The sequence below is a fragment of the Coregonus lavaretus genome, assembly GCF_964263955.1.
Source record: "Coregonus lavaretus genome assembly, contig: HAP1_SCAFFOLD_331, whole genome shotgun sequence".
NCBI classification, from domain to species: domain Eukaryota; kingdom Metazoa; phylum Chordata; class Actinopteri; order Salmoniformes; family Salmonidae; genus Coregonus; species Coregonus lavaretus.
This window is the reverse complement of record NW_028162049.1, coordinates 2,472-146,650: the sequence shown is the minus strand read 5'-3', so window position 1 is coordinate 146,650 and position 144,179 is coordinate 2,472. Positions and strand designations below refer to the sequence as shown.

The 144,179-nt window shown below is 43.9% G+C and overlaps 4 protein-coding genes and 1 pseudogene across 5 annotated transcripts; all 5 read left to right on the top strand.

The window, feature by feature from the left end:
- Positions 1–2,616: 2,616 nt before the first annotated feature.
- On the top strand, positions 2,617–12,940 carry LOC311116572 (E3 ubiquitin/ISG15 ligase TRIM25-like; the record flags this gene model as incomplete). Its single annotated transcript, XM_084191648.1, has 3 exons — positions 2,617–3,219; positions 3,625–3,720; positions 12,935–12,940. 3 exons carry the CDS (start codon positions 2,617–2,619, stop codon positions 12,938–12,940), a joined length of 705 nt encoding a protein of 234 aa, XP_084047774.1.
- Positions 12,941–28,220: 15,280 nt separating this feature from the next.
- On the top strand, positions 28,221–55,476 carry LOC311116571 (tripartite motif-containing protein 16-like). Its single transcript, XM_084191647.1, has 7 exons — positions 28,221–28,839; positions 29,805–29,876; positions 43,910–44,509; positions 44,935–45,030; positions 53,483–53,710; positions 54,109–54,163; positions 54,400–55,476. The coding sequence occupies exons 1-7, from the start codon at positions 28,258–28,260 to the stop codon at positions 54,906–54,908; spliced, it is 2,142 nt and encodes a 713-aa protein (XP_084047773.1). The 5' UTR covers positions 28,221–28,257; the 3' UTR covers positions 54,909–55,476.
- A 22,131-nt stretch (positions 55,477–77,607) lies between these two features.
- Positions 77,608–109,154, top strand: LOC311116566 (tripartite motif-containing protein 16-like; the record flags this gene model as incomplete). The annotated part of the gene is made up of 6 exons (XM_084191646.1): positions 77,608–78,204; positions 85,393–85,488; positions 107,716–107,949; positions 108,056–108,215; positions 108,341–108,400; positions 108,637–109,154. The coding sequence occupies 6 exons, from the start codon at positions 77,608–77,610 to the stop codon at positions 109,152–109,154; spliced, it is 1,665 nt and encodes a 554-aa protein (XP_084047772.1).
- A 5,120-nt stretch (positions 109,155–114,274) lies between these two features.
- On the top strand, positions 114,275–115,451 carry LOC311116570 (transcriptional repressor CTCF-like; annotated as a pseudogene). The gene has a single exon. The product of its transcript is annotated as a transcriptional repressor CTCF-like (transcript).
- A 7,357-nt stretch (positions 115,452–122,808) lies between these two features.
- Positions 122,809–135,632, top strand: LOC311116562 (tripartite motif-containing protein 16-like). Its single transcript, XM_084191643.1, has 6 exons — positions 122,809–123,437; positions 123,861–123,956; positions 133,083–133,316; positions 133,431–133,590; positions 133,716–133,775; positions 134,012–135,632. Exons 1-6 carry the CDS (start codon positions 122,856–122,858, stop codon positions 134,521–134,523), a joined length of 1,644 nt encoding a protein of 547 aa, XP_084047769.1. The 5' UTR covers positions 122,809–122,855; the 3' UTR covers positions 134,524–135,632.
- Positions 135,633–144,179: the final 8,547 nt, after the last annotated feature.

Below are 144,179 nucleotides of genomic sequence, written 5' to 3'. Positions count from 1 at the left end.
ACCAGAAAGCAGAAAGCCCTCATGTCCTGTCTGGTGTGTCTGGCCTCTTACTGTGAGACTCACCTCCAACCTCACTATGAATTTCCTGCTTTGAAGAAGCACCAGCTGGTCAAAGCCATCGCACAGCTACAGGATCAGCTTTAACATTGCAGATATATTGGGGCTTCTATCTGTGTAATTGTCTGCATCATTTCCAATCCCCCATATATATGTTTTGTAAATATTATTTTAAATATATTTTCCTTCTTTATTATTTTCCCCTAACCCTACCACCCCTCCTAAACTAATGGACAAACAATACTTAGCCTTCCACTTCCAGCTTATAAATGTACATACTACATACATTTCACAGACACTACATTTTACATTCGTTATCTTTTGTTTGTTTTTAGTCCCCGCCTTCAGCTACCCGAAGCCCCTCCCATCTATCTCTGAAGACCATCCAGTTTGGATTTCTAGCTGCCATACAGTGCATTCGGAAAGTATTCAGACCCTTTAACTGTTTCAACATTTTATTACGTTACAGCCTTATTCTAAAATTGATTAAATAAAACATTTTCCTCATCACTCTACCCACAATACCACATAATGACAAAGCGAAAACAGGTTTTTATTTTTACACACTTATTGAAAATACAAGACAGAAATACCTTATTTACATAAGTATTGAGACTCAAAATTGAGCTCAGGTGTATCCTGTTTCCATTGATCATCCTTGAGATGTTTCTACAACTTGATTGGAGTCCACCTGTGGTAAATTTAATTGATTCGACATGATTTGTAAAGGCACACAGCTGTCTATATAAGGTCCCACAGTTGACAGTGCATGTCAGAGCAAAAACCAAGCCATGAGGGTGAAGGAATTGTCCGTAGAGCCCTGAGACAGGATCGTGTTGAGGCACAGATCTGGGGAAGGGTCCCAAAAAATTTCTGCAACATTGAAGGTCCCCAAGATCACAATGGCCTCCATCATTCTTAAATGGAAGAAGTTTGTAACCACCAAGACTCTTCCTAGAGTTGGCCGCCTGGCCAAACTGAGCATCGGGGGAGAAGGGCCTTGGTCAGAGAAGTGACCAAGAACCCGATGGTAACTCTGACAGAGCTCCAGAGTTCCTCTGTGGAGATGGGAGAAACTTCCAGAAGGACATCCACCTCTGCAGCACTCCACAAATTAGGCCTTTATGGTAGAGTGGCCAGACGGAAGCCACTCCTCAGTAAAAGACACATGACAGCCCGCTTGGAGTTTGCCAAAAGGATCCTAAAGTACTCTCAGACCATGAGAAAGAAGATTCTCTGGTCTGATGAAACCAAGATTGAACTCTTTGGCCTGAATGCCAAGCGTCACGTCTGTAGAAAACATGGCACCATCCCTATGGTGAAGCATGGTGGTGGCAGCATCAGGCTGTGGGGATGTTTTTCAGAGGCACGGACTGGGAGAATAGCCAGGATCGAGGGAAAAATGAACAGAGCAAAGTACAGAGAGATCATTGATGAAAACCTGCTTCAGAGCGCTCAGGATCTCAGACTGGGGCGAAGGTTCAACTTCCAACAAGACAACAACCCTAAGCACACAGCCAAGACGCAGGAGTGGCTTCGGGACAAGTCTCTGAATGTCCTTGAGTGGTCCAGCCAGATCCTGGAGTTGAACCCGATCGACCATCTCTGGAGAGACCTGAAAATAGCTGTGCAGCACTGATAGCAACAACATTCACCGTAGAAAAGTTGGCTGTGTTTACAGACAGACAGACAGAGGTTGTTTACTATGACTGGATGAAGGGATACAGTGTTGAAGGCTTCCTTTAGGTCTCCTGGTCTCTTGGGATTTAATCTGTGAATACAGTGAGATAGTCCTAACCATTCAATCAATGTACAGAACAAACAGTCATCATTAACACTATACAGAGTGGGGCCTATGGATATAATATATTATCTTATAATAGAATAGAATAGAATTTTATGAATAGAAAATAATAAATGTTTTGACATGAAAGCACAGCCAGATGATTTGACTTGACAGTGTGTCTCTATACCTCAGTCTCTGAAGACACCCAGCAATGGTTAGGATTATTAGAGAAGCTTTTCCTGCTGAAAGGCAGTTTCATTTCATCTGGTTGCAGAAATAATTCATTGGATATGTTCATAACCCCGTCCACCTATAAGATGTGGGGGGTTTCTGTCTGACTAAGAAGAGATACAAAGAACTCTGATTATAAAACGTCTTCTATTTTTAGTCCTAGATTTGGCTAGGGTTAGGGTTACTGCTGAATGTAGTAACTCTAACCCTGACCCTAGGCCTAACAGTAATACCCACACTGTAATGTAAAGTATTACCTCATTCTCAATGATCAGTCAATACATACAGTATTCATCTAAACTACAGAATATTGTATCAATATCAAACCAAATGAAGGGCCCTAACCTAGAAACTAAAATATTTGTCTCCCTCTCCATGTTGAACGCAGTTCTCTCTCTATCCCTCCCTCCCTCCCTCCCTCTAACCTCACCTATCTGGCAGATCCAGAAAGTCCTCGCCCTCCCAAAAACTCACCTCTGTGGAAACTAAACTGATCTGAGTCTCTGTGTCGTCTGTCTGTGTGAGAGTGAACAACCATCCAAATGGCTCAGCAGGGAGTTCTGCTGGACCAGGACCAGGACCAGTTCTGTTGTTCTGTCTGTCTGGATCTACTGAAGGAGCCGGTCACTACTGCCTGTGGACACAGTTACTGTAGGAGCTGTATTGAGGACTGCTGGGATCAGGATGTTCTGAAAGGGGTCTATAGCTGTCCTCAGTGCAGAGAGACCTTCACTCCAAGGCCTAATCTGAGGAAAAATAACATGTTGGCTGAGTTGGTGGAGAAACTGAAGAAGACAGGACTCCAGGCTGCTCCCCCTCCTGCTCTGTGCTATGCTGGACCTGGAGATGTGGCGTGTGATTTCTGCACTGGGACCAGAAAGCAGAAAGCCCTCATGTCCTGTCTGGTGTGTCTGGCCTCTTACTGTGAGACTCACCTCCAATCTCACAATGAATCTCCTGCTTTGAAGAAGCACAAGCTGGTCAAAGCCACCGCACAACTACAGGAGAAGATCTGCTCTCATCATGACAAACTGCTGGAGGTTTACTGTTGTACCGATCAGCAGTGTATCTGTCTGCTGTGTACAATGGATGAACATAAAGGCCATGATACAGTGTCAGCTGCAGCAGAGAGGACTGAGAAACAGGTAAGACCAGAACTACTTGTTGGTGACTGTCTGATAAACAAATAATTAAAGATACAGTAGGAACTAAGGCTGTTTGAATATGAGATCATTCAAATGAAATCGATCCACGGCAGAACAAATATGAACACAAACTTTGATTATATAGATATGTTAACCCAGATTCTCCAAATGAATCACAATTTTCTAAAGTCAAACACCATTATCATTCGTTATCAAACACCCAATCAGCTCCCCTGTTTTGTGCACTGTTAAAACTATAATCATTCACATAATAATATAATTTCACACAAACACTTCCTCAACATATTAATCCCTATCTTCTATGGGCCCTATGTCCAATTACTATACTATTGATCTACTGGACAAATAAAGCTTGATAGCTCATTGACGAGTGATTCTCCACAGAGGCAGCTGGGGATGAGTCATCAGAAGGTCCAGCAGAGATTCCAGGAGAGAGAGAAGGACCTGAAGGAGCTCCAACAGGCTGTGGAGTCTCTCAAGGTGAGTATTGTTGACCAAAGGAGACACACCATTTCACATCTCTCCTCCAGTCAGAGAGAGAGAGAGGGGCCCCTATCCAATCCCACTGACCCCACTGTTGGGAACAGGCTGTCTGGACCCCTTTCAGAGAATATACTGCTTAATGTAACCGGCGGGATATGAACCCGGGTCTACTGAGGGAGAAAACAACATCTTGACCGTTTCACCAAGAGAACATTCCCTATTGGGCTGAGGGACGACACTGATTTTGAAGTCGAAGGCGGGGCTACCTCATCACATAACCATGAGAAATCATGACTGACTCATGTCCCCTTTACATTAACATGGAGCTCTCTCTCTCTCTCAATTCAAATCAATTCAAAGGGATTTATTGGCATGGGAAACATATGTTTACATTGCCAAAGCAAGTGAAATAGATAATAAACAAAAGTGAAATAAACAATCAGAAATGAACAGTAAACATTACACTCACAAAAGTTTCAAAGGAATAAAAACTTTCAAATGTTATAACTCAAGTGCAAACAGAGTGAGCCATTCGCCAGACTGAGTTCTGGAGGTGAAATGGAAATGAATGAGGGAAAGATAAGTGAGGTAGAAGGTGTGGTGATGAGCTCAGAACCAGAGCCTGGCATCAATGGACATGATAAAGAAGAATCTGGTGCAGTAGGAGATACATTGTAGGAGAACGTGGATCCATACCTTTTGGCAGATCCATTTGTAGTTGCAGGGTGGGTGGGAAAGGAGTTGGGTGCAGTTGAATCAGTGAAGGTAACCTGTAGTGATATTTGTTTGTGTTTCGTTTGGTGCAACACAGACCTGGTGGTGAGCGTGGTGAAACAGAGGAGTCACTGTCAGTCCTTTTGAGTTTTGAGTCTTTACCCAACAGTCTTGGTAGGATATATCAGTTATCCTGTTAGAGCTTTTGTGCCGAATCCACTTCGCTGATTCAGGTGCAACGTTTATGGTCATGTTGCAGCAGTTTGTAGGAGGGAGATTCCAAGATGTGGGAAGTGTGCAGGAGGGCATGGGATAGAGGATTGTGTAGTTTCGGTCGATAAAGTTGTGTGTGTCAACTGTTGGGATGCCCATGTTGCTGGGGATCTGAAGTGTCCGGTGCGAGAGAGGCAGGTTGAGGTGGCTAGAGTCAAAGTAGTGCAGAAGGTGTCGTATGCTGAGGCAGTGAAGAAAGTAGAGGAGAATGGGTCAAGGGTGAGAGATCCTGAGAGGATCCCTGTGAGTAGTAGATCTGTGCCAGCACAGAGGGATAGATCAACGAGTGATATATGCTTCAGTAAAGTTAGCTTCTTGCCGTTCATAGCAATGGTTATCAACTGTACAGCAGAAATTGAATGAAATTGAATGTAAATCACAGAAAATAGATGTTGTGGTGGCAGCTGCAGAGAACTATTTGGGCATACAAGATTAGACTTCAGAAGAGTTACAGGGTGTGTTGAGTTGTGGTTTCCTGTCCTCCCAGGCCGTTGGCATGGTGCAGGAGCAGATAGGGTCAAAGTAGTGGAATTGGGTAGTGGGTATTTAATGAGTGTAGGGTTAGTTGGAAGGGTGTTTTTTTATTATTATTATAATTTACCCTTTTCCCATTTTGTGTCACAAAGTATAATGGATTTATATTATAGTCCAGTTGGGGGCGGTAATGCAACATATTGGATGCCAACCGCCGTTAAACATCAAAGAAGAAGAACCGTTACATTATGTCTATGTACAGTATTGTAACGATGTTCATGTCTCTCTCATTCATTAACTTTCATGGTAGTTGGTTGTGTGGGTCTCTGGTTATGAATAGGGTGCTGACAGACAATTGTTGATGGATATTTATAGAGCTCTGATCAGGACGACAATTGATTACTGGTGTACAGTTTATGGAACAGAGGTAAAGACTTGGCTTCAGAAGCTGGACAGAATCCAGTATAAAGCTTTAAGGATATGTATTGGTGCATTTAAATCAACATCTGTATGTGCCTTACTGGTGGAGGCAGGAGAGATGCCTTTGGATATACAGCGTAAAAAATGGTCATTATCTTATTGGGTTAGGTTGAAAGGCTGTGAGGTTGAGCATCCCACTGCTACTGTTCTAGATGACTGTTGGGAATATACTAGTAGACAAGGCAGTGGTTTTGGTTGGACAGTTGGAAAGCTTGCTGATGAGAGTGGTTTGAGGGAGTTGGAGGTTGGCCCTTCTGTGGTGATAGGGGATGTTCCTCCATGGTTACTCCCAGACCCTGTTGTTGATCTAACCTTGGTAGATAAAATGAAAGATTGGTCAGAAGTCAGTGATATAGAGAAACTGGTTGACAATTACATTGGTAGAAGTTTTTATGCTTTTCTACCACTTTTCACAGATGGATCCAAGGACCCAGATAGTGGGCTCACAGGAGCAGGCGTTTACGTTCCTGAATTTGATGTGCAGATATGTAGAAGACTAACAGATGAACTGTCAGTATACTCAGTTGAACTGTTGGTGATAATAGTTGCCCTCCAGTGGGTGGAGGACGTACAACCTGTTAGAATTATAGTATGGTCAGATTCTCTGTCTGTATTGAATAGTTTGTCATCTGGTAAATATAATAGGAGTGACCTGCTATTGGAGGTATTAATGTTATTATGGAGAATTGAGAGAATGGGTTTAGTAGTGTGATTCTGCTGGGTCCCAGCACATTCGGGTGTGGAAGGGAATGAAATTGTAGACCAGTTAGCTAAAAGAGCTTTGAAACGAGATATAATTTATATTAATGTTCCACTGGGTAGAGGTGAGGCCAAATGTAAGATCAGAGCCATTTTGAAAGATGTGTGGCAGAAGAGATGGTACTCTGAGCACAAGGGCCGGCATTTATATGAATAGTTTACAGTTTTACAGAAAGGCCGATGGACCAAGATTCAAAGGTCAGATTAGGAAGGAAGAGGTGGTGTTTACTCGATTGCGCTTAGGACATTGTACATTGAACTCGTCATTACATCTGGTTGGCAAGCATGGGAATGGTTTGTGTCTGGAAGGTACGGTCGATGAAACGGTGGAGCATGTGTTGTTATATTGTTGTAAGTATGTTGAAGAGAGGGAAAGATGTGTAGGGTCATTGAGGTTGGACGGGGTTGGGGGGGTTTGGAAGGGATTTGGGGATGGGGGAGGGTCTATTAGAAGTTAGTAGGGCTCTTCTTTATTTTCTCAGAAGTACTGAGTTAGGTAGGAGGATTTAGAAATGTTGGAAACCGTGATTGACCACACACTCCAGCACAGTAGGTGGCGGCATGCACCTTTAACGTTGGTTTGTGGACCGCCATTATATCATAGAAGAAGAAGTTGGTTGTGTGAGAGTTTTGTGGTTTGTGAGGAGGGCTACTATTCTTTTTTCTTTTGGTTCTTGTGTATTTTCTGAATTTATTTTCTGATGGTGGAGGGTTTGTTTATTGGTTTCCACTGTTTATCGTTTAGAGTTGAGGGGGGAGTAGGGGTAGTTTGTTAGGGCGGCGTGATGGCCTCAACCGAGTGTAGAAGAAACGCTGTCGCTTCGGGTGCGTTCCGGAGAAAGGTGTGGAGGAAGTTTTGCTCATGGTCGGCGAACAGGTTGGAGCAGAACATCTGCACTCTGCATCCAGAATGAACAAGGCGGTGGTTGTGTTAATGAAAAAGGTTTGTCTTGTTGTGAGTGGGATTTTTGTGAGGGGTGTGTTGGTGCAGATGTCGCCTCTTTCGATAAGAGTTGTGGTGGCTAATCTGCCTCCGTTTACTGCTTACGAACAGACCGCAACTAGTTGGTTAGTTTTGGTAAATTTGCAAGTGGTTTTCGTGTGCTCTCGGCTGGGTGCCAAGCGGAATCCGTTAAACATGTCTGTTTTCATAGACAAGTGTTTGTTTCTTAACAAACTTCAAGGTTACACAGGGGAGGGGTGGAACACAGGGTTTGCTAGCACAGATAGTTTTCGGTGTTTCTAGTGTGGGGATCATCAGTTATAGGCTACAAGCAGCAATAGGATTGATAGGTAGGACAGGTATTGAACCCAAATAATCCCTACTCAGATGCGCTAACCTCAACCCTAGTAAACATGCATTATAAAAACCTTCTATATAAAATTATCTCATATTGGGAGTAAATAGCCTCTGAATAGAAAAGAAAAAACACTGCATCTTCCAGCCCACCAATAAATTACATAATGCAACCGTCGCGATTAGCATATTTACCTCAACATGCCCCTCGCTTGCGTGAGAAGGCAGAGTGCTCGATGCTGGTTGATGAATTTGACAATTAATGTACTAGGAAAATACGTTTTTGTCGACCAGAGGTGACTGAATTAATGTTCAGGCGTATTGATAATCATTATAGTAATGAAGTATAATTTCAAAACATGACCATAAAAACAGGTAATAATAAACATGAATCATCATTATATTACTTCACAGTAATGTGTTAAATGCTTTTTCAGTCCTTCCTCTTGCGTTAGCAGTGTGGAAAGGGACAGTAAAAAGCTCAGGCAGGAGGAGTTTTCCTGTGAGGTGGAGTGGTGGTGTATCCAGGGAGAGAACTAAACTAATCTTCTGAAATGTCATTCATGGTCTTATGCTGCCATCTATTGGAATTATTAAGCAACTGCAGTAGTACTGAATAGTGTTTTTCCTTACTAATCCGTACTAAAATAGTGATTACTCAAAATTGCAAAATAAATGGCAGGGGTACCAGGAGGGAGGAGAGTACATTTTTTACATTTTAGTCATTTAGCAGATGCTTTTATCCAGAGCGACTTACAGTTAGTGAGTGCATACATTTTCATACTGTCCCCCCATGGGAAACGAACCCACAACCCTGGTTTTGCTAGCGCCATGCTCTACCAACTGAGCTACGCGGTAGTAGTGCATGGCCAAGTGGTGGTGCGCAGGCCGTGGAAAAAGCGGTGGTGGGGAGGGTTGCAGCTGGGCTACATGAGCTGAGGCAGGTTTCTGTAGTAACAGAGACTCCGGTGGGAAAAGGCTTGGTGGGCTCATCCCAGGAAATATTACCTGTCATTGGGGAAGAGGCTCTGATCAGGGGGGAAGTGCAGGGGGGCAGAGACTGGGGAGGAGGAGGACGGTACCGTGCCAATGGAGGAGGAGGAAGAGGGGGGAGGTGAGTCTGCGGGAGCGGATGTCAAGGCGTCTCGTTTTCAGACGGCTCATTGGATCCAGTGCTGACAGCCAGTCAGGCTGAGGGCCCAGTATATACGGTGAGATAACTTTCTAGGTTCCTGATGGAGACTAAAGGGGGAAAATAAGGTTCTGCTGGAGTCTTATTTGATTGATCCTGGAAGGTTAGTAAGGTCAGTACAACACGTGATGAAGAATGAGGGTTTAGTGTCCTCTCACCCAGGAAGCGGTATAGGCTGAGAAAATGGGTCATGGGTTCTTAAGGGCATGTCTTCAGAATCTGCTTAAATTGATGTTTTTTTCTGGCATGGCGGCTTTATGAGCTTCTCTACTGGTTTCTGATTGTGGTGATTTCCCTCCCACCTCTTATGGAGATTTCACGGTTAGACTTCCTTAACATGAACGGCGGCAAAGACTGGGGGAATATGTAAACCAAAAACATTTAAATGCCATGGCAGAAATCTTAGTGCAGGGGTAGCAAAAGAGGTGTGTAAGGGTAGGTTGTTAGTGTTTAGAGCCCAAATAATGACCTTGTCTTTGCTTTCATAAATGTGTCTGCACCTGGTCCTCTGTAGCTCAGCTGGTAGAGCACGGCGCTTGTAACGCCAGGGTAGTGGGTTCGATCCCCGGGACCACCCATACACAAAAACATATATATATATATATATATATATGCACGCATGACTGTAAGTCGCTTTGGATAAAAGCGTCTGCAAAATGGCACATTATATTATATTATAGTACAGGGCTCAGTTCTCTGTTTCACCAGAGGGGTTGGAAAAACAGAGTGGGGAAACCAAGAAAATCCCTTGTTTTACGTTTGTCTGATGGGCGGGTAACTTCTGTTGTGGGGAGATGAGGGAGCCTGATGGGTGGGTAACTTCTGTTGTGGGGAGATGAGGGAGCCTGATCCTGGGTGGGTAACTTCTGTTGTGAGGAGATGAGGCTGTGGAGTTGTACTCTGATTTATAGAAGGCAGAACTCTGTGGTCCTCTGTAGCTCAATTGGTAGAGCATGGCGCTTGTAATGCCAGGGTAGTGGGTTCGATCCCCGGGACCACCCATATGTAAAAATGTATGCACATGACTGTAAGTCGCTTTGGATAAAAGCGTCTGCTAAATGGCATATTATTATTATTATCCTGGGTTTTCTCAGGTTCTGCTCACAGACCTTTCCAAACTCTCTCTGTCACAGATAAATCAAATAGACATTTCCCTGGCCTTTCACAAACTCTCAGCTGCTGTCTCTCAGACGGTCTGCCTGTGGATTTTTATAAAAAGTTCTGGGGAATTATTTTACAGGACGTGTGTTGTGTGAGTGCGTCGGGGTGGGGGAGCTGTCGCTAAGCTGTAGACGGGAGGCTTTGACTCTCCTGCCCAATAAAGGGGATTTGAGTATGATTACTGTAATGTTATTGGTTGCCTCATTAGAATATCATAATGTAATGTTAGTGGTTGCCTCATTAGAATATCATACTGTATTGTTAGTGGTTGCCTCATTAGAATATTAGAATATCATACTGTAATGTTAATGGTTGCCTCATTAAAATATCATAATGTAATGTTAGTGGTTGCCTCGTTAGAATATTAGAAAATCATACTGTAATGTTAGTGGTTGCCGCATTAGAATATCATACTGTAATGTTAGTGGTTGCCTCATTAGAATATCATACTGTAATGTTAGTGGTTGCCTCATTAGAATATCATACTGTAATGTTAGTGGTTGCCTCATTAGAATATCATACTGTAATGTTAGTGGTTGCCTCATTAGAATATCATACTGTAATGTTACAGTGAGGGAAAAAAGTATTTGAACCCCTGCTGATTTTGTACGTTTGCAAACTGACAAAGAAATAATCAGTCTATAATTTTAATGGTAGGTTTATTTGTCTCCTGAGTGGCGCAGTGGTCTAAGGCACTGCATCGCAGTGCTAACTGTGCCACTAGAGATCCTGGTTCGAATCCAGGCTCTGTCGCAGCCGGCCGTGACCGGGAGACTCATGGGCGGCGCACAATTGGCCCAGCGTCGTCCAGGGTATGGGAGGCAATGGCCGGCAGGGATGTAGCTCAGTTGATAGAGCATGGCGTTTGCAACGCCAGGGTTGTGGGTTCGATTCCCATGGGGGGCCAGTATAAAAAAAAATAATAATAATGTATTCACTAACTGTAAGTCGCTCTGGATAAGAGCGTCTGCTAAATGACTAAAATGTAAAAAATGTAAATTTGAACAGTGAGAGACAGAATAACCCAAAAAAAATCCAGAAAACCGCATTTCAAAAATTTTATACATTGATTTGCGTTTTAATGAGGGAAATAATTATTTGACCCCTCTGCAAAACATGACTTAGTACTTGGTGGCAAAACCCTTGTTGGCAATCACAGAGGTCAGACGTTTCTTGTAGTTGGCCTCCAGGTTTGCACACATCTCAGGAGGGATTTTGTCCCACTCCTCTTTACAGATCTTCTCCAAGTCATTAAGGTTTCGAGGCTGACGTTTGGCAACTCGAACCTTCAGCTCCCTCCACAGATTTTCTATGGGATTAAGGTCTGGAGACTGGCTAGGCCACTCCAGGACCTTAATGTGGTTCTTCTTGAGCCACTCCTTTGTTGCCTTGGCCGTGTGTTTTGGGTCATTGTCATGCTGGAATACCCATCCACGACCCATTTTCAATGCCCTGGTTGAGGGAAGGAGGTTCTCACCCAAGATTTGACGGTACATGGCCCCATCCATCGTCCCTTTGATGCGGTGAAGTTGTCCTGTCCCCTTAGCAGAAAAACACCCCCAAAGCATAATGTTTCCACCTCCATGTTTGACGGTGGGGATGGTGTTCTTGGGGTCATAGGCAGCATTCCTCCTCCAAACACGGCGAGTTGAGTTGATGCCAAAGAGCTCCATTTTGGTCTCATATGACCACAACACTTTCACCCAGTTCTCCTCTGAATCATTCAGATGTTCATTGGCAAACTTCAGACGGGCATGTATATGTGCTTTCTTGAGCAGGGGGACCTTGCAGGCGCTGCAGGATTTCAAACCTTCACGGCGTAGTGTGTTACCAATAGTTTTCTTGGTAACTATGGTCCCAGCTGCCTTGAGATCATTGACAAGATCCTCCCGTGTAGTTCTGGGCTGATTCCTCACCGTTCTCATGATCATTGCAACTCCACGAGGTGAGATCTTGCATGGAGCCCCAGGCCGAGGGAGATTGACAGTTCTTTTGTGTTTCTTCCATTTGCGAATATTCGCACCAACTGTTGTCACCTTCTCACCAAGCTGCTTGGCGATGGTCTTGTAGCCCATTCCAGCCTTGTGTAGGTCTACAATCTTGTCCCTGACATCCTTGGAGAGCTCTTTGGTCTTGGCCATGGTGGAGAGTTTGGAATCTGATTGATTGTTTGCTTCTGTGGACAGGTGTCTTTTATACAGGTAAAAAGCTGAGATTAGGAGCACTCCTTTTAAGGGTGTGCTCCTAATCTCAGCTCGTTACCTGTACAAAAGACACCTGGGAGCCAGAAATCCCTCTGATTTGAGAGGGGATCAAATACTTTTTTCCCTCACTGTAGTGGTTGCGTCCCCCCTTTTTCTTCTGTTGTGTTTTCCCTCTGTGTTCCTTATTGAAAATCAATTAACAATTCATCCCCCAAAAAAATCCTATCACGGTTTTGATTTAATCACTTTGGTACTATTTTCACAAGCAGGTGGTACATTTTCACAACTCTTAGTATAAAACTCCAAGCTGGTCATGCTTGTAATGCAGCCAGTCTTTCATTCAAAACCTGTCATTGTGCATTCATTTGGATTGGAAACATCTCTCACCCACAACCATTGATTTAAAATATAAATAAATGTAATGAGAGCATTGGTTTAATCACCAAAACAACTTAAAACTACTCAATTGAAAATATATCATTAACTACCAATAGAAATCACTGCAAGATAAGTGTTTCAAATAACCCTTAGAAGTGCTGAAAGTAATATGCTACAGTACTGTAAAATACACTTCACATTAGGCAATACACTTACATTACCCAACAAAATTGACAGAATCTATCATTTCCATGATATCTGTCCAATGTGTAATCAAAGGTGTGATCAATGATGACATCCTCTACAATCATTCATGGGGATTTATTTTTATTTTTCTGATGTAATTGCAACATACAGTGCTGTCTGTAATTAGATGTGAGACATTAAATGAAACATTAAATGAATGAAAATAAAATAATGTTTTTATCACGCATTAATTAGCATCAAGCCTATCTTGAGCATTTGGCCATAAATTCTCATCCACATCAGTAAATGTCCTCATTGTTCATGCACCGCTGTAGAAACCTTTCGGCATGTTGAATCAAAGCTTGACATTGGTCTGCATTGATGTCATCACATGCCTCATCCATGGCCAGAAGGAGGGTGGCACGCTCATGGGGATGGCGATCGTACACCTTCCACCTCCATGATGAAAAAAATAATTTAATAAGGTTGAGGAAGGAGAGTACCGGGGCTGGTATAGGGTCACGAATCAGGGAGCGACCTGAAACCATGCCTGGACCACCTCTGAATGGTGGAACCTGACATTGTCCCACACAATAACATACAGTGGGGAGAACAAGTATTTGATACACTGCCCATTTTGCAGGTTTTCCTACTTAGAAAGCATGTAGAGGTCTGTAATTTTTATCATAGGTGCACTTCAACTATGAGAGACTGAATCTAAAACATAAATCCAGAAAATCACATTGTATGATTTTTAAGTAATTAATTTGCATTTTATTGCATGACATACAGTGGGGGAAAAAAGTATTTAGTCAGCCACCAATTGTGCAATGACACAGGTCAAACATTTTCTGGGGAGGAGGAGGACGGTACCGTGCCAATGGAGGAGGAGGAAGAGGGGGGAGGTGAGTCTGCGGGAGCGGAGGACAAGGCGTCTCGTTTTCAGACGGCTCATTGGATCCAGAGCTGACAGCCAGTCAGGCTGAGGGCCCAGTATATAGGGTGAGAGAACTTTCTAGGTTCCTGATGGAGACTAAAGGGGAAAAAGAAGGTTCTGCTGGCGTCTTATTTGATTGATCCTGGAAGGTTGTAAGGTCAGTACAACACGTGATGAAGAATGAGGGGTTTAGTGTCCTCTCACCCAGGAAGCGGTATAGGCTGAGAAAATGGGTCATGGGTTCTTAAGGGCATGTCTTCAGAATCTGCTTAAATTTATGTTTTTTTCTGGCATGGCCGCTTTATGGGCTTCTCTACTGGTTTCTGATTGTGGTGATTTCCCTCCCACCTCTTATGGAGATTTCACGGTTAGACTTCCTTAACATGAACGGCGGCAAAGACTGGGGGAATATGTAAACCAAAAACATTTAAATGCCATGGCAGAAATCTTAGTGCAGGGGTAGCAAAAGAGGTGTGTAAGGGTAGGTTGTTAGTGTTTAGAGCCCAAATAATGACCTTGTCTTTGCTTTCATAAATGTGTCTGCACCTGGTCCTCTGTAGCTCAGCTGGTAGAGCACAGCGCTTGTAACGCCAGGGTAGTTTGTTCGATCCCCGGGACCACCCATACACAAAAAATATATATATATATATGCATGCATGACTGTAAGTCGCTTTGGATAAAAGCGTCTGCAAAATGGCACATTATATTATATTATAGTACAGGGCTCAGTTCTCTGTTTCACCAGAGGGGTTGGAAAAACAGAGTGGGGAAACCAAGAAAATCCCTTGTTTTACGTTTGTCTGATGGGCGGGTAACTTCTGTTGTGGGGAGATGACGGAGCCTGATGGGTGGGTAACTTCTGTTGTGGGAAGATGATGGAGCCTGATCCTGGGTGGGTAACTTCTGTTGTGAGGAGATGAGGCTGTGGAGTTGTACTCTGATTTATAGAAGGCAGAACTCTGTGGTCCTCTGTAGCTCAATTGGTAGAGCATGGTGCTTGTAATGCCAGGGTAGTGGGTTCGATCTCCGGGACCACCCATATGTAAAAATGTATGCACATGACTGTAAGTCGCTTTGGATAAAAGCGTCTGCTAAATGGCATATTATTATTATTATCCTGGGTTTTCTCAGGTTCTGCTCACAGATCTTTCCAAACTCTCTCTGTCACAGATAAATCAAATAGACATTTCCCTGGCCTTTCACAAACTCTCAGCTGCTGTCTCTCAGACGGTCTGCCTGTGGATTTTTATAAAAAGTTCTGGGGAATTATTTTACAGGACGTGTGTTGTGTGAGTGCGTCGGGGTGGGGGAGCTGTCGCTAAGCTGTAGACGGGAGGCTTTGACTCTCCTGCCCAATTAAGGGGATTTGAGTATGATTACTGTAATGTTATTGGTTGCCTCATTAGAATATCATAATGTAATGTTAGTGGTTGCCTCGTTAGAATATTAGAAAATCATACTGTAATGCTAGTGGTTGCCTCATTAGAATATCATAATGTAATGTTAGTGGTTGCCTCATTAGAATATCATACTGTAATGTTAGTGGTTGCCTCATTAGAATATTAGAATATCATACTGTAATGTTAGTGGTTGCCTCATTAGAATATCATAATGTAATGTTAGTGGTTGCCTCGTTAGAATATTAGAATATCATACTGTAATGTTAGTGGTTGCCGCATTAGAATATCATACTGTAATGTTAGTGGTTGCCTCATTAGAATATCATACTGTAATGTTAGTGGTTGCCTCATTAGAATATCATACTGTAATGTTAGTGGTTGCCTCATTAGAATATCATACTGTAATGTTACAGTGAGGGAAAAAAGTATTTGATCCCCTGCTGATTTTGTACGTTTGCAAACTGACAAAGAAATAATCAGTCTATAATTTTAATGGTAGGTTTATTTGAACAGTGAGAGACAGAATAACCAAAAAAAAATCCAGAAAACCGCATTTCAAAAATTTTATACATTGATTTGCGTTTTAATGAGGGAAATAAGTATTTGACCCCTCTGCAAAACATGACTTAGTACTTGGTGGCAAAACCCTTGTTGGCAATCACAGAGGTCAGACGTTTCTTGTAGTTGGCCTCCAGGTTTGCACACATCTCAGGAGGGATTTTGTCCCACTCCTCTTTACAGATCTTCTCCAAGTCATTAAGGTTTCGAGGCTGACGTTTGGCAACTCGAACCTTCAGCTCCCTCCACAGATTTTCTATGGGATTAAGGTCTAGAGACTGGCTAGGCCACTCCAGGACCTTAATGTGGTTCTTCTTGAGCCACTCCTTTGTTGCCTTGACCGTGTGTTTTGGGTCATTGTCATGCTGGAATACCCATCCACGACCCATTTTCAATGCCCTGGTTGAGGGAAGGAGGTTCTCACCCAAGATTTGACGGTACATGGCCCCGTCCATCGTCCCTTTGATGCGGTGAAGTTGTCCTCTCCCCTTAGCAGAAAAACACCCCCAAAGCATAATGTTTCCACCTCCATGTTTGACGGTGGGGATGGTGTTCTTGGGGTCATAGGCAGCATTCCTCCTCCAAACACGGCGAGTTGAGTTGATGCCAAAGAGCTCCATTTTGGTCTCATATGACCACAACACCTTCACCCAGTTCTCCTCTGAATCATTCAGATGTTCATTGGCAAACTTCAGACGGGCATGTATATGTGCTTTCTTGAGCAGGGGGACCTTGCAGGCGCTGCAGGATTTCAATCCTTCACGGCGTAGTGTGTTACCAATAGTTTTCTTGGTGACTATGGTCCCAGCTGCCTTGAGATCATTGACAAGATCCTCCCGTGTAGTTCTGGGCTGATTCCTCACCGTTCTCATGATCATTGCAACTCCACGAGGTGAGATCTTGAATGGAGCCCCAGGCCGAGGGAGATTGATAGTTCTTTTGTGTTTCTTCCATTTGCGAATATTCGCACCAACTGTTGTCACCTTCTCACCAAGCTGCTTGGCGATGGTCTTGTAGCCCATTCCAGCCTTGTGTAGGTCTACAATCTTGTCCCTGACATCCTTGGAGAGCTCTTTGGTCTTGGCCATGGTGGAGAGTTTGGAATCTGATTGATTGTTTGCTTCTGTGGACAGGTGTCTTTTATACAGGTAAAAAGCTGAGATTAGGAGCACTCCTTTTAAGGGTGTGCTCCTAATCTCAGCTCGTTACCTGTATAAAAGACACCTGGGAGCCAGAAATCCTTCTGATTTGAGAGGGGATCAAATACTTTTTTCCCTCACTGTAGTGGTTGCGTCCCCCCTTTTTCTTCTGTTGTGTTTTCCCTCTGTGTTCCTTATTGAATATCAATTAACAATTCATCCCCCCAAAAAATCCTATCACGGTTTTGTTTTAATCACTTTGGTACTATTTTCACAAGCAGGTGGTACATTTTCACAACTCTTAGTATAAAACTCCAAGCTGGTCACGCTTGTTAGGCAGCCAGTCTTTCATTCAAAACCTGTCATTGTGCATTCATTTGGATTGGAAACATCTCTCACCCACAACCATTGATTCAAAATATAAATAAATGTAATGAGAGCATTGGTTTAATCACCAAAACAACTTAAAACTACTCAATTGAAAATATATCATTAACTACCAATAGAAATCACTGCAAGATAAGTGTTTCAAATAACCCTTAGAAGTGCTGAAAGTAATATGCTACAGTACTGTAAATTACACTTCACATTAGGCAATACACTTACATTACCCAACAAAATTGACAGAATCTATCATTTCCATGATATCTGTCCAATGTGTAATCAAAGGTGTGATCAATGATGACATCCTCTACAATCATTCATGGGGATTTATTTTTATTTTTATGATGTAATTGCAACACACAGTACTGTCTGTAATTAGATGTGAGACATTAAATGAAACATTAAATGAATGAAAATAAAATAATGTTTAGCACTCATTAATTAGCATCAAGCCTATCTTGAGCATTTGGCCATAAATTCTCATCCACATCAGTAAATGTCCTCATTGTTCATGCACCGCTGTAGAAACCTTTCGGCATGTTGAATCAAAGCTTGACATTGGTCTGCATTGATGTCATCACATGCCTCATCCATGGCCAGAAGGAGGGTGGCACGCTCATGGGGATGGCGATCGTACACCTTCCACCTCCATGATGAAAAAAATAATTTAATAAGGTTGAGGAAGGAGAGTACCGGGGCTGGTATAGGGTCACGAATCAGGGAGCGACCTGAAACCATGCCTGGACCACCTCTGAATGGTGGAACCTGACATTGTCCCACACAATGACATACAGTGGGGAGAACAAGTATTTGATACACTGCCGATTTTGCAGGTTTTCCTACTTAGAAAGCATGTAGAGGTCTGTAATTTTTATCATAGGTGCACTTCAACTGTGAGAGACTGAATCTAAAACATAAATCCAGAAAATCACATTGTATGATTTTTAAGTAATTAATTTGCATTTTATTGCATGACATACAGTGGGGGGAAAAGTATTTAGTCAGCCACCAATTGTGCAAGTTCTCCCACTTAAAAAGATGAGAGAGGCCTGTAATGTTCATCATAGGTACACGTCAACTATGACAGACAAAATGAGAAAAAAAAATCCAGAAAATCACATTGTAGGATTTTTTATGAATTTATTTGCAAATTATGGTGGAAAATAAGTATTTGGTCAATAACAAAAGTTTCTCAATACTTTGTTATATACCCTTTGTTGGCAATGACACAGGTCAAACATTTTCTGTAAGTCTTCACAAGGTTTTCAAACACTGTTGCTGGTATTTTGGCCCATTCCTCCATGCAGATCTCCTCTAGAGCAGTGATGTTTTGGGGCTGTTGCTGGGCAACACAGACTTTCAACTCCCTCCAAAGATTTTCTATGGGGTTGAGATCTGGAGACTGGCTAGGCCACTCCAGGACCTTGAAATGCTTCTTACGAAGCCACTCCTTCGTTGCCCGGGCGGTGTGTTTGGGATTATTGTCATGCTGAAAGACCCTGCCACGTTTCATCTTCAATGCCCTTGCTGATGGAAGGAGGTTTTCACTCAAAATCTCACGATACATGGCCCCATTCAGCCCCAAAGCATGATGTTTCCACCCCCATGCTTCACAGTAGGTATGGTGTTCTTTGGATGCAACTCAGCATTCTTTGTCCTCCAAACACGACGAGTTGAGTTTTTACCAAAAAGTTATATTTTGGTTTCATCTGACCATATGACATTCTCCCAATCCTCTTCTGGATCATCCAAATGCACTCTAGCAAACTTCAGAAGGGCCTGGATATGTACCTGCTTAAGCAGGGGGACACGTCTGGCACTGCAGGATTTGAGTCCCTGGCGGCGTAGTGTGTTCCTGATGGTAGGCTTTGTTACTTTGGTCCCAGCTCTCTGCAGGTCATTCACTAGGTCCCCCCGTGTGGTTCTGGGATTTTTGCTCACCGTTCTTGTGATCATTTTGACCCCACGGGTGAGATCTTGCGTGGAGCCCCAGATCGAGGGAGATTATCAGTGGTCTTGTATGTCTTCCATTTCCTAATAATTGCTCCCACAGTTGATTTCTTCAAACCAAGCTGCTTACCTATTGCAGATTCAGTCTTCCCAGCCTGGTGCAGGTCTACAATTTTGTTTCTGGTGTCCTTTGACAGCTCTTTGGTCTTGGCCATAGTGGAGTTTGGAGTGTGACTGTTTGAGGTTGTGGACAGGTGTCTTTTATACTGATAACAAGTTCAAACAGGTGCCATTAATACAGGTAACGAGTGGAGGACAGAGGAGCCTCTTAAAGAAGAAGTTACAGGTCTGTGAGAGCCAGAAATCTTGCTTGTTTGTAGGTGACCAAATACTTATTTTCCACCATAATTTGCAAATAAATTCATTAAAAATCCTACAATATGATTTTCTGGATTTCTTTTTCTCATTTTGTCTGTCATAGTTGACGTGTACCTATGATGAAAATTACAGGCCTCTCTCATCTTTTTAAGTGGGAGAACTTGCACAATTGGTGGCTGACTAAATACTTTTTTTCCCCACTGTAAGTATTTGATCACCTACCAACCAGTAACAATTCCGGCTCTCACAGACCTGTTAGTTTTTCTTTAACAAGCCCTCCTGTTCTCCACTCATTACCTGTATTAACTGCACCTGTTTGAACTCGTTACCTGTATAAAAGACACCTGTCCACACACTCAATCAAACAGACTCCAACCTCTCCACAATGGCCAAGATCAGAGAGCTGTGTAAGGACATCAGGGATAAAATTGTAGACCTGCACAAGGCTGGGATGGGCTACAGGACAATAGGCAAGCAGCCTGGTGAGAAGGCAACAACTGTTGGCGCAATTATTAGAAAATGGAAGAAGTTCAAGATGACGGTCAATCAACCTCGGTCTGGGGCTCCTTGCAAGATCTCACCTCGTGGGGCATCAATGATCATGAGGAAGTTGAGGGATCAGCCCAGAACTACACGGCAGGACCTGGTCAATGACCTGAAGAGAGCTGGGACCACAGTCTCAAAGAAAACCATTAGTAACACACTACGCCGTCATGGATTAAAATCCTGCAGCGCACGCAAGGTCCCCCTGCTCAAGCCAGCGCATGTCCAGGCCCGTCTGAAGTTTGCCAATGACCATCTGGATGATCCAGTGGAGGAATGGGAGAAGGTCATGTGGTCTGAAGAGACAAAAAAAGAGCTTTTTGGTCTAAACTCCACTCGCCGTGTTTGGAGGAAGAAGAAGGATGAGTACAACCCCAAGAACACCATCCCAACCGTGAAGCATGGAGGTGGAAACATCATTCTTTGGGGATGCTTTTCTGCAAAGGGGACAGGACGACTGCACCGTATTGAGGGGAGGATGGATGGGGCCATGTATCGCGAGATCTTGGCCAACAACCTCCTTCCCTCAGTAAGAGCATTGAAGATGGGTTGTGGCTGGGTCTTCCAGCATGACAACGACCCGAAACACACAGCCAGGGCAACTAAGGAGTGGCTCCGTAAGAAGCATCTCAAGGTCCTGGAGTGGCCTAGCCAGTCTCCAGACCTGAACCCAATAGAAAATCTTTGGAGGTAGCTGAAAGTCCGTATTGCCCAGCGACAGCCCCGAAACCTGAAGGATCTGGAGAAGGTCTGTATGGAGGAGTGTGCCAAAATCCCTGCTGCAGTGTGTGCAAACCTGGTCAAGACCTACAGGAAACGTATGATCTCTGTAAATGCAAACAAAGGTTTCTGTACCAAATATTAAGTTCTGCTTTTCTGGTGTATCAAATACTTATGTCATGCAATAAAATGCAAATTCATTACTTAAAAAATCATACAATGTGCTTTTCTGGATTTTTGTTTTAGATTCCGTCTCTCACAGTTGAAGTATACCTATGATAAAAATGACAGACCTCTACATGCTTTGTAAGTAGGAAAACCTGCAAAATCGGCAGTCTATCAAATACTTGTTCTCCCCACTGTAGGTGACCCCTTCACCTTGACAGGCCTGCTCCATTTAATTGAGAAACACAATGAGGTGTGCAGCGTGGTAGGATCCAAGTAATGGTCTACGTCCTACCACACCATCTTCAGAGATAGCTGCTGCTCTTGGAAATGTTTCCCCCACGTTGTCCAGGCACTTGGACGGACGCCCGTTGGCAGATGAGGTTCCGCCCACGGCGCCCAAGTTTTGGCCAGGTTGAAGCCCGCTTCATCAACAAAGATATACTAGTGATGGTTCACAGCAGCATCAAGCACCATCACCCTCTAAAAATATATTTTGGTTAGTTATTTTTACAGTATAGTTCCAATATGATATTGTGAAGTAGCATGTGCATTAACAGCAACAGTAATACAGTATATAGTGCTGTACCTGAACATACTCGGCCCACAGTTGTTTCTCTCAGAAGGCACCAGGTAAATGTGTTTCATAGATACCTGGTGCCTCTTCAAAGGGAAGGTGATTGTTGGCATTGGCAAAGGTGTCATCATTCTCCTCAATGGCCTGCTTTATTTCAGACAGACGTATGTCATTCCTGGCCCTCACCATTTCCACCACTGCCCACTTCTGAGGATAGAACAGAGTATACTGTCAATAGATCATACTGTAAGAATACTGGAACATGTTTTGTGAATTTACTAAGAGTTGTGAAACTTTACCACACACTTGTGAAATAGTATCAAGACAACACTGGGGAACAGGTTGTCTGGAATCCAGTAACAGTGGAAATTGACCCCCTCCTCTCTCTTTGTGAGTTATCAGTGCTCTGTACAGGCAGAAGTTAGTAAGTATGAGACAATCTTTACTATACTGATCGGGTCCATTGAGAGAATACTCACTGAGGTGAAAAGGTTGATTAGAGGCCAGGAGAAGACTGCAGTGAGACGGGTTAAAGGACTCCTGGAGCAACTGGAGCAGGAGATAGCTGAGCTGAGGAAGAGAAGCACTGAGCTGGAGCAGCTCTCACACACAGAGGATCACATCCATTTCCTCCAGGTAACTAAACTGCCTTGTTACATGTGATATGAAGTTGCATTTTTAATAGTGACAGAATTCGAAATGTCTCCTGAGCTGAAGACCAAAGAAGAGTTGTCCCTCTGTCAGTGATATTCAAACACCCTCTCAAAGACAACATACATGTTCTTTCTTTTCCTTATTGGGTTTTGTTGTTCATCTGTCAGACGTCCTCCAGCTGACATTGGATCTGAATACAGCTTATCCAGAACTCAGCCTGCCTGAGGTAAACTTGAAGGTGACAGCCACTGATAAAGCTCAGCCCTATCCTGACTACTGGAGACAGGTGCTGTGTAGAGAGGGCCTGTCTGGAGTCTGCGACTGGGAGGTAGAGTGGGAGAAAAAAAAAATAATTAGACATAGCACATTCTTTGTAGCCTGGTCCCAGATCTGTTAGTGGTCTTGCTAAACAGATGGCATGATAGCACATACAGACTGACACTCAGGCTTCAGACTTTTACTGTCTACCTGATCACCTCTTGGCTGTTGCAATCCTCTGTAAATGTGTCACTATTTCTCTTGATGTCAACTGTAGTACTGGCAAACCAGTCAAATCAGAAACTGGGATCATTGTTGATCCATTTATGTTCAGATGAGAATATCTTTAAATCACCCATGTACATGAATGAATACAAACAATTCAGTTGTCTGAATCAATTACTGAAGCAAAGTGATTTTTCAAAATATAAGTCATCATCATGACATTGGAATTGCTCTACTATTGAATTGATTGACACAATGAATCAGCTATTTCCAGTAATCTATGTACCAATATATATTTAGACAAATAGACGACACATAATACACCCACACATTATATTGGAGTAGGAAGGAACACAAAGGTTGAAGTCTATAACCATCTAAACTGTCTAAAACTGATTGTCAATGAAAAGAATACTCAGTACATACATAAATAAACCAAGTGGAAGTCCAGCGCTACAGGGGACAAAGGTAGTGTAGAGGTCACAACACTGTTTCTATGGAGACTGTTGTGGAGGAGCATTCCATGGTGTCGTAGAATCACAGGCAGGTCTTGTACTGCAGGAGTTTCTCTGCCAGAAGGCTGCTTCCTACTCCTCTACACTGCACCACACTCAGGTCTAGGTACGTGGGACACAGGGGAGGAGAGACTGCTAGGTTGGATCTGTCTCAATACTGTCGTCTGTCTCAATACTGCCGTCTGTCTCAATACTGTCGTCTGTCTCAATACTGTCGTCTGTCTCAACTGCACAGACTATATTGCTACTTTGTTGAGGTCACCTCAAGGGGTCAAGGAAATTCTCCAATTTGTTTGACTGAAAATGTTGAAGTCCAAGACTGAAAGAACTCTAATGGCTTTATCGTATCTGAAGATTATGCCTTTGTTAAATGTTTTTCATGAAGAAATGGAATGTTGTTTGTGTTAGTATCAAGAGGGAATGTTTTGGGTGTGACGTCACATACAACAGACCGGAAGTGTGTGGTAGACAGGGGAGACTGGGGATTGGCCAGAAGAGGGAGCTTCATTGTTTATAAATAGGGGGGAAAACGAAGAAGAAAGTGAGAACGAGCAGCCATTCTGAGGCGTCGCTCTCCGGGTGTCATGTCACCTGTCACTTATGCTGTAACCTCGTGATTTTAATAAAAGCCTCTAACACGATGCAGCATAAACTGACTCTTTGTTGACAGCAATAATATGCCACCATTCACCCGATACGACAGCTTCCTCTCCTCCTCATGTCCTCTGTCTCATCTACAGTGACTATATTGATACATGAGAGGTTCTCATACTGTACCTGGAAGATATCCACCAGAACACCAGAGTGTTTATGGTCATCAACATGGCTAAGAAGAAGAAGAAATGCTCCAGATTCCCTTCATGCAGTGTGTTTGGGTACAAGTTACCTGTAGTTGGACAGGAGAACAGTGCTATCAGTGGCCATAGGACTGAATCACCATAATGCAGACAGACCCCCATCAACCATTCCAACATGAATGTATGTTCCTCTTCAGTTTCTATGGTTACGATGATGCATCTGTTAGTGAAGCCTTTACCTCCAGAGAGTAGGTAGACCAGCTGGATGATGAGGGCTCTCAGGAAACAGCCCCCTCTGTAGGACAGGGGGAGGAAGTGCAGGGAGATGCCTCTGATATGACTGGGTGTCAGGTGGAAGGAGATCACAGAGCCTGGAACAGAGAAGAGAGGAAGGCTGGGAAGAGAAAGAAGCATTCATTTGGTTCAAACGTCTATTGTCTGTCTCTAATACACCAGTAGGGGGCATCCTAACCCTAGCTTCCAGAGTTCAGAATACTATCCTCCGTGTTGGCAGTTGGTTCCAAAACTCCACATTCTAACTTCATCCTAACTACATATGGTGTCCATTGACATTCGAAATCTCAAACCCAGTTTGTCTCTGTGTACGAACAATATAGCAGCAATAGGTGTGTCAGAAATACGTGCTCAGCCAGCCCCAGTAGGATGTACTGGGGAGCCAGCTGGTAGCAGGCCATGGCGGACACCTGGAGCACCTTCCCTGACAGGGCCTGCTCCGTCAGAGGATAGCCCTTCCTGTGGACCTCAGACAGGCCCGCTACCAGGACAGACTGAGCCGCACATGCATGACCCAGCACTGAGAGAGGAGAGGAGGGGAGAGAAACAGACAGAGAGAGAGGGAGAGAGAGACATTAACATTGACTGGCTCATTGATGAGGATGGTATTTGTGCATGTGTGTTTGTCTGTGTGTGTGTGTCTGTGTGTGTGTGTGTGTCTGTGTGTGTGTGTCATGTATGTGTCTGTGTCTGTGTGTGTCTGTGCGTGTGTGTGTCTCTGTCTGTGAGTCTGTGTGTGTGTGTGTGTGTCTGTTTGTCTGTCTGTCTGTTCGTGTGTGTGTCTGTGTGTGTCTGTGTGTGTGTGCCGTGTGTGTGCTTACTGATGACTCTGTCAGGGGAGAAGAGTGTTGTGATCTCCACATTAATCTAGGTAGCCATAACCAAATCAGTTAGTCACTGAGAGACGATATATCAACACAGAGATGGGCAAAATATACTGTACATCAAAAATGGATCTTGTTAAAAATACCAGATACACTAAAGACTAATGTATCAAACTAAAATATAAAAATACTTTTGTAGTTGTATGTAGATAAAATACAAATACATACAGGTAAATACATTTGCTAGTACACACCTTCACTTCAACAACATTCTCAGTGACGGAAGAAAACAGCTTTTAACTTTCTATGACTGTGATATGAGATTGTTCATCTACCTTAGTTGAATGTACTGATGGTAAGTCTCTGGATATACTGTGATATGAGGTTGTTTATCTACCTTAGTTGAATGTACTGATGGTAAGTCTCTCTGGATAGGAGTCTCTGCTAAATGACTAAAATGACAATGTAAAAATGAACAATTGCAAAGCACACTGGGTATTATTATTGGCCTTCTTTTGGGTGCAGAGCTCATTATTATAATACCCAGCATGCTTTTCAACTGTTCTTTTTTACGTGTTTATTTAGTTCATTTAGCAGACGCTCTTATCACTCCATAGTGCTATCAGACTTCTGATACCAATGCAGGGTGAAAGAGGGGCCACAAGATGTGAACCGCTATAAATAGATAGAGATTGAGATAGAAGTCACAACAGCTCAGCATTAGGGTTGAAAACTGAGATGTGTCAGTTCTCAGAACCCTGTTCCGAGAACTGAAACAACACCCTGATCTCTTGAGTTTGTAAGTGATTACCCAGTCATTATGCTCTGAGGAGGGCTAGGTATTTTATTTTGCCTTTTCAATGCCTTTTCAAAGTGATTTGTGAAACATTTATTTTTAATAAACCTCCAGGACATTTTCCTGTTTAAACCGGTCCTTTGCCTCCAGTGTCCTGGTCCTAAAAAACCCCTGCAGACAGAGTATTCTACTACCACGGATGGGTAGAAATTACTATATACAATTACAAAATACAGATACAAAATACCATCAAGATCAATGTATCAAAATACACTACTAAATACTTGTATTTTGTAATGTATTTAATTAAATGTAATGTATTCATTTTAAATACAAAAATACATTTGCAAGTAACCGGTCCGAACAGCAACAACATTCTCAGTAACGGTGTGACAAAACCTTTTTTCTTGCTATGACAGTGATACTGTATTTTGCTATCTACCTTAGTTAAGCAAGCCAGTCTGGATAAGCTAAATGACTAAAATGTAAATGTATATGTGAAAATGAACATACCAAATTAACTGTAAAGCACACTGGGTATTATTATTGGCCATGTTTAGGGGTGGAGCTCTTTAGAATAATACTCAGCATGCTTTGCAATTATTCATTTTTACATCGACATTTACATTTTAGTCATTTAGCAGACACACTTATCCAGGGTGACTTTTAATTAGTGCCTTCATCTTAAGACAGCTAGGTGAGACAACAAAATATTACAATCATATCAAGTACATTTTCCCTCAACAAAGTATTTATCAACATTTTTACATATACATTTATATTTAGTTCATTTAACACAACTAATCTTCTCCTTTCCCCCTTCTGATAACCAGGTGGCGAATCGCATCTCTGCATGTCTGGCAGACATATCAGTATGGATGACGGATCACCACCTCAAGCTGAACCCTGGCAAGACGGAGCTGCTCTTCCTCCCGGGGAAGGACTGCCCGTTCCATGATCTCGCCATCACGGTTGACAACTCCGCTGTGTCCTCCTCCCAGAGTGCGAAGAGCCTAGGCGTGACCCTGGACAACACCCTGTCGTTCTCTGCCAACATCAAGGCGGTGACCCGCTCCTGCAGGTTCATGCTCTACAACATTCGAAGAGTACGACCCTGCCTTACACAGGAAGCGGCACAGGTCCTAATCCAGGCACTTGTCATCTCCCGTCTGGACTACTGCAACTCGCTGTTGGCTGGCCTCCCTGCCTGTGCCATTAAACCCCTACAACTCATCCAGAATGCCGCAGCCCGTCTGGTGTTCAACCTTCCCAAGTTCTCTCACGTCACCCCCCTCCTCCGCACACTCCACTGGCTTCCAGTTGAAGCTCGCATCCGCTACAAGACCATGGTGCTTGCCTATGGAGCAGTGAGGGGAACGGCACCTCTGTACCTTCGGGCTCTGATCAGTCCCTACACCCAAACGAGGGCATTGCGTTCATCCACCTCTGGCCTGCTGGCTCCCCTTCCTCTGCGGAAGCATAGTTCCCGCTCAGCCCAGTCAAAACTGTTCGCTGCTCTGGCACCCCAATGGTGGAACAAGCTCCCTCACGACGCCAGGACAGCGGAGTCACTCACCACCTTCCGGAGACATTTGAAACCCCACCTCTTTAAGGAATACCTGGGATAGGATAAAGTAATCCTTCTAAACCCCCCCCCCCCCCCCCCCAAAAAAAAATTGTAAAGTGGTTATCCCACTGGCTATAGGGTGAACGCACCAATTGGTGAGTCGCTCTGGATAAGAGCGTCTGCTAAATGACGTAAATGTGCCCTTGAGCAAGGCACTTAACCCTAAGTGCTCCTGTAAGTCGCTCTGGATAAGAGCGTCTGCTAAATGACTAAAATGTAAATGTAAAATGTAACAGACGTTCTTATCACACCATAGTGCTATCAGACTTCTGATACCAATGCAGGGTGAAAGGGGGGCCACAACATGTGAACCGCTATGATAAATTTTGTAGAAAAGTATTTAGTATTTATTTGGAAAATAAAAAACACAAAATGCATTGGAGTGTAGTTCAGCCCAGTGTAATTCTAATGACAAATTATTCAGAAGTAATTAAAATACGTATTTCAAATACATGTAACATAAATACTAACCATCTCTGCCTACTACCCAACACTCTGTCACGCTTCCTCATCAAATAAACCACATCCCCTCTACATACAGAGTTCACAGTCAAGTAGGAAGCCACTTCCTGTCCTCTGGTGTAGAGTTCCATGAAACAGAAAGTAATCTTTGACACTGAACAGAAAGTCATCTTTGACACTGATATTGCTTAACCTACGGGAGAGAGCACCAAAATGGCAGAGAATCAGGAACTGTTCTGTTGCTCCATCTGTCTGGATCTACTGAAGGATCCGGTGACTACTGCCTGTGGACACAGCTACTGTATGGGCTGTATTAAAGAATGCTGGGATCAGGATTATCTGAAAGGTGTCTACAGCTGTCCGCAGTGCAGACAGACCTTCAGACCAAGGCCTGTTCTGAAGAGAAACATCGTGCTGGCTGAAGTGGTGGAGAAACTGAAGAAGACAGGACTCCAGGCTGCTTCCCCTCCTGCTCTGTGCTATGCTGGACCTGGAGATGTGACGTGTGATGTCTGCACTGGGACCAGAAAGCAGAAAGCCCTCATGTCCTGTCTGGTGTGTCTGGCCTTTTACTGTGAGACTCACCTCCAACCTCACTATGAATCTCCTGCTTTCAAGAAGCACAAGCTGGTCAAAGCCACCGCACAACTACAGGAGAAGATCTGCTCTCATCATGACAAACTGCTGGAGGTTTACTGTCGTACCGATCAGCAGTGTATCTGTCTGCTGTGTGTGACGGATGAACATAAAGGCCATGATACAGTGTCAGCTGCAGCAGAGAGGACTGAGAAACAGGTAAGACCAGAACAACTTGTTGGTGACTGTCTGATTAACAAATAATTAAAGGTACAGTAGAAACAAAGGCTGTTTGAAATCGATCCAAGGCAGACCAAATATGAACACAAACCTTGAGTATATAGATATGTTAACCCAGATTCTTCAAATGCGTCACCATTTTCTAAAGTCTGTTCTGAACAAACAGAGTAAAAACTCAAACGGAAGACTAGAAAAATCTCAAACCAAGTTTATTCACCCACTGGGTCATACAGCTGCAAAGACAATGTATGATTACACAAGCACATATATTTATAACCTCCTACTAGGCTGGGTCAACTCCTTACACGTCTAGACAGCCATGCATCTCTGTTGCTAGGCAGGAAATTGTGGAAGTGTGTGAGATAGAACTGTAGTAGAAGGGTCGTTGGGGTGGGCCCCTCTGGCCCCCCTCCCAGAGGTTTCTTCTCACTTCATCTGTTGACTTGACCTTCTGCAGCTGGCCTGCCTTATCAGAAACTGAAACTAGACTGTTGCCCTTTGGCTCCCTCTTTAGGAACATTGATATTCAACACTAACATGTTTGAACAGAATATTTCTGCACTTCCTCTTGTCTCACTCAGTAACTTTCCATACACCAAGTTCCTATTCACCCTTCATTGACCTCAACATATACATTCCTTATACATGTAATGTAATCAATAAGTTATAGTATGGTAACATGAATAAGTATCAACAAGTCAAACACCATTATCATTCGTTATCAAACACCATTATCATTCGTTATCAAACACCCAATGAGCTCATTGTTTTGTGCACTGTTAAAACTATAATCATTCACATAACAATATAATAATATAATTTCACACAAACACTTCCTCAACATATTAATCCCTATCTTCTATGGGCCCTATGTCCCATTACTATACTATTGATCTACTGGACAAATAAAGCTTGATAGCTCATTGAAGAGTGATTCTCCACAGAGGCAGCTGGGAATGAGTCAGCAGAAGGTCCAGCAGAGATTCCAGGAAAGAGAGAAGGAGCTCCAACAGGCTGTAAAGTATCTCAAGGTGAGTATTGTTGACCAGAGGAGATGCATAATTGCACTTCTCTCCTCCAGTCAGAGAGAGGGAGAGGGGCCCTTATCCAATCCCACTGACCCCACTGTTGGGAACAGGCTGTCTGGACCCCTTTCAGAGAATATACTGCATTTTTACATTTACATTTTTAGTCATTTAGCAGACGCTCTTATCCAGAGCGACTTACAGTTAGTGAGTGCATACATTATTTTAATATTTTTTTATTTTGCATACTGGCCCCCTGTGGGAATCGAACCCACAACCCTGGCGTTGCAAACACCATGCTCTACCAACTGAGCTACATCCCTGCCGGCCATTCCCTCCCCTACCCTGGACGACGCTGGGCCAATTGTGCGCCGCCCTATGGGTCTCCCGGTCACGGCCGGCTACGACAGAGCCTGTGATTCAAACCAGGATCTAGTGGCACAGCTAGCACTGCAATGCAGTGCCTTAGACCACTGTGCCACTCGGGAGAGTGCTTAATTTAACCAATGGAAATGAATGAGGGAAAGTTAAGTGAGGTGGAAGGTGTGGTGAAGAGCTCAGAACCAGAGCCTGGCATCAATGCACATGATGATGAAGAATCTGGTGCAGTAGGAGTTAGGGTATAGGTGGAGGGTGCTCTATCAGCTCCCAGTGCTGGAAAGGTCAGGGGTCCTCCAGTGGAGGGTATTACATGGAGCCCTGGACACCAATAGCTGGTTGGCTCGGGTTGACCTGGGAGTTGGGGAGGGGTGTCCTCTTTCTGCAATGACAGACTCTCTCTCTCTCTCTCTCTCTCTCTCTCTCTCTCTCTCTCTCTCTCTCTCTCTCTCTCCAGCGCTCTGCACAGGCAGCAGTGGAGTACAGTGATAAGATTTTTACTGAGCTGATCTGCTCCATTGAGAGAAGGTGCTCTGAGGTGAAGGAGCTGATCAGAGCCCAAGAGAAGGCTCAAGTGAGTCAAGCTGAAGGACTCCTGGAGCAACTGAAGCAGAATATAGCTGAGCTGAGGAAGAGAAGCACTGAGCTGGAGAAGCTCTCACACACAGAGGATCACATCCATTTCCTCCAGGTATTTAAACTGCCTTGTTACATGTGATATGAAATTAAAACTCTATGTGAAACTCTCAATAATTTGGTTCTGTTCTGTTCTGTTCTCTCTCTCTCTCTCTCTCTCTCTCTCTCTCTCTCTCTCTCTCTCTCTCTCTCTCTCTCTCTCTCTCTGTCTCTGTCTCTGTCTCTGTCTCTGTCTCTGTCTCTGTCTCTGTCTCTGTCTCTGTCTCTGTCTCTGTCTCTCTCTCTCTCTCTCTCTCTCTCTCTCTCTCTCTCTCTCTCTCTCTCCAGAGTTATCAGTCTCTCTCCAGTACCAGTGTATCTTCAGACTTACCCAGCATCGTTGTCCGTCCTCTTCAGTACTTTGGAGATGTGAGTAAGACTGTGTCTGAACTGAGAGAGAAACTAGAAGACGTCCTTAAAGGAGAATGGACCAAGATCTCCACTACAGGTGTGTTGAAAATAATAAGAACATCAACTTTAGACCATTGAAAGTTCCCTACTAGTAATATACATGTGGAATATGGTATGATGATAACATTCCCTCTCTCTGTGAATGTGTTTGTGTGTCTGTAGTGAATATAGTGGATGTTGTACTGCCTCCAGAGCCCAAGACCAGAGAACAGTTCTTACAATGTGAGTCTCTTTATTCTGTATTAACCTACAGTCTCTTTATTCTGAATTAACCTACAGTCTCTTTATTCTGAGTTATCCTACAGTCTCTTTATTCTGAATTAACCTTCAGTCTCTTTATTCTGGATTATCCTTCAGTCTCTATTGGAGACAGTTTTGTTTTTCCTTGGTTATGCAAATATTTGTTTATTAGATCATGTGGCTCGTTGTTCATTTATTTTATTTATTTAACCTTTATTTAACCAGGAAAAGCCCGCTGAGACTCAAAGTCTCTTTTTCAAGGGAGACCTGACCAAGAAGGCAGCAGCATTCAATACAACATTACAACATTCAATACAATCAGCACAACAATACTATCTGGCCTACAGCAAACATTTCCACTCCTCCTGAACACTTTAAAAAAAACCAGTTTTAAACTAACTGAAGGGCACTAGTATATCTAGTTACATACTTTGCAGACAATTCCATGCATCTGGTGCACAATAGGAGAATGCAGTGTAACTGGGTAACGGTCCTGGGGACTTTAAGTAGTAACCACCTCTTAGACTGTGTCTGGTAACTGATAGTGGTGAAGTACAGGTGGGCACGCCTCCATCCGCCTCCACCCAGATAGGCTCATATTGGGTATATAGAGACAGGAAGTAAGGCCTCCAGCTATTGCAAATGTTTGGGAGACTGGGATGGCATACATGTTTTGAACCACACCTTTTTACCTGGAATATTGGAATCTTTGTTAACCTTGCACTTTTCCTTTTGGATTCTACAAATAAATGTTTTCAGTTTTGTTCATCAAGCCATCATTTTCATTTTGGATTCGTTGGATTTACTGGATGTGTCTCAAACTTTAACTGGGTTTTCCCACGTCGATCCGAAAGCCGCTACAGTCTCTTTTTTCTGTAACTGTCTCTTTTTACTGACACTCCTAACAATCCCTCTAGAAATATATAGCAATAGTAGATCTAATCAACGACTGGGGATCTATCTGACTCCTCATATTTCTCTGATTTGATCTCTGCTGTGCTCTAATCAAAGACAGGGTAGATACAGTATCTGACTTAACTTATTGTTCTAACTCCCCTCATTGGTCTCTGCTCTGCTCTTCTCCCAGATTCCTGTCAGCTCACACTGGACCCAAACACAGCACACACACGCCTCTCTCTGTCTGAAGGGAACAGAAAGGTGACCTATACAGGCCAAGTCCAACCATATCCTGATCATCCAGACAGATTCACAAACGACTTGATGGTTCTGTGTAGAGAGGGTCTGTCTGGACGCTGTTACTGGGAGGTGGAGTCGAGTGGGGAGTGTGTTGTTACAGCAGTCTCATATAAAGACATCAGCAGAACAGAGAGAGTTAATACATTTGGACTCAATGACAAGTCCTGGAGTTTACACTACTATAGTGGTGGTTATTGGTTCAGACACAATAGTGTTAGGACTAAAGTATCAGGCCCTCAGTCCTCCAGAGTAGGAGTGTACCTGGATCACAAGGCAGGTACTCTGTCCTTCTACAGCGTCTCTGACACAATGACCCTCCTCCACAGAGTCCAGACCACATTCACTCAGCCCCTCTATCCTGGGGTTTCTATTGATTGTCTTGTCTCTGGTACTGCTGAGCTGGTTAAACTGTAGTAGGGGCCCACTTAATGAATATAAATGATATTTTCTGATATTTCTTCAAATGTAATGTTTTAATCTTGTACATCAACATTCTATCCTGGGTTTTATCTCCGTAATAGTACTGCTTTTTACCTTTATTTAACTAGGCAAGTCAGTTAAGAACAAATTCTTATTTACAATGACGGCCTACCAAAAGGCAAAAGGCCTCCTGCGGGGACGTGCACTAATGTGATTAGCATGACTGTTGTAAGTAACAGCAAACTTTCCAGGACATAGACATGTCTTATATGGGCAGAAAGCTTAAATTCTTGTTAATCTAACTGCACTGTCCAATTTACAGTAGCTATTATAGTGAAAAAATACCATGCTATTGTTTGAGTGCACAGCAACAACAATCTTATCACGGCAACTGGTTTGATACATTCACCTCTGAAGGTAAATAATGTACTTACATTCAGTAATCTTGCTCTGATTTGTCATCATAAGGGTCGCAGAGATAAAATGTAGCATAGTTTTGTTTGATAAAATCAATTTTTATATTCAAATGTAGGAACTGGGTTCTACAGTTTGAACCCCTGCTGTCTCTGGCTCTACACCCACCCCGCCCGGCCATCTAGATGTGTGAAAGTTAGTGTATAAGCTAATGATCCATCATGTATGACATTCCTGGGAGTGTGAAAACTTACATTTTGTATTACCATATCATTTTTGTATGTTCTCTGTAGTTATGTACTTGACAATGTATCAATTGACCAATTCGGCACATTTGGGCAGACTTGATACAAAATAGTCCAGTGGATCAATCTGAAACTTTGCATACACACTGCTGCCATCTATTGGCCAAAATCTAAATTGCACCTAAACTGCAATATTATATTATAATAATAATAATAATATGCCATTTAGCAGACGCTTTTATCCAAAGCGACTTACAGTCGTGCGTGCATACATTTTTTTGTGTATGGGTGGTCCCGGGGATCGAACCCACTACCTTGGCGTTACAAGCGCCGTGCTCTACCAGCTGAGCTACAGAGGACCATATTGTGGCCTTTCTCTTGCATTTCAAAGATGATCAAAATAAATTACAAATAACAGAAACACATGTTTTTTTGTTTGTATTATCTTTTACCAGATCTAATGTGTTATATTCTCCTACATTAATTTCACATTTCCACAAACTTCAAAGTGTTTCCTTTCAAATGGTATCATGAATATGCATATCCTTGCTTCAGGTCCTGAGCTACAGGCAGTTAGATTTAGGTATGACATTTTAGGCGACAATTGAAAAAAAGTGTCAGATCCTTAAGAGGTTAAAAAGGTCAAAGATTGGCTTGGGGATGATAGGGGCTGCAACCTTAAAGAAGAAATGATCTAAATCGTCTGACCCAGATGTTTTTTTGGGATCAAGTTTAAGGAGCTCCTTTAGCACCTCAGACTCAGTGACTGCCTGCAGGGAGAAACTTTGTAGTGGGGCAGGGGAAAAAGAGGGAGGAGCATCGGGGCTAGTCGCATTGGAAGGGGTGGGAGATGAGGAAATGTTGGACGGGCAATGAGGCATGGCTGAGTCAAATAGGAATCCTGACTTAATGAAGTGGTGATTAAAGAGCTCAGCCGTGTGCTCCTTGTCAGTAACAACCACATCATCAACATTAAGGGACATGGACAGCTGTGAGGAGGAGGGTTTATTCTCCAGGTCTTTAACCGTTTTCCAGAACTTCTTGAGGTTAGACCCACAGCGAGAGAACTGCTCCTTAAAGTAATTAACTTTGGCCTTCCGGATAGCCTGAGTGCACTTATTTCTCATTTGCCTAAACGAGACCCAGTCAGCCTGAGTATGCGTGTGCCGAGCCTTTCGACAAATGGAATTTTTGAGGTGGAGTAACTCTACCAGATCAGGGGCTGAACCTGTTTTTAATTCTTTTTTTCTTTATGGGGCGTGTTTGTTAACAATACCACTGAAAATATCAAAAAAGAAGGTCCTAGTGTCTTCGACAGAGGGGATCAAGCTGATTCTATACCCATTTACAGAGGCCAGGTCATGAAGGAAGGCTTGCTCATTAAATTATTTTAGCAAGTGTCAGGACAGGACAGGTTGTTTCACTGAGCAGCCATTACGAACACAGGCTGTAAAACAGTGATCACTAAGGTCATTACAGAAAACACCAGACTGATACCTATCAGGATTATTTCTGATGATAACATCAAGGAGAGTAGCCTTTTCTTGGTGTTTGGAGTCATACCTTGTGGGATTGGTAATAATCTGAGAAAGATTTAAGGAGTACCATTGCTTTAGGACTTGGTCTGATGGTTTAAATATGTCCCAGTTTAGGTCACCTAGCAGGACAAATGAATTCAGACTTAGTGTAAGGGGCCAGGAGAGAGCTTAGGGCAGGTAGGGTACAGGCCGGTGCTGTGTAAGGGGCCAGGAGAGAGCTTAGGGCACGTAGGGTACAGGCCGGTGCTGTGTAAGGGACCAGGAGAGAGCTTAGGGCACGTAGGGTACATGCACTGAAGGTGTTCCTTGGTAAAGATTGCCACTCCACCACCTTTGGAAGATCTGTCTTGCCGAAAAAGGTTATAACCAGAAAGGTTAACATCAGTGTTGAGAACACTCTTTCTTAACCACGTCTCAGTAATGACCAACACATCTGGATTGGAGCTGTGAACCCACACTTTCAATTGATCCATTTTAGGTAATAAGCTTCTAGTGGATTGGAGCTTCAAGAGTCTGTGTTACCAATAGAGAGTCAGAGTCCCGAGTATGGAAACAAACATAGTCTGTCCCATGGTTGGGTAAACAAGCAAGTACATAGTCAACAAAGCACGCAGGAGTCATGAGGCAAATAGCATAAAGCACAATTAAAAAATATAACGACTTGGGGCTAGCCATTGTAAGTTCAAAGAGTCACTCGCCCCAACAAAATAACATGAGAAAGTAGCTCTCTATGAGTCCAGTAGGCTATAAAAGTATGAGATCAAATAAATAAATAGTAGGCCAATACTAATTAATTGAAGTGTTTCTGAGTAATCTCACATAGTAAGCTTCACAAGTTAATTAGCCTACATAAAATTCCTATCAGTCCAAAGTCTGCGGTGTGTGTGTTAAGTGCGTGTGTGCTGGAGGTGAGCGAAAGCTCGGGAGAGAGGGGGGAGTGTGGCAGGGGTACCTTTACCAGACAGGGGGAGACAGGCACCGGCAGACGGTGAACAGATCGCCAGGTGGGATCCAAGCAGCAGTGCAACAGCAGTAGGTGTCACACCCGCTTGGGAGAATATTTTTCAGGAGGCTGAGTAGGAGAGAAGGCGTTCAACCTTACCCGACAGGTGATGGTAGAGCAGATAAAAACGTCAGAAGCGAAAAGCTTGTTTAAAATTGGCTTGAGTTTCGATATTCGCCATACATTCGGGCCATCAAACATCAATATTTTGCATGACTGGTATATGTGAACTCCCTCTCCCCTATGCCAACACCAATCTGATGCTTTTAAATTTGTGAGGAGTAGTGAATGAGTGCACACTTCAAGAGGAAGGAGAGATTATTGGGACATCCCCCATGGAGTGATGGTAGAGGGATGTGAAAGAGAAGAGAGGTAATGGTTGACTTATTTATTCTCTCATTACTGACTTATTCTGTCTCACTAGCATAATTGCAGTACACAAAATAATCACATTTTCAGAATTATTCTTGCAATAAAGAAAACCTGTATTTGAAGTCTCCATAAAATGTACAGTTAATACCATAGTTTAACATGTGAAATGCTCCTTCCCTCCATAAGAGTAATTGAAGTGTTGGATGAGATAGGACCCTGCCTTCACCGGGGGATATTTGTTGGACCCGTCACAACAGGTGATGAGGACCTCGTCGTCCGGCTGCACAAAGAAAGCCAGGGACTGCCGTGTGCTCCAGTCTCCAGCGGTGGGCAGCAAAACCCTATGGACCTGAAAGGGAAAGTGAGGAGTAAAAATCAAAGGTGAATTTACATTGATGTTTCCACAGAGACCTTGGTTGTATTCACTAGGCACCAAACTGAAGAAAATTAACTGAAACAGGGAGGGACTAACTGGACTTGTCCAATAAGTAAATACTATTTGAAATCTTACAAATACTTTTAGCATTTGCTTTAGTCTTTCAGGTGGGCGAGGTTTGTTTGTACTTTTAGGACTTTTCTATTGGTCCATTACATCAGGCAAACTCAATCAAGCATTGCTTATTAAGTATTCTAAATTATTTTAAATAGTGTTTGAACACAGGTCTGTTTCCACATGCAATAAGCCTGTAACATCTTGTATGATCTTATCAGGTAAAGGTGTGTCAAATGGAACGGCAAGTCTCACCACTGAGAGGAAAACATCACTGGTCCACCTCTGAATCAGGTCAGCTATGTTGATCAGTACTGTTCCAGGGATGCTGGGAGCAGAGATTAACTCCCCTGACCTGGTACCCACCTATGGAGTTGTCATTTTAATATTGGTTTAACCCCATTACTGCTATAACACACATAAGCCATGTTAATAGAATGAAATGGATCCAGTTTCCATTTATCCTGTAATAGATTTACTACCTGTGGAACACTTCTAAAAAGTGGTCTTAAATCAAGATCACTGCATGTCTCAATCACAAACGAATGGGGGAACAATTAATCAAATGGTGACCCAGACTATTTACATTGACCACCCACACTGCTGCTACTTGCTGTTTATTATCTATACACTGGCAGAGCTACTCCACCTCTAGAATGACCCCCTGTATATAGCCTCGTTATTGTTATGTCATTTTATTGTGTTTGATTAGATTTTTTACATTTAGTTTATTTAGTAAATATTTTCTTAACTCTTATTTCTTGAACTGCATTGTTGGTTAAGGGCTTGTAAGTAAGCATTTCACGGTAAGGTCTACACCTGTTGTATTCGGCGCGTGTGACAAATGTAATGACATTTTATTTTATTTTATTTGAAAGTGGCACCATCTAATAAGATGGCATTTAGAGGTATGGAGAAACAAGATTCACACAACAGAGCTGACCACAACTGGACTGGCTGTGATATTTCATTACACATAATCCTTTCAAGGATGATTCCAGAACTATGGTGGATGAGTAACCAGCCCAGTTTGGCCCTGCTTGGCTTGACTCAGCTCTGTAGTGTTAGCCAGCCCAGTTTGGCCCTGCTTGGCTTGACTCAGCTCTGTAGTGTTAGCCAGCCCAGTTTGGCCCTGCTTGGCTTGACTCGGCTCTATAGTGAGAAACAGGCATCAGTGTGTTGGAGGGGATCAGTCTGATCAAGGAGAGGCACAGAATCACTGATCTGGACCACTTAGTGAGTCAATATTTGAGATGCAAGTGGATTTGTAGATTAGTGAGTCTGTGCAGTTGACTGCAATGGATTTGATCTCAAACATGCACAATGTCATGAAGATCACTGCTACTCCATATAATGAAACCATCCCCTATGAGGACTAATGACCAACTCTGAAACTCACCACACTATGCTGTACTGACAGCATCATCATCACACTAGCATTAATGTTCACACTCTGGGTCTCATTTGTCCACATTTAAACTGGTCTTGGTCTCCTTATAGGTTAGACACATTTAAACTGGTCTTGGTCTCCTTACAGGTTAGACACATTTAAACTGGTCTAGGTCTCCTTACAGGTTGGACACATTTAAACTGGTCTAGGTCTCCTTACAGCTTAGTAAGGAGAGGGCACTCCTTACACCATAGTGCCCTCTAAGCTCATCACTAAGCTAAGGATCCTGGGACTAAACACCTCCCTCTGCAACTGGATCCTGGACTTCCTGACGGGCCGCCCCCAGGTGGTAAGGGTAGGTAACAACACATCTGCCACACTGATCCTCAACACGGGGGCCCCTCAGGGGTGCGTGCTCAGTCCCCTCCTGTACTCTCTGTTCACCCATGACTGCATGGCCAGGCACGACTCCAACACCATCATTAAGTTTGCCGACGACACAACAGTGGTAGGCCTGATCACCGACAACGATGAGACAGCCTATAGGGAGGAGGTCAGAGATCTGGCCGTGTGGTGCCAGGACAACAACCTCTCCCTCAACGTGACCAAGACAAAGGAGATGATTGTGGACTACAGGAAAAAAAAGAGGACTGAGCACGCCCCCATTCTCATCGACGGGGCTGTAGTGGAACAGGTTGAGAGCTTCAAGTTCCTTGGTGTCCACATCACCAACGAACTATCATGGTCCAAACACACCAAGACAGTCGTGAAGAGGGCACGACAAAGCCTATTCCCCCTCAGGAGACTAAAAAGATTTGGCATGGGTCCTCAGATCCTCAAAAAATTATACAGCTGCACCATCGAGAGCATCCTGACTGGTTGCATCACCGCCTGGTATGGCAACTGCTTGGCCTCTGACCGCAAGGCACTACAGAGGGTAGTGCGTACGGCCCAGTACATCACTGGGGCAAAGCTCCCTGCCATCCAGGACCTCTATACCAGGCGGTGTCAGAGGAAGGCCCTCAAAATTGTCAAAGACTCCAGCCACCCTAGTCATAGACTGTTCTCTCTGCTACCGCACGGCAAGCGGTACCGGAGTGCCAAGTCTAGGTCCAAAAGACTTCTCAACAGCTTCTACCCCCAAGCCATAAGACTCCTGAACAGCTAATCATGGCTACCCGGACTATTTGCACTGCCCCCCCACCCCATCCTTTTTACGCTGCTGCTACTCTGTTAAGTATTTATGCATAGTCACTTTAACTCTACCCACATGTACATATTACCTCAACTACCTCAACTAGCCGGTGCCACCGCACATTGACTCTGCAACGGTACCCCCCTGTATATATAGCCTCCCTACTGTCACTTTATTTTACTGTATATATAGCCTCCCTACTGTCACTTTATTTTACTTCTGCTCTTTTTTTCTCAACACTTTTTTTGTTGTTGTTTTATTCTTACTTTTTTTGTTTAAAATAAATGCACTGTTGGTTAAGGGCTGTAAGTAAGCATTTCACTGTAATGTCTGCACCTGTTGTATTCGGCGCATGTGACCAATACATTTTGATTTGATTTGATTTGATTTGATTACAGGTAAGACACATTTAAACTGGTCTAGGTCTCCTTACAGGTTAGACACATTTAAACTGGTCTTGGTCTCCTTATACGTTGGACACATTTAAACTGGTCTAGGTCTCCTTACAGGTTAGACACATTTAAACTGGTCTTTTGTCTCCTTATAGGTGAGAAACATTTAAACTATTGGTCTCCTTACAGGTGAGACACAGGGATGTAGCTCAGTTGGTATGCAACGCCAGGGTTGTGGGTTCATTTCCCACGGGGGCCCAGTATGAAAAATAAAAAAATAATGTATGCACTCACTAACTGTAAGTGGTCACACAAGGCAGTCACCAGGGAAGTGAGGGTGTAATTACTGCACACAGGGCAGTCACCAGGGAAGTGAGGGTGTTATTACTGCACACAGGGCAGTCACCAGGGAAGTGAGGGTGTAATTACTGCACACAGGGCAGTCACCAGTGGATAATAAAGGATACAGCCAGTTCATAGAGGAGCTGAAGGTGCTTTATGCTCAATACTGGCCAGAGGATGAAGGAGCACTGTATGGAGAAACTGTGATAGAATCTCTCTGCCAGAGGTTTGGCATTGACAGTCCACGTACGGTCATACGGGCCTACAGGCAGTACAGGGACACTGATGGTAATGATAAAGGAGACTTTCCAGATGGACTTAAAGAGATGTTGATGGAGGTCAGCACCATCCCCATCTCCAGATGGACTTAAAGAGATGTTGATGGTGGTCAGCACCATCCTCATCTCCAGATGGACTTAAAGAGATGTTGATGGTGGTCAGCACCATCCCCATCTCCAGATGGACTTAAAGAGATGTTGATGGAGGTCAGCACCATCCTCATCTCCAGATGGACTTAAAGAGATGTTGATGGTGGTCAGCACCATCCCCAGATGGACTTAAAGAGATGTTGATGGCGGTCAGCACCATCCTCATCTCCAGTGCAGAAGGCCAGCAGGGATTTTCTCAAATGAATCTGATTTGCACCTCAACCCGCGCCTCTCTGCATACCTCCACCATATCAGGGCTACTCTATCTGAACCTTGTTGGCCCACCCCTGACCAAATTCAACCCAGTCCCCTATGTGAGGTCATGGATTGCTAAAGGACCCAGATGTGTCACAGACACCAGGAGCAAAACAAGAGATAGGGAGGAGAAGACGCACCAGGAAATGGCCGTGTTGTGGGAGGTTCTGGAAAACTTTACAAACTTGTTCTGTACTGTGAAGTTAATCTGATTATGCGCTTCATATTATCAGATAGGCAGGAGGCCTATATACTATAATATCTGTTCTGCTGTAGCATACATTGATTTATTTTATTTGAAGTATATTCTGATATCAAATCAAATGTTTGTCCTACAGTGATGTCTTGAAAAGTATATGAAATGTGAGTATTGTAAGCCCCACCTCTGAGTATATGAAATGTGAGTATTGTAAGCCCCACCTCTGAGTATATGAAATGTGAGTCTTGTAAGCCCCAACTCTGAGTATGTGTTCATATGCATATGGAGGGTGTTCTGCAGTGACACCTAAACATTTTGCTGTACATTGATGTCTTGAAAATTAGGCTGTAAGAAATTCAGACTTGTAAGCCCCACAGCTACACTAGAGTATGTGGGTATAGTATATGTTGGTGACGGTGGCTGTGTGAGAAGCACGCCTGTATCTCTCACATAACTAGAATGAGATTCACTTTCTATGATCTCTCTCCCTCTCTGCTCTGATAGACAGGAGCCTGAACTCTCATCTCTCAAGCGTTGCACTTCATCATTTATTTAGACTCTATGCTGGAGGCCAACAAAATATTTGATCAACTTCCAAATATTGTTTTACAAAAGAGAGAGAGAGAGGTAGGCCTTTGGCACGAGTGCATCTGCCATCACCAGTGAGGGAGCTGTGCATCATTGGGTGAGTCAGTGAAACTGGAAAGCATTTTTAGGACTATAATTTCCTCCTCATATTGTAGCCTACAATATGTGTCTCCACACACCTAGGCCTAGGCTATTGATGGATTCAAGACAAGGTCGTTTTTATTGATCTCTGATTCTCAGGTTGTCAGTGTAGCCTGCCATTTCCATCATTTGTGTGGTATTAACAAATACTCTACCAAAGTCTCGTCATGTAAAATGACATAGAATTGCATGAAATGCGTTTATAAAAGGCCAACATTTTCTCGGCTATTATGCTACTAAAAATGTCCCCCATGTGTCCAACTTCTGGAAGTGCCTCTACTCTACTGCTCTATGCCACTACGCAAATGTGATGATATGAATGCAATGCTTTATTATAAAGGATATATACTTTTTTTTATGCATTCCAGTACCTCAGATCCCCCAGGTCACCACCCTCTCGTGCTCACTGTTTGTAAAATAAGGTGCAGGACGGCAGATTCATTCCCTTCAGTGATATTACTTGCTGACACGTTTTGGAGAAAGCTTCTTCGTCAAAGCACTATTGTAAACAGGGTTAGAATGTTACAAATACACATTGACATTGAAAGGGAAGCATGATTATAGATTCATATTTCAAATCCTCAGAATTCATACAGTATAGAACACCATCTAGAAGACATAGACATATCATTACATACAGTATAGAACACCATCTAGAAGACATAGACATATCATTACATACAGTATAGAACACCATATAGAAGACATAGACATATCATTACATACAGTATAGAACACCATATAGAAGACATAGACATATCATTACATACAGTATAGAACACCATATAGAAGACATAGACATATCATTACATACAGTATAGAACACCATCTAGAAGACATAGACATATCATTACATACAGTATAGAACACCATCTAGAAGACATAGACATATCATTACATAGAGTATATCATAGATTACATGTATAAATCCTTCCTTTATATTTCCTGTAACACTTTCCATTACAGTAGCCTTATTACTGGCTAGGGTTACTGCTGCTAGTACAGTGTAAGAATGAGGCATCACAGTACTTTTACACCACTGTACTAACAGGAATAATTACACACCAATAAACACACTGTAATGTAAAGTGTTACATCATTCTCAATGATCAGTCAATACATACGGTATTCATTTCAGCTACAGTACATTGTATCCATTTCAAGTCCCCCCTCCCCCATTGTAGCTAATTATCTATAACACATTGTACAGTTTTACAACAACATATTAGTTATTATGGATGGTTATAGTTAGTGTCATAGCACATAAGTTTAAGGCATTACACAATTCATTAAAAGCATTATATATATGTACTTCATATAAACTGTTACCCTTTATATATTCTAACCACTCTATTTAATTTATTCCATATTAAGGGCCCTAACCTAGGAACACAAACCTTTGTCTCTATTAACATTGTGGACAGTTCTCTCTCTCTCTCTCTCTCTCTCTCTCTCTCTCTCTCTCTCTCTCTCTCTCTCTCTCTCTCTCTCTCTCTCTCTCTCTCTCTCTCTCTCTCTCTCTCTCTCTCTCTCTCTCTCTCTCTCTCTCTCTCTCTCTCTCTCTCTCTCTCTCTCTCTCTCCCTCTAACCCCTCCCTCCCTCTAACCCCACCCTTCTGGCAGAACCAGGAAGTCCCACAAACTTTCTTCTGAGGAAACTAAACTGATCTGAGTCTCTGTGTCGTCTGTCTGTGTGAGAGTGAACAACCGTCCAAATGGCTCAGCAGGGAGTTCTGCTGGACCAGGACCAGTTCTGTTGTTCTGTCTGTCTGGATCTACTGAAGGAGCCGGTGGTTATTCCCTGTGGACACAGTTACTGTAGGAGCTGTATTGAGGGCTGCTGGGATCAGGATGTTCTGAAAGGGGTCTGTAGCTGTCCTCAGTGCAGAGAGACCTTCACTCCAAGGCCTAATCTGAGGAAAAATAACATGTTGGCTGAAGTGGTGGAGAAACTGAAGAAGACAGGACTCCAGGCTGCTGCCCCTCCTGCTCTGTGCTATGCTGGACCTGGAGATGTGGCGTGTGATGTCTGCACTGGGACCAGAAAGCGGAAAGCCCTCATGTCCTGTCTGGTGTGTCTGGCCTCTTACTGTGAGATTCACCTCCAATCTCACTATGAATCTCCTGCTTTGAAGAAGCACAAGCTGGTCAAAGCCACCGCACAACTACAGGAGAAGATCTGCTCTCATCATGACAAACTGCTGGAGGTTTACTGTCGTACCGATCAGCAGTGTATCTGTTATCAGTGTGTGATGGATGAACATAAAGGCCATGATACAGTGTCAGCTGCAGCAGAGAGGACTGAGAAACAGGTAAGACCAGAACTACTTGTTGGTGACTGTCTGATAAACAAAGAATTAAAGATACAGTAGGAACTAAGGCTGTTTGAATATGAGATCATTCAAATGAAATCAATCCTCTGCAGAATAAATATGAACACAAACCTTGAGTATATTGAATTTGATCCAAATGTATCACCATTTTCTAAAGTCAAACACTATTATCATTCTGAATGCCCTTTTATAAGTCCAAAGTTCAGCCTTAACCCTTTGATACGTGTACGCCTACCATAAAAACTATAATCTTTCACATAGCAAGATAAACAAATATAATATTGGAAAGTGACTTCCTCAAGATTATATACCTTCCTCTCTATGTGCCCTATGTCACATTACTATACTATTGATCTAGTGGACAAATAAAGCTTGATAGATCATTGAAGAGTGATTCTCCACAGAGGCAGCTGGGGATGAGTCAGCAGAAGGTCCAGCAGAGATTCCAGGAGAGAGAGAAGGAGCTGAAGGAGCTCCAACAGGCTGTGGAGTCTCTCAAGGTGAGTATTGTTGACCAGAGGAGACACGCCATTTCACTTCTCTCCTCCAGTCAGAGAGAGGGAGAGAGACAGGCCTCTATCTAATCCCACTGACCCCACTGTTGGAAACAGGACCCCTTTCAGAGAACACACGGCTTAATGTAACTGACGGGATATGAACCCGGGTCTACTGCGGGAGAAACCAACATCTTGGGGGTTCGATCCCCGGGACCACCCATACGTAAAAATGTGTGCACACATGACTGTAAGTCGCTTTGGATAAAAGCGTCTGCTAAATGGCATATTATATATTATTATGTTACACCAAGAGGAGATTCCCTACTGGGCCGACACTGATTTTAAAGTCACAAGTGGGCTACCTCATCACATGACCATGAGTAACCATGAGTGACTCATGTCCGCTATACATTAACAGAGCTCTCTCTCTCTCACTCTCTCTCAATTAAATTAAATGGGCTTTATTGACATGGGAAACATGTTACATTACCAAAGCAGGTTAAATAAATAATAAATGAAAGTGAAATCAATGATCAGAAATTAACAGTAAACGTTACACTCACAAACGTTTCAAAGTAATAGAGACATTTCAAATGTTATAATTCAAGTGCAAACAGAGTGAGCCGTGCGCCAGACAGAGTTCTGGAGGTGAAATGGAAATGAATGAGGGAGAGTTAAGTGAGGTAGAAGGTGTGGTGAAGAGCTCAGAACCAGAGCCTGGCATCAATGGACATGATAAAGAAGAATCTGGTGCAGTAGGAGTTACATTTTTGGAGAAAGTGGATCCATACCTTTTGGCAGATCCATTTGTGGTTTCAGGGTGGGTGGGAAAGGAGTTGGGTGCAGTTGAATCAGTGAAGGTAACCTGTAGTGGACTTGTGATATTTGTTTGTGTTTCTTCTGACCAGAGGGAGTGGGCACTCCGTGTCACGCAACTTTGGTCTTGATCTGTTTCTTGCTTTGCTCTTAGGAACAGGGCACCATTGAAAGGAGTGATTTCTGGGATAGCATTAAGTGTAGAAGTGGAGCAATTGAAGATGAAGATTCCTGGTGTTTGTGATTCCCGCCGTTTGGTGGGACGCAGAACCCGTGTTGAGCGTGGTGAAACAGAGGAGTCAGTCCTTTTGAGTTTTGAGTCTTTACCCGATAAAGTCATGTTAGGATATATCAGTTATCCTGTTAGAGCTTTTGTGGCGAATCCACTGTGCTGATTCAGGTGCAACGTTTATGGTCATGTTGCAGCAGTTTGTAGGAGGGAGATTCCAAGATGTGGGAAGTGTGCATGAGGGCATGGGATAGAGGTTTGTGTAGTTTCGGTGGATAAAGTTGTGTGTGTCAACTGTTGGGATGCCCATGTTGCTGGGGATCGGAAGTGTCCGGTGCGAGAGAGGCAGGTTGAGGTGGCTAGAGTCAGAGTAGTGCATAAGGTGTCGTATGCTGAGGCAGTGAAGAAAGTAGAGGAGGATGGGTCAAGGGTGAGAGATCCTGAGAGGATCCCTGTGAGTAGTAGATCTGTGCCAGCACAGAGGGATAGGCCAACGAGTGATATATGCTTCAGTAATGTTAGCTTCTTAGCGTTCATAGCAATGGTTATCAACTGTACCGCAGAAATGGAACGTAAATCACAGAAAATAGATGTTGTGGTGGCAGCTGCAGAGAAGTATTTGGGCATACAAGATTAGACTTCAGAAGAGTTACAGGGTTTGTTGAGTGGTGGTGTCCCGACTTCCCAGGCCGTTGGCATTGTGCAGGAACAGATAGGGTCAAAGTAGTGGAATGGGGTAGTGGGTATTTAATGAGTGTAGGGTTAGTTGGAAGGGTGTTTTTTGTATTATTATAATTTCCCCTTTTCCCATTTTGTATAACAAAGTATAATGGATTTATATTATAGTCCAGTTGGGGGCGGTAATGCAACATATTGGATGCCAACCGCCGTTAATCTCCAAAGAAGAAGAACCATTATATTATGGCTATGTACAGTGTTGTAACGATGTCTCTGTCTCTCTCATTCATTAACTTTCGCGGTAGTTGGTTGTGTGGGTCTCTGGTTATGAATGGGGTGCTGACAGACAATCGTTGATGGATATTTATAGAGCTCTGATCAGGACGACAATTGATTACTGGTGTACAGTTTGTGGAACAGAGGTAAAGACTTGGCTTCAGAAGCTGGACAGAATCCAGTATATAGCTTTAAGGATATGTATTGGTGCATTTAAATCAACATCTGTATGTGCCTTACTGGTGGAGGCAGGAGAGATGCCTTTGGATATACAGCGTAAAAAATTGTCATTATCTTATTGGGTTGAAAGGCTGTGAGGTTGAGCATCCCACTGCTACTGTTCTAGATGACTGTTGGGAATATACTAGTAGACAAGGCAGTGGTTTTGGTTGGACAGTTGGAAAGCTTGCTGATGAAAGTGGTTTGAGGGAGTTGGAGGTTGGCCCTTCTGTGGTGATAGGGGATGTTCCTCCATGGTTACTCCCAGACCCTGTTGTTGATCTAACCTTGGTAGAGTAAAGGAAAGATTGGTCAGAAGTCAGTGATATAGTGAAACTGGTTGACAATTACATTGGTAGAAGTTTTTATACTTTTTTACTGCTTTTCAAAGATGGATCCAAGGACCCAGATAGTGGGCTCACAGGAGCAGGCGTTTACGTTCCTGAATTTGATGTGCAGATATGTAGAAGACTAACAGATGAACTGTCAGTATACTCAGTTGAACTGTTGGTGATAATAGTTGCCCTCCAGTGGGTGAGATTGCGCTTAGGACATTGTATATTGAACTCGTCATTACATCTGGTTGGCAAGCATGTGAATGGTTTGTGTCTGGGGGGTACGGTCGATGAAACGGTGGAGCATGTGTTGTTATATTGTTGTAAGTATGTTGAAGAGAGGGTAAGATTGAAGTGTAGGGTCATTGAGGTTGGACGGGGTTGGGGGGGGGGTTGGAAGGGATTTTGGGGATGGGGGAGGGTCTATTAGAAGTTAGTAGGGCTCTTCTTTATTTTCTCAGAAGTACTGAGTTAGGTAGGAGGATTTAGAAATGTTGGAAACCGTGATTGACCACACACTCCAGCACAGTAGGTGGCGGCATGCACCTTTAACGTTGGTTTGTGGACCGCCATTATATCATAGAAGAAGAAGTTGGTTGTGTGAGAGTTTTGTGGTTCGTGAGGAGGGCTACTATTCTTTTTTCTTTTGGTTCTTGCGTATTTTCTGAATTTATTTTCTGATGGTGGAGGGTTTGTTTATGGTTTCCACTGTTTATCGTTTAGAGTTGAGGGGGGGGGGGTAGGGGTAGTTTGTTAGGGCGGCGTGATGGCCTCAACCGAGTGGAGAAGAAACGCAGTCGCTTCGGGTGCGTTCTGGAGAAAGGTGTGGAGGAAGTTTTGCTCATGGTCGGCGAACAGGTTGGAGGAGAACATCTGCACTCTGCATCCAGAATGAACAAGGAGGTGGTTGTGTTAATGAAAAAGGTTTGTCTTGTTGCGAGTGGGATTTTTGTGAGGGGTGTGTTGGTGCAGATTTCGCCTCTTTCGATAAGAGTTGTGGTGGCTAATCTGCTCCGTTTATTGTTTACGAACAGACCGCAAGTAGTTGGTTAGTTTTGGTAAATTTGCAAGTGGTTTTCGTGTGCTCTCGGCTGGGTGCCAAGCGGAATCCGTTAAACATGTCTCTTTTCGTAGACAAGTGTTTGTTTCTTAACAAACTTCAAGGTTACACAGGGGAGGGGTGGAACACAGGGTTTGCTAGCACAGATAGTTTTCGGTGTTTCTAGTGTGGGGATCATCAGTTATAGGCTACAAGCAGCAATATGATTGATAGGTAGGACAGGTATTGAACCCAAATAATCCCTTCCTTAGATGCGCTAACCTCAACCCTAGTAAACATGCATTATAAAAACCTTCTATATAAAATTATCTCATATTGGGAGTAAATAGCCTCTGAATAGAAAAGAAAAAACACTGCATCTTCCAGCCCACCAATAAATTACATAATGAAACCGTCGCGGTTAGCATATTTACCTCAACATGCCCCTCGCTTGCGTGAGAAGGCAGAGTGCTCGATGCTGGTTGATGAATTTGACAATTAATGTACTAGGAAAATACGTTTTTGTCGACCAGAGGTGACTGAATTAATGTTCAGGCGTATTGATAATCATTATAGTAATGAAGTATAATTTCAAAACATGACCATAAAAACAGGTAATAATAAACATGAATCATCATTATATTACTTCACAGTAATGTGTTTTCAGTCCTTCCTCTTGCGTTAGCAGTGTGGAAAGGGACAGTAAAAAGCTCAGGCAGGAGTTTTCCTGTGAGGTGGAGTGGTGGTGTATCCAGGGAGAGAACTAAACTAATCTTCTGAAATGTCATTCATGGCCTTATGCTGCCATCTATTGGAATTATTAAGCAACTGCAGTAGTACTGAATAAAGTGTTTTTCCTTACTAATCCGTACTAAAATAGTGATTACTCAGAATTGCAAAATAAATGGCAGGGGTACCAGGAGGGAGGAGAGTACATTTTTTACATTTTAGTCATTTAGCAGATGCTCTTATCCAGAGCGACTTACAGTTAGTGAGTGCATACATTTTCATACTGTCCCCTCATGGGAAACGAACCCACAACCCTGGCGTTGCAAGCGCCATGCTCTACCAACTGAGCTACACGGTAGTAGTGCATGGCCAAGTGGTGGTGCGCAGGCTGTGGAGAAAGCGGTGGTGGGGAGGGTTGCAGCTGGGCTACATGAGCTGAGGCAGGTTTCTGTAGTAACAGAGACTCCGGTGGGCGAAGGCTTGGTGGGCTCATCCCAGGAAATATTGCCTGTCATTGGGGAAGAGGCACTGATCAGGGGGGAAGTGCAGGGGGGCAGAGACTGGGGAGGAGGAGGACGGTACCGTGCCAATGGAGGAGGAGGAAGAGGGGGGAGGTGAGTCTGCGGGAGCGGAGGACAAGGCGTCTCGTTTTCAGACGGCTCATTGGATCCAGAGCTGACAGCCAGTCAGGCTGAGGGCCCAGTATATACGGTGAGAGAACTTTCTAGGTTCCTGATGGAGACTAAAGGGGAAAAAGAAGGTTCTGCTGGAGTCTTATTTGATTGATCCTGGAAGGTTTATAAGGTCAGTACAACACGTGATGAAGAATGAGGGGTTTAGTGTCCTCTCACCCAGGAAGCGGTATAGGCTGAGAAAATGGGTCATGGGTTCTTAAGGGCATGTCTTCAGAATCTGCTTAAATTGATGTTTTTTTCTGGCATGGCGGCTATATGGGCTTCTCTACTGGTTTCTGATTGTGGTGATTTCCGGCAGAGACTGGGGGAATATGTAAACCAAAAACATTTCAACGTGATTTTTTTGCAAGAGACACAGTGATGTGTAAGGGTAGGTTGTTAGTGGTTAGAGCCAAAATCAGTGACCTTGTCTTTTGCTTTCCAAAATGTGTCTGCACCTAGTACAGTGCTCAGTTCTCTGTTTCACCAGGGCCCAGGCAGGTGTCCTATTGGAAATTCAATGTAAAGCTCTTCCAAGGTGCCACTTTTTGCTCAAGCTTCCAAGGCTTTTGGGAGAGGTGGGGACAGCAGAAGGGGGAGTAACTTCTGTTGTGGGGGAGATGAGGGAACCTGATCGGTGGGTAACTTCTGTTGTGGGGAGATGAGGGAGCCTGATGGGTGGGTAACTTCTGTTGTGGGAGAAATAAGGGAGCCTGATGGGTGGGTAACTTCTGTTGTGGGGAGATGAGGAAGCCTGATGGGTGGGTAACTTCTGTTGTGGGGAGATGAGGCCGCGGCTGTGGAGTTGTACTCTGATTTATAGAGGGCAGAACTTTGTGATCCTGGTTGTTCTCAGGTTCTGCTCACAGACCTTTCCAAACTCTCTCTGTCACAGAGAATCGACATTTCCCTGGCCTTTCACAAACTCTCAGCTGCCGTCTCTCAGACGGTCTGCCTCTGATTTTTTTTTAAAAAGGCCTGGGAAATTATTGGACAGGACGTGTGTTGTGTGAGTGCGTCGGGGTGGGGGAGCTGTCGCTAAGCTGTAGACGGGAGGCTTTGACTCTCCTGCCCAAAAAAGTGTATCAGGACACCTAATCACAGACAATCTGTTCATAATCAGGAGAAAGCCTTTGATAGGGTGGACCATGAATATCTGTTCAATGTGTTGTTTCGGTTGTGGGGAGAATTTTGTGGCCTGTGTTCAAATGCTGTATGCTGGGGCTTCATGTATGGTCAAGGTGTGGGGAGGGCTCAGTAGGCCAGTCTGGGTAGGGAGGGGCATTCACCAGGGACAGTTCCATCGTTCTGACTCAAAGCGGTGCAGAGGCTACTGTACCGTACGGAGGTGGGCTGGAGGGAACCAGCATGTGCTCTGTTGAGGAGGGCTGGTGGTTTGGGGCTGGATCAGCAGCTCTTCATTAACATTTAACATTTAAGTCATTTAGCAGACGCTCTTATCCAGAGCGACTTACAAATTGGTGCATTCAACTTAGGATAGCCAGTGGGACAACTACATCTCGATCACAATAAGTACATTTCTTTAAACAAGTCAGTGCTAGGAGGTGAAATAAGTCAGGTGTTAGTTTAGACAAAAGACAGTGGTAGTAAAGGGGGGGGGGGGGGGGTAGAAGGATAACTATTATACTATTGCAGGTATTCCTTAAAGAGGTGGGGTTTCAAGTGTCTCCGGAAGGTGGTCAGTGACTCCGCTGTCCTGACGTCGTGGGGGAGCTTGTTCCACCATTGGGGTGCCAGAGCAGCAAATAGCTTTGACTGGGCTGAGAGGGAACTGTGCTTCCGTAGAGCTAGGGGGGCTAGCAGGCCAGAGGTGGATGAACGTAGTGCCCTCGTTTGGGTGTAGGGTCTGATCAGAGCCTGAAGGTAAGGAGGTGCCGTTCCCCTCACAGCTCCGTTGGCAAGCACCATGGTCTTGTAGTAGATGCAAGCTTCAACTGGAAGCCTGTAGAGTGTGCGGAGGAGCGGGGTGACATGAGAGAACTTGGGAAGGTTGAACACCAGACGGGCTGCAGCGTTCTGGATAAGTTGTAGGGGTTTAATGGCACAGGCAGGGAGCCGAGCCAACAGCGAGTTGCAGTAATCCAGATGGGAGATGACAAGTGCCTGGATTAGGACCTGTGCCGCTTTCTGTGTAAGGTAGGGTCGTACTCTGCGAATGTTGTAGAGCATGAACCTGCAGGATCGGGTCACCGCTTTGATGTTAGCAGAGAATGACAGGGTGTTGTCCAGGGTCACGCCAAGGTACTTTGCACTCTGGGAGGAGGACACAATGGAGTTGTCAACCATGATGGCGAGATCATGGAGCAGGCAGTCCTTCCCCGGGAGGAAGAGCCGCTCCGTCTTGCCGAGGTTCAGCTTGAGGTGGGGATCCGACATCCACACTGATATGTCTGCCAGACATGCAGAGATGTGATTCGCCACCTGGTTATCAGAAGGGGGAAAGGAGAAAATTAATTTTGTCTCGTCTGCGTAGCAATGATAGGAGAGACCATGCGGCCGGACCCACTGATCCTGTTGAGGTCCACTCATTCAGCCATCCTGCAGGGACCTTTAATGGCAGCAGGCATCATGAGACTAGCAGACCTGCGGCTGCCGGGGGGTGGAAAACCCCCCAAGAGTCAGCACAGCAGGCGGGACTAACGTCTCTTAGAATGCTGGAGAGAGTCATGGGGGAGGTCCAGGAGGCTCTGCCTGACCCAGTGAGGAGGGGGCTGGAGCAGCCTGAGGGGCCACCACCGTTTCCACCACTGCAAGTGACAGCAGAGACTGGGGACTGGCAGGAGAGTCCGGAGGACTTACTGACTTTTAACACTCTGAGCCTGGGGGAGTTTGAGGAGGTGGGGGGTAAGGTGCTGTACACCCTCAGTGTCAAGGTTAGACACATCAGGAGCTTAGCGGGAGTGAAGGGGCATCAGTGGCAGGGGGTTGTGGGGGCTGAGAGCATGGCAGGGTATAGGTGGAGGGTGCTCTATAAGCTCCCAGTGCTGGAAAGGTCAGGGGTCCTCCAGTGGAGGGTATTACATGGAGCCCTGGACACCAATAGCTGGTTGGCTCGGGTTGACCTGGGAGTTGGGGAGGGGTGTCCGTTTTCTGCAATGACAGACTGTTCATCATGTTTTTTCTGTGTTGCCAGGGTAATGCCATTACTGTTGACGCCTTAGGGTTGAGTTTGAGTTGTACAAAATGATCAACAGTGTGGAGATGTTTCAGGAGGTATGGGGGCTCAGAGGGGCTGTCTGTACGGCTGGAGAGGAGGGGTTGGATGGACGGTTGGAATGTGGTGCTGGATGGTGTATTGTACTGTGGTGTTGGGTACTGGATAATGTGATTGTGTGGAGGTTGTGGTGTCACGCAATGTGTTTTTAGGGGTGGGGTTGTTAGTGTAATGAGGATGGCTCATTAAAGTAAGACAAGTCTCTCTCTCTCTCTCTCTTAACAGAGCTCTGCAACGGCAGCAGTGGAGGACAGTGATAAGATCTTTACCGAGCTGATCCGCTCCATTGAGAGAAGGCGCTCTGAGGTGAAGGAGCTGATCAGAGCCCAAGAGAAGGCTCAAGTGAGTCAAGCTGAAGGACTCCTGGAGCAACTGGAGCAGGAGATAGCTGAGCTGAGGAAGAGAAGCACTGAGCTGGAGCAGCTCTCACACACAGAGGATTACATCCATTTCCTCCAGGTAACTCAACTGCCTTGATACATGTGATATGAAATTAAAACTCTCAATCATTTGGTTCTGCTCCCTCTCCCTCTCTCTCTCTCTCTCCCTCTCTCTCTCCAGAGTTATCCGTCTCTCTCCAGTACCAGTGTATCTTCAGACTTACCCAGCATCGTTGTCCGTCCTCTTCAGTACTTTGGAGATGTGAGTAAGACTGTGTCTGAACTGAGAGAGAAACTAGAAGACGTCCTTAAAGGAGAATGGACCAAGATCTCCACTACAGGTGTGTTGAAAATAATAAGAACATCAACTTTAGACCATTGAAAGTTCCCTACTAGTCATATACATGTGGAATATGGTATGATGATAACATTCCCTCTCTCTGTGAATGTGTTTGTGTGTCTGTAGTGAATATAGTGGAGGTTGTACTGCCTCCAGAGCCCAAGACCAGAGAACAGTTCTTACAATGTGAGTCTCTTTATTCTGAAGTAGCTAACAGTCTCTTTTTACTGACACTCCTAACAATCCCTCTAGAAATATATAGCAATAGTAGATCTAATCAAAGACTGGGTATCTATCTGACTCCTCATATTTCTCTGATTTGATCTCTGCTGTGCTCTAATCAAAGACAGGGTAGATACAGTATCTGACTTCACTTATTGTTCTAACTCCCCTCATTGGTCTCTGCTCTGCTCTTCTCCCAGATTCCTGTCAGCTCACACTGGACCCAAACACAGCAAACACACACCTGTCTCTGTCTGAAGGGAACAGAAAGGTGACCTATACAGACCAAGTCCAACCATATCCTGTTCATCCAGACAGATTCACAAACTACAGTATGGTTCTGTGTAGAGAGGGCCTGTCTGGACGCTGTTACTGGGAGGTGGAGTGGAGTGGGGTGTGTGTTACAGCAGTCTCATATAAAGACATCAGCAGAACAGGGACAGATGGTGGATTTGGAGAGAATGACAAGTCCTGGAGTTTACACTACTATAGTGGTGGTTATTGGTTCAGACACAATAATGTTAAGACTAAAGTATCAGGCCCTCAGTCCTCCAGAGTAGGAGTGTACCTGGATCACAAGGCAGGTACTTTGTCCTTCTACAGTGTCTCTGACACAATGACCTTCCTCCACAGAGTCCAGACCACATTCACTCAGCCCCTCTATCCTGGGTTTTATCTCTCTGGTACTGCTGAGCTGGTTAAACTGTAGTAGGGTCCACATAGATACTAGTCATGCTGGTGTAGTCTATAGCTGAGCTGGTTAAACTGTAGTAGGGTCCACATAGATACTAGTCATGCTGGTGTAGTCTATAGCTGAGCTGGTTAAACTGTAGTAGGGTCCACATAGATACTAGTCATGCTGGTGGTGATGGTCCCCAGATGTGATGATTCATTCTGCTCTGTTTTTATGTACAATGATTTGATTGATTTGATCTTCAGAAGATGTTATGAATTACAATTCAATGCATTCATATTATTTGTAAGTGCAATGTTTTAATCTTATACATTTACATTAATCATGATGTATGCTGTTAATGTATGTTGGTTGTCATTCAGAACCATTGAAATGTTTTCTCAATTGGTTCTCTGTCTCAATGTAATTTTCCTCAGTATCATGGAACAGGTAGTGTTACTTACTTGCTAATTGAACTATATGGGCCGGTTTCCCGGACACAGATGAAGCCTAGTCTTAGACTAAAAAGCATGTTCAATGGAGATGTTCGGGAAACCGGCCCTAAATTTGGCATCTTTTATTCTCCCGTACTTCTCAGTCAAGCAACATTAAACCTGTCCAGCAGGTGTTGCTATTAACCAAACAATAAAAACATCAGCTATCTTGACTTGTCACTCAGTATATCAGTAATGTTCAGAATTGTACTTTAATATCATTGGAGATTGATGGTCTTTTTAATCCACTACCCAGAGTCAGGAACAGATGAAGTTAGGTCTGCTACTGTTCAGTTATTAAATATGATTAATGGTGATGGGAAATAAAAAATACATCTAGTAGTAGTTTTCCTTTGCTATTTATTCCAAGGTGTGTCTTTAACTTGTAAATGGATTGTGTTGAAGCTGGCATGTGGTGTGGATGATAGAATAGAGTGAATAGAGGAGAGAAGAGAGGAGGAGAGGAGAACATAATATAGAAGACAGATAAGATAGAGAGATAATTCATACCCAGGGGAGTTACTGACTCTGGCCCAAATGACACCCTGTTCCCTACGTAGTGCACTAGGCTTCTTCTGACCAGATCTAAAGTAGTCTTCTAGATTTTACATGTTTTCTCCCTGTCATTAGAAAATGACAATATGGTAATGACTTTAGTGGTTTCCTCCCCCTTTGTTTTTATTGGTTGTGTGTTATGTGTGTTGTTGTGTTAGGTTTTCCCCCTGTGTTCCTAATTGAAAATCCATTAACAATGAATCACAAACAAATTATATTCCAGTTGTGTTTAGACAACTTCATGGCTGACATCCCCCAGTTCTGTTAAGACCCATTGAACTGGGTCACATTCTAAATGGTCACTTGTATTGATAGTCCATACTGGGCCTAACTGTGGTTAACCTAACTTGAGGGTTTCTTTCTGCACACATATTCCCTCATCTCCAGAACTTTACCTGATGTCCTCTCTCTCTCTCTCTCTCTCTCTCTCTCTCTCTCTCTCTCTCTCTCTCTCTCTCTCTCTCTCTGCCTCTCTCTCTGCCTCTCTCTCTCTCTCATCAAACTGTATAGAAAGCAGACAACCTCAATATGGTTTCATTCCTGTAGTTATCAGGACACATGGGGTGTGGAACTATTATCTCCTTTCTAAGTTTGAACTTGTCCACTTCCCTTCATGGATTTAAAAGGAAATGACTGGTATATGTAAACTCCCTCTACCCCATGCCAACACCAATCCAATGCTTTTACATTTGAGAGGAGTAGTGAAGGAATGATACACTTCAGGAGGAAGGAGAGATTATTGGGACACACCCATGGGGTGATGATAGAGGGATGTGAAAGAGGAGAGAGGTAATGGTTGGACTTGACTTATTTATTCTCTCATTAGACTTATTCTGTTTCTGTAACATAATTGCATAACACAAAATAAGTACATTTAAGGAAGTATCCATGTATTATAGATTTTATAATCACTTTTGTACTATTTTCACAAGTATGTTGTAAAATTTCACAACTCTTAATACAAAACTCAAAACAGATCATCAAAAGGCTGTTTTTTCAAAACTTTAAGCACATTTTCAATTGACTAAGTACAACACATAAAGGAAGTATCCTTGTATTAAATCTTAAGATGTGAAATGCTCACTTCCTCCCATAAGAGTAATCAGTAGTTGATGTAGGGTTTCATCTGTCAAAAGGTAAATCACACCTGGTGACTTATGAGTTATAAATGTTATTACTGTGGAGTCACCATGATCTGATTACTGTGGTGTGTGTGTTAGTCTTTGATTAGTTTAGTCATCAAGGCTGAGAGGATGTATCTATTTGAAAGGGAGTCCTGCTCTTTGATCAGACCAAATGGTTGTAAAGTCCTCAAGACAATAGAATGGTTGTCAGGCAGTGGAGTCTGGTGGGAGGAGCTATAGCAGGACAGGCTCATTGTGATGTCTGGAATGGAATAAATGGAACTCAGTCAAACATGTGGTTCCGTATGTTTGTGTTTGATACCTTCCATTGATTCCATTCCAGCCATTACAATGAGCCCGTCCTCCTATAGCTCCTCCCACCAGCCTCCTCTGGTGTCAGACCTGCATGGTGCCTCAGAGTCTGTGTAGGAACTGTGAGGTGGGTGTGTTGGGAACATTATTCCCTATTTTTCATAGTTCCACAATCTATTAATAGCCAGAGATGTGAATTAAACATTCTGCCAATCATGGTTATTTGTATTTATAACCAGAGAATTGGGCTGATTCAAACAAGACCAAACATGCTTATTTTTAAAGTAAGGACATGTCCAAGAAATGTTACTTGTAAAACTAAAATAACCAACACCCTTTCTTGTGATTGTAATATATAGAAAATATAATAATATATTTCCATTCACATTGTGTGTGTTGTCCCAGGTGTGAGGGGCTTGTTGTGATCCTGGGGGTAGTGCATTGGGCTGTACACTGACTGTATGCCTTCTTTAATATTGAGTTGCATCGGGTGGGGGGCTGTTGAAACTGTTTTGAATGGGGTGTGTTTTGGGGTCTGGGGGTGAAATCAAACATTGTATTCAAACTGGTTAGGGGTAGACTTAGACCCCCCAGAACATTCGCACCTGGTCCTTTGTTGCAGGATTTGTTTTAGACATGTTTGTACATTAATTTCTTAAATTTTCATTCCCAGGTTGAATGTCAATAAGAAGTAATATAATTGTGTGTATGACTTTACAATGTCCAGCTACATTATACTCCACATAGCTTTATAGGAAGCAGACTTTACAATGTCCAGCTACATTATACACCACATAGCTTTATAGGAAGCAGACTTGACAATGTCCAGCTACATTATACTACACATAGCTTTATAGGAAGCAGACTTTACAATGTCCAGCTACATTATACTCCACATAGCTTTATAGGAAGCAGACTTTACAATGTCCAGCTACATTATACTCCACATAGCTTTATAGGAAGCAGACTTTACAATGTCCAGCTACATTATACTCCACATAGCTTTATAGGAAGCAGACTTTATAATGTCCAGCTACATTATACACCACATAGCTTTATAGGAAGCAGACTTTACAATGTCCAGCTACATTATACTCCACATAGCTTTTATAGGAAGCAGTTCCTAATCTACTGAAACTTATTCATGGCCAAATTTGTTTTATTGAATAATTTTGACCCACCCTTGGTTTTTGAATTTATTCAACTATGAATTTGGCTCTATACTCCAGCATTTTAGATTTGACATTAAATGTTTTATATGAGGCGACAGTACAGAATGTCACCTTTTATTTGAGGCTATTTTCATTAATGTCTGTTTTACTGTTTAGAAATAAATATACTGTATTTATCTGGGCCCTCCATATGTAGGTGTCATAAGTATTTGGACAAATTCACTTGTAGTGTATTACACTTTGTCAAAAATTTAGTATTTGGTCCCATATTCCTAGCAGGCTATGACTACATCAAGCTTGGGACTCTTGTTGGATGCATTTGCAGTGTGTTTCGGTTGTGTTTCAGATGATGTTGTGCCCAATAGAATTGAATGGTAAATAATGTATTGTGTCATTTTGGAGTCGCTTAAACATATTATGTTCTTATTTCCAAAATGACTCAATACGTAATTTACTATTCAATTCTATTGGGATATTGTTTGTAGGTGAGGATATTGTTTTTATGCAGATTTTTGAATATTCGCATGAAAATCTGTTTCCATTTGACTAGCGTCAGATTTTCATGTGAATATTGTAAAATCTTCATAAAAACATGTGCATTTTAACAGCAGAGATGTTTCCATCAAATTGACGTGTTGAAGATAAATGGCTGTGCGTGATGACGTAATGCACATACAAATATATATTTTAGAAAATACTAATATATTTTTGCAGTTAAATTCCCATGTACCGGTTTAAAAAGTTATGTTAAATGGGTTTCCATCACATTTTCAACTCTACCGATGGTTTTGTCAGATGTTTTGGGGGCATTATATAGCGAACGTACCCACTCTGGATAGGCTGCCTACATGATGACATTATTATGGACAAAAAGACCCTCGATATTTATTGGAAAGGAGCATCAAGCTCATCACTGTGAACTTTCACCACCCTGTGAAGTTCAGCATAACTTATTTCATCTGTAGCTTAATAAACTGCATGGTTTCCCGAGTCGTAGTGGGAGGACCACACCACATATCATCGTGTGACTCCAAGTTTACTTTAATATGATGGTTATTATATCAATATTTTTGCATTAAGCGTTTCCACTGCCATTTCTCGCTTAATTAATTCTACAGAGGTATTTGCACCCCACTGCATCCACATGTTTCTTTACAATTTATGATAATTTTACATGACTGAAAATGAAATAAAACTTTTGATTTGACATATTCATCATTCACCACTGTGGCTTCTGAATAGGTCACTGTACATTTATGGAACCTTTAAAATGTTGTAATGTTTTACCACAACCTTATATTTGGTTACACATCACTATGGCTTCCATCCCTATATACCTCAGTGCATCCATCCAGGACTAAAGTCTCCAAACAGATCTAAAAGGCCTCCCCCACCACTCGTACTTTCAAAGAAATTAAAATTATCTCTGAAATTCTGCCGTGCATTTTGTTGTATGGACATAGCAAAGGCCCTTTTAAAAGATCCATTCTGCTGTCTGATCTGTCTGGATCTACTAAAGGATCCAGTTACGATTCCCTGTGGACACAGCTGTATGCAACATCATCTTCTTAGCTTGACTTCCATCCCCAAAAAACCTGTAGATACAGAGTACACAGTCAAGAGGAAGCCACTCCCTGTCCTCTGGTGTAGAGTTCCATGAAACAGAAAGTCATCTTTGACACCCTGTTGCTCAACCTTCAGGTGAAAGCACTAAAATGGCTGACAATCTAGAACTGTTCTGTTGCTCCGTCTGTCTGGATCCACTGAAGGATCCGGTGACTACTGCCTGTGGACACAGCTACTGTATGGGCTGTATTAAAGAAAGCTGGGATCAGGATGATCTGAAAGGTGTCTACAGCTGTCCCCACACTCTATAAAATGCTGGGTTGTTTGGTTGACCCAAATCTTGGGTTGCAGGCGTTGGGTCACTTAGTTGGGTTGTTTTCTTTAAAAACTGCTGGGTTATGGATGCTGGGTGTTGGGTTATTGTTGATTGGTTATTGAGATTTATGACCCAGCAGGTCAGATCAGAAGACTGTAGGCATAGTTTAGTAGGGGTGTGGCTTTCAGATAGTTATTTTTAGCCACCCATGAGAGTAAATATAATTCCTGTTCATCTGGTCTGTTGCGTAGTTAGCACATGTTAAGGTTGAACATTTACATTTTTGTAGCTTCAATTATGCTTATAGAGTTTCCTAAAAGTCCACGTATGTCTCATTGTTGGGCTATAATACAGTGGTATACCTTATTATAATATGTAATAAATACTCTACATATTATAGAATAATTTAATAAGGAAAAATTGAGTTTACAGTATGTACATTTGATATGATAAACTGGAATGACATTTACTCTCATGGGTGGCCAATAAGATCTAGCTGAAAGCCACGCCCATAGTAAGTCACGCCTCCTTCAAATATCCTACAGTAAGGATGACATTAAAACAGACCCAGTTGCTAGGTCAACCAAGCATGACATTAAAACAGACCCAGTTGCTAGGTCAACCAAGCATGACATTAAAACAGACCCAGTTGCTAGGTCAACCAAGTATGACATTAAAACAGACCCAGTTGCTAGGTAAACCAAGCATGACATTAAAAAAGACCCAGTTACTAGGTCAACCAAGCATGACATTAAAACAGACCCAGTTGCTAGGTCAACCAAGCATGACATTAAAACAGACCCAGTTGCTAGGTCAACCAAGCATGACATTAAAACAGACCCAGTTGCTAGGTCAACCAAGCATGACATTAAAACAGACCTAGTTGCTAGGTCAACCAAGCATGACATTAAAACAGACCCAGTTTCTAGGTCAACCAAGTATGACATTAAAACAGACCCAGTTACTAAGTCAACCAAGCATGACATTAAAACAGACCCAGTTACTAGGTCAACCAAGCATGACATTAAAACAGACCCAGTTGCTAGGTCAACCAAGCATGAGAGTAAAAAATACCCAACTGATGGTTAAATTAACCCGTGTTCTGTTAATACTAACAACCCAACATATTGGGTTATTCACGCAACCAATCTGTCTGGGTCAAAATAACCCAACATGTTCTTTCCACTACTTAACCTGCGCTGGGGTACTAAATAAACCAGATTGAGTGCAGTGCAGACATACCTTCACCCCAAGACCTATTCTGAACAGGAGTGCTGTGCTCGCCTAAGTGGTGGAGAAACTGAAGAAGACAGGACTCCAAGCTGCTTCTCCTGCTCACTGGCATGCTGGACCTTTAGATGTGGGGTGTGACATCCTCAGTGCAGACAGACCTTCACTCCAAGGCCTAATCTGAGGAAAAATAACATGTTGGCTGAGATGGTGGAGAAACTGAAGAAGACAGGACTCCAGGCTGCTCCCCCTCCTGCTCTGTGCTATGCTGGACCTGGAGATGTGGCGTGTGATTTCTGCACTGGCACCAGAAAGCAGAAAGCCCTCATGTCCTGTCTGGTGTGTCTGGCCTCTTACTGTGAGGCTCACCTCCAACCTCACTGTGAATTTCCTGGTTTCAAGAAACACCAGCTGGTCAAAGCCACTGCATAACTACAGGAGAAGATCTGTTCTCATCATGACAAACTGCTGGAGGTTTTCTGCTGTACCTATCAGCAGTGTATCCAGGGCCGTGCACAGACCTTTCAGAAGCATGTGCTCAAAATGAAAATAGGGCAACCCCCCTTAAGAAAAATACATTCATAATTCATATCTGGAAATTCATAACAAACAAAATACATCTGTAGGAAACATTTGACAAGAGGGTGAGCTATTAGCTGATCATTGATGTTGATTGTAGTAACTTTACAAGGATTATCCACACGCCTTTCAATTCAACATGAGGTAGTGTCCCGTTAATGCCGTGCCAACTCTAGGATGATGACATCACAGGAGGGTAAAGGTCACGGTCAACATCAATGTCCATAATAACCATGCTCCAATGTAAGGTAATAATACTATACTGCAGTTAAGTACACAACCTATTCAGTAGGAATTGTTTATATAGTGTCCACACTATAACACTGTTCAATGACTATCTCTAGACCTCTTTCCCAGTGAAATGTACTTGAAATCAAATAACCTTTGTCTTTCTCAATATCATAGTTTCCAGTCTCTCTGTGTTCCTCCTGGATCTGAGGCCATACCCAGCATCATTATCACATTGAAGCATGTGAAGAAATGTGTCAGATATATTGTGACTTCAATCTGTGTAATTGTCTGCATCATTTCCAATCCTCCATATATATGTTTTGTAAATATTATTTTAAATATATTTTCCTTCTTTATTATTTTCCCCTAACCCTACCACCCCTCCTAAACTAATGGACAACAATACTTAGGCTTCCACTTCCAGCTTGTAAATGTACATACTACATACATTTCACAGACACTACATTTTACATTAGTTATCTTTTGTTTGTTTTTAGTCCCCGCCTTCAGCTACCCTCAGCCCCTCCCATCTATCTCTGAAGACCATCCAGTTTTGATTTCTAGCTGCCATACAGTGCATTCGGAAAGTATTCAGACCCTTTGACTTTTTCAACATTTTATTACGTTACAGCCTTATTCTAAAATGGATTAAATAAAACATTTTCCTCATCACTCTACCCACAATACCACATAATGACAAAGCCAAAACAGGTTTTTATTTTTACACACTTATTGAAAATACAAGACAGAAATACATTATTTACATAAGTATTCAGACCCTTTGCTATGAGACTCAAAATTGAGCTCAGGTGCATCCTGTTTCCATTGATCGTCCTTGAGATGTTTCTACAACTTGATTGGAGTCCACCTGTGGTAAATTCAATTGATTGGACATGATTTGTAAAGGCACACAGCTGTCTATATAAGGTCCCACAGTTGACAGTGCATGTCAGAGCAAAAACCAAGCCATGAGGGTGAAGGAATTGTCCGTAGAGCTCTGAGACAGGAATGTGTTGAGGCACAGATCTGGGGAAGGGTCCCAAAACATTTCTGCAACAATGAAGGTCCCCAAGATCACAATGGCCTCCATCATTCTTAAATGGAAGAAGTTTGTAACTACCAAGACTCTTCCTAGAGCTGGCCGCCTGGCCAAACTGAGCATCGGGGGAGAAGGGCCTTGATCAGGGAAGTGACCAAGAACCGATGGTAACTCTGACAGAGCTCCAGAGATCCTCTGTGGAGATGGGAGAAACTTCCAGAAGGACAACCACCTCTGCAGCACTCCACCAATTAGGCCTTTATGGTAGAGTGGCCAGACGGAAGCCACTCCTCAGTAAAAGACACATGACAGCCCGCTAGGAGTTTGCCAAAAGGATCCTAAAGTACTCTCAGACCATGAGAAAGAAGATTCTCTGGTCTGATGAAACCAAGATTGAACACTTTGGCCTGAATGCCAAGCGTCACGTCTGTAGAAAACATGGCACCATCCCTATGGTGAAGCATGGTGGTGGCAGCATCAGGCTGTGGGGATGTTTTTCAGAGGCCCGGACTGGGAGAATAGCCAGGATCGAGGGAAAAATGAACAGAGCAAAGTACAGAGAGATCCTTGATGAAAACCTGCTTCAGAGCGCTCAGGATCTCAGACTGGGGCGAAGGTTCAACTTCCAACAAGACAACAACCCTAAGCACACAGCCAAGACGCAGGAGTGGCTTCGGGACAAGTCTCTGAATGTCCTTGAGTGGTCCAGCCAGATCCTGGAGTTGAACCCGATCGACCATCTCTGGAGAGACCTGAAAATAGCTGTGCAACACTGATAGCAACAACAACCACCGCAGAAAAGTTGGCTGTGTTTACAGACAGACAGACAGACATACAGACAGACAGAGGTTGTTTACTATGACTGGATGAAGGTATGCAGTGTTGAAGGCTTCCTTTAGGTCTCCTGGTCTCTTGGGATTTAATCTGTGAATACAGAGAGATAGTCCTAACCATTCAATCAATGTACAGAACAAACAGTCATCATTAACACTTTACAGAGTGGAGCCTATGGATATAATATGTTATCAAAGAATATAATACAATAGAATTTTATGAATAGAAAATAATAAATGTTTTGACATGAAAGCACAGCCAGATGATTTGACTTGACAGTGTGTCTCTATACCTCAGTCTCTGAAGACACCCAGCAACGGTTAGGATTATTAGAGAAGCTTTTCCTGCTGAAAGGCAGTTTCATTTCTTCTGGTTGCAGAAAACAATTCATTGGATATGTTCATAACCCCGTCCACCTATAAGATGTGGGGGGTTTCTGTCTGACTAAGAAGAGATACAAAGAACTCTGATTGTAAAACGTCTTCTCTTTTTAGTCCTAGATATGGCTAGGGTTAGGGTTACTGCTGAATGTAGTAACTCTAACCCTGACCCTAGGCCTAACAGTAATAACCACACTGTAATGTAAAGTATTACCTCATTCTCAATGATCAGTCAATACATACAGTATTCATTTAAACTACAGTATATTGTATCAATATCAACCCCCCCCCCCCCCCCCCATTACAACCACTTATGAATTATTATAGACACTTATAATCAGTGCTATGACACATAAGTGTATTGTCGTGTCGCGTCGGCTGCTGGTGGCTATTGCTGTCAAACAAAGAAGTCCGCTTAAGCTGTACCTTGATTAGAAGTCTTTTATTAATATCACGAGGTTACAGCATAAGTTACAGACACGCGAAGTCCGGAGAAGCAGTCCCAAATGAATCTCAATGCTTTCTGACCCTACTTCGTTTTTCCCCCAGTATATATAAATTCCCAAGATGTGGGTGGCTCCCTCTACGGTCCAATCCCCTGTCTGCAACACACTTCCTGTCTGTTGTATGTGGCGTTACACTAAAACATTCCCTCTTGATACTAAAATCAACATTCTTTCAGTTCCACATTTAACAACATCATAATCTCAATACACGACATTTCCCCCCTTCGAGACAAACTAAAAGTCTCGAAAACAAACAGAATAGGATTATGACAAGTAACAATTTATCTTATTGAGTATCTTTAACATTAAACCAAAAAACATTCTCCTCTAGAGTGTAAATACCTTTCTATGAAATATGAACAACTGTTTATGGAGTGTAAGAGCGAAAAACTGTCCGGCAGCCATCTTTTCAGATATCCATCCATCAATCAAGACAGTAAAATTCTCTCACGGTCCCTCTGCCCCAGGCAACCACCTCGGTACTCCTGATAAACTCATGTAAATGCATTTGAAACTATGATGCAATTAAATACACATGTAAGCCCCTGCAAACAAAATCCTATCCAAAAACATCCACTCTAAGGCTGGTCAACCCATTGGACCCTAAAGTGGAACTCTCCCTGCCTAAATTCCCTGTCCCTAATCATTCACGAAATAAACAAAAACATCTAAGATCCTCACATGTATTCAATAACATCAAACATCATTCTACAAAAATTAATACCTAAGAATATGACACAATTATGTATTACACATCAACTATGTCTATATTTCATTGCAGACACTGGAATGTAGTCCACTACACTTCATCTCCTCCAGAGTGTAGTCTCGACTTCCAATGGATTTGTTGATGATGGAATCGGCCACACCCTCCTTGTTTCATCTCCTCCAGTCATATTGTCCCTTCCCATGTTCCCCCAAATGCTTCTGGAAGAAAAGAAAAAACCCAAACAGTATCTTTTGCAAAACAACACTTTCAAATTAAACATCAATATCAACTAAGAATATAAAAATGCTATATAAATGATATATGAATCACATTATCCTCTTTCCCCCCTTGATTCATAAAATCATACTAAAAATCACACTACGATTGAAAAAATTGAAACATAATCAAATAATCAAAAAGGATATTTATCCATCAGTAGTCCATCCAGACCCCCTTGTTCATCTTCATCCAGATCAGGAACAATCAATAACGGCATCTGAGTGTTGTCTCCAGGCATCACAACACCAACCCATCTTAATATCATAGCTTTTGCAAAGGTCAGTAACAAAGTACAAAAGCAAAACATGACACACAACGCTATCAGAGCTGCGACTAAAATCTGAACCATCACTGCTCCTATTGGGCCTAACTGATCTTGCAACCAAGACTTCGCTGACCATCCAGCTTTCTCAGATCTCCCAAATGCATCCCTTATATTCTTCAACGCATCTATAACACTAGTGATATTATCGGAACTATCTGGGATCAAAGTATAACAATCATCCCCCGTCAGATTCATAGCCAAACATAAGCCACCTTGTTTTGCCAAAATATAATCAAGAGCCATGTCATGTTTCAACAGCGTCAGTCTGTGACTTCTTTGAGTATTTGACAGAAGGTGAAACCCTCTTATTGTTTCATTCGCAAACCCCTGCAACGTATATGTAATATTATCAATATGATCTGCTAAAAATGTTACACCATACCATGGAAAAAGACCAAGTCCCCACTTCTCTCCCAGACTTATTCTCCAATGGTAGGCTTCAAGATTATTAAATGTAGCCATGTCTCTTTTCACCCTATTTTCAACAGTAGTTTCAGATTGATCTGTGTTCGGTGCTACCCCTCTTCTAATGGTAAAAACCTCATATGGAAGCTTCAACGTTGACATATAACAACATCCTTTCCATCCATAGGGTAAGAATATATATGCTTTATCTCCACAAACCCACCAAATATCTCTAAAATTCCCAATAGTTACATTGACAGGCAAAAGGTGATCTCTCACCATCAAAGTCCTGCTCTTCTTACTACCTGGTACATAAAAAGTTACATTATATTTGTCCTCTCTAACCTTTTGTCCGTGCTTATCCAAAGTCATCATATAATCATCACAATCTGATATTCCCATGAACATACCATTTACATCATCTGTTTTATTAGAACAAAAACAATTTTTAGCCCTCACTGCTTTCACCTCAAATGCTTCAGGGATCGCTGTTACCTGACTTTCTTTACCATCCAACATATTCACATAGGGAAATTCATTTAACCAAGAACACTTATACCTAGGCTTAAACAAATGTTGTGACAACGACATTTCTTTATCTGTCAATGCTCGTTGATGATACAACAGCCATCTCAACGCATAGGCCTGACACCCACTTGATAACGGTTGAGCGACCGTTTCTAAAATCGAACCCCACGTTTCTGGTGCTGGAATTCTCAACAGACATGGACCCTCAAGATTCCTCACTGATCTTACAGAATGAGTTAACTGCTGGAACCAAAGATTTCTCCCTGCCCATTGATCTTTAATTTTCAAAACAGACGAATCAAATCCATATGCTTTCCATTTAGCGTCTCTTTTCCCTAACGAGCGGTATTGATCAGATGTAGCTTCTGATGTTAGGTTGAACCCAAAGAACTCATCCTGTACTTCCATGATATTATCCTGTACTATTTCAGATGAACCTATATTGTTCTCTACCACTATTTGCTGAGTCATTTCTGTTACATCGTTTACTTTTAGAAAAGTTGTTGTCGGTGTCGGTATCATACCTCCTACATTTGTTATTGCCGTCGTACCATTAAATCCTTCCAAAGTTACCATTAAAGTAGTTGATTTAGTTGATGTATTAACGTTAATAACAGTCTTTTGTTCTAAAATTGGTGCTGGCACTATTGGTTCCCTTGTAATCGAATGCGATATATTTATGGCTTTAATAACTATCAATGTTGAAAGAGTTAAATTGCTTCCCACTGTTGTTATAACAGACTGAAGTGTTGGTGTTATCGCTGTAACTTCATCCCTAGTTTTCGTAACGTTTTGGTCTGACTTTTCTCCTAACTGGTCTAGGCCTACTTTGTCCAACTGAATCACTAGCTTCTCCTGTAACAGAGTTGCCCTTGGTGGTCTTTGCTGCTTCACATCCCACTGAAATATTCCCTGTTGCTTCTGGGACGTATTGAAAATCAATTTCCCCAAATCCCCTTTCCTTTCCATCCCCTGCATAGTCATCTCTGGCATCATCAGAAGTGTCACCATTATCAACGTTAACCCCAACATTGACAATCTCTCCCTCTTCCTGTTCTCCCCTATCTCCATCCTCTCTCTCTGCGCGTGACACCTCTTCTGTAGGTGCTTTAACACAATGTGACAAATGATACCACGTAGGAGATCCCTTAACCTGGACAGCTGTTCCAGTACTACGAACCACTTCAAATGGTCCTTCACGACGTTCGTTATACCACTTCCTTCTGAATACCTTTACGAATACTTTGTCTCCCGGTTGTACTGTATTCCTCTTATCCTCCTCAAGCGCCTTCTGCACCTCTTCTTGTCTTTGCCTGTCAGAAACATATGTGGACAACTTTTTATGAAAATTGGCCATATATGTAACGTACGCTCTCATTTCATCTTCCAACAGGGCCAAGCTTGGACCCTTTCCGCTTGTTCGCAAACAAGGCGTAGGCATCCTTCTTCCTGTTACCAACTCATGGGGCGTCATACGTAGATCACGTAACTCACTTGAGCGACACACCATTAGTGCTAAAGGAAGCGCCGCTATCCAGTTCAGACCTGTATGTTGACAAATTTTCACAATGAGATTTTTCAAGACACCGTTCATTCTTTCACACATCCATTGACTTTGTGGGTGATAAACTGCTCCAAGACATTGCTTAATTCCCAATTTTTGCAACATCAATTTAACTGATTTATCCACAAATTCCCTTCCATTGTCTGAGGATATTCGATCGGGTAATCCCCACCTGCTTATGACTTCTTTACACAAGAACTTGGCAACCGACTGAGCATCCTTACGCTTGGTTGGACAAGCTTCCGTCCATCGTGAAAATCTATCTACAACCACCAACATGTATCTTTTCCCATCAACTGGTTGTATCATATCAACAAAGTCAATGACCAACTCACGCATAGGACCCCTTGGTGTAGGAATGTAACCTGGATGAACCGGTATCCCTCTTCGAACATTATTTTTAAGACAGATAGTGCACCTTCCTATCAAATAATCAATTTGTTCAAACAAATATGGAGCCCAAAAACCATATTCCTTTGTGATCTTTCTGTTAACCTCCCCCCTCGCAACATGAGCTAACCCATGTGCTTCTTGAATCATCAGACCTAAGAGGTCTAGAGGCGCTACTATCAACCCCTCATGGTTTCTCCACAGACCAGTAGCATCTTTGACCGCTCCTCGGTCTAGCCATAGCTGTTTGTCGATCATAGAAGCGGCTTCTTGCATCAAAATTACATCCCGAAGCGTAATTTTGTCTTCCTAGTCCACTACATGAGTGACCAGCAAAACTTTTCCCAATTTATCCGCTCCTGCGACGGCTTTTGCAGCTTCATCAGCAGCTTTGTTCCCTTGTGTCACTCTTGACATATCTGTCTTGTGAGCTGCACACTTAGCTATCGCTATCTCTGTAGGCTTCATCATAGCATGCAACAGTTTCATTATTTGTGCATAATGTTGTATCGGAGAACCATCCGTTTTCTTAAACCCTCAACCTTTCCATACCGCCCCAAACAAATGACATACACTATGTGCATATGCTGAATCAGTGTATATGGTTACTCGCTTTCCTGCTGCTAACAAACATGCTTCTGTTAGCCCCACAAGTTCAGCAAGTTGTGCAGACGCAGGCTGTGGTATTACTTCAGCCTTTTCCACAACAAATCCCGTCCCTCTGCCTCTAACTACTGCATAACCAGCACATAATTTATCTCCCACCCGATAGCAAGACCCATCAGTCCAATACTCCAGGTCTGCCTCACGTAATGGAAAGGCTTGTAAATCTGATCTAAGCCTCGAATACCTCTCTGCTTCTTGGACACAATCATGTGGCTCACCATCCTCTGAAGTTGGTAAACTCTCGGCTGGATTTACTGTATCACATCTCACTAGGGTGACATCCTCCTGCTCTAAGAGCCTATGATAGTCTCTGAGCCTAGGCATAGTCAATGTATATTTCCCATAGTTCAGAAGATTTCTGAGACTATGATGGGTAAGAATTGTTACTGGGTAGCCCATCGTGACCGATGATGCTTTGTCATACATTGAGTATACTCCCACCATTGCTCTGTAGCATAGTGGTAACCCTAGTTCTACCTCTGAATAAGCAGTAGAGTAGTAGGAAATAGGCTGAGGATTCGTCCCCGTGCCTGTCGGTTGACAAAGAACCGCACACGCATATCTACCTCCAGTAGAAGTAGACACATATAGCAAAAAGTTATTCGAGTAATCTGGTAGTGCAAGTGCAGGTGCCTCCTGCAACCTCTGTTTGATCGTTTCAAATGCCACATGGCCTTCCTGTGTCCAGGAAAGATTGCTATGGAGTTGACCACTCTCAGTACCCCTAACCATAGCTCTCAACGGTGCCATCAAACTAGTATAATCCTCTACCCAAGCTGAGGAATAACCAGCAATACCCAGAAATGTCATCATTTCTCTGACTGTTCTAGGTTTTGGAGCCTTACGAATAGTTTCCACCTGCCTGTCCGAAATGTTTCTGTGGCCATGAGTTATGTTTTGACCTAAATATACAACTTTCTCCTGACAATATTGCAGCTTTTTCTGTGACACCTTATGCCCCTTTTCTGCCAATACCTGTAGTAATTTAATTGAGTCCCTATGACATGTTTCCTTATTTTGTGAGCAAACCATTATATCATCCACGTACTGAATGACAGTGCTCTGCAATATCTGATCTATCCCTACCAAATCTTCCTTCAGTACTTTATTGAAGATATGCGGCGAATGCCGGTACCCCTGTGGCATTCTACTGTACTCATAGAACTGTCCCTTATATGTGAACCCAAATAAATTCTGACTCTCTACACTAAGTGGAACACTGAAAAATGCTCCACATAAGTCTAGTACTGTAAAATGTGTCGCATCAGGAGGAACTTGAGCTAACAAGGTATGAGGGTCTGGCACTTCTGCTGGAAAGTCAGTCACTACCTCATTTACTGCTCTCAAATCATGAACTACACGATAAGTTCCATCTGGTTTTTCTACAGGCCACAAAGGCGTGTTACTCCGAGGGTTTTTTGTTGTCCTTAAAACACCTGCTTTCGAAAGTCCTTCAATTTGTGGTTCAATCCCTTTGATTGCTTCATCTTTCAATGGATACTGATTTTTCCATGGAGGTCTGGCTCCTGGTCGAAGTTCAACTTTCACAGGTTGGGCTGATTTCACAAGTCCAATATCAGTACTATGTTGAGACCACAACCCTTCTGGAACTTGTTGCAACATCTCCTCTTTCATAGGGTCTGAATCCATCTTCATATTGCAGATAGATTCATGTGTCATTCCTACAGCCTGTGGCTCTCCTTGTCCTTGAGCCGAAATCATTATTTTAAGAAATCGTTGATCTTCACTTCTCCAGATCGCCAAATTCTCTTTCATTGGTCTGAAACTAAGTTTCTCTGCTTCTGTCATCATTTCTCCTATTTGCTTTTGCTCATAGCCTTCCAAAACCAACAAGGTAACATGTGGCACACTCTTCTCAATATCAAATTCTCTATTCAGATAATCGTCTGTGTTTATCTTCATAGCTGCTCCTTGTGGTCCTAAAATAATGCAACTTGAGCTAAGTTGAACATTCTTCGGTTGATGACTCAACCATTCCTCTGAGTGTGGTTGAGCAGCCTTCTTGAAATATTTGAGCGTACAATGGAATGGATATTCCGGAAGCTTCGCATCCGGCATATTTGCAACAATAAATCTTTCCCATATCTTAGCCTGCTTCATAAAATCTTCACTGAGATTTCCAATCCAGAATACTGAAGACGAATCCATCTCCGTCATCATCGACAATTGGTAAACCTTTTCCTTTGGCATTTCTATCAGACAGCCGTCTGGTGTACATCTTATTGTACAGTTCAACTTACACAATGCATCTCTTCCCAATAATGCAACAGGTGTATGTTCTGATACCAGTATTGTAATTTTCTGATCTTTATAGCATAGCTCAATTGGTTCCGTAAGAGGAATCAGCTGTTTTACTCCCTCAAATCCGATTGTCCTAACGAGTTGATTGGACATAGGGAGATGTGTAGCATCTTCAGGTCGAACACAGGTGAACGCAGCTCCGCTATCCGCCATCACTTCCAATGGTCGGTTGTTTATTTTCACCTCAATTGTTGGATCTCTTTCCGGTCCTGATGCTACCAGCTGACACCCCCCTTTCGGATCATCTAGGCACCTCTAGAATCCTTGCTCCGGACCCCTGTAGGGGTTCACCGGTCCTCCAGATGATCTTGACTGGCCCCTATATCTTCCTCTAAAATTCCCTCTAATGTTTCCTCCTGACCAATTGCACTCACGGGAAAAGTGACCAACCTGTCCACAATTATAACACACCTCTGGAGATTGCGGGAAGTATGGCTTAAATCTTCCTCCCCTTTCTAATCCTTCTCGTCCTCTTCCTCTCCAATTCTGTGTCTGTCCAGAAATTGGCTGTGGATATGAATCAACTGGTGCCGCCATTGGTGGCTGGTACAATTGCGGTTGGAACTGTTCTGGGTTGAAGCTGTGGCAGTGATTGTTGGTTTGGTGCACACTGACTCTGCATAACCAAAGCTTGTTTCTTATCCTTTTTATTCTCCCCCAGTTGTATTTGATTGAGTTTTCTGAGAGTTTCTTCGTCCTGCTCTTTCTGGTTGAGTTCCTTCTTCCTGTACAGATCCACTTGATGAGCTATGTGATCTGTATAGACACCTTTTGTCATGCTTCCAAGTCCAACCACTTCTGCCAGTTTGCTTCTTACTGGTGAGGGCAGTCCCATTTGCAGTTTAGCTCTCAAAATTGACTGCTCAATTTGACTCACATCTGGATCATTACCAGTAATATTTCTCCACACTTGATGAACTCTTGACACATAGGCTCTCTGATTTTCTTGTTGTCCTAGCGGGTCAATCAGAATATTATCAGGATGCACATTTGTTGGAAATGTATCTTTCAATGCTCTCCACAGACGATTCCTACTTGCAGCCAACAATTCAGGATCGTTCACTGCAGTCCCTACATATCTAATGAGTCCAGCTCTCTGAAAGACTTCTTCCATATCTGGAATCCCAATGAGATTAGCCAACAGTCTCTTGACGTCTCCTATGGCGGACTGTGTTCCCACCGTAATTTCTTCCAATTTCGAAATCCAAGGATAGGCCCCATTTTGAAGAATAGGCAGCTTCTCAAGTATATTTGACATATCGGTATTTTGCAACGGCTTATATTCAAAGTTTTGACCTCGAATGATAACTGGTACCATTTTGCTCGTGGTATCTTTCCTTGACCTTAATGCATATTTTGTCTCACCTTTTTTGGATTCTTTTTTCAGCTGTTTCTCCTTCTGTATGGTCAGCGTCTGGAGTTCTTCCTCTAGCTCTCTTACCTCTCCTGCAGTCCTTGCATTCTCCAGTTCTGCTAAGCATCGTTCTATATCTCCTTCTACTTCTTCGGTGTCAGTCTTTGCAGGATAAACTCCTTTCGAATACACAGCACCTTTAGTCTCGTCTTTATCGCTGTCTTCATCTTTGCTTTCCTCAGAACTCGAATATATTGTATCCTTCTTCTTCGAACCTTCCTCAGCCCTGGAATATCTTGTATCCTTCTTCTTCCAACCTTCCTCACCCCTTCTCTCCGTTCTGGCCAACCTCCGTTTGATGACAGGATCATATCCACCCATGATCCCCTCTAAATCACTCTGATCATCATCGTCCTCATCCAGTTCCATCCTATCATTCCACCCTTAGTTTTCAGACTTCTCGTTTTCTTTTTACCTTTGGAGCTTGGATGCATTTTTATGGTCGTTTCTGCTTGTCCTCTCTCTATTATTTGTTCATCTTCATCTCTGATGTAATAATCACCCTGCTGGAGGATCACCGGAAGCTGAGGATAAGCATCCCTAAGCTCTACCTCCTTCTCATAAGGTGGGGGTCTTTTCGCCGAATCCGTATGTGAGAAAGGTATACCGACTTCTACCCTTAGTTTCTCTGTCGACGTCTCTTCCTTTAGCCTTTTCTCCATACCTTTGCTTCCCTTGTCGTTGGTATCTTTCATCAGTTTTTGTCCTTCATCTTCAAACAGTTTAAGAACACCCAGCTCCCTTTGTCTCTTCTCTTTACGTCGTTCCTTTTGTTTTCCCTTCTTCTGATCTGCCTTGTAAATTGACAGAAGCACTTTCATGATGTTGATGACGTCAGGGTTAAGAGTCCCTTCCACTGGCCATGGTTGTTCAATGTCAGGCCAACGTTTGTTCCATTTGCCGGATAATCTCGCAATACCCTTAACTAAAGGATTACTATGTTCCACTATATCAACCGGTGTAATAAATTTCATAGCCTTGCTATCCTTTCTCCCCATTGTAACTACTCTTTTATATTCCTTTATTGTGACCTATTTTATTTTAGCCTATATAGCCTATGGCTTCCCCCCCTATAATTATTAATATAACCTAAACAACCCGATTTTTTTTTATATATTTTTTAAACAAATCAATAAAAATATGAATATTAAAAATTTAATCAAAAAAAATTATTCAATTTTTTTTATTTTATTAAAAATAAAAAACCCAATAAAAATTCAATTAAAAATTTTATTCAAAAATTATTTTTTATTAAAAAATAAAAAATATCAATCAAAATATCAATTAAAAATCAATTAAAAATTATGAATAATTAACACCAATCTTTTATTTCTACACCTATTTTACCAATTTATCAATTAGTGGCCCACTTACCTTAACGAATCTGGAAAGTGAATACCAGTAGTCAACTTCACAGCAATCAAAACACAAGGACTTCCAATCTACAACACTACCACACCAATAAATTCCATTGTTTAATATGCACCCAAGTATTTTAATATCACAGAATAATGTCAGTACCTGCTTTCCAACCGAACCATCAATCAAGCCCAGTAATGCACAGAGACACCAAAATGCAAATTTTATTCAAATGATCAGTCCGTTGCCAAGCGTCTGAGAGAGTGTCATTGCATCCAACATCCTATAGGGAAGATTTGTAGACAAAAAAGCACTAGCCTGATTTTGAATGATCCTCTGCCTGCGTCACACCTTGTCACGTCACGCACACGTTAGCCCCTCCTCTCTCTCCTTTGCTCTCGTTCTATAGCCTCATATGACAAGGGAACAAAACGGTACAGACAAGCATTTAAAGTTTATACACTTAACCAAGTTATCCACATTCAATATTCCCCCACTCATATTTGCTATAAGACTGAACCCAGGACTAAATAGATCGCTCAAAACATTTTTATTTTATTTTAATTCGTCATTTAATTCAATTCATTATACTCCGTCAACATATATTTAATTTATAAATTTACTACATCTCAACAAATAGTTTCATGTTCGAATAACAGTCACTTTAACGATTTACAAGATTCGTGTCCAATTTCCCCTTATCTGTGGCTATTTCTCCCCTGCAGGGTAACCCCAAAGACCTATGACCCTTACCCACAATGCCGTGTTTTGTAGGCTTAGCACATAACCGCATGTCGTAGTTTTAGCCCCGTAAAATCAAGCGCATGCGCACATCCACTTAACCCCATGCTTACCACACCAGAGAACGCCAGCGTTCTACCTCAGTTCTTTATTTTACACTTATAGCCAGACAATTACACATAACAGAACTCACATTTGTGTAGAACTTTGAGTTCCACCCACATACAAACAAGTTTAAGAGGCTTCAATCCATCGCAATGGTCCTCCAAGGACACATTAGCATGTAGCACGCAACACAATTAGCATTTAGCATTAGCATTATCATTAGCCGCTATGTACCATGTAGCATGACCCACACTCCAGCACTTAGAATTAGCCTTAGCCGCTATGTACCATGTGGCCTGAAACACAATCAAGCATTTAGAATTAGCCTTAGCCTTTAGCTAACTGCGGCCTACCACGCCCTAAGTACCCTGCATTGTGCCCAAATCATTATCCATATCTCCGCTAACTTTATGCTGCCTTGAGCCATGAATATCATATCGAGCGGTTACCCCCAACATATCTCCCGTCGGCTATAAGAGGAGTATAACATAAATACAATCGTTCACGTCATAGTTCCCAGAACCAACCTGACGAAGTCTAAAACGTCCCCAGGATTTGTGGCCCACTCCTACGAGTCGCCCCCGCTGGGGGTCTTTCCAGATTCACAATGCGCTAAATATGCATACGTATATCTGCCTTTATTCACTACCAATCCATTGTTCTAGACTTCCTATTATTTACCGTTTACCCATCAACCAAATTTAGAATATTTTTCAGACTCCTAGTCAACAGCAATCACACCACACCAGCCCAAAATTCACACTGTACATACTATCCCATTCCCCTTATGAGCAATCGACACAACTAATGCCCAAATTGGGAGAAATCTCACCTTAGCCGGCTTGAGCAGTAGTCAACTCGACACTCAGAAAAGGAACAAAGAACGATGCAATCAGTTACCCGTACTAGCCACCATTTGTCGTGTCGCGTCGGCTGCTGGTGGCTATTGCTGTCAAACAAAGAAGTCCGCTTAAGCTGTACCTTGATTAGAAGTCTTTTATTAATATCACGAGGTTACAGCATAAGTTACAGACACGCGAAGTCCGGAGAAGCAGTCCCAAATGAATCTCAATGCTTTCTGACCCTCCTTCGTTTTTCCCCCAGTATATATAAATTCCCAAGATGTGGGTGGCTCCCTCTACGGTCCAATCCCCTGTCTGCAACACACTTCCTGTCTGTTGTATGTGGCGTTACACTAAAACATTCCCTCTTGATACTAAAATCAACATTCTTTCAGTTCCACATTTAACAACGTCATAATCTCAATACACGACAGTATCATAAGGCATTATGAAGCTTATTAAAATAATTATAATATGTACTTCATAGGAACTGTTACCCTTTATATATTCTAACAACTCATATTTGTTAGATTTATTCCAAATGAAGGGCCCTAACCTAGAAACTAAAATATTTGTCTCCCTCTACACGTTGAACGCAGTTCTCTCTCTATCCCTCCCTCCCTCCCTCTAACCTCACCTATCTGGCAGATCCAGAAGTCCCTCCCCTCCCAAAAACTCACTTCTGTGGAAACGAAACTGATCTGAGTCTCTGTGTCGTCTGTCTGTGTGAGAGTGAACAACCATCCAAATGGCTCAGCAGGGAGTTATGCTGGACCAGGACCAGTTCTGTTGTTCTGTCTGTCTGGATCTACTGAAGGAGCCGGTCACCATCCCCTGTGGACACAGTTACTGTAGGAGCTGTATTGACGGCTGCTGGGATCAGGATGTTCTGAAAGGGGTCTATAGCTGTCCTCAGTGCAGAGAGACCTTCACTCCAAGGCCAAATCTGAGGAAAAATAACATGTTGGCTGAGTTGGTGGAGAAACTGAAGAAGACAGGACTCCAGGCTGCTCCCCCTCCTGCTCTGTGCTATGCTGGACCTGGAGATGTGGCATGTGATGTCTGCACTGGGACCAGAAAGCGGAAAGCCCTCATGTCCTGTCTGACGTGTTTGGCTTCTTACTGTGAGACTCACCACCAATCTCACTATGAATCTCCTGCTTTGAAGAAGCACAAGCTGGTTAAAGCCACCGCACAACTACAGGAGAAGATCTGCTCTCATCATGACAAATTGCTGGAGGTTTTCTGTCGTACCGATCAGCAGTGTATCTGTTATCTGTGTACAATGGATGAACATAAAGGCCATGATACAGTGTCAGCTGCAGCAGTGAGGACTGAGAAACAGGTAAGACCAGAACTGTGGTCCTCTGTAGCTCAATTGGTAGAGCACGGCGCTTGTAACGCCAGGGTAGTGGGTTCGATCCCCGGGACCACCCATACGTAAAATGTATACACACATGACTGTACGTCGCTTTGGATAAAAGCGTCTGCTAAATGGCATATTATATTATATATTATATATTATAACTACTTGTTGGTGACTGTCTGATAAACAAAGAATTAAAGATACAGTGCCTTGCAAAAGTATTCATCCCCCTTGGCGTTTTTCCTATTTTGTTGCATTACAACCTGTAATTTAAATGGATTTTTATTTGGATTTCATGTAATGGACATACACAAAATAGTCCAAATTGGTGAAGTGGAATTTTTAAAAAATAACTTGTTTCAAATAATTCTAAAAAATAAATAACGGAAAAGTGGTACGTGCATATGAATATGGCACCACATTAAACCTGCCAAGAGAGGGCCGCCCATCAAAACTCACGGACCAGGCAAGGAGGGCATTAATCAGAGAAGCAACAGAGACCAAATATAACCCTGAAGGAGCTGCAAAGTTCCACAGCGTAGATTGGGGTATATGTCCATAGGACCACTTTAAGCTGTACACTCCACAGAGCTGGGCTTTACGGAAGAGCGGCCAGAAAAAAGGCATTACCACACGTTTGGTGTTCGCTAAAAGGCATGTGGGAGACTCCCCAAACATATGAAAGAAGGTACTCTGGTCAGATGAGACTCAAATTGAGCTTTTCGGCCATCAAGAAAAACGCTATGTCTGGCGCAAACCCAGCACCTCTCATCACCCCGAGAACACCATCCCCACAGTGAAGCATGGTGGTGGCAGCATCATGCTGTGGGGATGTTTTTCATCAGCAGGGACTGGGAAACTGGTCAGAATTGAAGGAATGATGAATGAAGCTAAATACAGGGAAATTCTTGAGGGAAACCTGTTTCAGTCTTCCAGAGATTTGAGACTGGGACAGAGGTTCACCTTCCAGCAGGACAATGACCCTAAGCATACTGCTAAAGCAACAAGTGATTTAAGGGGAAACATTTAAATGTCTTGGAATGGCCTTGTCATGATTTAACTGGATTAGAACCCAAATGCAGACAACTACACCGAGCCAGAGAAGGTTTAACAGGTTTATTTACAACGTTCAATTTGTCCAGGTTTCCAATAATAGGGGAAGAGCAAGTCCAGGTTTACAGGGAGGGTAACAGATCCAGGTTCAGAGCAGGTGTGGTACCGTAATGTCCTAGTGTCCGTGGTGAGTCCAAAAGGGAGGTCCGGTAGTGGAAAGCAGGATGGTGGTGGCAGGAGTGAAGCGGAGGCAGGAGTCAGGTTCCAATAATATGGTCGTCTTGACTATGATCTGACGATGAGTGGCAAGTTTGACCGGGTCTTAAAGGCTGAGGTGATTATGGTGAATGAGCTGCAGCTGGAACCCTGACTCCCGCACACCAGACTTCACTCCTGCAATCAAGGACAGACAGAGGGGAGGGGAAGAGCAGAGAGAGAGCTACCTAGCAGCAGTAGGCCTAACAGTACCCCCCCCTCTACGGACGCCACCTGGCGGCCGACAGGGTTTATCGGGATGTAACCTATGAAATTCACGGACCAGAGCAGGATCCACAATGAAGCTCCTGGGCACCCAGGAACGTTCCTCAGGACCATAACCCTCCCAATCCACCAGGTACTGGAAACCACGACCCCGGCGGCGAACATCCAGAAGTCGCCGGACCGTGTAGACAGGACCCCCACCCACGATCCTGGGCGGAGGAGGGGGACGAGAGGGCGGGCACAGAGGGCTAACCGACACAGGCTTGATCTGGGAAACATGAAAAGTGGAATGAACCCGTAGGGAGGCAGGTAGCTGTAGCTTAACCGCGCATGGGTTAACAATAGACAGTATCTTGAACGGTCCTATAAAACGCGGCGCCATCTTCTTAGACTCCACTTTCAATGGAAGATCACGTGACTTAAGCCATACCTCTTGACCAGGAGAGTAACCGGGAGCCTGGGACCGGTGACGGTTGGCTTGCCTCTGCATGTACGACGAAGCTCGGGACAGAGCTACCCTGGCCTTCCTCCAGACCTTGAAGCAGCGGCGCATGTGGGACTGCACCGAGGGTACCGCCAGTTCCCTCTCTTGAGAAGGGAACAGGGGAGGTTGATAACCCAGAGCACACAGAAAGGGAGACAAACCAGAGGAAGCGTTAGTCAAGGTGTTATGAGCATATTCCACCCAGGGGAGCATGGAGCTCCATGACCCAGGGTTAGACCCTGTGACACAGCGGAGAGCGGTCTCCATCTCCTGGTTCGCTCTCTCGGCTTGCCCGTTGGTCTGGGGGTGATATCCAGAGGACAGGCTGGATGTGATGCCCAAAGCTTTACAGAAAGCTTTCCATACCTGGGAGACAAACTGGGGACCCCTGTCAGAGACAATATCAGTGGGTAGACCATGAGAGCGGAACACATGTTCAACCAAAATATCAGCCGTCTCTCTGGCAGTGGGCAGTTTAGGTAGGGCCAAAAAATGAGCGAACTTAGAAAAACGATCAATCACAGTAAGAATGACAGTCTTTCCAGACGAGGGGGGAAGTCCAGTGACAAAATCCATAGCAATGTGCGACCAGGGCCGGCTGGGTATTGGCAGAGGTCGTAGATGACCAGCGCTGGCCTGGGTGGAGTTCTTACTTCGTGCACATACCGTACAAGCAGCAATGAAGGCTCGAGTGTCCGCCTCCATCCTGGGCCACCAGAACTTCCGTCGCACAAAGTCAAGGGTCCGCGTAACTCCAGGGTGACAGTTAAGGGGAGATGAGTGAGCCCACTGAAGTACCTGGGAGCGAGCAGACTCAGGGACAAACAACCGGTTAGGAGGACCCCTCCCAGGGTCAGCTTGATGATGTTGAGCCTGTCTAACAATCCCTTCGATGTCACATGTGATGGCCGCAATACTGCAGGTAGGAGGCAAGATGGGTTCAGGGTTACTACCAGTATCAACAGCCGAATGAACACGAGACAGGGCGTCAGGCTTGACGTTGCGTGACCCAGGACGGTAAGACAGAGAAAAATTGAATCTCCCAAAAAATAGTGCCCACCTGGCTTGACGGGGGTTGAGCTGCTTCGCTGACTGGATGTATGCCAGATTTTTATGATCCGTCCAAACGATGAAGGGTTGTTCCGCCCCCTCCAACCAATGCCGCCACTCCTCGAGAGCCAGCTTAACGGCGAGCAGTTCACGATTTCCAACATCATAATTCCTCTCTGCCTGAGAAAGTTTCCGTGAAAGAAAAGCACAGGGATGCAGTTTGTTATCTTCAGGAGAACGTTGTGACAACACTGCACCTACCCCAGTGTCGGATGCATCCACCTCCACGACAAACTGGCGGTCGGGGTCCGGCAGCATCAGAATGGGAGCCGAGGCGAAGCGATGTTTCAGTTCTTCGAACGCTGATTCGGCCCCTTCATTCCAAGCGAACGGTAGTGAGATGGAGGTGAGAGCGGTGAGTGGCGCCGCAATGCGGCTGTAGTCCTTGATGAACCTCCTGTAGAAGTTCGCAAACCCCAGGAATCGTTGAAGTTGTTTGCGAGTGGAGGGGGCTGGCCAGTCCGTGACAGCAGAGATCTTAGCTGGGTCCATCCGCAACTCCCCCTGAGCTATTATGTAACCCAAAAAGAGGTCTCAGACACATGAAATTCACATTTCTCCATCTTCACAAACAGTTTGTTCTCCAACAACCTTTGCAACACCTGGCGCACATGCAGTTCATGTTCCTGGGAGGACTCTGAGAAAATCAGGATATCATCCAGATAGACAAAAACAAACCGATTCAACATGTCCCGAAGGACATCATTGACTAGTGCCTGAAAAACAGCAGGGGCATTGGACAACCCAAAAGGCATGACCAGATACTCAAAATGTCCCATGGGTGTGTTGAAGGCAGTCTTCCATTCATCACCTTTACGAATGCGCACCAGGTGATACGCATTTCGTAGATCCAGTTTGGTAAAGATAGTTGCACCATGAAGGAGGGGAAAAGCAGAATTAATTAAAGGCAGAGAATATTTGTTCTTAATGGTGATGTTGTTAAGTCCACGGAAATCAATACAGGGTCTGAGGGTCTTATCCTTCTTTCCCACAAAAAAGAATCCCGCTCCTACAGGTGACGAGGAAGGACGAATAATACCTGCCGCCAAGGAGTCCCGAATGTAGTTCTCCATAGCCTCCGTCTCCGGGCGGGAGAGATTGTACAGGCGACTGCTGGGGAGAGGGGCTCCTGGCTGGAGGTCAATGGCGCAGTCGTAAGGCCGGTGAGGAGGAAGAGAAGTAGCTCTGTGTTTGCAGAAAACGGATGCCAGGTCATGATACACGTCAGGGACAGCAGAGAGATCCATGGACTCCAGTGGAGGTTGAGGCACAGTGCTGGCAGGGGTCTGAGCAGAACACAAACAATTCACATGACAAAATGTGCTCCATGAAACAATTCTACCTGTCACCCAATCAATGTGTGGATTGTGTCTTATGAGCCAGGGGATACCAAGGACCAGGGGGGTCTGTGGGCAGTCAATGATGTGAAACTGAATGTTCTCCTGATGATTACCCGACACTCTGAGACAAACAGGCACAGTCTGATGAGTAATACGGGTCAACAATTGTCAATTTAGACCCTTAGCCTGCAGCGGACGGTCCATAGGTACAGTCTCTAAATCCATTTGTTTAGCCAACTCTCGATCCAAAAAGCTTTCATCGGCACCAGAGTCAACCAGCGCACTAACAGGGAAATCCTGGGACTGCCACTGGAGGGATGCCTGGAGCAGAATGCGGGGAGAAGAGGAAGAATCCGCTGCTCGGCTCACCAAAACTTCTCCCATTAATGATGAGCCGGCCCTTTTCCCGGACGAACTGGGCAGGAAGGAACGAAATGACCAGCTTCTCCACAATACAGGCAGACCCGAGCCTGAATACGACGTGCACGCTCCTCTGAGGACAACCGTGCACGACCCACCTTCATGGCTTCGGGTTCAGTGCTCCTAGTATCGACTCGGGAAGACTCGGCCTTCTCCGTAGGGAAGAGGCGGGTAGGAGTTGGTTGACGACAGACAGGTTGCTTGGAACTACCACTCCTCTCCCGGCGGCGCTCCCCAATCCGGTTATCCAACCTGATGGTGAGTGAAATAAGATTATCCAGCGTAAGCGATTCATCATATGACACCAATTCATCTTTCAAGGTCTCAGCCAAAGCATTAATGAACACTCCTTGTAATGCCTCGTCATTCCAACCACTCACTGCCGCTAAAGTCCGAAACTCCACTGCCATCTCCGCCACACTGCGAGACCCCTGCCGAAGAGAAAACAAACGTTTAGCAGCCTCCTTGCCCCGTACGGGGTGGTCGAAAACCTTCCTCATCTCAGTGGTGAAGGCAACGTAAGCGTTGCAAATGTCCGACTGACTCTCCCAGACCGCAGATCCCCAGGAACGAGCGGAACCGCTAGTAGAGTTGATAAGGTAGGCAATACGGGCTCTTTCTGAGGCGTAGGTGAGGGGCTGTTGTTCAAACACCAACGAGCATTGAGTCAAAAAATCACCACAGGTTCCCATGTTCCCATCATAGCGCTCTGGAGCAGGAACAAAAGGCTCTCTGATCTGGGCTGGAGGAGCCGGAAAAACAGGCGGAGCATGAGAAGGAGCAGTTTGTATGCCATGAACGAGGGGTGCATTATTAACTTGGGTAGTAAGGGCAGACACTTGATTGGTGAGTAATTGAACCTGATTAAGCAGCACCTGACTGTTCTCGGATATAGTCTTAAACAGGGTATCATGTTGGCCAAGTAAAATGCCCTGATTGGCTATGGCAGTCCGAATTTGAGTGCACTCTGGGGTGATATCCGAGCTACTGTCTGCTGGGTTCATGTTGGTCAGATCATACTGTCATGATTTAACTGGATTAGAACCCAAATGCAGACAACTACACCGAGCCAGAGAAGGTTTAACAGGTTTATTTACAACGTTCAATTTGTCCAGGTTTCCAATAATAGGGGAAGAGCAAGTCCAGGTTTACAGGGAGGGTAACAGATCCAGGTTCAGAGCAGGTGTGGTACCGTAATGTCCTAGTGTCCGTGGTGAGTCCAAAAGGGAGGTCCGGTAGTGGAAAGCAGGATGGTGGTGGCAGGAGTGAAGCGGAGGCAGGAGTCAGGTTCCAATAATATGGTCGTCTTGACTATGATCTGATGATGAGTGGCAAGTTTGACCGGGTCTTAAAGGCTGAGGTGATTATGGTGAATGAGCTGCAGCTAGAACCCTGACTCCCGCACACAAGACTTCACTCCTGCAATCAAGGACAGACAGAGGGGAGGGGAAGAGCAGAGAGAGAGCTACCTAGCAGCAGTAGGCCTAACAGGCCTAGTCAAAGCCAAGACCTCAATCCAATTGAGAATCTGCGGTATGACTTAAAGATTGCTGTACACCAGAGGAACCCATCCAACTTGAAGGAGCTGGAGCAGTTTTGCCAGTGGCTAGATGTGCCAAGCTTATAGAGACATACCCCAAGAGACTTGCAGCTATAATTGCTGCAAAAGGTGGCTCTACAAAGTATTGACTTTGGGAAGGTGAATAGTTATGCACGCTCAAGTTTTCTTTTTTTTGGTCTTATTTCTTTTTTGTTTCACACATCTTCAAAGTGTTAGGCATGTTGTGTAAATCAAATGATACAAACCCACAAAAAATCAATTTTAATTCCAGGTTGTAAGGCAACAAAATAGGAAAAATGCCAAGGGGGATGAATACTTTCACAAGGCACTGTACAATAGGAACTAAGGCTGTTTGAATATGAGATCATTCAAATGATATCGATCAACGGCAGAACAAATATGAACACAAACCTTGAGTATATTGTGTTTGCTCCCAATGTATCACCATTTTCTGAAGTAAAAACACTATTATCATTCGTTATCAAACACCATTATCATTCGTTATCAAACACCATTGTAATTTTTATCCAACACCCAATCAGCTCCCCTGTTTTGTGCACTGTTAAAACTATAATCATTCACATAACAACATAATTTCACACAGACTCTTCCTCAACATATTAATCCCTATCTTCTATGGGCCCTATGTCCCAATACTATACTATTGATCTAGTGGACAAATAAAGCTTGATAGCGCATTGAAGAGTGATTCTCCACAGAGACAGCTGGGGACGAGTCAGCAGAAGGTCCAGCAGAGATTCCAGGAGAGAGAGAAGGAGCTGAAGGAGCTCCAACAGGCTGTGGAGTCTCTCAAGGTGAGTATTTTTGACCAGAGGAGACACACCATTTCACTTCTCTCTTCCAGTCATAGAGAGAGAGAGAGAGAGAGGCCCCTATCCAATCCCACTGACCCCACTGTTGGGAACAGGCTGTCTGGACCCCTTTCAGAGAATAGACTGCTTAATGTAACCGGCGGGATATGAACCCGGGTCTACTGAGGGAGAAAAAAACATCTTGACCGTTATACCAAGAGGACATTCCCTATTGGGCTGAGGGCCGACACTGATTTTGAAGTCGAAGGCGGGGCTACCTCATCACATAACCATGAGTAACCATGACCGACTCATGTCTCCTATACATTAACATGGAGCTCTCTCTCTCTCTCTCTCAATTCAATTAAATTCAAAGGGCTTTATTGGCATGGGAAACATATGTTTACATTGCCACAGCAAGTGAAATAGATAATAAACAAAAGTGAAATAAACCACCAGAAATTAACAGTAAACATTACACTCACAAAAGTTTCAAAGTAATAGAGACATTTCAATTGTTATAATTCAAGTGCAAACAGAGTGAGCCGTTCGCCAGACTGAGTTCTGGAGGTGAAATGGAAATGAATGAGGGAGAGTTAAGTGAGGTAGAAGGTGTGGTGATGAGCTCAGAACCAGAGCCTGGCATCAATGGACATGATAAAGAAGAATCTGGTGCAGTAGGAGATACATTGTTGTAGAAAGTGGATCCATACCTTTTGGCAGATCCATTTGTAGTTTCAGGGTGGGTGGGAAAGGAGTTGGGTGCAGTTGAATCAGTGAAGGTAACCTGTAGTGGACTTGTGATATTTGTTTGTGTTTCTTCTGACCAGAGGGAGTGGGCGCTCCGTGTCACACAACTTGGGTCAAGATCTGTTTCTTGCTTTGCTCTTAGAAACAGGGCACCATTGAAAGGAGTGATTTCTGGGGTAGCGTTAAGTGTAGAAGTGGAGCAATTAAGGTTGAAGACTGCTGGTTTTTTTGAATCCCGCCGTTTGGTGCAACGCAGACCCGGTGGTGAGCGTGGTGAAACAGAGGAGTCACTCTCAGTCCTTTTGAGTTTTGAGTCTTTACCCGACGAAGTCATGGTAGGATATAACAGTTATCCTGTTAGAGCTTTTGTGGCGAATCCACTGTGCTGATTCAGGTGAAACGTTTATGGTAATGTTGCAGCAGTTTGTAGGAGGGAGATTCCAAGATGTGGGAAGTGTGCAGGAGGGCATGGGATAGAGGTTTGTGTAGTTTCGGTGGATAAAGTTGTGTGTGTCAACTGTTGGGATGCCCATGTTGCTGGGGATTGGAAGTGTCCGGTGCGAGAGAGGCAGGTTGAGGTGGCTAGAGTCAGAGTAGTGCAGAAGGTGTCGTATGCTGAGGCAGTGAAGAAAGTAGAGGAGGATGGGTCAAGGGTGAGGGATCCTGAGAGGATCCCTGTGAGTAGTAGATCTGTGCCAGCACAGAGGGATAGGCCAACGAGTGATATATGCTTCGGTAAAGATAGCTTCTTAGCATTCATAGCAATGGTTATCAACTGTACAGCAGAAATGGAACGTAAATCAAAGAAAAAATATGTTGTGGTGGCAGCTGCAGAGAAGTATTTGGGCATACAAGATTAGACTTCAGAAGAGTTACAGGGTGTGTTGAGTGGTGGTGTCCCGTCCTCCCAGGCCGTTGGCATGGTGCAGGAGCAGATAGGGTCAAAGTAGTGGAATGGGGTAGTGGGTATTTAATGAGTGTAGGGTTAGTTTGAAGGGTGTTTTTCTGTATTATTATAATTTCCCCTTTTCCCATTTTGTGTCACAAAGTATAATGGATTGACATTATAGTCCAGTTGGGGGCGGTAATGCAACATATTGGATGCCAACCGCCGTTAAACTCCAAAGAAGAAGAACCGTTATATTATGGCTATGTACAGTGTTGTAACGATGTCTCTGTCTTTCTCATTCCATCACTTTTGCGGTAGTTGGTTGTGTGGGTCTCTGGTTATGAATGGGGTGCTGACAGACAATCGTTGATGGATATTTATAGAGCTCTGATCAGGACGACAATTGATTTTGGGTGTATAGTTTATGGAACAGCGGCAAAGACAGAATCCAGTATAAAGCTTTAAGGATATGTATTGGTGCATTTAAATCAACATCTGTATGTGCCTTACTGGTGGAGGCAGGAGAGATGCCTTTGGATATACAGCGTAAAAAATGGTCATTATCTTATTGGGTTGAAAGGCTGTGAGGTTGAGCATCCCACTGCTACTGTTCTAGATGACTGTTGGGAATATACTAGTAGACAAGGCAGTGGTTTTGGTTGGACAGTTGGAAAGCTTGCTGATGAGAGAGGTTTGAGGGAGTTGGAGGTTGGCCCTTCTGTGGTGATAGGGGATGTTCCTCCATGGTTACTCCCAGACCCAGTTGTTGATCTAACCTTGGTAGAGAAAAGGAAAGATTGGTCAGAAGTCAGTGATATAGTGAAACTGGTTGACAATTACATTGGTAGAAGTTTTTATACTTTTTTACCGCTTTTCACAGATTGATCCAAGGACCCAGATAGTGGGCTCACAGGAGCAGGCGTTTACGTTCCTGAATTTGATGTGCAGATATGTAGAAGACTAACAGATGAACTGTCAGTATACTCAGTTGAACTGTTGCCGATAATAGTTGCCCTCCCGTGGGTGGAGGACGTACAACCTGTTAGAATTATAGTATGCTCAGATTCTCTGTCTGTATTGAATAGTTTATCATCTGGTACATCTAATAGGAGTTACCTGCTATTGGAGGTATTAATGTTATTATGGAGAATTGAGAGAATGGGTTTAGTAATGAGATTCTGCTGGGTCCCAGCATATTCGGGTGTGGAAAGGAATGAAATTGTAGACCAGTTAGCTAAAAGTGCTTTGAAACTAGATATAATTTATATTAATGTTCCACTGGGTAGAGGTGAGGCCAAATGTAAGATCAGAGCCATTTTGATAGATGTGTGGCAGAAGAGATGGTACTCTGAGCACAAGGGCCGGCATTTATATGAATAGTTTACAGTTTTACAGAAAGGTCGATGGACCAAGATTCAAAAGTCCGATTAGGAAGGAAGAGGTGGTGTTTACTCGATTGCGCTTAGGATTTATTTTCTCATGGTGGAGGGTTTGTTTATTGGTTTCCACTGTTTATCGTTTAGAGTTGAGGGGGGAGTAGGGGTAGTTTGTTAGGGCGGCGTGATGGCCTCAACTGAGTGGAGAAGAAACGCTGTCGCTTCGGGTGCGTTCCGGAGAAAGGTGTGGAGGAAGTTTTGCTCATGGTCGGCGAACAGGTTGGAGCGGAACATCTGCACTCTACATCCAGAATGAACAAGGCGATGGTTGTGTTAATGAAAAAGGTTTGTCTTGTTGCGAGTGGGATTTTTGTGAGGGGTGTGTTGGTGCAGATTTCGCCTCTTTCGATAAGAGTTGTGGTGGCTAATCTGCCTCCGTTTATTACTTACGAACAGACCGCAAGTAGTTGGTTCGTTTTGGTAAATTTGCAAGTGGTTTTCGTGTGCTCTCGGCTGGGTGGCAGGTGTAGTCCGTTAAACATGTTGTCTCTTTTCGTAGACCAATGTTTGTTTCTTAACAATCTTCAAGGTTACACAGGGGAGGGGTGGAACACAGGGTTTGCTAGCACAGATAGTTTTCGGTGTTTCTAGTGTGGGGATGTAGGACATAATGCTAGTGCAGACAAGCGCGACCAGCCGGCAGCGGGGGCTAGGACTAGGCTGGACACAATACATTTTTAACGCCTTTTTCTGATAAAACTACTTCATTGCATCCTCCATGGAGCCCCGTTTCATAATATTACCATATGTCCCAGATGCTTGCCGTAGTTTAGAAATAATAGGGCATGTTTCACCCTGCCAGCTCCTATTAGTTGTTTTGAGCTCTGTGGCACCAACTCGCCTAATGAAAGTTATATTCCCAGCCCATTGTTCTGCGTCACAATGCCAGCTTCACTATTGTTGGTAATGAGACCAGCCCGTATTAACATTGTAGCTTTACCTCAGGTAACTTAATATTAACAAGGTTATGACTACTAGGTGAGCAAACAGTGCTATGTATGGTTGGCGCATAGCAGTTAATCATATTTCCTTTCAGAAAAAGGTGTATAACCTAAACAAAACACATATCCGTCCTCTTTTTCAAGATGTGGCCGATTTAAACAGCCAGCATACATTTTTTCAATTAAGAAATAACCTTTTAATTTTTTTTATGTATTTATTGTTTCTATATTACTGCTGGGTAATTTGATATGCGTCGAAATCTGTAGGTTCGTAGGCATTGAATTGAGCGAATGCTGCGCAGGTTCACTGAGTTGTAAACTAAATGGATAGGTGTAGCTCATTGATTTATAGATCTGACACAGTTGCTACCTCAGATAATGAGCCTAGCAAGTGTCGTGAATGAGGTATGTAGTACCCACAGAAGGCCACAGGGAGGAGCAAGAGAGCTATAAACCTATTCATTTTTTTTGCTTTAAATACCCTAAACCTAACAATCAATCAATCAAATTTGTTTATAAAGTCCTTTTTACATCAGCAGATGTCACAAAGTGCTATACAGAAACTCTAACCCTACTTATAACCTATTTTAGCCTTAACTCTAACCCCTAACCCTAATTCTAGGGTAGGGTAGCCTAGAACACGTTTAGAAACTATTTTAGTAATAATTTTATGTTAGTAAATACCATTTATAGTACTAAATAGCATTTATTGTTATTTTTTAAATAAAACCTATGTAACCTTTATAAGTCATTTTATTATATGTATTATTGCAAGTGTAGTGTAGGTTATTCGTCGGTGTTACCGTCAATCAAGGAGTCTGCTTAGGCTGTATCGTGTTCAAAGGCCTTTATTCAAACCACGAGGTTCCAGCGTAAGTACGGACACAATGTCCGGAGAACCAGACCCAAATAAATCTTGCTGTATTCTAACACTCCGTCGTTGCTCCCCCCTTTATATAGCCCAAGAGTTGACTGGCTCCCTCTACTGTTCAATCCCCGTATCTTACAACCCACTTCCTGTCTGTCATAGGTGACGTCACGCTAAAACCTTCCCTCTTGATAGCAACAATCAACCTTCTTTCAGTTCCATTTAAACAACATTTAACACCATCATATTGTCAATACACTACATTCCCCCCTTTCGAGACAACCTAAACGTCTCGAAACCAAACAGAATAAGATTATAACAAGTAATAATTTATCTCATTGAGTATCTTTAACATTAAACCAAAACATTCTTCTCTAGAGCGTAAATTCCTTTCTATGCAATAACTGTTTATGAAGTGGGAATACATTACTATGGCATATGAAGAAATCTCTATGGAGTGTAAGAGCGAAAAACTATCCGGCAGCCATCTTTTCAGATATCCATCCATCAATCAAGACAGTAAAATTCTCTTACGGTCCCTCTGCCCCAGGCAACCACCTCGGTACTCCAGATAACCTCATAAACCATGTAAATACATTTGAAACTATGATGCAATTAAATACACACGTAAGGCCCTGTAAACAAAATCCTATCCAATAACATCCATTGTACGGCTGGTCAACCCATAGGACCGTACAATGAAACTCTCCCTTCCTAGCCTCTCTGTCCCTACACATTCACGAAATAAACAAAAACATCTAGGATCCTTACATGTAGTCAATAACATCAAACATCATTCTACAAAAATTAATACCTAAAAATATGACACAATTATGTATTACACATGTCTATATTTCATTGCAAACACTGGAATGTAATCCACCACACTTCATCTCCCTGTAGTCTTCACTTCCAATGGATTGTTGATGATGAAATCGGCCACACCCTCCTTGTTTCATCTCCTCCAGTCATATTGTCCCTTCATATTGTCTTTGTCTGAATATTCCAATCTCCCCATGTTCTCCCAAATGCCTCTGGAAGAAAAAGAAAAAGACCAAACAGTATCTTTTCCAAAAAAACACTTTCAAATTAAACATCAATATCCACTAAGACTATAAAACTGATATATAAATGATGCATGAATCACATAAACCCATTCCCCCCTTGATTCATAAATCATACTAAAAATCACACTAATATTGAAAAAAAAATTGAAAAATGATAAAATAAACAAAAAGGATATTTATCCATCAGTAGTCCATCTAGACCCCCTCGTCCATCTTCGTCCAGATCAGGAACAATCAACAACGGCATCTGAGTGTTGTCTCCAGGCATCACAACACCAACCCATCTTAATATCATAGCTTTTGCAAAGGTCAGTAACAAAGTACAAAAGCAAAACATGACACACAACGCTATCAGAGCTGCGACTAAAATCTGAACCATCACTGCTCCTATTGGGCCTAACTGATCTTGCAACCAAGACTTCGCTGACCATCCAGCTTTCTCAGATCTTCCAAATGCATCCCTGATATTCTTCAAAGCATCTATAACACTCGTGATATTATCGGAACTATCTGGGATCAAAGTATAACAATCATCCCCCGTCAGATTCATAGCCAAACATAAGCCACCTTGTCTTGCCAAAATATAATCAAGAGCCATGTCATGTTTCAACAGCGTCAGTCTGTGACTTCTTTGAGCATTTGACAGAAGGTGAAACCCCCTTATTGTTTCATTTGCAAAGCCCTGCAACGTATATGTAATATTATCAATATGATCTGCTAAGAATGTTACACCATACCATGGAAAAAGACCAAGTCCCCACTTCTCTCCCAGACTTATTCTCCAATGGTAGGCTTCAAGATTAGTAAATTTAGCCATGTCTCTTTTAACCCTATTTTCAACAGTAGTTTCAGATTGATCTGGGTTCGGTGCTACTCCTCTTCTAATTGTAAAAACCTCATATGGCAACTTCAACGTTGACATGTAACAACACCCTTTCCATCCATAGGGTAAAAATATATATGCTTTATCACCACAAACCCACCAAATATCTCTAAAATTCCCAATAGTTGCATTGATAGGGAAAAATTGATCCATCACCATCAAAGTCCTGCCCTTCTTACTACCTGGTGCATAAAAAGTTACATTATATTTGTCACCTTTACCCTTTCGTCCGTGTTTACCCAAAGTCAACATATACCCATCACAATCTGATATTCCCATGAACATACCATTTACCTCATCTGTATTATTAGAACAAATACAATTTTTAGCTCTCACTGCTCTCACCTCAAATTCTTCAGGGATCACTGTCACCTGACTTTCTTTACCACCCACCATATTCACATAGGGAAATTCATTTAACCAAGAACACTTATAACTAGGCTTATACAAATGGTGTGACAACGACATGTCTTTATCTGTCAATACTCGTTGATGATACAACAGCCATCTCAACGCATAGGCCTGACACCCACCCGCCAATGGTTGAGCGACCGTCTGTAAAATTGAACCCCACGTCTCTGGTGCCGGAATTCTCAACAGACATGGACCCTCAAGATTCCTCACTGATCTTACAGCATGAGTTAATTGCTGGAACCAAAGATTTCTCCCTGCCCATTGATCTTTAATTTTCAAAACCGCCGAATCAAATCCATATGCTTTCCATTTAGCGTCTCTTTTCCCTACCGAGCGGGATTGATCAGATGTATCTTCTGATGTTAAGTTGAACCCAAAGAACCCATCCTGTTCTTCCATGATATTATCATATACTATTTCAGATGAACCTATATTGTTTTCTATGACTATTTGCTGAGTCATTTCCGTGACATCGTTTACTTTTAGAAAAGTTGTTGGTGTCGGTATCATACCTCCTTCATTTGTTATTGCCGTCGTACCCCCAAATCCTTCCAAAGTCACCATTAAAGTAGTTGATTTAGTTAATGTCTTTTGTTCTAACATTGGTGCTGACACTATTGGATCAATTGTAATCGAATGCGATATATTTATGGCTTTACCAACTGTCAATGTTGAAAGAGTTAAATTGCTTCCCACTGTTGTTCTAACAGACTGACGTGTTGGTGTTATTGTTGTTACTTCATTCCTAGTTTTCGTAACGTTTTGGTCTGACTTTTCTCCTAACTGGTCTAGGCCTATTTTGTCCAACCGAATCACTAGCTTCTCCTTTAACAGAGTTGCCCTTGGTGGCCTCTGCTGCTTCACATCCCACTGAAATATTCCCTGTTGCTTCTGGGACGTATTGGAAATCAATTTCTCCAAATCCTCTTTCCTTTCCATCCCCTGCATAGTCATCTCTGGCATCATCAGAAATGTCACCATTATCAATGTTAACCCCAACACTGACAATCTCACCCTCTTCCTGTTCTCCCCTATCCCCATCCTCTCTCTCTGCGCGTGGCACCTCTTCTATAGGCGCTTTAACACAATGTGACAAATGAAACCACGTAGGAGACCCCTTAACCTGGACAGCTGTTCCAGCACTACGAACCACTTCAAATGGTCCTTCACGACGTTCGTTATACCACTTCCTCCTGAATACCTTTACGAATACTTTGTCTCCCGGTTGTACTGTATTCCTTTTATCCTCCTCAGGCGCCTTCTGCACCTCTTCTTGTCTTTGCCTGTCAGAAACATATGTGGACAACTTTTTATGAAAATTGGCCATATATGTAACGTACGCTCTCATTTCATCTTCCAACAGGGCCAAGCTTGGACCCTTTCCGCTTCTTCGCAAACAAGGCGTTGGCATCCTTCTTCCTGTTACCAACTCATGGGGTGTCATACGTAGATCACGTAACTCACTTGAGCGACACACCATTAGTGCTAAAGGAAGCGCCGCTATCCAGTTTAGACCTGTATGTTGACAAATCTTCACAATGCGATTTTTCAAGACACCGTTCATTCTTTCACACATCCCCTGACTTTGTGGGTGATAAACTGCTCCAAGACATTGCTTAATTCCCAATTTTTGCAACATCAATTTTACTGATTTATCCACAAATTCTCTTCCATTGTCTGAGGATATTCGATCGTGTAATCCCCACCTGCTTATGACTTCTCTACATAAGAACTTGGCAACCGACTGAGCATCCTTACGCTTGGTTGGACAAGCTTCCGTCCATCGTGAAAATCTATCTACAACCACCAACATGTATCTTTTCCCATCAACTGGTTGTATCATATCAACAAAGTCAATGACCAACTCACGCATAGGACCCATTGGTGTAGGAATGTAACCTGGATGAACAGGTATCCCTCTTCGAACATTATTTTTAAGACAGATGGTGCATCTTCCTATCAAATAATCAATTTGTTCAAACAAATATGGAGCCCAAAAACCATATTCCTTTGTGATCTTTCTGTGAACCTCCCCCCTCGCAACATGAGCTAAGCCATGTGCTTCTTGAATCATCAGACCTAAGAGGTCTAGAGGCGCTACTATCAACCCCTCATGATTTCTCCACAGACCAGTAGCATCTTTGACCGCTCCTCGGTCTAGCCATAGCTGTTTGTCGATCATAGAAGCAGCTTCTTGCATCAAAATTACATCTCGAAGCGTAATTTTGTCTTCCAAGTCCACTACATGAGTGACCAGCAAAACTTTCCCCAATTTATCCGCTCCTGCGACGGCTTTTGCAGCTTCATCAGCAGCTTTTTTCCCTTGTGTCACTCTTGACATATCTGTCTTGTGAGCTGCACACTTAGCTATCGCTATCTCTGTGGGTTTCATCATAGCATGCAACAATTTCATTATTTGTGCATGATGTTGTATCGGAGAACCATCCGATTTCTTGAACCCTCGACCTTTCCATACCGCCCCAAACAAATGAAATACACTATGTGCATATGCTGAATCAGTGTATATGGTTACTCGCTTTCCTGCTGCTAACAAACATGCTTCTGTTAGCCCCACAAGTTCAGCAAGTTGTGCCGATGCAGGCTGTGGTATTACTTCAGCCTTTTCAACAACAAATCCCGTCCCTCTGCCTCTAACTACTGCATAACCAGCACATAACTTATCTCCCACCCGATAGCAAGACCCATCAGTCCAATACTCCAGGTCTGCCTCACGTAACGGAAAGGCTTGTAAATCGGATCGAAGCCTCGAATATCTCTCTGCTTCTTGGACACAATCATGTGGCTCACCATCCTCGGAAGTTGGTAAACTCTCGGCTGGATTTACTGTATCACATCTCACAAGGGTGACATCTTCCTGCTCTAAGAGTCTATGATAGTCTCTGAGCCTAGGCATTGTCAATGTATACTTCCCATAGTTCAGAAGATTTCTGAGACTATGATGGGTAAGAATTGTAATTGTGCCCATCGTGACCGATGATGCTTTGTCATACATGGCATACACCCCCACCATTGCTCTGTAGCACAGTGGTAACCCTAGTTCTACCTCTGAATAAGCAGTAGAGTAGTAGGAAATAGGCTGAGGATTCGTCCCCATGCCTGTCGGTTGACAAAGAACCGCGCATGCATATCTACCTCCAGTAGAAGTAGACACATATAACAAAAAGTTCTTTGAGTAATCTGGTAGTGCAAGTGCAGGTGCCTCCTGCAACCTCTGTTTGATCGTTTCAAATGCCACCTGACCTTCCTGTGTCCAGGAAAGATTGCTATGGAGTTGACCACTCTCAGTACCCCTCACCATAGCCCTCAATGGGGCCATCAAACTAGTATAATCCTCTACCCAAGCGGAGGAATAACCAGCAATACCCAGAAATGTCATCATTTCTCTGACTGTTCTAGGTTTTGGAGCCTTACGAATAGTTTCCACCTGCTTGTCCGAAATGTTTCTGTGGCCATGAGTTATGTTTTGACCTAAATATACAACTTTCTCCTGACAATATTGCAACTTTTTCTGTGACACCTTGTGTCCCTTTTCTGCCAATACCTGTAGTAATTTAATTGAGTCCCTATGACATGTTTCCTTATTTTGTGAGCAAACCATTATATCATCCACGTACTGAATGACAGTGCTCTGCAATATCTGATCTATCCCTACCAAATCTTCCTTCAGTACTTTATTGAAGATATGCGGCGAATGCCGGTACCCCTGTGGCATTCTATTGTACTCATAGAACTGTCCCTTATAGGTGAACCCAAATAAATCCTGACTCTCTACACTAAGTGGAACACTGAAAAATGCTCCACATAAGTCCAGTACTGTAAAATGTGTCGCATCCGGAGGAACTTGAGCTAACAAGGTATGAGGATCTGGCACTTCTGCTGGAAAGTCAATCACTATCTCATTTACTGCTCTCAAATCATGAGCTACACGATAACTTCCATCTGGTTTTTTTACAGGCCACAAAGGCGTGTTACTCCGAGGGTTTTTTGTTGTCTTTAAAACCCCTGCTGTCGAAAGTCCATCAATTTGTGGTTCAATTCCTTTGATTGCTTCCTCTTTCAATGGATACTGATTTTTCCATGGAGGTTTGGCTCCTGGTCGAAGTTCAACCTTCACAGGTTGAGCTGATTTCACAAGTCCAATATCAGTACTATGTTGAGACCACAACCCTTCTGGAACTTGTTGCAACATCTCCTCTTTCATAGGATCTGAATCAATTTTCATATGACAAATAGATTAATGTGTCATTCCTACAGCCTGTGGCTCTCCTTGTCCTTGAGCCGAAATCATTATTTTAAGAAATTGTTGATCTTCACTTCTCCAGATCGCCAAATTGTCTTTCATTGGTCTGAAACAAAGTTTCTCTGCTTCTGTCATCATTTCTCCTATTTGCTTTTGCTCATAGCCTTCTGAAACCAACAAAGGTAACATGTGGCACACTCTTCTCAATCTCAAATTCTCTATTCAGATAATCATCTGTGTTTATCTTCATAGCTGCTCCTTGTGGTCCTAAAATAATGCAACTTGAGCTAAGTTGAACATTCTTCGGTTGATGACTCAACCATTCCTCTGATTGTGGTTGAGCAGCCTTTTTGAAATATTTGAGCGTACAATGGAATGGATATTCCGGAAGCTTCGCATCCGGCATATTTGCAACAATAAATCTTTCCCATATCTTAGCCTGCTTCATAAAATCTTCACTGAGATTTCCAATCCAGAATACTGAAGACGAATCCATCTCCGTCATCATCGACAATTGGTAAACCCTTTCCTTTGGCATTTCTATCAGACAGCCGTCTGGTGTACATCTGATTGTACAGTTCAACTTACACAAGGCATCTCTTCCCAATAATGCAACAGGTGTATGTTCTGATACCAGTATGGGTATTTTAATTTTGTGATCTTTATAGCAGAGCTCAATTGGTTCCGTAAGAGGAATCAGCTGTTTTACTCCCTCAAATCCGATTGTCCTAACAAGTTGATTGGACATAGGGAGATGTGTAGCATCTTCAGGTCGAACACAGGTGAACGCAGCTCCGCTATCCGCCATTACTTCCAATGGTCGGTTGTTTATTTTCACCTCAATTGTTGGATCTCTTTCCGGTCCTGACGCTACCAGCTGACACCCCCCTTTCGGATCATCTAGGCACCCCTAGAATCCTGGCTCCGGACCCCTGTAGGGGTTCACCGGTCCTCCAGATGCTCTTGCCTGGCCCCGGTATCCTCCTCTAAAATTCCCTCTGTCTCCTCCTGACGAATTGCACCCACGGGCCCAGTGACCAACCTGTCCACAAGTAAAACATGCTTCTGAACGTTGCTGGAAGGATGACTTAAATCTTCCTCTTCCTCCGAAGTCTTCTCGTCCTCTTCCTCTCCAATTCTGTGTCTGTCCAGACATTGGCTGGGGATATGAATCAACTGGTCCCGCCATGGGTGACTGATACAATTGCGGTTGGAACTGTTCCGGTTGAAACTGTGGCAGTGATTGTTGGTTTGGTGCACACTGACTCTGCATAACCAAAGCTTGTTTCTTATCCTTTTTATTCTCTCCCAGGTGTATTAGATTAAGTTTCCTGAGAGTTTCCTCGTCCTGCTCTTTCTGGTTGAGCTCCTTCTTCCTGTACAGATCCACTTGATGAGCTATGTGATCTGTATAGACCCCTTTTGTCATGCTTCCAAGTCCAACCACTTCTGCCAGTTTGCTTCTTACTGGTGCGGGCAGTCCCATTTGCAGTTTAGCTCTCAAAATTGACTGCTCAATTTGACTCACATCTGGATAATTTCCAGTAATATTTCTCCACACTTGATGAACTCTTGACACATAGGCTCTCGGATTTTCTTGTTGTCCTAGTGGGTCAATCAGAATATTATCAGGATGCACATTTGTTGGAAATGTATCTTTCAATGCTCTCCACAGACGATTCCTACTTGCAGCCAACAATTCAGGATCGTTCACTGCCGTCCCAACATATCTCATGAGTCCAGCCCTCTGGAAGACTTCTTCCATATCCGGAATCCCAATGAGATTAGCCAACAGTCTCTTAACGTCTCCTATGGCAGACTGGGTTCCCACCGTAATTTCCTCCAACTTCGAAATCCACGGATAAGCCCCATTTTGAAGAATAGGCAGCTTCTCAAGTATATTTGACATATCGGTATTTTGCAACGGCTTATATTCAAAGTTTTGACCTCGAATGATAACTGGTACCATTTTGCTCGGGGTATCTTTCCTTGACCTTAATGCATATTTTGTCTCATCTTTTTCAGATTCTCTTCTCAGCTGTCTCTCCTTCCGTATGGTCAGCGTCTGAAGTTCTTCCTGTAACTCTCTTACTTCTCCTGCAGTCCTTGCACTCTTCAGTTCTGATAAGCATTGGTCTATATCTCCGTCTATTTCTTCTGCGACAGTCTTTGCAGGACAAACTCCTTTCGAATACGCAGCACCTTCAGTCTTCTCTTTATCGCTGTCTTCATCTTTGCTTCCCTCAGCACTCGAATATATTGTATCCTTCTTCTTCGAATCTTCCTCAGCACTGTAATATCTTGTATCCTTCTTCTTCAAACCTTCCTTACCCCTTCTCTCCGTTCTGGCCAACCTCCGTTTGATGACCGGATCATATCCACCCATGATCCCCTCTAAATCACTCTGATCATCATCGTCCTCCTCCAGTTCCATCCTACTTCCATCCTACCTCATACCACCCTTAGTTTTCAGACTTCTCGTTTTCTTTCCACCTCTGGTGCTTGGATGCATTTTTACGGTCGTTTCTGCTTGTCCTCTCTCTATAATTTGTTCATCTTCATCTCTGGTGTAATAATCCCCCTTCTGGAGGATTACTGGAAGCTGAGGATAAGCATCCCTAAGCTCAACTTCCTTCTCATACGGTGGGGGTCTTCTCGCCGAATCCGTATGTGAGAAAGGTATACCGACCTCTACCCTCAGTTTCTCTGTCGACGTCTCTTCCTTTAGCTTTTTCTCCATACCTTTGCTTCCCTTGTCTTTGGTATCTTTCATCAGTTTTTGTCCTTCATCTTCAAACAATTTAAGAACACCCAGCTCCCTTTGTCTCTTCTCTTTACGTCGTTCCTTTTGTTTTCCCTTCTTCTGATCTGCCTTGTAAATTGACAGAAGTACTTTCATGATGTTGATAACATCCGGATTAAGAGTCCCTTCCTCTGGCCAGGGTTGTTCAATGTCAGGCCAACGTTTGTTCCATTTGCCGGATAATCTCGCAATACCCTTAACTAAAGGATTACTATGTTCGACTATATTAACTGGTGTAATAACTTTCATAGCCTTGCTATCCTTTCTCCCCATTGTAAGTCCTCTTTTATCTTTCTTTATTGTGAACTATTTATTTTAGCCTATATAGCCTATGGCTTCCCCCCCTTTAATTATTAATATAACCTAAACAACTCGAAAGAAAACAAAGATTTTTTTTTTTTTTTTAATTAAAAAAAAATATGAATAGTAAAAAAATTAAAAAATATGAATAATAAAAATTTTAAAAATATGAATATTTAAAAAAAATTAAAAATATGAATATTAAAAATTTAATTAAAAATAAACCCCCCAAAAACAATTAAATTATTCAATTAAAATTTCAATTAACAACTATGAATAATTATGAATAATTAAGACCAATTTTTATTTCTACACCTATTTTACCAATTTAGGACCCACTTACCTTAACCCCTCCGGAAAGTGAATACCAGTAGTCAACTTCCACAGCAATCCAAACAACATGGAATTCCAATCTACCACATTATCACCCCAATAAATTCCATTGTTTAATATGCACCCAAGTATTTAATATCACAGAATAAAACAATATGCACCCAAGTATTTTAATATCACAGAATAAAAGACTTCCAATCTACAATAATACCACACCAATATAAACCATTGTTTAATATGAAGCCAAATATTTCAATATCACAGAATAATGTCAGTACCTGCTTTCCAACCGAACCCCCCCAATCAGGCCCAGTAATGCACAGAGACCCAAAACTGCAACTTTTATTCACTGATCAGTCCGTTGCCAAGCGTCTAAGAGAGTGTCATTACATCCAACATCCTAGGGAAAGATTTGTAGACAAAAAACTACTAGCCTGATTTTGAATGATCCTCTGCCTGCGTCACACCTTGTCACGTCACGTCACGCACACGTTAGCCCCCCTCTCTCTCCTTTGCTCCGTTCTATAGCCTCACATAACAAGGGAAGAAAACAATACAGACAAGCATTTATTCACATTCAATATATATATTCTGCTACCAACCCGAACCCAGGAAGAAATAAATCGCTCAAAACATTTTAAAACCCGAACCCAAGAATAAATAGATCGCTCAAAACATTTTAATTTTATTTTAATCCGTCATTCAAATCAATGCATTATACTTCGCCAACATATATTCAATTTATAAATTTACTACATCTCTACAAATAGTTTAACGTTCACATAACAGTTACTTTAACGATTTTAAAAGAGTCATGTTCACCTTTCTTTTCCGGTAGCCATTAAACCCCTGAAAAGAAACCCCAAACAACATATGACCTTACGCCACCATTTTGTTTCGTAGGCTCCGCACGACCGCATGTCGTAGCTCTAGCCCTGTAAAATCACGCATGCGCACATCCAAATCAAGCCCATGCTTACTACACAATAGAACGCCCAATAGAACGCCAGCATCCTACCTCAGTTTCTCTATTTTACACTTATAGCCAGACAATAACACAACATAACTCACATTTGCGTAGAACTTTCAGTTCCACCTACATACAAACAAGTTTAAGAGGCTTGAATCCATCGCAGTGGACCTCTAAGGATATCCGTTAGCATGTAGCACGCAACACAATTAGCATGTAGCATTAGCATTTAGCTTAGCCTAAGGTACACTGACACAAAACACAATTAGCATGTAGCATTAGCATCCACCTCAGCCACCATGTAGAATGTAGCATGATTCACACTTTAGCCTTAGCAACGATGTACCACGTGGCCTGAAACAATCAAGCATTAGCCACGAGGCACCACGTGGCCCAAACCAATCCAGCCTTAGCTTCAGCCTCTAGCCAACTGCGGCCTACTACACAAATGAACATCCCGCATTGCGTCTTTAATTGATTACTGTTTCGTTTGCCCTAAATTTATTCTGCCGTGGGTATGACTATTCCTATGAGCGATCCCCCCCAATGCAACTATCCCGTCGAACAGAAGTTGAGTAAGCCATCCCCAAGAAATTTTCAACCAAACCCCAGTCCCAGACTGACCCAGAAATTCCTAATGCCTTTCCAGGATTTTGGCCCACCCTGTTGGTCGCCCCGTTCGTCACGAGGGCTTATCTAAACCTGCAATGCTCTAAAATTATATACGTATTTCCCTTACTTCATTCTGCCAATATCTGCCATTGATATCTATACAATTTTAGAATAATTATTATCAGACTCCTAATCGACAGCAACACCCTACATCACCAACGACCCAAGTACATTTAACTGTACACCGTCAAAGCCCTACTCATGAATAAGCGGGATAACCAATGGCCAAATTTCTTTGTGAGTAATCTCTCACCTTTAAAGCCGGCTTGGACAGTAGTCAACTCGCGAATCCAGGAAAGGGACCAATAACGATGCAATCAATATCTCAGCGGAGCCTCCATTTGTAGTGTAGGTTATTCGTCGGTGTTACCGTCAATCAAGGAGTCTGCTTAGGCTGTATCGTGTTCAAAGGCCTTTATTCAAACCACGAGGTTCCAGCGTAAGTACGGACACAATGTCCGGAGAACCAGACCCAAATAAATCTTGCTGTATTCTAACACTCCGTCGTTGCTCCCCCCTTTATATAGCCCAAGAGTTGACTGGCTCCCTCTACTGTTCAATCCCCGTATCTTACAACCCACTTCCTGTCTGTCATAGGTGACGTCACGCTAAAACCTTCCCTCTTGATAGCAACAATCAACCTTCTTTCAGTTCCATTTAAACAACATTTAACACCATCATATTGTCAATACACTACACAAGGCAGAACACTTGATAAACAACACTTTTTTTTATGTGGTTTGAACTGGGTGTGACCTAGTAACCTCTATGTGAAAGTCCAGCAATTGGCATGTCATAGGTGGGGCAGGTTTGAGACTGATCTCCAGAATTTATAAGAAAAATACACTTTATTTCTCAGCTGCCTCAACAATGTCTTTACGTGAATTAATAACTTTTAATTGCTAAATGTTTCCAATAGATGGCTGCATAAAACCACAAAGCATCAGTTATAGGCTACAAGCATAAAATAGCATGCAACCAAAGACTATGTCCTATGATTTTCTAAAAAGGTCACTCATTACTTTACAGTTAGCTATATATCTCGTATTAGGCCTGTGTTGCTTTTGGGAGAGCAACTAAATATTAACTCTAGCAGGTATTGAACCCCGGCCAAATAATCACTAGTCAGATGTGCTAACCTCAACCCTAGTAAACATGCATTATGACATCATCTTAATATCTCATATATTCCAACCCACCAATAAATCATGCAACCATCGCGGTTAGAAAATGTACCTCAACATGCCCCTCGCTTGTGCTAGAAGGCAGAGTGCTCGCTGCCGCTGACGGCACAAGCTTTTTGCGGGGCTTGTTGAGTTGGCTACTTGTTCGAGAAGGCAGAGTGTCTCTGTGCTGGTTGATGAATTTGACAATGAATGTACTAGATAAATAAATTTTTGTCGACCAGAGGTGACTGAATTAATGTTCGCGCTTTTTGATAATCGTTATAGTAATGAGGTATAATTTTAAAACATGAGCATAAAAACAGGTAATAATAAACATGAATCATCATTATATTACTTCACAGTAATGTGTTTTCAGTCCTTCCTCTTGCATTAGCAGTGTGGAAAGGGACAGTAAAAAGCTCAGGCAGGAGTTTTCCTGTGAGGGTCTTATGCTGTCATTCGTGGTCTTATGCTGCCATCTATTGGAATTATTTAGCAACTGCAGTAGTACTGAATAAAGTTTATATCCTTACTAAGTGTATCCTTACTAAAGTAGTAATTACTCAAAATTGCTAAATATAAAATGTTCTAGTTCATTTCATCACTTACAACCATAAAATAACAATTCATAGCATAACAAACAATGAAACTGACATAAACCAAAAACACCATACATTTAGTTAATTATATAAAAAATAATATATATATTTAGATGGGTGACATTATCTGCCAAAGTAACACCCCCTTAACATATAAACAGACACTGGACACACACTGAAAATGAGCTTTTTTTATATAAATCTGGTAGCTCTCAAAAGAGCCTTTGCTTTGCTGAGCAGTTAGTTTTCAGGAGTGTGCTGCCTGCCTGCCTTCAGAGGAGTCTGTCTGGGAATAATGTAAAGTTAATAAGTTATTGCCACGCTTTCACAGAGGCCTAGTTTACATTTACATGTGAGTCATTTAGCAGACGCTCTTATTCAGAACGACTAGGGTTAAGTGCCTAAATCTGTCGATGTACAAGGGTACAGATTTCTCACCTAGTCGGCTCGGGGATTTCGAACCAGCCACCTTTCGATTACTGCCCAACGCTCTTAACCGCTAGATTAAGAGCGTCTGCTAAATGACTCACATGTAAATGTAAACTAAATGTAAACAATCCACAAAAAGGCAAATGGTCGTAGATAAATGGTAAACTGGTTAAATAAAAGACTGCTCTTAGAACTTTCAGACTGCCATTGTTTTGGGATATAGGGACATGTCTGTCTATTTCTGTTGTGGGGAGATGAGGGAGCCTGATGGGTGGGTAACTTCTGTTGTGGGGGAGATGAGGGAGCCTGATGGGTGGGTAACTTCTGTTGTGGGGAGATGAGGGAGCCTGATGGGTGGGTAACTTCTGTTGTGGGGAGATGAGGGAACCTGATGGGTGGGTAACTTCTGTTGTGGGGAGATGAGGGAGCCTGATGGGTGGGTAACTTCTGTTGTGGGGAGATGAGGGAGCCTGATGGGTGGGTAACTTCTGTTGTGGGGGAGATGAGGGAGCCTGATGGGTGGGTAACTTCTGTTGTGGGGAGATGAGGGAGCCTGATGGGTGGGTAACTTCTGTTGTGGGGAGATGAGGCTGTGGAGTTGTACTCTGATTTATAGAGGGCATAACTCTGTGATCCTGGTTGTTCTCACGTTCTGCTCACAGACCTTTCCAAACTCTCTCTGTCACAGAGAATTGACATTTCCCTGGCCTTTCACAAACTCTCAGTTGCCGTCTCTCAGGCAGTCTGCCTCTGATTTTTTTTTAAAAGGTCTGGGAAATTATTGGACAGGACGTGTGTTGTGTGAGTGCGTCGGGGTGGGGGAGCTGTCGCTAAGCTGTAGACGGGAGGCTTTGACTCTCCTGCCCAAAAAAGGGGATTTGAGCGACATAAAGAACTGGAGGCCTGTGGCATTGCTCTGTGGACTATAAGATGGACGGGTAACTGCGTATCAGGACACCTAATCACAGACAATCTGTTCATAATCAGGAGAAAGCCTTTGATAGGGTGGACCATGAATATCTGTTCTATGTGTTGTTTTGGTTGTGGGGAGAATTTTGTGGCCTGTGTTCAAATGTTGTACGCTGGGGCTTCATGTATGGTCAAGGTGTGGGGAGGGCTCAGTAGGCCAGTCTGGGTAGGGAGGGGCATTCACCAGGGACAGTTCCATCGTTCTGACTCAAAGTGGCGCAGAGGCTACTGTACCGTACGGAGGTGGGCTGGAGGGAACCAGCATGTGCTCTGTTGAGGAGGGCTGGTGGTTTGGGGCTGGATCAGCAGCTCTTCATTAACATTTAACATTTAAGTCATTTAGCAGACGCTCTTATCCAGAGCGACTTACAAATTGGTGCATTCAACTTAGGATAGCCAGTGGGACAACTACATCTCGATCACAATAAGTACATTTCTTTAAACAAGTCAGTGCTAGCAGGTGAAATAATTCAGGTGTTAGTTTAGACAAAAGACAGTGGTAGTAAAGGGGGGGTAGAAGGATAACTATTATACTATTGCAGGTATTCCTTAAAGAGGTGGGGTTTCAAGTGTCTCCGGAAGGTGGTCAGTGACTCCGCTGTCCTGGCGTCGTGGGGGAGCTTGTTCCACCATTGGGGTGCCAGAGCAGCGAATAGCTTTGACTGGGCTGAGCGGGAATTGTGCTTCCGTAGAGGTAGGGGGGCTAGCAGGCCAGAGGTGGATGAACGTAGTGCCCTCGTTTGGGTGTAGGGTCTGATCAGAGCCTGAAGGTAAGGAGGTGCCGTTCCCCTCACAGCTCTGTAGGCAAGCACCATGGTCTTGTAATAGATGCGAGCTTCAACTGGAAGCCTGTGGAGTGTGCGGAGGAGCGGGGTGACATGAGAGAACTTGGGAAGGTTGAACACCAGACGGGCTGCAGCGTTCTGGATAAGTTGCAGGGGTTTAATGGCACAGGCAGGGAGCCCAGCCAACAGCGAGTTGCAGTAATCCAGACGGGAGATGACAAGTGCCTGGATTAGGACCTGTGCCGCTTTCTGTGTAAGCTACGGTTGTACTCTGCGAATGTTGTAGAGCATGAACCTGCAGGATCGGGTCACCACTTTGATGTTAGCAGAGAATGACAGGGTGTTGTCCTGGGTCACGCCAAGGTTCTTTGCACTCTGGGAGGAGGACACAATGGAGTTGTCAACCGTGATGGCGAGATCATGGAGCGGGCAGTCCTTCCCCGGGAGGAAGAGCAGCTCTGTCTTGCCGAGGTTCAGCTTGAGGTGGTGATCCGACATCCACACTGATATGTCTGCCAGACATGCAGAGATGCGATTCGCCACCTGGTTATCAGAAGGGGGAAAGGAGAAAATTAATTGTGTATCGTCTGCGTAGCAATGATAGGAGAGACCATGCGGCCGGAGAGACTCAATACAGCAGGGGTCTCTGATTTCTATGCTGCAGTACTGAGGGCCTGGCAGCTGCTGAGGCCCACACCAGAGGGGGGTGTGGTGCCTGGGCCATGGGTATGGGAGGAGCCCATCTTCCACAACCCACTGATCCTGTTGAGGTCCACTCATTCAGCCATCCTGCAGGGACCTTTAATGGCAGCAGGCATCAAGAGACTAGCAGACCTGCGGCTGCCGGGGGGTGGAAAACCCCACAAGAGTCAGCACAGCAGGCGGGACTAACGTCTCTTAGGCTGCTGGAGAGAGTCATGGGGGAGGTCCAGGAGGCTCTGCCTGACCCAGTGAGGAGGGGGCTGGAGCAGCCTGAGGAGGTGCCACCACCGTTTCCACCACTGCAAGTGACAGCAGAGACTGGGGACTGGCAGGAGAGTCCGGAGGACTTACTGACTTTTAACACTCTGAGCCTGGGGGAGTTTGAGGAGGTGGGGGGTAAGGTGCTGTACACCCTCAGTGTCAAGGTTAGACACATCAGGAGCTTAGCGGGAGTGAAGGGGCATCAGTGGCAGGGGGTTGTGGGGGCTGAGAGCATGGCAGGGTATAGGTGGAGGGTGCTCTATAAGCTCCCAGTGCTGGAAAGGTCAGGGGTCCTCCAGTGGAGGGTATTACATGGAGCCCTGGACACCAATAGCTGGTTGGCTCGGGTTGACCTGGGAGTTGGGGAGAGGTGTCCGTTTTCTGCAATGACAGACTGTTCATCATGGTTTTTCTGTGTTGCCAGGGTAATGCCATTACTGTTGACGCCTTAGGGTTGAGTTTGAGTTGTACAAAATGATCAACAGTGTGGAGATGTTTCAGGAGGTATGGGGGCTCAGGGGGGCTGTCTGTACGGCTGGAGAGGAGGGGTTGGATGGACGGTTGGAATGTGGTGCTGGATGGTGTATTGTACTGTGGTGTTGGGTACTGGATAATGTGATTGTGTGGAGGTTGTGGTGGCACGCTATGTGTTTTTAGGAGGGGGGGTGTTAGTGTAATGAGGATGGCTCATTAAAGTAAGACAAGTCAGTCTCTCTCTCTCTCTCTTAACAGAGCTCTGCACAGGCAGCAGTGGTGGACAGTGATAAGATCTTTACTGAGCTGATCCGCTCCATTGAGAGAAGGCGCTCTGAGGTGAAGGAGCTGATCAGAGCCCAAGAGAAGGCTCAAGTGAGTCAAGCTGAAGGACTCCTGGAGCAACTGGAGCAGGAGATAGCTGAGCTGAGGAAGAGAAGCACTGAGCTGGAGCAGCTCTCACACACAGAGGATCACATCCATTTCCTCCAGGTAACTAAACTGCCTTGTTACATGTGATATGAAACTAAAACTCAATGTGAAACTCTCAATCATTTGGTTCTGTTCTCTCGCTCCCTCTCTCTCTCTCTGTCTCTAGAGTTATCAGTCTCTCTCCGGTACCAGTGTATCTTCAGACTTACCCAGCATCGTTGTCCGTCCTCTTCAGTACTTTGGAGATGTGAGTAAGACTGTGTCTGAACTGAGAGAGAAACTAGAAGACGTCCTTAAAGGAGAATGGACCAAGATCTCCACTACAGGTGTGTTGAAAATAATAAGAACATCAACTTTAGACCATTGAATGTTCCCTACTAGTCATATACATGTGGAATATGGTGTGATGATAACATTCCCTCTCTCTGTGAATGTGTTTGTGTGTCTGTAGTGAATATAGTGGAGGTTGTACTGCCTCCAGAGCCCAAGACCAGAGAACAGTTCTTACAATGTGAGTCTCGTTATTCTGAAGTAACTAACAGTCTCTTTTTACTGACACTCCTAACAATCCCTCTAGAAATATATAGCAATAGTAGATCTAATCAAAGACTGGGTATCTATCTGACTCCTCATATTTCTCTGATTTGATCTCTGCTGTGCTCTAATCAAAGACAGGGTAGATTCAGTATCTGACTTAACTTATTGTTCTAACTCCCCTCATTGGTCTCTGCTCTGCTCTTCTCCCAGATTCCTGTCAGCTCACACTGGACCCAAACACAGCACACAAACGCCTCTCTCTGTCTGAAGGGAACAGAAAGGTGACACGTACAGACCAAGTCCAACCATATCCTGTTCATCCAGACAGATTCACAAACACCTACCAGGTTCTGTGTAGAGAGGGTCTGTCTGGACGCTGTTACTGGGAGGTGGAGTGGAGTGGGGTGTGTGTTATTACAGCAGTCTCATATAAAGACATCAGCAGAACAGGGAGAGGTGGTGGATTTGGATACAATAACAAGTCCTGGAGTTTAGTGTGCTCTAGTGGTGGTTATTGTTTCAGACACAATAATGTTGTGACTAAAGTATCAGGCCCTCAGTCCTCCAGAGTAGGAGTGTACCTGGATCACAAGGCAGGTTCTCTGTCCTTCTACAGTGTCTCTGATACAATGACCCTCCTCCACAGAGTCCAGACCACATTCACTCAGCCCCTCTATCCTGGGTTTTATCTCTCTTCACAAGGTACTGCTGAGCTGGTTAAACTGTAGTAGGGTCCACATAGATACTAGTCATGCTGGTGTAGTCTATAGCTGATGTGGTTAAACTGTAGTAGGGTCCACATAGATACTAGTCATGCTGGTGTAGTCTATAGCTGAGCTGGTTAAACTGTAGTAGGGTCCACATAGATACTAGTCATGCTGGTGTAGTCTATAGCTGAGCTGATTAAACTGTAGTAGAGTCCACATAGATACTAGTCATGCTGTTGTAGTCTATAGCTGAGCTGGTTAAACATTAGTAGGGTCCACATAGATACTAGTCATGCTGGTGTAGTCTATAGCTGAGTTGGTTAAACTGTAGTAGGGTCCACATAGGTACTAGTCATGCTGGTGGTGATGGTCCTCAGATATAATGCTCTGTTTTTCTGTACAATTATTTTTGTCTGACTGATTTAATCTTCAGAGTTTAATTAAAACTTAACGTATTTTTATCAAATGCAATGTTTTAATTGGCTACATTTACATTAATCATGATGTATGCTGTTAATGTATGTTGGTTGTCATTCAGAACCATTGAAATATTTTCTCAATTGGTTCTCTGTCTCAATGTAATTTTCCTCAGTATCATGGAACAGGTAGTGTTACTTACTTGCTAATTGAACTATATGGGCTGGTTTCCCGGACACAGATGAAGCCTAGTCCTAGACTAAAAAGCATGTTCAATGGAGATGTCCGGGAAACCGACCCTAAGTTTGGCATCTTTTATTCTCCCATACTGCTCAGTCAAGCAACATTAAACCTGTCCAGCAGGTGGTGCTATTAACCAAACAATAAAAACAGCAGATATTTTGACTTGCCACTCAGCATATCAGTCATGTTCAGCATTGTACTTTAATATAATTGGAGATTGATGGTCTTTTTAATCCACTATCTAGAGTCAGGAACAGATGAAGTTAGGTCTGCTACTGTTCAGTTATTAAATATGATTCATGGTGATGGGAAATAAAAAATACATCATATTAGTAGTTTTCCTTTGCTATTTATTCCAAGGTGTGTCTTTAACTTGTAAATGGACTGTGTTGAAGCTGGCATGTGGTGTGGATGATAGAATAGAGTGAATAGAGGAGAGAAGAGAGGAGGAGAGGAGAACATAATATAGAAGACAGATAAGATAGAGAGAGAATTCATACCCAGGGGAGTTACTGACTCTGGCCCAAATGACACCCTGTTCCCTACGTAGTGCACTAGGCTACTTCTGACCAGATCAAAAGTAGTGCACTACATAGGGAATAGGGTGGAGATTGGAGATTTGCTCACTGGCATTAGAATATTAGACTATCATACTGTAATGTTAGATGTTGCCTCGTTAGAATATTAGAAAATCATACTGTAATGTTAGTGGTTGCCTCATTAGAATATCATACTGTAATGTTAGTGGTTGCCTCATTAGAATATCATACTGTAATGTTAGTGGTTGCCTCATTAGAATATCATACTGTAATGTTAGTGGTTGCCTCATTAGAATATCATACTGTAATGTTAGTGGTTGCCTCGTTAGAATATTAGACTATCATACTGTAATGTTAGTGGTTGCCTCGTTAGAATATTAGAATATCGTAATGTTAGTGGTTGCCTCGACAGAATATCATTGTAATGTTAGTGGTTGCCTCGTTAAAATATTAGAAAATCATACTGTAGTATTATTGGTTGCCGCATTAGAATATCATACTGTAATGTTAGTCGTTGCCTCGTTAGAATATTATAGTGTAATGTTAGTGGTTGCCTCATTATAATATCATACTGTAGTATTATTGGTTGCCTCATTAGAATATCATACTGTAAAGTTAGTCGTTGCCTCGTTAGAATATCATACTGTAATGTTAGTGGTTGCCTCATTAGAATATCATACTGTAATGTTAGTGGTTGCCTCATTAAAATATCATACTGTAATGTTAGTGGTTGCCTCATTAGAATATCATACTGTTATGTTACAGTGAGGGGAAAAAGTATTTGATCCCCTGCTGATTTTGTACGTTTGCAAACTGACAAAGAAATGATCAGTCTATAATTTTAATGGTAGGGTTATTTGAACAGTGAGAGACAGAATAAAAAAACAAAAATCCAGAAAAACGCATTTCAAAAATGTTATAAATTGATTTGCATTTTAATGAGGGGAATAAGTATTTGACCCCTCTGCAAAACATGACTTAGTACTTAGTGGCAAAACCCTTGTTGACAATCACAGAGGTCAGACGTTTCTTGTAGTTGGCCACCAGGTTTGCACACATCTCAGGAGGGATTTTGTCCCACTCCTCTTTGCAGATCTTCTCCAAGTCATTAAGGTTTCGAGGCTGACGTTTGGCAACTCGAACCTTCAGCTCCCTCCACAGATTTTCTATGGGATTAAGGTCTGGAGACTGGGTAGGCCACTCCAGGACCTTAATGTGGTTCTTCTTGAGCCACTCCTTTGTTGCCTTGGCCGTGTGTTTTGGGTCATTGTCATGCTGGAATACCCATCCACGACCCATTTTCAATGCCCTGGTTGAGGGAAGGAGGTTCTCACCCAAGATTTGACGGTACATGGCCCCGTCCATCGTCCCTTTGATGCGGTGAAGTTGTCCTGTCCCCTTAGCAGAAAAACACCCCCAAAGCATAATGTTTCCACCTCCATGTTTGACGGTGGGGATGGTGTTCTTGGGGTCATAGGCAGCATTCCTCCTCCAAACACGGCGAGTTGAGTTGATGCCAAAGAGCTCCATTTTGGTCTCATATGACCACAACACTTTCACCCAGTTCTCCTCTGAATCATTCAGATGTTCATTGGCAAACTTCAGACGGGCATGTATATGTGCTTTCTTGAGCAGGGGGACCTTGCAGGCGCTGCAGGATTTCAATCCTTCACGGCGTAGTGTGTTACCAATAGTTTTCTTGGTGACTATGGTCCGAGCTGCCTTGAGATCATTGACAAGATCCTCCCGTGTAGTTCTGGGCTGATTCCTCAACGTTCTCATAATCATTGCAACTCCACGAGGTGAGATCTTGCATGGAGCCCCAGGCCAAGGGAGATTGACAGTTCTTTTGTGTTTCTCCCATTTGCGAATATTCGCACCAACTGTTGTCACCTTCTCACCAAGCTGCCTAGTGATGGTCTTGTAGCCCATTCCAGCCTTGTGTAGGTCTACAATCTTGTCCCTGACATCCTTGGAGAGCTCTTTGGTCTTGGCCATGGTGGAGAGTTTGGAATCTGATTGATTGTTTGCTTCTGTGGACAGGTGTCTTTTATACAGGTAAAAAGCTGAGATTAAGAGCACTCCTTTTAAGGGTGTGCTCCTAATCTCAGCTCGTTACCTGTATAAAAGACACCTGGGAGCCAGAAATCCTTCTGATTTGAGAGGGGATCAAATACTTTTTTCCCTCACTGTAGTGGTTGCGTCCCCCCTTTTTCTTCTGTTGTGTTTTCCCTCAGTGTTCCTTATTGAAAATCAATTAACAATTCATCCCCCCCAAAAAAATCCTATTACGGTTTTGTTTTAATCACTTTGGTACTATTTTCACAAGCAGGTGGTACATTTTCACAACTCTTAGTATACAACTCCTAGCTGGTCACGCTTGTAAGGCAGCCAGTCTTTCATTCAAAACCTGTCATTGTGCATTCATTTGGATTGGAAACATCTCTCACCACACAACCATTGATTCAAAATATAAATGTAATGAGAGCATTGGTTTAATCACCAAAACAACTTAAAACTACTCAATTGAAAATATATCATTAACTACCAATAGAAATCACAGCAAGATAAGTGTTTCAAATAACCCTTAGAAGTGCTGAAAGTAATATGCTACAGTACTGTAGATTACAGTTTACATTAGGCAATACACTTACATTACCCAACAACATTGACAATCTATCATTTCCATGATATCTATCCAATGTGTAATCAAAGGTGTGATCAATGATGACATCCTCTACAATCATTCATGGGGATTTATTTTTATTTTTCTGATGTAATTGCAACATACAGTACTGTCTGTAATTAGATGTGAGACATTAAATGAAACATTAAATGAATGAAAATAAAATAATGTTTAGCACGCATTAATTAGCATGAAGCCTATCTTGAGCATTTGGCCATAAATTCTCATCCACATCAGTAAATGTCCTCATTGTTCATGCACCGCTGGAGAAACCTTTCGGCATGTTGAATCAAAGCTTGACATGTCATCACATGCCTCATCCATGGCCAGAAGGAGGGTGGCACGCTCATGGGGATGGCGATCGTACACCTTCCACTTCCATGATGAAACAAATAATTTAATAAGGTTGAGGAAGGAGAGTATGGGGGCTGGTAAAGGGTCACGAATCAGGGTGGGACCTGAAACCATGCCTGAACCACCTCTGAATGGTGGAACCTGACATTGTCCCACACAATGACATAGGTGACCCCTTCACCTTGACAGGCCTGCTCAATTTCATTGAGAAACACAATGAGGTGTGCAGCGTGGTAGGATCCAAGTAATGGTCTACGTCCTACCACACCATCTTCAGAGATAGCTGCTGCACTTGGAAATGTTTCCCCCGCGTTGTCCAGGCACTTGGACGGACGCCCATTGGCAAATAGGGTTCCGCCCACGGCACCAAGTTTTGGCCAGGTTGAAGCCCGCTTCATCAACAAAGATATACTAGTGATGGTTCACAGCAGCATCAAGCACCATCACCCTCTAAAAATATATTTTGGTTAGTTCTTTTTACAGTATAGTTCCATTATGATATTGTGAAGTAGCATGTGCATTAATAGCAACAGTAATACAGTATATAGTGCTATACCTGAACATACTCGGCCCGCAGTTGTTTCTCTCAGAAGGCACCAGGTAAATGTGTTTCATAGATACCTGGTGCCTCTTCAAAAGGCGGGTGATTGTTGGTAGGCTGATGGATGACACATTGGCAAAGGTGTCATCATTCTCCTCAATGGCCTGCTTTATTTCAGACAGACGTATGTCATTCCTGGCCCTCACCATTTCCACCACTGCCCACTCCTGCTGGTCGGTCAGCACACGATCACCACCATGGGGTCTTCTGTCAATTCTGAGGGTAGAACAAGAGTATACTGTCAGTAGATCATACTGGAAGAATACTGGAACAAGTTATGTGAATTTACATGCATTACAACATGTGCAGTCTGTGCAGCTACGCCAGCAGAGACACCTACAAGCTGAAGAGACACATGAGGACACACTCGGGAGAGAAGCCATATGAATGCTACATCTGCCACGCCCGTTTCACCCAGAGTGGAACCATGAAGATGCACATCCTGCAGAAGCACACAGAGAATGTGGCCAAGTTCCACTGTCCCCACTGTGACACAGTTATCGCCCGCAAGAGTGACCTGGGTGTCCATCTGCGTAAGCAGCACTCGTTCATTGAGCAGGGCAGGAAATGCCGTTACTGTGATGCTGTGTTCCACGAGCGCTATGCTCTCATCCAGCACCAGAAGTCCCACAAAAATGAGAAACGCTTCAAGTGTGACCAGTGTGACTACTGCTGCAGACAAGAGCGCCACATGCTGATGCACAGGCGCACGCACACAGGAGAGAAGCCTTACTCCTGTAGCCAGTGCGAGAAGACCTTCCGTCAGAAGCAGCTCCTCGACATGCACTTCCGGCGCTACCATGACCCCAACTTTGTGCCGACTGCCTTTGTGTGCACATAGTGTGGCAAGACCTTCACCCGCAGGAACACCATGGCCAGACATGCAGAGAACTGTAACGGGGATCCTGGTGAAGGAGAGAATGGAACCCCACCCAAGATAGGACGAGGTGGGAGGAAGAGGAAGATGCGCTCAAGGAAGGACGATGATGACGACGATAGTGAGGACAATGCTGATCCTGAGCTGGATGACATTGATGAAGAGGATGAGGAGGCTGAGGCGGCACTGCTGGAGGACGAAGAAGAGGAGGAGGAGGAGATGGAGTTGGAGCAGGCTCCACCCACCAAGCCTATCCCTGCCCCTGTGGAGCCTCCCGTGAAGAGGAAACGCGGTAGACCCCCCAAGAATGCGCCCAAACCCGCCTCACCTGCCAAAGCTAGCAAGGCTACCCCTAAGGGCAAGGCTGCTGCAGCAGCAGCCATCATCCAGGTGGAGGATGAGAATACAGGTGCCATAGAGAACATCATAGTGAAGAATGAGCCAGAGGCTGAGCAGGCTGCCATAGAGGTGGTGGTTGAGCAGTCAGAGGAGGCAGAGGCAGGGGTGGCGCTGCCTGTAGCAGAGGTTGCGTCCAACGGAGATCTCACCCCTGAGATGATCCTCAGCATGATGGACCGGTGATCTAGCCCACACAGACAGCTCAAGGATTTCCCCCTTCTCTCAACCTTTCCCTTCAAGTCCACCCTCTTCATATGATCTGCCATATTACAAACCACTCCGCTTTACTCTTTATTTTAATAATTTGTTTTTAACAAATCTGTGTTTCTTTTCACTCTCAAACCCACATCCTTCCATGCATTCACTGTAACAGTTTAAGTTCCAATTGCTTTGGTCTGTGGCGGCAGGTAGCTTAGTGGGTAAGAGCGTTGTGCCAGTAACCGAAAGGTCGTTGGTTCTAATCCCCGAGCCGACTAGGTGAAAAATCTGTCGATGTGCCCTTAAGGCACTTAACCCTAATTGCTCCTGTAAGTCGCTCTGGATAAGAGCGTCTACTAAAATGTAATGTAAATGTAATGGTAGTGCATATCCAGCAGACTTACCGGTTTTCTTGGAGAAAATGTTCTTATGATTGAATTGACAGTTGATCTTTTCAGATTGGGGTGAACTAATCTGGCAGCCTCTGCCATGGTAAGGCCTCTGTTTACCACATGGTCAACAACGATGGCCCAGACTTCATTAGACACAACAGTTCCTTGCCGTCTGCTGTTGTAGAAATATATATGACTCATGAAGTAGTCAACTCAAACATATCTCACAAGAAACTGGAGCCTGTGAATCCAAGAATTAGACTTTTATTATCTAATAACGAAAGCTGAGCAGTTCCATGAAACGGCTGTCTCTCTCTGGCTTAGACATCCCTTTTCTAAACCCACACAAATGCACAAACATGCGTACATGGCATATACAAATCAAAATCAAATCAAATCAAATTTTATTGGTCACATGCGCCGAATACAACAGGTGCAGACATTACAGTGAAATGCTTACTTACAGCCCTTAACCAACAGTGCATTTATTTGAAACAAAAAAGTAAGAATAAAACAACAACAAAAAAGTGTTGAGAAAAAAAGAGCAGAAGTAAAAATAAAGTGACAGTAGGGAGGCTATATATACAATAGAATAAAGTGACAGTAGGGAGGCTATATATACAGGGGGGTACCGTTGCATAGTCAATGTGCGGGGGCACCGGCTAGTTGAGGTAGTTGAGGTAATATGTACATGTGGGTAGAGTTAAAGTGACTATGCATAAATACTTAACAGAGTAGCAGCAGCGTAAAAAGTATGGGGTGGGGGGGCAGTGCAAATAGTCCGGGTAGCCATGATTAGCTGTTCAGGAGTCTTATGGCTTGGGGGTAGAAGCTGTTGAGAAGTCTTTTGGACCTAGACTTGGCACTCCGGTACCGCTTGCCGTGCGGTAGCAGAGAGAACAGTCTATGACTAGGGTGACTGGAGTCTTTGACAATTTTGAGGGCCTTCCTCTGACACCGCCTGGTATAGAGGTCCTGGATGGCAGGGAGCTTTGCCCCTGTGATGTACTGGGCCGTACGCACTACCCTCTGTAGTGCCTTGCGGTCAGAGGCCAAGCAGTTGCCATACCAGGCGGTGATGCAACCAGTCAGGATGCTCTCGATGGTGCAGCTGTAGAATTTTTTGAGGATCTGAGGACCCATGCCAAATCTTTTTAGTCTCCTGAGGGGGAATAGGCTTTGTCGTGCCCTCTTCACGACTGTCTTGGTGTGTTTGGACCATGATAGTTCGTTGGTGATGTGGACACCAAGGAACTTGAAGCTCTCAACCTGTTCCACTACAGCCCCGTCGATGAGAATGGGGGCGTGCTCAGTCCTCTTTTTTTTCCTGTAGTCCACAATCATCTCCTTTGTCTTGGTCACGTTGAGGGAGAGGTTGTTGTCCTGGCACCACACGGCCAGATCTCTGACCTCCTCCCTATAGGCTTTCTCATCGTTGTCGGTGATCAGGCCTACCACTGTTGTGTCGTCGGCAAACTTAATGATGGTGTTGGAGTCGTGCCTGGCCATGCAGTCATGGGTGAACAGAGAGTACAGGAGGGGACTGAGCACGCACCCCTGAGGGGCCCCCGTGTTGAGGATCAGTGTGGCAGATGTGTTGTTACCTACCCTTACCACCTGGGGGCGGCCCGTCAGGAAGTCCAGGATCCAGTTGCAGAGGGAGGTGTTTAGTCCCAGGATCCTTAGCTTAGTGATGAGCTTTGAGGGCACTATGGTGTTGAATGCTGAGCTGTAGTCAATGAATAGCATTCTCACGTAGGTGTTCCTCTTGTCCAGGTGGGAAAGGGCAGTGTGGAGTGCGATAGAGATTGCATCATCTGTGGATCTGTTGGGGCGGTATGCAAATTGGAGTGGGTCTAGGGTTTCTGGGATTATGCTGTTGATGTGAGCCATGACCAGTCTTTCAAAGCACTTCATGGCTACAGACGTCAGTGCCACGGGTCGGTAGTCATTTAGGCAGGTTATCTTAGAGTTCTTGGGCACGGGGACTATGGTGGTCTGCTTGAAACATGTTGGTATTACAGACTCAGTCAGGGACATGTTGAAAATGTCAGTGAAGACACTTGCCAGTTGGTCAGCACATGCTCGGAGTACACGTCCTGGTAATCCGTCTGGCCCTGCGGCCTTGTGAATGTTGACCTGCTTAAAAGTCTTACTCACATCGGCTACGGAGAGCGTGATCACATAGTCGTCCGGAACAGCTGGTGCTCTCATGCATGCTTCAGTGTTGCTTGCCTCGAAGCGAGCATAGAAGTGGTTTAGCTCGTCTGGTAGGCTTGTGTCACTGAGCAGCTCGCGGCTGTGCTTCCCTTTGTAGTCTGTAATAGTTTTCAAGCCCTGCCACATCCGACGAGCGTCAGAGCCAGTGTAGTATGATTCAATCTTAGACCTGTATTGACTCTTTGCCTGTTTGATGGTTCGTCGGAGGTCATAGCGGGATTTCTTATAAGCGTCCGGGTTAGAGTCCCGTTCCTTGAAAGCGGCAGCTCTACCCTTTAGCTCAGTGCGGATGTTTCCTGTAATCCATGGCTTCTGGTTGGGGTATGTACGTACGGTCACTGTGGGGACGACATCATCGATGCACTTATTGATGAAGCCAGTGACTGATGTGGTGTACTCCTCAATGCTGTCTGAAGAATCCCGGAACATGTTCCAGTCTGTGCTAGCAAAACAGTCCTGTAGCTTAGCATCTGCGTCATCTGACCACTTTTTTATTAGCCGAATCACTGGTGCTTCCTGCTTCAGTTTTTGCTTATAAGCAGGAATCAGGAGGATAGAGTTATGGTCAGATTTGCCAAATGGAGGGCGAGGGAGAGCTTTGTATGCGTCTCTGTGTGTGGAGTAAAGGTGGTCTAGAGTTTTTTCCCCTCTGGTTGCACATTTAACATGCTGGTAGAAATTAGGTAGAACGGATTTAAGTTTCCCTGCATTAAAGTCCCCTGCTACTAGGAGCGCTGCATCTGGATGAGCGTTTTCCTGTTGATTAGTGGCCTTGTACAACTCATTCAGTGCAATCTTAATGCCAGCATTGGTTTGTGGTGGTAAATAGACAGCTATGAAAAATATAGATGAAAACTCTCTTGGTAAATAGTGTGGTCTACAGCTTATCATAAGATACTCTACCTCAGGCGAGCAAAACCTTGAGACTTCCTTAGTATTTGATTTTGTGCACCAGCTGTTGTTTACAAATATACAGAGACCGCCACCCCTCGTCTTACCCGAGTCTGCCGTTCTGTCCTGCCGATGTAGCGTATAGCCTGCTAGCTGAATGTTATCATTGTCGTCGTTCAGCCACGACTCCGTGAAACATAAGATATTACAGTTTTTAATGTCCCGTTGGTAGGATAACCGTAATCTTAAATCGTCCATTTTATTCTCCAAAGCTTGAACGTTGGCTAATAGGATTGATGGGTGAGGCAGTTTACTCGTTCGCCGTCGGATCCTTACAAGGCACCCGGATCTGCGTCCACGATATCTCCGTCTCTTCCTCACGCGAATGACGGGGATCTGGGCCTTGTCGGGAGTCTGTAGAATATCCTTCGCGAACGCCTCGTTGAAGAAAAAGTGTTCGTCCAACGCGAGGTGAGTAATCGCTGTCCTGATATCCAGAAGCTCTCTTTGGTTATAAGAGACGATGGCAGAAACATTATGTACAAAATAAATTACAAATAACGCGGAAAAACACACATAATAGTACAATTGGTTAGAGGGCTGTAAAACGGCAGCCATCTTCTTCCGGCGCTGTTCTAGTAACTACAGTTACCCCTGGTTAAGTGATTAACCATTAAGCGCAGTTAGATTAAGTGATGGTCAAATGTATTTAAACAAATGAGAAGAGAATCATATGAAAAGTATTGTGAGTATTGCATTGTGAAAGGCATTTACTTTATATGAAAGGTATTTCTAGATGAAACACTGATTAGGTTTGGTGAAAATGTTACTGTGTGGTTTTGTGTTTTGTACTTAGTCAATTGAAAATGTGCTTCAAGTTTGAAGAAAAAAGTAACAGCCTTTTTGACGATCTGTGATGAGTTTTGTTCTAAGAGTTGTGAAATTTTACCACACACATGTGAAAATAGTACCAAGACAACACTGGGGAACAGGTTGTCCGGAATCCAGGAACAGTGGAAATTGACTCCCTCCTCTCTCTCTGTGAGTTATCAGTGCTCTGTACAGGCAGAAGTTAGTAAGTATGAGACAATCTTTACTGAGCTGATCCGCTCCATTGAGAGAAGGCGCTCTGAAGTGAAGGAGCTGATCAGAGCCCAAGAGAAGGCTCAAGTGAGTCAAGCTGAAGGACTCCTGGAGCAGGAGATAGCTGAGCTGAGGAAGAGAAGCACTGAGCTGGAGCAGCTCTCACACACAGAGGATCACATCCATTTCCTCCAGGTAACTCAACTGCCTTGTTACATGTGATATGAAGTTGCATTTTTTAATAGTGACAGAATTCGAAATGTCTCCTTAGCTGAAGACCAAAGAAGAGTTGTCCCTCTGTAAGTGATATTCAAACACCCTCTCAAAGACAACATACATGTTCTTTCTTTTACTTATTGGGTTTTGTTCTTCATCAGTCAGACGTCCTCCAGCTGACATTGGATCTGAATACAGCTCATCCAGAACTCAGCTTGTCTGAGGGAAACAGGAAGGTGACAGCCACTGATAAAGCTCAGCCCTATCCTGACCATGCAGAGAGATTTTCCTACTGGTGACAGGTGCTGTGTAGAGAGGGCCTGTCTGGAGTCTGCTACTGGGAGGTAGAGTGGAGCGGTGGATGGGTTGAAATAGCAGTGTCATATAAAGGGATCATCAGGAAAGGAAAGGTCCCAGAGTCTACATTTCTAGGTAACAGTCAGTCCTGTACTTTGGAGTGCTATCCCCCCATTGTAGGTTTTGGCACAATGCTAATCAAACAGAAATATCTGTCCCCTGCTCCTCCAGAGTAGGAGTGTACCTGGACCACAGGGCAGGAACTCTGTCCTTCTACAGTGTCTCTGACACAATGACCCTCCTCCACAGAGTCCAGACCACATTCACTCAGCCCCTCTATCCTGGGTTTGGGATTGGTACAAAATCATATCTCAATAATTACCAGTAGGTACAGATGATTTCAACCATTTCAGACATATTGATGGAGAGCTTCTGGGTTATTAACAGTCTTCCAGTAGGCCTATGATCTGGTTCAATTCCCCTTTTTTAAAGTTATTGTAAAAATAAAAATAAAAGCCTGGTCCCAGATCTGTTAGTGGTCTTGCTAAACAGAAGACATGATGGCACATACAGACTGACACTCAGGCTTCAGACTTTTACTGCTACCTGATCACCTCTTGGCTGTTGCAATCCTCTGTAAATGTGTCTCTTTTTCTCTTGACGTAAACTGTAGTACTGGCAAACCAGTCAAATCAGAAACTGGGATCATTGTTGATCCATTTATAATCAGATGAGAATATTTAAATCACCCATGTCCATGTATGAATCCAAACAATTCTGTATTCTGAATCAATTACTGAATCAATGTGATCTTTCAATATAAAACTCATCATCGTGACATTGGAATTGCTCTGTTATTGAATTGATTGACCCAATGAATCAGCTATTTCCAGTCATCTATGTAGCAGTATATCCACAGGGGGAGGAAGTGCAGGGAGATGCCTCTGATATGACTGGGTGTCAGGTGGAAGGAGATCACAGAGCCTGGAACAGAGAAGAGAGGAAGGCTGGGAAGAGAAAGAAGCATTCATTTGGTTCAAACGTCTCTTGTCTGTCTCTAATACACCAGTAGGGGGCAGGTACACCAGTAGGGTGTGTGTGTGTGTGTGTGTGTGTGTGTGTGTGTGTGTGTGTGTGTGTGTGTGTGTGTGTGTGTGTGTGTGTGTGTGTGTGTGTGTGTGTGTGTGTGTGTGTGTGTGTGTGTGTGTGTGTGTGTGTGTGTGTGTCTTTCTCTGTGTGTGTGTGTGTGTGTGTGTGTGTGTGTGTATGTGCTTACTGATGACTCTGGCGGGGGAGAAGGGTGTTTTCTCCATGGACAGGTAGCAGGAGGTGACACACTCCATGAGAGGGGCCAGCAGCAGCAAAGGTAGGATGCTGATGACGTTCATGGCACCGATGGGCAGGAGGAAGCTGTTCAGGTGCAAGTTAGAGGTCATGGTCTGAATGTCGTAACCTGATGGAATCTGTGGGAGAGGTCAGGGTAACAACAGATTCTAGGACAACTTTATGGAGCATAAATAAACATTATAGATTTGCCTGTTTTACCCCCAACATCTGAAAAATAATGTATTTGGACTTTCCACTGAAAACAAACAATGACCTGAAAATGTTCTAAAAATCAATGAATGAATGGAACCATTTATTTGTCTCTACAGTTTGAAGGAAGTTTCTAACTAGCATTAGCGCTATGAAGTCTATAGTAACTGCTAGCATGCCATAGACTTCCAGTCATTGCGCTAACGCTAGTTGGCATTGGCTCCCAAAACTACCTCTAACTTCCTTCATACAGGATGCAGAGACATTAAAATGGTGTCCATGAGTTCATCTGACTCTGGGGAAATAGATAAAGGGCTTCATTGCCTAAATCCCGAAGAATCCCTTTAAATTGAGTTTTTCAGTGATTGCAATTATAAATTTTTGCATTTACATTTACATTGTAATCATTTAGCAGACACTCTTATCCAGATCGACTTTCAATTATTGCAAAATGTGAATCACAATTTTTTTAAATGGTATAGAAAAGTATTTAGTATTTTGAAATGTTTAGTTCAGCCCAGTGTGATTCAAATGACAAAATACTCAGAAGTCATTAAAATACGTATTTCAAATAGATGTAAGAGAAATACTGAACATCTCTGGCTACTACCCAACACTCTGTCACACTTCCTTATCAAAGAAAACACAACCCCTCTACATACAGAGTACACAGTCAAGAGGAAGCCCCTCCCTGTCCTCTGGTGTAGAGTTCCATGAAACAGAAAGTAATCTTTGACACTGCCATTGCTTAACCTACGGGAGAGAGCACCAAAATGGCAGAGAATCAGGAACTGTTCTGTTGCTCCATCTGTCTGGATCTACTGAAGGATCCGGTGACTACTGCCTGTGGACACAGCTACTGTATGGGCTGTATTAAAGAAAGCTGGGATCAGGATGATCTGAAAGGGGTCTATAGCTGTCCTCAGTGCAGAGAGACCTTCACTCCAAGGCCTAATCTGAGGAAAAATAACATGTTGGCTGAAGTGGTGGAAAAACTGAAGAAGACAGGACTCCAGGCTGCTCCCCCTCCTGCTCTGTGCTATGCTGGACCTGGAGATGTGGCGTGTGATGTCTGCACTGGGACCAGAAAGCAGAAAGCCCTCATGTCCTGTCTGGCGTGTCTGGCCTCTTACTGTGAGATTCACCTCCAACCTCACTATGAATCTCCTGCTTTCAAGAAGCACAAGCTGGTCAAAGCCACCGCACAACTACAGGAGAAGATCTGCTCTCATCATGACAAACTGCTGGAGGTTTTCTGTCGTACCGATCAGCAGTGTATCTGTTATCTGTGTACAATGGATGAACATAAAGGCCATGATACAGTGTCAGCTGCAGCAGAGAGGACTGAGAAACAGGTAAGACCAGAACTACTTGTTGGTGACTGTCTGATAAACAAATAATTAAAGATACAGTAGGAACTAAGGTTGTTTGAATATGAGATCATTCAAATGATATCGATCCACGGCAGAACAAATATGAACACAAACCTTGAGTATATTGTGTTTGCTCCCAATGTATCACAATTTTCTGAAGTCAAACACTATTATCATTCCGAATGCCCTTTTAGGAGTTCAAAGTTCAGTCTCAACCCCTTGATACATGTACGTCTACCATAAAAACTAGAATCATTCACATAGCAACATTTAAATATCTTAAGGTAAAGGGACTTCCTCAAGATTTTAGACCTTCAACTCTATGGGCCCTATGTCACGTTACTATACTATTGATCTACTGGACAAATAAAGCTTGATAGCTCATTGAAGAGTGATTCTCCACAGAGGCAGCTGGGGATGAGTCAGCAGAAGGTCCAGCATAGATTCCAGGAGAGAGAGAAGGAGCTGAAGGAGCTCCAACAGGCTGTGGAGTCTCTCAAGGTGAGTATTGTTGACCAGAGGAGACACACCATTTCTCTTCTCTCCTCCAGTCAGAGAGAGAGAGAGAGAGAGGGGACCCTCTCCAATCCCTCTGACCCCACTGTTGGGAACAGGCTGTCTGGACTCTTTTCAGAGAATAGACTGCTTAATGTAACCGACGGGATATGAACCAGGTCTACCGCGGGAGAAAGCAACAGCTTGACCGTTACACCAAGAGGACATTCCCTATTGGGCTGAGGGCTGACACTGATTTTGAAGTCGAAGGCGGGGCTACCTCATCACATAACCATGAGTAACCATGACCGACTCATTATCCCTATACATTAACATGGAGCTCTCGCTCTCTCTCAATTCAATTGAATTCAAAGGGCTTTATTGGCATGGGAAACATATGTTTACATTGCCACAGCAAGTGAAATAGATAATAAACAAAAGTGAAATAAACCACCAGAAATTAACAGTAAACATTACACTCACAAAAGTTTCAAAGGAATAGAGACTTTCAAATGTTATAACTCAAGTGCAAACAGAGTGAGCCGTGTGCCAGACCGAGTTCTGGAGGTGAAATGGAAATGAATGAGGGAGAGTTAAGTGAGGTAGAATTTGTGGTGAAGAGCTCAGAACCAGAGCCTGGTATCAATGGACATGATAAAGAAGAATTTGGTGCAGTAGGAATTACATTTTTGGAGAAAGTGGATCCATACCTTTTGGCAGATCCATTTGTGGTTTCATGTTGGGTGGGAAAAGAGTTGGGTGCAGTTGAATCAGTGAAGGTAACCTGTAGTGGACTTGTGATATTTGTTTGTGTTTCTTCTGACCAGAGGGAGTGGGCGCTCCGTGTCACGCAACTTGGGTCAAGATCTGTTTCTTGCTTTGCTCTTAGGAACAGGGCACCATTGAAAGGAGTGATTTCTGGGGTAGCGTTAAGTGTGGAGGTGGAGAAATTGAAAATGAAGATTCCTGGTGTTTGTGATTCCCGCCGTTTGGTGGGACGCAGACCCGGTGGTGAGCGTGGTGAAACATAGGAGTCAGTCCTTTTGAGTTTTGAGTCTTTACCAGAGAAAGTCATGTTATGATATATCAGTTATCTTGATTCAAGCTTTTGTGGCAAATCCATAAATTCAGGTGCAACGTTTATGGTCATTTCGCAGCAGTTTGTGGGAGGGAAATTCCAAGATGTTTTATGTGTGCGGAAGAGAATGGGATAAAGGATTGTTCTGGTGAATAAAGTGTGTGTCAACTGTTGGGATACCCATGTTGCTGGGGATCGGAAGTGTCCGGTGCGAGAGAGGCAGGTTGAGGTGGCTAGAGTCAGAGTAGTGCAGAAGGTGTCGTATGCTGAGGCAGTGAAGAAAGTAGAGGAGGATGGGTCAAGGGTGAGAGATCCTGAGAGGATCCCTGTGAGTAGTAGATCTGTGCCAGCACAGAGGGATAGGCCAACGAGTGATATATGCTTCAGTAAAGATAGCTTCTTAGCATTCATAGCAATGGTTATCAACTGTACCGCACAAATGGAACGTAAATCAAAGAAAAAATATGTTGTGGTGGCAGCTGCAGAGAAGTATTTGGGCATACAAGATTAGACTTCAGAAGAGTTACAGGGTGTGTTGAGTGGTGGTGTCCCGTCCTCCCAGGCCGTTGGCATGGTGCAGGAGCAGATAGGGTCAAAGTAGTGGAATGGGGTAGTGGGTATTTAATGAGTGTAGGGTTAGTTGGAAGGTTTTTAATTAAATGTTCCTTTCCCCTTTTCCCATTTTGTATCACAAAGTAAAATAGATTATAATCCAGTTGGGGGCGTTAATGCAACATATTGGATGCTAACCGCCGTTAAACTCCAAAGAAGAAGAAACGTTACATTATGGCAATGTACAGTGTCTCTGCCTCACTCATTCCATCACTTTTGCAGTAGTTGGTTGTATGGGTCTCTGTCTGTCAGCACCCCATTCATAACCAATCGTTGATGGATATTTATAGAGCTCTGATCAGGACGACAATTGATTACGGGTGTATAGTTTATCGAACAAGGCAAAACTTGGCTTCAGAAGCTGGACAGAATCCAGTATATAGCTTTAAGGATATGTATGGGTGCATTTAAATCAACATCTGTATGTGCCTTACTGGTGGAGGCAGGAGAGATGCCTTTGGATATACAGCGTAAAAAATGGTCATTATCTTATTGGGTTGAAAGGCTGTGAAGTTGAGCATCCCACTGCTACTGTTCTAGATGACTGTTGGGAATATACTAGTAGACAAGGTAGTGGTTTTGGTTGGACAGTTGGAAAGCTTGCTGATGAGAGTGGTTTGAGGGAGTTGGAGGTTGGCCCTTCTGTGGTGATAGGGGATGTTCCTCCATGGTTACTCCCAGACCCTGTTGTTGATCTAACCTTGGTAGAGAAAAGGAAAGATTGGTCAGAAGTCAGTGATATAGAGAAACTGGTTGACAATTACATTGGTAAAAGTTTTTATGCTTTTTTAATGCTTTTCACAGACGGATCCAAGGACCCAGATAGTGGGCTCACAGGAGCAGGCGTTTACGTTCCTGAATTTGATGTGCAGATATGTAGAAGACTAACAGATGAACTGTCAGTATACTCAGGTGAACTGTTGGTGATAATAGTTGCCCTCCAGTGGGTGGAGGATGTACATTTACATTTTAGTCATTTAGCAGACGCTCTTATCCAGAGCGACTTACAGTTGGTGAGTGCATACATTTTTTTATATTTTTTTTTATACTGGAATCGAACCCACAACCCTGGCATTACAAATGCCATGCTCTACCAACTGAGCTACATCCCTGCCAGCCATTCCCTCCCCTACCCTGGACGACGCTGGGCCAATTGTGCGCCGCCCCATGGGTCTCCTGGTCGCGGCCAGCTATGACAGAGCCTGGATTCGAACCAGGATCTCTAGTGGCACAGCTAGCACTGCAATGCACCACTCGGGAGGACGATGTACAACCTGGTAGAATTATAGTATTCTCCGATTCTCTGTCTGCATTGAATAGTTTATCATCTGGTAAATCTAATAGGAGTGACCTGCTATTGGAGGTATTAATGTTATTATGGAGAATTGAGAGAATGGGTGTAGTAGTGAGATTCTGCTGGGTCCCAGCACATTCGGGTGTGGAAAGGAATGAAATTGTAGACCAGTTAGCTAAAAGAGCTTTGAAACAAGATATAATTGATATTAATGTTCCACTGGGTAGAGGTGAGGCCAAATGTAAGATCAGAGCCATTTTGATAGATGTGTGGCAGAAGAGATGGTACTCTGAGCACAAGGGCCGGTATTTATATGAATAGTTTACAGTTTTACAGAAAGGTCGATGGACCAAGATTCAAAGGTCAGATTAGGAAGGAAGAGGTGGTGTTTACTCAATTGCGCTTAGAAAATTGTACATTGAACTCGTCATTACATCTGGTTGGCAAGCATGTGAATAGTTTGAGTGTGGAGGGTATGGTCGATGAAACGGTGGAGCATGTGTTGTTATATTGTTGTAAGTATGTTGAAGAGAGGGAAAGATTGAAGTGTAGGGTCATTGAGGTTGGACGGGGTTGGGGGGGTTTGGAAGGGATTTTGGGGATGGGGGAGGGTCTATTAGAAGTTAGTAGGGCTCTTCTTTATTTTCTCAGAAGTACTGAGTTAGCTAGGAGGATTTAGAAATGTTGTAAACCGTGATTGACCACACACTCCAGCACAGTAGGTGGCGGCATGCACCTTTAACGTTGATTTGTGGACCGCCATTATATCATAGAAGAAGAAGTTGGTTGTGTGAGAGTTTTGTGGTTCGTGAGGAGGGCTACTATTATTTTTTCTTTTGGTTCTTGCGTATTTTCTGGATTTATTTTCTCATGGTGGAGGGTTTGTTTATTGGTTTCCACTGTTTATCATTTAGAGTTGAGGGGGAGTAGGGGTAGTTTGTTAGGGCGGCGTGATGGCCTCAACGGAGTGGAGAAGAAACGCTGTCGCTTCGGGTGCGTTCCGGAGAAAGGTGTGGAGGAAGTTTTGCTCATGGTCGGCGAACAGGTTGGAGCGGAACATCTGCATGCAGAATGAACAAGGGGGTGGTTGTGTTAATGAAAAAGGTTTGTCTTGTTGTGAGTGGGATTTTTGTGAGGGGTGTGTTGTTGCAGATTTCGCCTCTTTTGACAAGAGTTGTGGTGGCTAATCAGCCTCCGTTTATTACTTACGAACAGACCGCAAGTAGTTGGTTCGTTTTGGTAATTTTGCAAGTGGTTTTCGTGTGCTCTCGGCTGGGTGGCAAGTGTAGTCCGTTAAAAATGTTGTCTCTTTTCGTAGACCAATATTTGTTTCTTAACAATCTTCAAGGTTACGCAGGGGAAGGGTGGAACGCAGGGTTTGCTAGCACAGATAGTTTTGGGTGTTTCTAGTGTGGGGATGTAGGGCATAATGCTAGTGCAGACAAGCGCGACCAGCCGGCAGCGGGGGCTAGGACTAGGCTGGACACAATACATTTTGAACGCCTTTTTCTGATAAAATTACTTCATTGCATCCGCCATGGAGCCCAGTTTCATAATATTACCATATGTCCCAAATGCTTGCCATAGTTTAGAAATAATAGGGCATGTTTCACCCTGCCAGCTCCTATTAGTTGTTTTGAGCTCTGTGGCACCAACTCGCCTAATGAAAGTTCTATTCCCAGCCCATTGTTCTGAGTCACAATGCCAGCTTCACTATTGTTGGTAATGAGACCAGCCCGTATTAACATTGTAGCTTTACCTCAGGTAACTTATTATTAACAAGGTTATGACTACTAGGTGAGCAAACTCACTGTTCACCTGGGTACATGTTGTGGTGACCCACAGTGCTACGTATGGTTGGCACATAGCAATCAAACATTAAACATTTTCTGGTCACAGTTAATCATATTTTCTTTCAGAAAAAGGTGTATAACCTAAACAAAACGCATGTCCGTCCTCTTTTTCTAGATGTGGCCGATTTAAACAGCCAGAATAAATTTTTTCAATTAAGAAATAACCTTAACAATTTTTTTTATTTATTGTTTCTATATTACTGCTGGGTAATTTGATATGCATCAAAATCTGTAATTTGGTAGGCATTGAATTGAGCGAATGCTGCGCAGGTTCACTGAGTTGTAAACTAAATGGATAGGTGTAGCTCATTGATTTATAGATCTGACACAGTTGCTACCTCAGATAATGAGCCTAGCAAGGGTCGTGAATGAGGTATGTAGTACCCACAGAAGGCCACAGGGAGGAGCAAGAGACCTATAAACCTATTCATTTTATTTGCTTTAAATACCCTAAACCTAACAATCAATCAATCAATCAAATGTGTTTATAAAGTCCTTTTTACATCAGCAGATGTCACAAAGTGCTATACAGAAACTCTAACCCTACTTATAACCTATTTTAGCCTTAACTCTAACCCCTAACCCTAATTCTAGGGTAGAGTAGCCTATAACACGTTTAGAAACTATTTTAGTAATAATTTTATGTTAGTAAATACCATTATAGTACTAAATAGCATTTATTGTTATTTTTTAAATAAAACCTATGTAACCTTTATTAGTCATTTTATTATAGGTATTATTGCAAGGCAGAACACTTGATAAACAACACATTTGTTTTTTATTTTTTAAATGTGGTTTGAACTGGGTGTGACCTAGTAACCTCTATGTGAAAGTCCAGCAATTGGCATTTCATAGGTGGGGCAGGTTTGAGACTGATCTCCAGAATTAATACGAAAAATACACTTTATTTCTCAGCTGCCTCACCAATGTCTTTACGTGAATTAATAACTTTTAATTGCTAAATGTTTCCAATAGATGGCTGCATAAAACCACAAAGCATCAGTTATAGGCTACAAGCATAAAATAGCATGCAACCAAAGACTATGTCCTATGATTTTCTAAAAAGGTCACTCATTACTTTACAGTTAGCTATATATCTCGTATTAGGCCTGTGTTGCTTTTGGGAGAGCAACAAAATATTAACTCTAGCAGGTATTGAACACCGGCCAAATAATCACTAGTCAAATGCGCTAACCTCAACCCTAGTAAACATGCATTATATAAAAACGTTCTTAATATCTGATATTGGGAGTAAACAGTCTCGGAATAGAAAAGACAAAACACTGCATCTTCCAGCCCGCCAATCAATTACGTCATGCAACCCTCGTGGTTAGCAAATCTACCTCAACATACCCCTCGCTTGTGCGAGAAGGCTTATTGATAATCGTTATAGTACAGAGTGCTCGCTGTCGCTGACGGCTCAAGCTTTTGTCGGGGCTTGTTGATTTGGCTACTTGTTCGAGAAGGCAGAGTGGCTCGATGCTGGTTGATGAATTTGACAATGAATGTACTAGAAAAATATGTTTTTGTCAAGCAGAGGTGACTGAATTAATGTACAGGCTTATTGATAATCGTTATAGTAATGAAGTATAATTTAAAAACATGAGCATAAAAACAGGTAATAATAAACATGAATCATCATTATATTACTTCAAAGTAATGTGTTAAATGCTTTTTCAGTTCTTCCTCTTGTGTTAGCAGTGTGGAAAGGGACAGTAAAAAGCTCAGGCAGGAGTTTTCCTGTGAGGGGGAGTGGTGGTGTATCCAGGGAGAGAACTAAACTAATCTTCTGAAATGTCATTCATGGTCTTATGCTGCCATCTATTGGAATTATTAAGCAACTGCAGTAGTACTGAATAAAGTGTATGTCCTTACTAAGTGTATATCCTTACTAAAGTAGTAATTATTTAGAATTGCAGAATATATGGAGGGGGTACCAGGAGGGAGGAGAGTAGAGCAGGGTCAAGTGGTGGTGCGCAGGCCGTGGAGAAAGCGGTGGTGGTTTCACCAGGGCCCAGGCAGGTGTCCTATTGGAAATTCCATGTAAAGCTCTTCCAAGATGTCACTTTTTGCTCAAGCTTCCAAGGCTTTTTGGAGAGGTGGGGACAGCAGAAGGGGGAGTAACTTCTGTTGTGGGGGAGAGGAGGGAGCCTGATGGGTGGGTAACTTCTGTTGTGGGGAGATGAGGCTGCGGCTGTGGAGTTGTACTCTGATTTATAGCGGGCATAACTCTGTGGTCCTGGTTGTTCTTAGGTTCTGCTCACAGATCTTTCCAAACTCTCTCTGTAACAGAGAATTGACATTTCCCTGGCCTTTCACAAACTCTCAGCTGCCGTCTCTCAGACGGTCTGCCTCTGATAAAAATAAAAAAAAAGGTCTGGGAAGTTATTGGACAGGACATGTGTTGCGTGAGTGCGTCGGGGTGGGGGAGCTGTCGCTAAGCTGTAGACGGGAGGCTTTGACTCTCCTGCCCAAAATAGGGATTTGAGCGACATAAAGAACTGGAGGCCTGTGGCATTGCTCTGTTTGGACTATAAGGTCTTTGCCAAGGTCCTCGTTAACAGACTGAAGTCCCACCTGGACTCTATTGTACACAAGGACCAAACGTACTGTGTACCAGGACGCTCAAACACAGACAATCTGTTCATACTCAGGAGAAAGCCTTTGATAGGGTGGACAATAAATATCTGATTAATGTGTTGTTTTGGTTGTGGGGAGAATTTTGTGGCCTGTGTTCAAATGCTGTACGCTGGGGCTTCATGTATGGTCAAGGTGTGGGGAGGGCTCAGTAGGCCAGTCTGGGTAGGGAGGGGCATTCACCAGGGATGCCCTCTGTCAGGGCAGCTATACACTCTTGTTATTGAGCCCTTTCTGGGCCTGCTACGCAGGAGGCTACAGGGAGTGTGGGAGCCAGGCATAGGGTTGGGGACAGGCATAGCAGTGTCAGCATACGCTGATGACGTCTGTGTTGGTTAGGGATGAGCAGAACCTACAGGCCCTGGAGAATAGTTTGAGGGTGTACGAGGGGGCGTCTTCTGCTTAGGTAAACTGGGGCAAGAGTGAGGCTCTGTTATGTGGGGCATGGAGGGACAGGGGACCTCCGCAGCTTCCAGGGGGGTTGCAGTGGGGCTGTGAGTGGCTCAAGATGCTTGGGGTGTATCTGGGCTCGGAGGGTTGGGATAGGAAGAACTGGGAAGGAGTGTCACAAGCGGTGGTGTCGAGGCTGACGAAGTGGAGGTGGCTCATCTCCCAAGTGGCATACAGAGGGACGGTGCTGATCATCAACAACTTGGTGGCATCCTCTCTATGGCTTAAATTGGCCATTCTCAACGCCCCCGGTGGTCTGCTTGTGGACCTGCAGTGCAAGTTAGTGAATTTTTTCTGGTCAGGGTGGCAGCGTTCTGACTCAGCAGCACAGAGGATATTGTACCGTACGGAGGTGGGCTGGAGGGAACCAGCATGTGCTCTGTTGAGGAGGGCTGGTGGTTTGGGGCTGGATCAGCAGCTCTTCATCATGCGGCAGGAGAGACTCAATACAGCAGGGGTCTCTGATTTCTATGCTGCAGTACTTACGGCTGGAGCAGCCTGAGGAGGGGCCACCACCGTTTCCACCACTGCAAGTGACAGCAGAGACTGGGGACTGGCAGGAGAGTCCGGAGGACTTACTGACTTTTAACACTCTGAGCCTGGGGGAGTTTGAGGAGGTGGGGGGTAAGGTGCTGTACACCCTCAGTGTCAAGGTTAGACACATCAGGAGCTTAGCGGGAGTGAAGGGGCATCAGTGGCAGGGGGTTGTGGGGGCTGAGAGCATGGCAGGGTATAGGTGGAGGGTGCTCTATAAGCTCCCAGTGCTGGAAAGGTCAGGGGTCGTCCAGTGGATGGTATTACATGGAGCCCTGGACACCAATAGCTGGTTGGCTCGGGTTGACCTGGGAGTTGGGGAGGGGTGTCCGTTTTCTGCAATGACAGACTGTTTTTTCTGTGTTGCCAGGGTAATGCCATTACTGTTGACGCCTTAGGGTTGAGTTTGAGTTGTACAGAATGATCAACAGTGTGGAGATGTTTCAGGAGGTATGGGGGCTCAGGGGGGCTGTCTGTACGGCTGGAGAGGAGGGGTTGGATGGACGGTTGGAATGTGGTGCTGGTTGGTGTATTGTACTGTGGTGTTGGGTACTGGATAATGTGATTGTGTGGAGGTTGTGGTGGCACGCAATGTGCTTTTAGGGGTGGGGGTGTTAGTGTAATGAGGATGGCTCATTAAAGTAAGACAAGTCAGTCTCTCTCTCTCTTAACAGAGCTCTGCACAGGCAGCAGTGGAGGACAGTGATAAGATCTTTACTGAGCTGATCCGCTACATTGAGAGAAGGCGCTCTGAGGTGAAGGAGCTGATCAGAGCCCAAGAGAAGGCTCAAGTGAGTCAAGCTGAAGGACTCCTGGAGCAACTGGAGCAGGAGATAGATGAGCTGAGGAAGAGAAGCACTGAGCTGGAGCAGCTCTCACACACAGAGGATCACATCCATTTCCTCCAGGTAACTCAACTGCCTTGATACATGTGATATGAAATTAAAACTCTCAATCATTTGGTTCTGCTCCCTCTCACTCTCTCTCTCTCTCTCTCTCTACCTCTCTCTCTCTCCCCCCAGAGTTATCAGTCTCTCTCCAGTACCAGTGTATCTTCAGACTTACCCAGCATCGTTGTCCGTCCTCTTCAGTACTTTGGAGATGTGAGTAAGACTGTGTCTGAACTGAGAGAGAAACTAGAAGACGTCCTTAAAGGAGAATGGACCAAGATCTCCACTACAGGTGTGTTGAAAATAATAAGAACATCAACTTTAGACCATTGAAAGTTCCCTACTAGTCATATACATGTGGAATATGGTATGATGATAACATTCCCTCTCTCTGTGAATGTGTTTGTGTGTTTGTAGTGAATATAGTGGATGTTGTACTTCCTCCAGAGCCCAAGACCAGAGAACAGTTCTTACAATGTGAGTCTCTTTATTCTGAAGTAACTAACAGTCTCTTTTTACTGACACTCCTAACAATCCCTCTAGAAATATATAGCAATAGTAGATCTAATCAAAGACTGGGTATCTATCTGACTCCTCATATTTCTCTGATTTGATCTCTGCTTTGCTCTAATCAAAGACAGGGTAGATACAGTATCTGACTTCACTTATTGTTCTAACTCCCCTCATTGGTCTCTGCTCTGCTCTTCTCCCAGATTCCTGTCAGCTCACACTGGACCCAAACACAGCAGGCACACACCTCTCTCTGTCTGAAGGGAACAGAAAGGTGACACGTACAGACCAAGTCCAACCATATCCTGATCATCCAGACAGATTCACCAACAATTGTCAGGTTCTGTGTAGAGAGGGTCTGTCTGGACGCTGTTACTGGGAGATGGAGTGGAGTGGGGTGTGTGTTGTTACAGCAGTCTCATATAAAGACATCAGCAGAACAGAGACAGATGGTGTATTTGGAGATAATGACAAGTCCTGGAGTTTAGTGTGCTCTAGTGGTGGTTATTGGTTCAGACACAATAATGTTGTGACTGAAGTATCAAACCCTCAGTCCTCCAGAGTAGGAGTGTACCTGGATCACAAGGCAGGTACTCTGTCCTTCTACAGTGTCTCTGACACAATGACCCTCCTCCACAGAGTCCAGACCACATTCACTCAGCCCCTCTATCCTGGGTTTAATCTCTCTGGTACTGCTGAGCTGGTTAAACTGTAGTAGGGTCCACATAGATACTAGTCATGCTGGTGTAGTCTATAGCTGAGCTGGTTAAACTGTAGTAGGGTCCACATAGATACTAGTCATGCTGGTGTAGTCTATAGCTGAGCTGGTTAAACTGTAGTAGGGTCCACATAGATACTAGTCATGCTGGTGTAGTCTATAGCTGAGCTGGTTAAACTGTAGTAGGGTCCACATAGATACTAGTCATGCTGGTGTAGTCTATAGCTGAGCTGGTTAAACTGTAGTAGGGTCCACATAGATACTAGTCATGCTGGTGTAGTCTATAGCTGAGCTGGTTAAACTGTAGTAGGGTCCACATAGATACTAGTCATGCTGGTGTAGTCTATAGCTGAGCTGGTTAAACTGTAGTAGGGTCCACATAGATACTGGTCATGCTGGTGTAGTCTATAGCTGAGCTGGTTAAACTGTAGTAGGGTCCACATAGATACTAGTCATGCTGGTGGTGATGGTCCCCAGATGTGATGATTCATTCTGCTCTGTTTTTATGTACAATGATTTGATTGATTTGATCTTCAGAAGATGTTATGAATTACAATTCAATGCATTCATAGTTTTGTAAGTGCAATGTTTTAAACTTATACATTCACATTAATCATGATGTATGTTTCTGATGTATATTGTTTGGCATTCAGAACCATTGATATGTTTTCTCAATTGGTTCTCTGTCTCAATGTCATTTTCCTCAGTATCATGGAACAGGTAGTGTTACTTACTTGCTAATTGAACTATATAGGCCGGTTTCCCGGACACAGATGAAGCCTAGTCCTAGACTAAAAAGCATGTTCAATGGAGATGTCCGGGAAACTGGCCCTAAATTTGGCATCTTTTATTCTCCCATACTGCTCAGTCAAGCAACATTAAACCTGTCCAGCAGGTGGTGCTATTAACCAAACAATAAAAACATCAGCTATCTTGACTTGTCACTCAGTATATCAGTAATGTTCAGAATTGTACTTTAATATCATTGGAGATTGATGGTCTTTTTAATCCACTACCCAGAGTCAGGAACAGATGAAGTTAAGTCTGCTACTGTTCAGTTATTAAATATGATTCATGGTGATGGGAAATAAAAAATACATCTAGTAGTAGTTTTCCTTTGCTATTTATTCCAAGGTGTGTCTTTAACTTGTAAATGGATTGTGTTGAAGCTGGCATGTGGTGTGGATGATAGAATAGAGTGAATAGAGGAGAGAAGAGAGGAGGAGAGGAGAACATAATATAGAAGACAGATAAGATAGAGAGAGAATTCATACCCAGGGGAGTTACTGACTCTGGCCCAAATGACACCCTGTTCCCTAAGTAGTGCACTAGGCTTCTTCTGACCAGATCTAAAGTAGTCTTCTAGATTTTACATGTTTTCTCCCTGTCATTAGAAAATGACAATATGGTAATGACTTTAGTGGTTTCCTCCCCCTTTGTTTTTATTGGTTGTGTGTTATGTGTGTTGTTGTGTTAGGTTTTCCCCCTGTGTTCCTAATGGAAAATCCATTAACAATGAATCACAAACAAATTATATTCCAGTTGTGTTTAGACAACTTCATGGCTGACATCCCCCAGTTCTGTTAAGACCCATTGAACTGGGTCACATTCTAAATGGTCACTTGTATTGATAGTCCATACTGGGCCTAACTGGGGTTAACCATATTGGAGGGTTTCTTTCTGGACACATATTCCCTCATCTCCAGAACTTTACCTGATGTCCTCTCTCTCTCTCTCTCTCTCTCTCTCTCTCTCTCTCTCTCTCTCTCTCTCTCTCTCTCTCTCTCTCTCTCTCTCTATCTGTCTCTCTCTCTCTCTCTGCCTCTCTGCATCTCTCTCTCTCTCTGTCTCTCTCTCTCTCTCCCCTCAAACTGTATAGAAAGCAGACAACCTCAATATGGTTTCATTCCTGTAGTTATCAGGACACATGGGTGTGTAACTATTATCTCCTTTCTAAGTTTGAACTTGTCCACTTCCCTTCATGGATTTAAAAGGAAATGACTGGTATATGTACACTCCCTCTACCCCATGCCAACACCAATCCAATGCTGTACAATGAATTCCATAGCTTAACATGGGAAATGCTCACTGCCTCCCATAAGAGTCATTGAAGCGTTGGATGAGATAGGACCCTGCCTTCACCAGGGGATATTTGTTGGACCCCGTCACAACAGGTGAGGAGGGCCTCATCCTCCAGCTGCACAAAGAAAGCCAGGGACTGCCGTGTGCTCCAGTCTCCAGCGGGGGGCAGCAAAGCCCTATGGATCTGGAAGGGAAAGTGAGATGCAAAAACCAAATTGATGTTTCCAAAGAGACCTGAGTCTTATTCACTAGGCACCAAACTGAAGAAAATTAAATGAAACAGGGATGGACTAACTGAAAATAAACGTTTGTTTACTGTTGCAAAATGTTTTGCTACAGTTTTCCCTAATGAATACGACCCTGGATTCAAATACTATTTGAAATATTACAAATACTTTGAGCATTTCCTTTAATCTTCCAGGTGGGCGGGGTTAGCTTATACTTTTAGGACTTTTCTATTTGTTCCGTTGGAACAGGAAAACTCAATCAAGCATTCAAAATTATTTTAAATAGTATTTGAACACAGGTCTGTTTACAAATGCAATAAGCCTGTAACATCTTGTGTGATCTTATGAGTTAACAGTGTATCAAATGGAAGGGCAAGTCTCACCACTGAGAGGAAAACATCACTGGTCCACCTCTGCATCAGGTCAGCTATGTTGATCAGTACTGTCCCAGGGATGCTGGGAGCAGAGATGAACTCCCCTGACCTGGTACCCACCTATGGAGTTGTCATTTTAATATCAGTTTAACCCCACTACTGCTATAACACACATAAGCCATGTTAATAGAATGAAATGGATCCAGGTTCCATTTATTCTACAATAGATTTACTGCCTGTGGAACACTTCTCAAAAGTGGTCTTAAATCAAGATGACTGCAGGTCTCAATCCCAAACGAATGGGGGAATAATTAATGAAATGGCCACCCGGACTATTTACATTGACCCCCCCCCCCCTTTTTGATTTTACACTGCTGCTACTTGCTGTTTATCTATGCATAGTCACTTTACAAATGACCTCAACTAACCTGTACCCCCACACATTGCCTGGCAGAGTGTCACGCTCTGGTTCCGGGACGTTGTTTATGAACCAGGGTGTGTTCGTTTTGTTGTGTGCTGTTTGGTTGGGGTGTCTAGGTGGTTGTCTTCCTTGTTTGTATTCATGTGACTCCCAATCGGAGGTAACGAGTGACAGCTGTCGGCTCGTTAGCTCTGATTGGGAGCCATATTTAAACTGTGTGGTTTCACCTTGGTTTTGTGGGTTTTTGTTCCTGTGTAGTCATTGTCACTATTGGACTTCACATTCGTCGCTTTGGTTTGTTGTTGTTGGTTGCTTTAAGTAATAAAGTCAACATGTTCTTTTCACTCGCTGCGCCTTGGTCTCCTTCGCTCATTGACGACCGTGACAGAAAAACCCACCACAAAAGGACCAAGCGGCGTGTCAAGCGGCAACAGGATCCACCTACACAGGATTTATATCCACCCATAAAGGATTCATGGACATGGGAGGAGATTCTGGATGGTAAGGGGCCTTGGGCACAACCGGGAGAATATCGCCGTCCTCGTGAAGAGCTGGAGGCAGCTAAAGCCGAGAGGCGGCGATATGAGGAGGCAGCACGGAGGCAAGACTGGAAGCCTGTGGGTACTACCCAAGAATTTCTTGGGGGGGGGCTAAGAGGGAGTGTGGCGAAGTCAGGTAGGAGACCTGCGCCTACTCCCTGGACTGACCGTGGAGAGCGAGAGTACGGGCAGACACCGTGTTACGCAGTTGAGCGCATGGTGTCTCCTGTACGCAGGCATAGCCCGGTTCGGTACAGTCCAGCTCCACGTATCGGCCGGGCCAGATTGAGTGTTGAGCCGGATGTCATGAAGCCGGTCCCACGCAGCAGGTCACCAGTGCGTCTCCTCGGGCCGGCGTACATGGCACCAGCCTTACGCATGGTGTTCCCGGTTCGCCCACATAGGCCGGTGCGGGTTATTCCACCTCCCCGTACTGGTCGGGCGACGGGGAGCATCAACCCAGGTAAGGTTGGGCAGGCTCAGTGCTCAAGGGAGCCAGTACGCCTGCACGGTCCGGTATTTCCGGCGCCACCTCCTCGCTCCAGCCCAGTACCACCAGTACCTACACCACGCACCAGGTTTCCTGTGCGTCTTCAGAGCCCTGTGTCTCCTCCACGCACTGGCTCGATGGTGCGTGTCTCCAGCCCTTTACCACCAGTGCATACACCACGCACCAAGCCTCCTGTGTGTCCCCAGAGTCCTGTGCGTCCTGTTGTTGCTTCCCGCACTAGCCCTGAGATGCGTGTCCTCAGCCCGGTACCTCCTGTTCCGGCACCACGCACCAGGCCTACGATGCGCCTCAGACGGCCAGAGTCTGCCGTCTGCCCAACGGGGCCTGAACTGTCCGTCTGCCCAACGGCGCCTGAACTGCCCGTCTGCCAAGCGCCGCAGGAACTGCCCGTCTGTACTGAGCCTGCAAAGCCGCCCGTCTGCCATGAGCCTTCAGAGCCGTCCGCCAGACCGGAGCCGCTAGAGCTCTCCGCCAGACAGGAGCAGCCAGAGCCTTCCGCCAGACAGGATCAGCCAGAGCCTTCCGCCAGACAGGAGCAGCCAGAGCCTTCCGCCAGACAGGATCAGCCAGAGCCTTCCGCCAGGCAGGATCAGCCAGAGCCTTCCGCCAGACAGGATCAGCCAGAGCCTTCCGCCAGACAGGATCAGCCAGAGCCTTCCGCCAGACAGGATCAGCCAGAGCCTTCCGCCAGACAGGATCAGCCAGAGCCTTCTGCCAGACAGGATCAGCCAGAGCCTTCCGCCAGCCAGGATCAGCCAGAGCCTTCCAGCCAGGATCCGCCAGAGCCGTCCAGCCAGGATCCGCCAGAGCCGTCCAGCCAGGATCCGCCAGAGCCAGCCAGCCAGGATCTGCCCCTCAGTCCGGTGCTGCCCCTTAGTCAGGTACTGTCCCTTAGCCCGGTGCTGCCCCTTAGTCCGGTGCTGCCCCTTAGTCAGGTGCTGTCCCTTAGCCCGGTGCTGCCCCTTAGCCCGGTGCTGCCCCTTAGTCCGGTGCTGCCCCTTAGTCCGGTGCTGCCTCTTCGTCCGGAGCTGCCCCTTTATCCAGGTGGGTTAGTTTGGAGGGTGGTCAGTGGGAGGAGGCTACTTAAGCAGTTTGTGACTGTGGTGGGGTGGGGATCACGACCGGGGCCAGAGCCGCCACCGTGGACAGACGCCCACCCAGACCCTCCCCTAGACTTTATGTTGGTGCGCCCGGGGTTCGCACCTTTAGGGGGGGGTACTGTCACGCTCTGGTTCCGGGACGTTGTTTATGAACCAGGGTGTGTTCGTTTTGTTGTGTGCTGTTTGGTTGGGGTGTCTAGGTGGTTGTCTTCCTTGTTTGTATTCATGTGACTCCCAATCGGAGGTAACGAGTGACAGCTGTCGGCTCGTTAGCTCTGATTGGGAGCCATATTTAAACTGTGTGGTTTCACCTTGGTTTTGTGGGTTTTTGTTCCTGTGTAGTCATTGTCACTATTGGACTTCACATTCGTCGCTTTGGTTTGTTGTTGTTGGTTGCTTTAAGTAATAAAGTCAACATGTTCTTTTCACTCGCTGCGCCTTGGTCTCCTTCGCTCATTGACGACCGTGACACAGAGCTACTCCACCTCAAGAATGACCCCCTGTATATAGCCTCATTATTGTTATGTCATTTTATTGTGTTACTTTTTGATTTGATTTGTTTTTTTTAATTGAGTTTAGTTCGTAAATATTTTCTTAACTCTATTTCTTGAACAGCATTGTTGGTTAAGGGTTTGTAAGTAAGCATTTCACGGTAAGGTCTACACCTGTTGTATTCGGTGCATGTGACAAATGTAATTACATTTTATTTTATTTTATTTGAAAGTGGCACCATCTAGAAAGATGGCATTTAGAGGTATGGAGAAACAAGATTCACACAACAGAGCTGACCACTACTGGACTGTACTGGCTGGGATATTTTCTTTACACATTGTCCTTTCAAGGATGGTTCCAGAACTTGGCTTGACTCAGCTCTGTAGTGTTAGCCAGCCCAGTTTGGCCCTGCTTGGCTTGACTCAGCTCTATGGTGTTAGCCAGCCCAGTTTGGCCCTACTTGACTCAGCTCTGTAGTGTTAGCCAGCCCAGTTTGGCCCTGCTTGACTCAGCTCTGTAGCGTTAGCCAGCCCAGTTTGGCCCTGCTTGACTCAGCTCTGTAGTGTTAGCTAGCCCAGTTTGGCACTGCTTGACTCAGCTCTGTAGTGTTAGCCAGCCCAGTTTGGCCCTGCTTGACTCAGCTCTGTAGTGTTAGCCAGCCCAGTTTGGCCCTGCTTGACTCAGCTCTGTAGTGTTAGCCAGCCCAGTTTGGCCCTGCTTGACTCAGCTCTGTAGTGTTAGCCAGCCCAGTTTGGCCCTGCTTGACTCAGCTCTGTAGTGTTAGGCAGCCCTGTTTGGCCCTGCTTGACTCAGCTCTGTAGTGTTAGCCAGCCCAGTTTGGCCCTGCTTGGCTCAGCTCTGTAGTGTTAGCCAGCCCAGTTTGGCCCTGCTTGACTCAGCTCTGTAGTGTTAGCCAGCCCAGTTTGGCCCTGCTTGGCTCAGCTCTGTAGTGTTAGCCAGCCCAGTTTGGCCCTGCTTGACTCAGCTCTGTAGTGTTAGCCAGCCCAGTTTGGCCCTGCTTGACTCAGCTCTGTAGTGTTAGCCAGCCCAGTTTGGCCCTGCTTGGCTTGACTCAGCTCTGTAGTGTTAGCCAGCCCAGTTTGGCCCTGCTTGGCTTGACTCAGCTCTATGGTGTTAGCCAGCCCAGTTTGGCCCTACTTGACTCAGCTCTGTAGTGTTAGCCAGCCCAGTTTGGCCCTGCTTGACTCAGCTCTGTAGCGTTAGCCAGCCCAGTTTGGCCCTGCTTGACTCAGCTCTGTAGTGTTAGCTAGCCCAGTTTGGCACTTCTTGACTCAGCTCTATAGTGTTAGCCAGCCCAGTTTGGCCCTGCTTGACTCAGCTCTGTAGTGTTAGCCAGCCCAGTTTGGCCCTGCTTGACTCAGCTCTGTAGTGTTAGCCAGCCCAGTTTGGCCCTGCTTGACTCAGCTCTGTAGTGTTAGCCAGCCCAGTTTGGCCCTGCTTGACACAGCTCTGTAGTGTTAGCCAGCCCAGTTTGGCCCTGCTTGACTCAGCTCTGTAGTGTTAGCCAGCCCAGTTTGGCCCTGCTTGACTCAGCTCTGTAGTGTTAACCAGCCCAGTTTGGCCCTGCTTGACTCAGCTCTGTAGTGTTAGCCAGCCCAGTTTGGCCCTGCTTGGCTCAGCTCTGTAGTTTTAGTCAGCCCAGTTTGGCCCTGCTTGACTCAGCTCTGTAGTGTAAGCCAGCCCAGTTTGGCCCTGCTTGACTCAGCTCTGTAGTGTTAGCCAGCCCAGTTTGGCCCTGCTTGGCTTGACTCAGCTCTGTAGTGTTAGCCAGCCCAGTTTGGCCCTGCTTGGCTTGACTCAGCTCTGTAGTGTTAGCCAGCCCAGTTTGGCCCTGCTTGGCTTGACTCAGCTCTGTAGTGTTAGCCAGCCCAGTTTGGCCCTGCTTGGCTTGACTCAGCTCTGTAGTGTTAGCCAGCCCAGTGTGGCCCTGCTTGACTCAGCTCTGTAGTGTTAGCCAGCCCAGTTTGGCCCTGCTTGACTCAGCTCTGTAGTGTTAGCCAGCCCAGTTTGGCCCTGCTTGACTCAGCTCTGTAGTGTTAGCCAGCCCAGTTTGGCCCTGCTTGACTCAGCTCTGTAGCGTTAGCCAGCCCAGTTTGGCCCTGCTTGACTCAGCTCTGTAGTGTTAGCCAGCCCAGTTTGGCCCTGCTTGGCTTGACTCAGCTCTGTAGTGTTAGCCAGCCCAGTTTGGCCCTGCTTGACTCAGCTCTGTAGTGTTAGCCAGCCCAGTTTGACCCTGCTTGGCTCAGCTCTGTAGTGTTAGCCAGCCCAGTTTGGCCCTGCTTGACTCAGCTCTGTAGTGTTAGCCAGCCCAGTTTGGCCCTGCTTGACTCAGCTCTGTAGTGTTAGCCAGCCCAGTTTGGCCCTGCTTGACTCAGCTCTGTAGTGTTAGCCAGCCCAGTTTGGCCCTGCTTGGCTTGAATCGGCTCTATAGTGAGAAACAGGCATCAGTGTGTTGGAGGGGATCAGTCTGATCAAGGAGAGGCGCAGAATCACTGATCTGGACCACTTAGTGAGTCAATATTTGAGATGCAAGTGGATTTGTAGATTAGTGAGTCTGTGCAGTTGAGTCTGTGGTCCTCTGTAGCTCAGCTGGTAGAGTACAGCGCTTGTAACGCCAAGGTAGTGGGTTCGATCCCCGGGACCACCCATACACAAAAAATGTATACACGCATGACTGTAAGTCGCTTTGGATAAAAGCGTCTGCTAAATGGCATATTATTATTGACTGCAATGGATTTGATCTAAAACATGCACAATGTCATGAAGATCACTGCTACTCCATAGAATGAAACCATCCCCTATGAGGACTAATGACCAACTCTGAAACTCACCACACTATGCTGTACTGACAGCATCATCATCACACTAGCATTAATGTTCACACTCTGGGGCTCATTTGTCCACATTTAAACTGGTCTAGGTCTCCTTACAGGTGAGACACATTTAAACTGGTCTTGGTCTCCTTACAGGTTGGACACATGGGTCTAGAGGTCTCTAGTGGTTGAGTCTTGGTCTAGGTCTCACTGGTTCTGTTCCAATCAGTCTTGTCTCCATCTCGTGTATATTCAGTACCAATACACCAACGTCATACACTCCAGACCTGGGTTCCAGTGTTTAATTTGAGCCGGATCTGGCACCTCTCAGATTTGACCTCATTTGTTCCAGCACCTATTTGCCCGGCTCCAGTACCTCACGCTGCATTATTTATACAATTTGTTCACTGTTTGCACTGTAAACATTTAAAAAAGCGATCAGAGTTAAATCAAGTTGCCTCCTGGTTATTTCTCCAGCCTCCCAGAAAAACCATCATGTAAAAGTGTGGTGATCCTTCTGTGGAGTCATCCTAATCCTTCCCCACTGATTTCAGACCTGCTCTCTTATTTCTACATATGTCCATCCACCGACGAAGTGCACGGAGGGGCAGTGCCCGGAGCAGGTGCAATTTGGACGGAGGCTCAGTTCAAGACCAAGCAAACTTATAACCTCTGGCTTGTCAAGCAATATTCAAAGCTGGCCTGTACAACATGCAAAAAGGTAGGGAGCTTGGGCCCGGAAAAGACTGGAGGGTTGAAACTAGCAAAGGAGTGGGTGGAATGTACAGTAACATGTTCTGCCTCCGACGTAAAAAAGCAACAAAGAGCCCTCAGAAAAATGGGTTTTGAACATGCCCAAACCAAGGCCCAAAGAATGAGAAATTACCAGGCTCTTCACAAGCACTTCACCACAGCAGCTGAGGATGCCTCCCGCGACGGCGTGACCATCACAGCTATAGTGGCCTTGCCATGGGGAGATCCTCGCATACGTTTGTTAACAATCTAGGTCTTATGTGTGATGCACTTCAACAACTATCTGAATTTTCACTCGAGCTCCAAAAGAGAGTGAGGGT

Excerpts from the sequence above, each read along its gene's own strand:
- LOC311116571 (XM_084191647.1), top strand. The coding sequence starts at position 28,258 with ATGGCAGAGAATCAGGAACTGTTCTGTTGCTCCATCTGTCTGGATCTA. Across the intron at positions 28,840-29,804 it reads CAGAGAGGACTGAGAAACAG|AGGCAGCTGGGAATGAGTCA; the intron begins GTAAGACCAGAA and ends GATTCTCCACAG. Across the intron at positions 54,164-54,399 it reads CAGAGAACAGTTCTTACAAT|ATTCCTGTCAGCTCACACTG; the intron begins GTGAGTCTCTTT and ends CTCTTCTCCCAG.
- LOC311116562 (XM_084191643.1), top strand. The coding sequence starts at position 122,856 with ATGGCAGAGAATCAGGAACTGTTCTGTTGCTCCATCTGTCTGGATCTA. Across the intron at positions 123,957-133,082 it reads AGGCTGTGGAGTCTCTCAAG|AGCTCTGCACAGGCAGCAGT; the intron begins GTGAGTATTGTT and ends CTCTCTTAACAG. Across the intron at positions 133,776-134,011 it reads CAGAGAACAGTTCTTACAAT|ATTCCTGTCAGCTCACACTG; the intron begins GTGAGTCTCTTT and ends CTCTTCTCCCAG.